At 39.8% G+C, this 143,765-nt stretch overlaps 9 protein-coding genes across 14 annotated transcripts; 4 read left to right on the top strand and 5 right to left on the bottom strand.

Moving 5' to 3' along the window:
- The first annotated feature begins 795 nt into the window (after positions 1-795).
- On the top strand, positions 796-15,826 carry LOC115781482 (anoctamin-9). Its single transcript, XM_030731141.1, has 24 exons — positions 796-988; positions 1,676-1,750; positions 1,859-1,981; positions 2,078-2,214; positions 2,565-2,614; positions 2,716-2,774; positions 3,642-3,721; positions 7,805-7,939; positions 8,018-8,111; positions 8,193-8,253; positions 9,565-9,647; positions 9,788-9,892; positions 10,043-10,207; positions 10,287-10,323; positions 11,510-11,621; positions 13,319-13,376; positions 13,475-13,572; positions 13,662-13,858; positions 13,963-14,115; positions 14,216-14,366; positions 14,452-14,565; positions 14,660-14,753; positions 14,835-14,947; positions 15,287-15,826. Exons 1-24 carry the CDS (start codon positions 968-970, stop codon positions 15,309-15,311), a joined length of 2,340 nt encoding a protein of 779 aa, XP_030587001.1. The 5' UTR covers positions 796-967; the 3' UTR covers positions 15,312-15,826.
- A 1,775-nt stretch (positions 15,827-17,601) lies between these two features.
- On the top strand, positions 17,602-26,488 carry sigirr (single immunoglobulin and toll-interleukin 1 receptor (TIR) domain). Of its 3 annotated transcripts, XM_030731156.1 has the most exons (11): positions 18,103-18,252; positions 18,384-18,582; positions 18,892-19,155; positions 19,419-19,626; positions 19,711-19,838; positions 21,918-22,058; positions 22,147-22,290; positions 23,118-23,220; positions 23,432-23,582; positions 24,332-24,509; positions 25,522-26,488. In XM_030731156.1, exons 3-11 carry the CDS (start codon positions 19,104-19,106, stop codon positions 25,689-25,691), a joined length of 1,275 nt encoding a protein of 424 aa, XP_030587016.1. In that variant the 5' UTR covers positions 18,103-18,252; positions 18,384-18,582; positions 18,892-19,103; the 3' UTR covers positions 25,692-26,488. The 3 variants fall into 3 exon arrangements, with proteins under 3 accessions (XP_030587014.1, XP_030587016.1, XP_030587015.1); XM_030731154.1 differs by lacking the exons at positions 18,103-18,252; positions 18,384-18,582 and adding an exon at positions 17,602-17,835 and having other exon boundaries at positions 25,522-26,485; XM_030731155.1 differs by lacking the exon at positions 18,384-18,582.
- Positions 26,489-26,490: 2 nt separating this feature from the next.
- Positions 26,491-48,191, bottom strand: pkp3a (plakophilin 3a). Of its 2 annotated transcripts, XM_030731134.1 has the most exons (14): positions 48,052-48,191; positions 43,338-43,506; positions 38,786-38,877; positions 37,595-38,346; positions 36,507-36,630; positions 35,761-35,965; positions 34,639-34,840; positions 34,120-34,237; positions 33,530-33,694; positions 33,259-33,438; positions 29,403-29,556; positions 28,812-29,007; positions 28,613-28,700; positions 26,491-27,523 (listed from the first exon to the last, which is right to left on the bottom strand). In XM_030731134.1, exons 1-14 carry the CDS (start codon positions 48,052-48,054, stop codon positions 27,482-27,484), a joined length of 2,490 nt encoding a protein of 829 aa, XP_030586994.1. In that variant the 5' UTR covers positions 48,055-48,191; the 3' UTR covers positions 26,491-27,481. The 2 variants fall into 2 exon arrangements, with proteins under 2 accessions (XP_030586994.1, XP_030586993.1); XM_030731133.1 differs by lacking the exon at positions 48,052-48,191 and having other exon boundaries at positions 43,338-43,662.
- A 4,179-nt stretch (positions 48,192-52,370) lies between these two features.
- On the bottom strand, positions 52,371-62,515 carry LOC115781499 (CD81 antigen-like). Its single transcript, XM_030731172.1, has 8 exons — positions 62,327-62,515; positions 60,740-60,854; positions 55,651-55,748; positions 55,467-55,541; positions 55,125-55,238; positions 54,911-55,012; positions 53,199-53,282; positions 52,371-53,063 (listed from the first exon to the last, which is right to left on the bottom strand). The coding sequence occupies exons 1-8, from the start codon at positions 62,390-62,392 to the stop codon at positions 52,998-53,000; spliced, it is 720 nt and encodes a 239-aa protein (XP_030587032.1). The 5' UTR covers positions 62,393-62,515; the 3' UTR covers positions 52,371-52,997.
- A 518-nt stretch (positions 62,516-63,033) lies between these two features.
- Positions 63,034-73,996, top strand: kcnc1b (potassium voltage-gated channel, Shaw-related subfamily, member 1b). Of its 2 annotated transcripts, none has more exons than XM_030731147.1 (4): positions 63,034-64,803; positions 68,040-68,955; positions 69,615-69,791; positions 70,854-72,956. In XM_030731147.1, the coding sequence occupies exons 1-4, from the start codon at positions 64,240-64,242 to the stop codon at positions 70,991-70,993; spliced, it is 1,797 nt and encodes a 598-aa protein (XP_030587007.1). In that variant the 5' UTR covers positions 63,034-64,239; the 3' UTR covers positions 70,994-72,956. The 2 variants fall into 2 exon arrangements, with proteins under 2 accessions (XP_030587007.1, XP_030587008.1); XM_030731148.1 differs by lacking the exon at positions 70,854-72,956 and adding an exon at positions 73,538-73,996 and having other exon boundaries at positions 63,036-64,803.
- Positions 73,997-74,147: 151 nt separating this feature from the next.
- Positions 74,148-84,880, bottom strand: sergef (secretion regulating guanine nucleotide exchange factor). The gene is made up of 11 exons (XM_030731176.1): positions 84,802-84,880; positions 84,386-84,524; positions 83,868-84,020; positions 82,825-82,919; positions 82,594-82,654; positions 82,042-82,155; positions 81,887-81,949; positions 81,475-81,633; positions 81,224-81,390; positions 78,600-78,636; positions 74,148-76,211 (listed from the first exon to the last, which is right to left on the bottom strand). Exons 1-11 carry the CDS (start codon positions 84,841-84,843, stop codon positions 76,024-76,026), a joined length of 1,218 nt encoding a protein of 405 aa, XP_030587036.1. The 5' UTR covers positions 84,844-84,880; the 3' UTR covers positions 74,148-76,023.
- Positions 84,881-86,810: 1,930 nt separating this feature from the next.
- Positions 86,811-91,967, bottom strand: tph1a (tryptophan hydroxylase 1 (tryptophan 5-monooxygenase) a). 2 transcript variants are annotated; one of them, XM_030731157.1, is made up of 11 exons: positions 91,789-91,967; positions 89,936-90,070; positions 89,659-89,842; positions 89,465-89,565; positions 89,316-89,383; positions 89,036-89,232; positions 88,805-88,940; positions 88,586-88,712; positions 88,374-88,469; positions 87,886-88,019; positions 86,811-87,754 (listed from the first exon to the last, which is right to left on the bottom strand). In XM_030731157.1, exons 1-11 carry the CDS (start codon positions 91,876-91,878, stop codon positions 87,580-87,582), a joined length of 1,443 nt encoding a protein of 480 aa, XP_030587017.1. In that variant the 5' UTR covers positions 91,879-91,967; the 3' UTR covers positions 86,811-87,579. The 2 variants fall into 2 exon arrangements, with proteins under 2 accessions (XP_030587017.1, XP_030587018.1); XM_030731158.1 differs by lacking the exon at positions 91,789-91,967 and adding an exon at positions 90,773-90,918.
- Positions 91,968-99,108: 7,141 nt separating this feature from the next.
- Positions 99,109-106,720, bottom strand: saal1 (serum amyloid A-like 1). Its single transcript, XM_030731159.1, is given in 15 exon segments — positions 99,109-99,441; positions 99,839-99,931; positions 100,032-100,189; positions 101,174-101,317; positions 101,320-101,352; positions 101,481-101,563; positions 101,749-101,914; positions 102,100-102,215; positions 102,296-102,355; positions 102,451-102,530; positions 102,630-102,672; positions 102,674-102,711; positions 104,008-104,109; positions 104,250-104,455; positions 106,587-106,720. Coding segments are annotated over 15 exon segments (1,404 nt in total). The 5' UTR covers positions 106,591-106,720; the 3' UTR covers positions 99,109-99,363.
- A 7,424-nt stretch (positions 106,721-114,144) lies between these two features.
- Positions 114,145-130,842, top strand: muc2.1 (mucin 2.1). Its single transcript, XM_030731056.1, is given in 47 exon segments — positions 114,145-114,220; positions 114,359-114,614; positions 114,726-114,757; positions 114,760-114,839; positions 115,171-115,258; positions 115,352-115,485; positions 115,591-115,807; positions 116,045-116,170; positions 116,266-116,380; positions 116,460-116,610; positions 116,731-116,844; positions 116,925-116,994; positions 117,104-117,241; positions 117,890-118,054; positions 118,191-118,285; positions 118,367-118,493; positions 118,612-118,867; positions 118,997-119,025; positions 119,122-119,249; positions 119,439-119,590; positions 119,713-119,851; positions 120,342-120,452; positions 120,565-120,744; positions 120,993-121,232; positions 121,311-121,467; positions 122,619-122,741; positions 122,836-123,504; positions 123,814-124,807; positions 125,141-125,813; positions 125,815-126,723; positions 126,901-127,075; positions 127,169-127,416; positions 127,534-127,717; positions 127,800-128,010; positions 128,105-128,280; positions 128,411-128,480; positions 128,643-128,743; positions 128,836-128,867; positions 128,961-129,138; positions 129,234-129,338; positions 129,441-129,481; positions 129,581-129,703; positions 129,827-129,928; positions 130,058-130,186; positions 130,289-130,328; positions 130,409-130,532; positions 130,635-130,842. Coding segments are annotated over 47 exon segments (8,991 nt in total).
- Positions 130,843-143,765: the final 12,923 nt, after the last annotated feature.

A 143,765-nucleotide genomic window follows, 5' to 3' on the forward strand; every position in this document is an offset into this window, starting at 1 on the left:
ACACACACTGGAACTATGATGGCACTAATCATTTAAGACTTTTGGCCCTTCCTTTAAATGTCACTGTAAATACTCGGAAATAGACCAAATTAGATCCAGTAGGTGACAAAAAAATATATATATATAGAAATGTGCTATTTAACTGCATATAGATACTGAGTTGCTTCTTAACAGGGATAATAACACAGCCTGATGTCTGCTTCTATTTTTGTCTTAATATTTTTAGAATGAAGGTCCTTTCCCACATTGTTTTTGTCATTGTTGTTGTTTTACATTTTCCTGTTACCTTGGTTGTGAATGTTAGTGAACTTCCTCAGGCTTTCCAAATTTGTTAGTAGTTTTTATTTATTTCTTTTATAAATGTCACAGCCAGTGCTCACAAAGGCGTGTAGGATGATTTAGCCACAGCCAAGTCAGGGGCTGAACAGGCGGTTATAGCCAGTGTGTTTGCTTCCATCTAGCGGTGAATAAATGGTACTTTGCTCATAGACGACGAGGAGGCATCACAATAGAAAAAAAAAAAGAAAAAAAGAAAAAACATTCCATTGTACCTGTCAAGTCAAAAGGCGGTAGTCTCGCTGGCCGGGCTGTAGGCTCTTTGTGTCTGTGGTCATACTGTATCACAAACTGTGTGTTTTTTTTTTCGTTCTTTTTTTTTTGGTTTGTTTGTTTGTTTGTTTATCACCGCACTGCCGGACTGAGTGAACCGAGAAGAAGGTGGAGGCTGTAAAGATCGTGTGACATCAGCAACAGGTAGAGTCGGTTTTATACATGCATACCTCTGCTAGTGAAACAGCACCGCAGTTCTTCCTAGATTCATTCCGGAAGTTGCCTACTGATTACTGATGAGACATCATGTCATTTTATAGCTGGAGAAATCGGTGAGCTGAGGCTTTGGTATCAGTGAATGGTGATTTAAGCTTTATTGTAACCGGAAAGTCGCTGCTTCATCCAGCACCGACTCATCATGCCCATCCACAGGAGGCAGGTAGGTGATCCGATTCATGAATAATAATTATGCGGTTTTTTATCGTTACGCAGCGAAGATGCTCTGAGGCAACCTTACACTTTAAGAGATGTTATGTTATCAGTGGCCCTGCTGTTTGTCATGACTGCCGGCGCTGTACATAGGCTTCAGAAAACACTCATTACAATGACCCACAGATTACATCAAAGCCACTACAGATTCACACCAATCAAGTTTGTCAGATTAGGTCAGAACATATTCATGCTTTAATCTCACCTTGATATAAATAGGGAGGAATGCTTTTCTCGTGGTGTAAGGACGCACAGGGTCTGCTGCCTTTGCCATGCCTTCATTGTTTTGGAGGTGAATGTAACAGTGAGAAAATCCCCTGTAAACACTTGACTACATGAGCACGCCATGTTTTTCATTCAGGTTAGATAAGCTCTGTGCTATGCTTTCTCAGCGCAGTGGCATTTACTGACACACCTCCCCATGTTATAGTCAGACAAGATTCTTTTGTAGAGACAAAGCTTCTTACTTATTTTCATAAGCATAGTATCACACATCAGTGGCCTCATGAAATCCAGTCCCTCTCTCATGAAAAAAATTCATTATCACATAGTTTTCATGCCATTTTGAAGACTAGGTGACTTTTTACGTCATGTAATGACAACTTAATATAACACTGTTCATTGTTTTGTGCTTAAGGCCAGTATCGAAATGCTGGAAATACTGGGAGTGGTGAAAGAAAATGGCAATGAACAGCAATCACTTCCTCCTGTGGTAAGACAGTGTGTGCAATTTTAAATCATGCTAACTAGTCCTGGTCATGATAAGTCACACATTATAGCATGTAATGTCTGTTTTTGGCATATTGTTTTTGTCACGCAGCTCACTCCACTGTCATATGACTATGTCCTGGTTGCCAAAATGATCAATGACCAGGAGAGAGAGCGTTTCAGGAAGCAAACTGAATACATCGATGAGCTAAAAAAAAAGAACTTCAAAGTCACAGTGGGTCTTTAATAATACATTTCTACTATGAAACATAATTAAAATATACATTTCATCTATACATTCATCCATCTTGTCTTAATGTCCCCCTGTTAGAAAATTATAGATAATGAGCTCGTCTTCTATGGGATTCAAGCGCCTAAGGAAATATTTGAGAAGTACAGGTATCTGCTCAAGGTGTCCGATGCCTGTAACTGGAGCTCAGATCAGAGCATTGTGCCTCTCAGTACAAGGTAAACTCTGTCACTGCAATTATATTTGGCATTGTAAACATTCCTTTCCACTGCTTGGTGCCATTTAAAGCATCTGAGAGTTTAGTTGCACCATGTCATGCTATCATTACAAATGACTCGTTCTCAAGGAAGTTATTTCTGAATCTGCTATTTTAAAAAAAAAAAAATGCTGTATTTAGATTGCATTTTAGTCTTTGTGTTTGTATGAATGTGATATATTCTAAATGATCTGTAAGCCCAGCTGACTCTGTTGAAAGGTATTTTTTTAAGGAATCAAGAATAAATGTACTAATTTAATAACATTTTTACTTTAAGATCAGCACTGTGAGTGATTCTTATCTTTGTTTCAGGATTAGGATTGTGCACTTCATCTTAGGTCACACCTATATCCATTCAGGAGGTGAGCCACAATTATTTACAAACCCCGATCCTTCACATTTAACCAGACACCAAATATTTTTGTCATTTTTTATTTATTTTTTTACCTTTTAATCTACACAGAGAATCTGCGGGAGCTTATAAACATGAAGGTTTTTGAGACCAAGTTCTGTCTACATGAGGTGAACTGTTTTTGTTTTGTTTTTTTAATTCTGGCTTTTATGTCTTGTCCTTGTACATGAAGTATTATCACAAACATTTAACAGGTGTGTTACTGTCAATATGAACATGGACAGAAACAGGACAGTTGATTGCTTTGCATTAATAAAAAAAAACTGCCTTCTTTAAATTCACGAAGATTCATAAGAATAGATGGGAATAAAAACAGTCACTGTAGGAGTAACAATGGCATTAAGTCAGATAAGAATGATCACATAAATCAGTATCTGCCATTGTTTTCTCTGTGTGGGTCCACACATTCCTACGCTTAAGATAGTGGCACTAAAAACTGTTAAACCACTGCTTTTCACATGAATACTTAAGTGTTGTGGTTTTCTTGAATGCTTAATAAACTGAAACTTGGCAGTGGCTTCACAATATAGTGGTGCCAAAAAAAAAAAAAAGTATTTGTTCACAGGAGCACTGTTCGAGTCATGGTAATGCAGTGAGTCATCCAATACTGAGAGCATATATTCATGTGAGCGTGTATGTGTGCACGCCCATGTTTGCGCGTGCGTGCTCATATTTGCTGATGCATACCACATGTAAACATGAAAGCATGCACACGGTGCACGGTTTGTTCTTCTGTTGTTGCAAGCAAGCATATGTTAAATGAAGTATCTTGCAAATGTAAATAATGTAAAAGGCCGAATTGATTTTGGAAGCTCTTGATTGCATAATTTAACCAGGAAATCTGTTAAAGATGTCAGTAGATTGTTCACACTGTAAGCTTCTGTTATCAGTAAAACTGCGTGTTTTGTTAAGCAGCTTGCACAAAGATTTTCTACATGTTGCAGATTTCCTTTGATTTTGTGCGTTTCTGTTTACAGAAAAAGAAACAGAAAGAGCTGAAGGCGAGTTGGGCACGGTGGACAGCCTGTCTCCAAGGGCAACCCATAACTGCTGTCAGGTTTGGACTGCAATACAACAGCCTATTTATTATTCTGCTCGCTTTACTGTTCCAGTTATTGCAGCATAATTGTTTTGTAAACAAGACAACAGCAATCATGTCACGAATATGAGGTACCTATTGTTTGAATCCATTATTTAAAAAAATAAAAATAATGTACAGTAATTCATGCAAGTTGTTGATGAACAAGAGCAGAGTTCACTTGTCTTTTGAGAACACATTTCAAATGCATATCACGCTTCACAGCAACAGTTTTGTCTGCCTGACATATTTTATAAATTTAATAAGACTTAATAGACACTTTTAGCTTCATTGTCAGTTGGTATTAAATATTCCAGCCTTTTATTGTACTGTAGCACACATATTAATAGTGCAGCAGGTACAGTAACTTGACATGACAGGGAGATAGTTCACGGGTGTAAAAGTACCAACATTAGTGCACATACTTTTTCAGGATTGCTTTTTTTTGGCAATTTGAAAACTCAAGATGGTGGCCTTTTTTCAAGATTGCTGTCCACTGTAATGATTTACACACAGAGGTGTGGGGTGTAGTAGTGTAAGCATTACTGTTTGTTTCAGTCACATGTCATGGATGGACCTCTTGTTGGTGATGGTGGCTCAGGATTTAATGCAGGTTCTCTAATATTCAGAAGGTTGGTTGTTTGAGCCCAAGTTCTTTCATCTGTATGCTATGTGTCCTTGGGAAAGATACTAAAACCTGATGTGCCCCCTTATGCATCCATTTGGGTTTGTGTGTCAGTCTGTGGATGCAGCCTGCAGTGTAAGAAGTGCTTTGAGTACTAGGTGAGTGCAGAAAAAGCACTATATGAATTACAGTTCTTTTGCTATGGACTAAAATAAGAGAGAGCAGAACACAGAGACCTCTAACTAACCTGACAAATTTTATAGTGTAGTTAGATTAGTTACAATAGTAAACCAATTTAACAAACAACTTGGCATTACATTGAATTGCACAGGAATAACTTGGCACCAGATCCATCCATCCATTTGCTTCCGCTCATCCTGTTCAGGGTCGCGGGGGGGCTGGAGCCTATCCCAACTGTCATAGGGCAAGAGGCAGGGTACACCCTGAACAGGTCGCCAGCTTGTTGCAGGGCCAAACACAGAGAGACAAACAACCTTTCACACTCACATTCACACCTATGGGCAATTTAGAGTAGCCAATTAACCTAACCCCAGTAAGTGTCTTTGGAATGTGGGAGGAAACCCACGCAAGCACGGGGAGAACATGCAAACTCCACAGAGAGAGAGAGAGAGATGGTCAAGGTGGAATTGAACCCAGACCTTTCAGATGTTATTCTAACTGTGAGGCAGCAGTGCTAACCACTGCAGTGCTAACCACTGCGCCACCATGCTGCCAACTTGGCACTAGATGAATGTCAAATACGTGAGTCTAGTTGTATGCGTTGCACAGTGCTGTGAAAATATATGTGCCCCTTTCCCAATTTCTTTTTTTGCATATTTGCCACATTTACATGTTTCACATCTTTAAACTAATGTAAATATTAGAGGAATATAACATAAGTAAATACAAAATACAGTTTTTAAATGTTGATTTCATTTCTTAAGGGAAAATCCAAAGCAATCCAAACCTACCTGGTCCTCTGTAAAAAAAAATCATGGACATCTATCAGTCTGGAAAGGCTTACAAAGCCATTTCTAAGGCTATTGTCCTCAAATGGAGAACTACTGGATAAATGTGGCAAACTTTCCCAGGAGTGGCTGACCTACAAAATTTACTCCAGGAGCACTTTGATTACTCACCAGGAGGTCACAAAAGAACCCAAAACAACACCTAAATAAGTGCCTCACTTATTTAGATGTTGATGTAAGTGAGGTCTCGATTGCTTCAGTTAAGCCCAGTGTTCATGATTCAACAATAAGAAAGAGACTGGGCACAAATGGCACCCAAGAGGAGTTCCAAGGAGAAAGCCGCTGCTTACCAAAAACAACACAAAGGCTCATCTGACATTTGCCAAAAACAGCTTGACTTTTGGGAACATATTCTGTGGACTGACAAGACAAAAACTTTACTTTTTTGGAAGGCTTGAGTCCCGTTACATCTGGCATAAGACGAATGCTGTCATAAGTGGGTTGTGTAGCATACCGGAATTGGACCCCAATGCAGGTGAAACAAGATTGAAAAACACAGCTTTATTTGCTGGTTAACCCAGGAAAACATACAAAATTCATACTTGGCAGGAGAGGAGCCAGGAACATAAAAACTAGGAAGCAACTTGGAACCACAAAACAAGGGAACACACAGCATGGGAAAGCCGATGACAGCACAGTAAAGAACTGAAGAAAACAAAGACAGTAAATACACAAGAGCTAATGAGGAGAGAGTGGAAACAGCTGAGGAGAACAGGTGAACTGAATGACACTAACAAGACAAGGGGAAGCAACCTGAACACAATGCACATGGAACAAAGGACTGAAATAAAACAGGAGGCAGGTTGATAAGAAAACACCGGGAAGTAAAACCAAATACAAAACACCAGAGACAAGGGACTAGGAGAGGAACACGAGAACATTGGATGACATGGAGAACACTGAGAAACTGGAACTAAATACAAATAAGAAATAAAGAGACAAACCTAGATCCACCTCAAAACTCAAAACAGTAAAACTACCATAAACTAAGAATTGAACAGGGACAACAGAATTTGCAAAGACCTAAACAGAAAACATTGAGTCATGACAAACATAGCATTTCAAAACAAGAGCATCAGACCAACAGTCAAACATGGTGGGAGTGTGATGGTCTGGGGCTGCTTTGCTGGTTCAGGATCTTGACGACTTGTTGTAATTGATGGAACTGGGAATTCTGCTCTCTACTGGAAAATCCTGAAGGAGAATGTCTGGCCATCAGTTTGAGCTCTGAAGCTCAAGCACACTTGGGTTATGCAGCAGGACAAAGATTCAAAACACACCAGAAAGTCCACCTTTGAATGACTCAAAAAAGCAAAAAACAAATAAATAAAAAATGGAGCGGACTTTAATCCAACTGTGATGCTTTGGCGGACCCTGGAAAACCCTTTAATGTGGCTGAATTAAAATAATTCTGCAAAGAAGAGTGGACCAAAATTCTTCCAGAGTGAAGTGAAACACTCTAGTACTAAAAGTGTAAAAGCAAATAAATCAGAAGTAAAATGTAGAAATTTATCCAGCAGTTGAAATTCTGTGCTGAAACAGTTGTGTTCTGAGATGGAAATGATGGCCCAGTTAGAAAATCTTTTTTAAAAATTCAAATTATTAATAAAATTTTTCAAAGGAACGGCTCCACAGGGACAAACATATATATTTGATAGCCACTTTGGAAAGATTGTTTCAGTTATATGCTGCACTATAAGCTAATCTTCAAACCTCTGTGACAAAACATCACTCCAGTACATGTTTCTCTCAACAGTGTAATTATTTTAAATGCCACCTTGCAAGGACACATGCATATGAAGATAAGAGTCTACGCTTAAAGAGTCTATGGCCACTTCATCGGTAACACTGCAGCGTCCTGAGCTTCAGCAGGTTCAAGGTTCACTAAGGTGTTGGAGTTCAGTGTATTATCAATGTTGCATTTACTAATAAATTCAAGGAACAGTTGTGGCTATTGGAAATGCCATTAATGCAGTGGATATTTGGCCATAAACCAAAGTGCTTGACTCACCTGCTGGCAGCACTAAATGAAAGATAATCAAAATCAGTGGAGTTTATCTTTGGTACAAAAGTGAATTATGTCTTACTTGCAGAAAATATTTCACATTGACCCTTCTGACCACTGCTTGCTATCAGAACTACATACAGTACATCTGATAGATTGTACTGTATGTTATGCATAGCATGACACAGGCGGTATATTGTGTGTGGCATAAAGCTTGTCAATAAAGTACATAAATGCAGTGAGATAAGTTATCATAAATAAAGTTTTTCCTATTTCAATAATGTATAAAATCCTTAACAATTATGTTCATGTGAAGTGTACAGTTTTAGCCAAATGGTTTTTCTTCATATGAAATGACAAATGCATAATCATTTTATCTATCTAAATGTGCTTTCTTGTTTCAGGAACTACTTTGGGGAAAAAGTGGCCTTGTACTTCCTGTGGCTGGGCTGGTACACATTTCTCCTCATCCCACCTGCTATCATAGGGGTCATTGTCTTCCTCTATGGCATTTCCTACTACAAACACTCACCCCTCCTGTAAGTTTCTGTCTGCACCTGCATCACAACAGAGAAGTTCTTCTTTCCTCTTTAATGACTAAACGCACTGCCTTTTAGAAACGAGGTTTGCAACTCCAACGCAACCATGTGTCCACTTTGCGACAAGGGTTGTAAAGTGTGGCAGCTCAATGACACCTGCACATACACCAAGGTAAATCAGTACATTCACTGTTAAATACCTGAACGATTTAATTGTTCCTGCACCGATCAGCCTGTTTTTTCTTACCTACAGGTGACCTTGCTGTTTGACAATAACGGCACAGTGTTCTTTGCAATGTTCATGGCAATATGGGGTGAGTTTGTCATTATTCTAATCCATATTTAAGATGAAATGGTGAAATTTGTCATTGTCATAATTTGCATCCATGCAATAAGAGAAAATCGAAGTGCAATTCTGTTGTTTATTTGCCTAAACATACAGGACATTTTGTACAGACAAGTCTTTAATCAGCCCCAGATCTATTTCATCTGACTGCCAGTCTTTTTATGATCACTCAGACATGCACTGCCAAGGAGATGCCACATCACTGAACCTACTCTTCCTGACTACTCATTTCTTAATCAGCACGGGCCATCTGGCCGTGGGGGTGGTCGAGCATTCATCTATAAGAATATATAAACGCTTTTTAGTGTTGCTGTGCTTTTAGTATCTATATGTTTCTGTAGATGCTTACAATTCTAATGCTTAAAACTAAGGATTAATAAAACTAAGGATTAAAGGAATGATGCTTTAGAAGAGTTAAGCAGCACAGGATTGAGATGAGAATAAACTAGAATGGTTTGCAAGGGAGGGTTGGGATATGGCAAAAAAAAGGTGAAACATAATCACTGCATTATGCTGAATAAAAGTCCCTTTTAATACCAATCAAAAATGAGATTAAAAAAAGAACATGACAGATGGCAGTTTTCCACTGAAAAACTCTTCCACAAGCTGACATAATTTACCATCAAATTAGGGGTTTGACATTTTTAACATTTTTATTGACATTGCAAACTCCTGCCAAAGTTGTTCTATTTCTCAACACAACTGCCATCATTACTGTAAACAGGCTAAACAGTCACACAAAAGCGGTCATTCAGCTTGAGAAGTTAACCCTGAATTCAACAGTCTAGCCATGAGCAGGCTGTCATTGCCGCATCTGACCAATCACAAACATGGATAAGTCTGTAGGCAGGTAGATGGAAGTTAAAAGCATATTAGAAAAGCATGAAGGTGGTTAAACACATAATACAGACTAATGCTGATGCTATTTTCTAGAGAACTGATTGGTGAGTAGGCTGTGAGTTAATAGCTGCTGATCTCTCCAGAAACACAAGAAGAAAGAAACCAATGCACAAATAAACACAAAATCTATGGCGGAGAGAGCTGTTTTTTATTGTCTGGTCAGAGGTCAAATGAGAAATAATAAGTTCAATAATAAGTTCATCCTTAAAAGCATGGCAACATGGCCATACTTTCCAGCGAAAGCTGCATTTAAAACGCAAAAAAGGCTACAATGTTCTAAAAGTGGCTAAAAAAACCTGGTGGTTAAGAACAGTTACTGTTAATTAGTGCAAATATTGCTGCAGAAAATGCTCTATAAACGTCATATTAATATTCACAGCAACACTGTTTTTGGAGTTCTGGAAGAGACATAGGGCTTCCTACGTGTGCGAATGGAAAGTGTCTGATTGGAGTGAGGAAGAGGTAACGTCAATTTATGCATTACATCCAGTTTCAGTAATACAAAGACAGCGTTTAATGCATTTCGTGTGTGTGTGTGTGTGTGTGTGTGCGTGCATGTGTGTGTGTGTGTATTTATTTTTGCTTTTTAAATCAAACTACAGGAGGAACTGATCCTGGAAATTGTGAACGACGTCAAATGCGAACCAAAACAATTTAGGCACTCGTATCTGCGCAGCACTCTGGTTTTGATCTGTGTCACAGTCATGGTGGGATATCTTTTCTTCTCTTTGTCTAAATGCATTTACAGATATTGTACAGCTTAAAATAAGGATCTGGTTGGGTTGGGTTGAGGGTTAGGGGTGTAGTTGAAGTGCTACAAAAATATGCTGTTAGTGAGTGTTTTTATGTTTCTACAGATATTAGTGATCATCGGCCTGACAAGTGCAGTGGTGGTGTTCAGGGTGATTGCAGCAGATTTTTTGGCAAAGGACTCATGGGAGTTCTTGAGCAACCACTCCAACGTGGGAGCGATGATGCTCGGGGGTTTCCTCCATTACTTCATCATCACTGTCATGACACGGGTATACAGATCTCTCAAATTGTATCTCTGAATGTCTGATAATTTTCTCTGTGATCGTGATCATATCTTTGTCTTTCCAGGTAAACTGGATTGTAGCCAGGAGGCTGTGTGACATAGGTATGTTTGCTGTACCTACTGTTTATTTTTGTTTTTAGTTTTAAAGCATGGCTGTCAGGTAATAACTTCAGGATACAGATACACATATATTAGACACATAACTTTCAGACAGAGCTATAAATTTTCCCCAAACTGGGAACTCCACCAGCACAGTGGATTTTAAATCAAACAATCAAGATTTTATTGAAATGCAAACTTTAACAAAAGCATTGCATTAACTGTTTAAGTAGTAAAACCATTTTTATATACAGTCCCCCTTTTTCAGAGGTTCAAAAGTAATTGGACAATTTGCTACCAAGCAGTTTCATGGTCCGGTGAGGCCTGTTCCTTTGTCAGTTCATGACAGATCAAGCAGATAAAAGATCTGAAGTTGATTCTGAGTGTCAACCTGGTATATCTCCAGTGGTGTAGTAGTTAAGACTTTTGTTCAGCAAGTGAAAGATCGCTGGTTCATTTCCTGCCAGAGACACAAATCGTTTTTGGGGTTGAGTTCAGAAGGGCAGTCGGTGCAAAACTCTGCCAAATCAAAAATACTGCGCAACCCTTGTGGCAAGAGAGCACCTGAAAGTAGCTATAATTTGGTGCCAGCTGAATGTTAAATGTCTGAACCCAGTTACATGTGTCATAACACTAAAAGGGTAATGTGTTATTGTAATTATTTTGGATTGACTTGAAACAAAGACGCTCTGAAGAAGTTTTAAGTATTAAATCTAACTTACTTAAAAAAAACAAAAATTAGAAAATTCAAGTGTCTAATGAAATTTTTCGAGCAAATGGCTCCAGAGGGACAAGCACACAAATTTGCCCTATGCCTGTATCCTGTTATCTGATGCACTAGATGGGGATGATCTGATGCTGACAGTCTGCCCACAGACAGAAGAGAAGCACATACCAAGTAATCAAAAACACCTTTGTGGTAGTGCTTCTGTGTCTGTGTCCATGCCCTTATTTTGGCATGATCAAACCCACAAAGGCACACACACACACACACACAAACACACACACAGAGCACACATGCATTCTCACAAGGTTAAAACATTGCCAGCCACAGTACTACAGTAAGTAAATAGAATCAGAAGCAGAAAAAAGTGGCTTTTTTGTAGTGTGTACGATGGTGCCATTTATTGGCCAAACAGTGAAATGCATGCATCCTGATCAACACTGATATGAATTCTGTCTTTACCAGAGGAGATAAGGTCATTTGCTTCCACTGAAAAGAGTTTCACAGTCAAAATGTTCACCTTCCAGTTCTTCACATATTTCACCTCACTGTTTTATGCGGCCTTCATTCTTGGCAGGTAAGAACATGTGGACATGTTGATGTATGGGACTGTGCAAACAATTTGAGCCAACCCTCATTTCTTTATATTTTGCGTCCAAGGAGCCAAACCTTCTTGTAATTTTGTTCTTCCAAACAGCGAGCTATTCTCATTGCCTTGGCGTCTTTTCCACATAAACTTTAACATTGGCTGTAGCTCCAGAACAATGTGACCTAGGATGTTCAAATTCACACCATAGATGCGTACTGTTCAAGGTAGAGCCACCAAACTTCACATGCTTGTTTACTGATATAATAGCACTTTGAGCCTACTTTTATCACCCACTTTCACACCAGTCCTTGTACTTGACCATTTTCAGTGCAGTTTGTTTGTTAAGCCACTTAACACTGAACTATGAATCATTCAAGCACAAAAAAGGCACCTAACTCAGGGCACGAACCAGTGTTGCGTCTACACATAACAGAAAACTTAGCAAAGAACTAATTTAAAAATGTATCTTTTTTTTTCATTTTTGGCCACAGCGGCTTTTTTGTGACAGTGGAGAGAGACAGGAAATGGGGGAAAGATACAGCAGAAGACACACGGGCAAATCGGCGCCGGGCCGGGACGCGAACCCGGGCCACCCGCACCACAACGTGGCGTGTGTATGTGGTCGCCGGCTCAGCATGGTGTGCCTTGTGCCTTTAAAAAATTTGAGGAACCTGGAGAAGTGGAGGAAAAAGAAGGAGCAGGCCTAAAAAAAAATATCTACAGCAGATGAACAGAATGTGAAAGTCATGCCCTTAAGAAAAAGGAAAAATCCAGAAAAGACCTTAAACAAGATCTGAGATTTGAGGATGAGGCTCTTGAGTTGATACATCTATTTTTCACTGAAGCCTCATCAGAAATGGTCTCAGTGGAAGGTTGGCTGTCAGAAATTCTGAAGGAAGGGAATAGAGAGAAAAGACTGAGGCACTGTATGTCAAGTTACAGATGAAGTGGGCTGAAAATCAGTGGCGACAGGTCTGATGGAGTGATGAATCCAAATTTGACATGTTTTGCTTTAAATTGTTGCCAATATGTATGGAAGAGATCAGGAGAGAAGTACAACAGTGAGTGTCTACAGTCATCTGTAAAACACGGTGGAGACTCAGTCGTGCAATACCATCTGGAATGCATCTGATTGGCAACAGCTTCATTTTTCAGCATGACAGTGATCCCAGACACACAGTGCTACTGTATCTGGATAGAAAAACACACAGACCTCCCCAGAGCCTGGACCTTAACAATATTGAAGCAGTATGGAATCATCTTGACAGAGAACAGAACCAAATGCAGCCAACATCCAAAGAAGCGCTTTGAATGTCCTTCAAGAAGCCTAGAGAACTATTCCTGAAGACTACTTAAAGAAATGACAAGAAAGCTGCTTAATAGTTCAGGCTGTGCTGAAGAATAAAGGTGGTCACATCAAATATTGACTTTCAAGCTTGCTAGAATTGTACAAACTGTTTTTGCCTTATATACTGTATTTCCATGGATGCTTGCAGATGTTTCAGTCACTTTCTAGACTTATTTCCCATTTTCCTAGCAATATATAAAGAAATGAGGGGTGGCTCAAGATTTTTGGACAGTACTGTATAAAACTCATTGTCATAACTTATCAAACTTGCTGTCCTCCCTGATTGATTTAGACTTTTTGACTAATAATTGAGTTGTTTTGTTTATTATATCTACAGGATAAATGGCCGTCCTGGGAATTATGTAAAAATTGCAGACCGCTGGAGGCTTGAGGAAGTGAGCACTGACCTGTCCACACTTAAAAAAGCAAATTAATTTTTATGCTTTATATAAAGTATCTGACTTTATTCTAAACATTTCATTGTTTTGTGCAGTGTCATCCTAGTGGATGTCTGACAGACCTGTTCATCCAAATGACCATTATCATGGTACTAAAGCAAACCATTAGCAATGTATTTGAGTTCACCGGACCGTAAGTATAAGTGAGCTTTGTAATCTTGTACAGACTTGTACAATGCTCTGACCTTGGGTCTATGCTGATGAGCTGTTTGTTGTTGTTAGCTGGTTATGCCGGTTTTGGAATAGAAGAAGAACCCAGAAGCTACAAAGGAAATGTGCCCACTGCTATCTTAAAGATGATTCTGAGACCAAAGATGGAGATGAACTTTGTGAAAACTGCAAGCTTCGAGACTGGCTAAGCAACTACCGCCTCAATGATGTTGATTCATTTAGCCTGTTCAGTGAGTTTCTGGAGATGGGTATGTATTCAGTACCATGCTTCAACAGTAATAGTAGACAGTAAGCTAATATTGGGGGTAAAAAAATCTGGCAAATAATATTATTATTTGCTCTCTGTTCTTAGTGATCCAGTTCAGCTTTACCACCATATTTGTGGCAGCGTTTCCTCTCGCTCCTCTGTTGGCCCTCCTCAATAATGTTGTAGAGATACGTTTGGATGCCATTAAGATGGTCACGCTTGAGCGGAGAATGGTTCCCAAGAAAACCAACAATATTGGTGAGAGCTGCTTGTGAAGAATTAGGGTATTGTGGCAGCATCATACGGTCTAGGTCTAGTTAGTATGCTGACCTTTAGTATCACTGCTGCTTCTTCTTAGGTGTGTGGCTGGATATATTGGAGGCTATTGGAGTCTTAGCAGTCATTGTCAACGGCCTGGTCATTGGTATATCCTCGGACTTCATCCCTCGACTTGTGTATCGTTATCGCTACAGCCCATGTGCCAACGGCACAGCAGCACCAGATACTGAGTGAGAAGTGCATTCTCCTTGAACTGTTTCCAGTATGCAGTGAGCTGTGCAATTTTCACCTAGTTTTTGTTTTCTCCTGTTCTAGTTGCATGGTTGGCTACATCAAAAACACTCTGTCCACTGCCACAATGATTTATGTAAATGGTTCAAATAAATATAGTGAAGGCATCCCTCCTGGCTCAGATGTGTCCTACTGCAGGTTTGTTTTCTTTTTGTTTTCTTCTACAGCTGCAGTCAGTTATTTGACTGTAAAACAAACAAACAAATAAATAAACATCTGTTTCATTTGATAGCTACAAGGACTACAGGAGCAAAGAGGACTACAGTCACACTCAACAGTTCTGGATCATTTTAGCTGCACGCTTTGCATTTGTCATTTTGTTTGAGGTAAGCCTTTTATTCATAAACCATTACTTGTTGTTTGGGAAAATGACATTAAATTTGTAACCTTATCCTCTCTGCTTGCAGCATGTTGTCGTCATATGCAAATTCATTGCAGCTGGGTTTATACCGAATGCTCCCATTGAAGTGAAGAATTCTAGGCTCTTGGATAAACTCAAGAGACTAAAAGAGGAACTGCAGTGAGTCTCTAATAATACGTGCTTACATGTGGCTGCTAGATGCCCAAAAAAACTGTTGTGCAACGGTGTAACGTATCATGTACCTGCTGTCATTTTGCTGAAATTCTGTAAAACAAAAACATAAATTAAATTTAGTATTCCCAAAGGTTTCAGAATATGTCTGATAGGGTTGCATTTAAGTTTGATTGCCCTCCGTACTTGTCACAGCCTATAATCACCTCACTGTCTTAGCACTTGCCATGTGGTATCTGTATATAAAAAAAAGTCTTTCACGTAAAACACTTTATTTTGAAATGTTTAACTGAAACCTCTATAAGATCTATTTTTTATTTCTTGCAGATCATTTGATCATTTGATCATTTGAAGCATGACTGTGTTAATGGGACACATTTTACCCCAACAACATGAACCCAGTGTTGACCTGTGCATTAAAGTCTCCAGACTATCGCAGTGTTGAGGCAACTTCAAGGTCTTTAATCATCTCTCTGAGGAGCTCAGATGGAGGGCTGTGGTTGGACTCTCATCCATAAAATGGACTGTGAACATAGACTAATTTATCTTAAACAAAACCAATGTACAGCAACTTTTACTATTACTGACCACAACTTTCATGAGATTATTCTTATTCTGTAATAAGAATGCACCAGTTGCTTGCTGTAGGATCTCCATATATGTGAGCCTATCTAAGTGTTTTGTTGAAAGACTGTTGAAAGACTCCAAGCGGGGTGTTGACTGTGTTATGCCTTACTGTATTTTTTAAAAAAGCGCTATGATGATTGTTGCTTTACTACAGACAGAATCTGATTGTGTATTTTGTAATTCAGATGCGAGAATGTTTTGCTTTATAACATTTTATATCATTAAATAAAAAAGAAAAAACATTTGCCCTTGTGAATGTTTTTAGATTAAATTGGGAGCCATTCTGAATTTACAAAGCTGCAGAATTCACACACGTTTTTTTTTTTTTTTTGCCATCAGAAAACCACACAGGGTTTGTCTTTGAGGCTGATTTTAACATTGATTTCTTAAAAATACACATTTCTGCACTGTAATTTTTTATTGCAAAACGCTTGAAATATCTTCAAGAAAAATTGTCTTCTGAACAAAGGGTTTTAAAGCAGTTTGATTATACAGTTGGACATGTGCCACTGTCTAGTAAAGCACATTTTATATAGGCTTAGGTCTAAGAGCTGTTCATTTAAACAACTCCTCAATGAGTTCCATTGTGTCATGATCAGAATTAGAAATTGTTACTCATGCTTTTATTTAATCTCATCTGGATTGCTCTCATTCATTGTTTACTTGTCTTAAGGAAATTTCCTTGGAACATCTGCAGGTAGTTCAGGCTTCTGACTAAATCTTTTAAGGACTCACATGTCACACCATTGCTACTTCAATTGCACTGACAACTGTGTGGACAAGCACCAATGTACATCAGTAAACTGTTATGTCCATACACTCCCAGCATGTCCCTGAAGTCATGTGCTCCTGCTAACTGTGCATCATACAAAGTCCACAGATCTCCCTCTGAGCCGGAGATCTGTGGACTCTGAGATCATGTTTAAAAATTAGCTAAAACTCATCTTCTTAAACTTGCATTTGGGTAACTTTATGGTTTGATGTTGTTTGAAGCACTTTGTGATATTTATTGTGAAAGGTGCTATATAATTCATGAGAGATTATTCATGAGAGCAAAGAGACACACCATATATACAGTGCTGTGAACCCCCCCGATTTCTTATTTTTTGCATATTGGTCACACTTACATGTTTCAGATCATCAAATAAATTTTTATATTAGATAAAGATCTGTTAAGGTCAGTTTTCATGATTCAGCAATAAGAAACAAACTGAGTAAAAATGGCATCCATGGGAGCGACTAAAAACAACCCAAAAGCTCGTCACACATTTGCAAAAAAACCCATCTTGATGATCCCAGAGGCTTTGGGGAAACTTTTTGAAAGTTTTTATACTGTAAATATCAGTTACTTTTTCACCAAGGGCCAGGTAGGTTTAGAAAATCTTTTTCCTTAATAAATGAAATCATCATTTAAAAACTGCATTTTGTATTTACTCAGGTTATTTTTTGTCTAATATTAAAATTTGCTTGATGATCTGAAATATGTCTGTGAAAAATGTGCAAAAACAGACAAACAAACAATGGAAAAGAAACCAGGAAGGGGGACAAATATTTTTTCAGCAGCACTGTAATTTTTTGTCCTTCCCAGTGATTATTTTGAAGCATTATGTAACAAATTTATTAGGTACTTAGAAAGCATGCAACACATCTTTCAAAAATCCTTTGTTAATAAAGAACTAAAAATATCTAGCTGTTAATTAACTTCCCAGAAAGTGAACCTTGATAGGGCCTTTATTTTAGGGTGGTGTACTTTTGAACAGCAATAATACTAAAACAAACAATCAAGAATAAGTCATTCACGTTTATATTCTCTCTGTCACAGTCCTGCCTTAAGTACTTTAAAGCTGACATATTTAGAGAACATGAAAGAATGAGCAAAGGCTTACTTTACATTCCTATTTTATCCAGTTTTCTTCCTGTCCAGGAAGTTTAACTGCAAGGCAGGTAAAAGCCGGTGTATGCGTCACATGATCACGGGGAACCAATAAGCAAGAGAGCCACAGGTTTTTCCAGGCCCAGTTGATGAATCGCAAGGCTGACGTCTGCATAACACCTAGACTGTGTTTGTAACCATATAATAAGCGAATTAACGCGTGGTCTAGTAATGTAGCGACACAGAAGCATTTTTTACTCGGCTCGTTGCTCACCAGAGGGAGAAAGAAGAGGAAATCACCTGCTCATGGCTGTGATTGTAGTGGTTTTCATTTTGATGTGCTCCGGGGAATGGGACAAAAGTTTCCTCGTAGTCGGTAAGGATGTATTTTCACTGACCTTTATTTTCTTACACTTATTGTTCATGCAGGGTAGGTTTGTCGTTTGCTGAGAACACCTTTTTGGAGTACATGCTGGGAGCTGCGGGATTCACTGTATTTATTTTGGATACTTTTTCATTATAAACCATTTGTCACGGTCGTACTTTTTGGATGCTGGTGAGTAAATACCAGGTCAGTGCACATGTGGTCATTGCGTGCAGGGTCTCTGTCACGCAGTCACTTGTTGTTGCCCGGCAACAAGTCCAGACCCGGACTTTGGACCCGGACGTGCCTGTGTTTGAGGAAGGGTTAAAGAAAAAGAAGGAAAAGAGGAAAAGTCGAAAGGCGGACGGATATTAATTGGTTTTCCTTAACGTCACAATGAGCGCATGCGCCGACGAACTTGAAGAAGTCGTTAGTATTGAATATGTACAGCAGCTGTCATTAGTTTATCCGATGTATTTAATTTGGCTCTTTAAACTGAATATATCCTCAAAACTTAGGTTTTTCTTTTCTTTTCTTTTCTTTTTTTTGTCCAAATCAAGAAAATGTTCATTTGCTCGTCGTCTTCTTGGGTGAAAGTCTTAACAACCTTCATGCATCATTAAGCACGGACTCCAAGCCAAAAAAAAAAAAAAAAGCAGTAGCGCTAAACACAGTCGCTCAACGGAGTGTGCGCAAGCTGTTTGCATGCACAGACTGTATGCAAAACGTTTCCTCAAAAGGAAGTAAAGCCAGTTCCGGGTGATTTGCGCTATAGCCTACAAATATTTGATCATACAGCATATTTCAGGGTGCAGATTCTTATTACGTGTTTTGGGTGCGGGTCACACTAACACTGATTCCGTTCATACAACACATGTTTGGCACCTGATTCAGTTTGTAGTGGCACACCAGTGCCTGGTATCATGTTACCTTACATACTGTAATAAAAATAAAGGCTTACATAGCTTTGAGGTGTACTCTACAGATTTTAACTTAGGGATAGTAATGCCTGGCAGTACCCTGTGTCAACAGATGCCCTGAGCTAACTCTCTGTGTTTCTATTTGCAGGTCAAACTTGTGTGGATGAGAGTAGCTTTATAGAGCAGGAGGAATTTGTTGGGCATCCATATCAAGTACAGTGCCCTCTGAGGATTAATCAGAACTCCCCTCAAACAGAGCTGACATGGCAAAAGGACTGTGTGCAGCTCCCTAAAAATGAGGGCAAGACCTACCTGGACTTTGACAGCCTCAGTTTGAAAGACCAGGGAAATTATACCTGTATGCAACAGGGCAACAACACAGCCACATTTACTGTGCATCTCCTAGTTAAAGGTAAAGTAATGTTTCAGTGTGTAAGTGTAATGAAGTCATTTCAAACCTGATACTATTATTGTGTGGCTCTGGCAGCAAGCTGCTGTAGAATTTGTGCATGGATTTGAAGGGGCTAGTTGAATGGATATACTTGCAAGGAGGCATTTTGTTTCAGCATGCCTTCTAGTAGCAGTCTCAGGTGCTACCTGGCACTGTACATAAAGGCATCTGTTGTCTGGAGCTCTTGGAGTGAATATGGATAACAGCCATGTGTCTTTACACAGAGTCTCAGTGCTCCAAGGCTCCAATATTTAAACATAATGGGGGCTCGACGAGACTCTGGAAAAATGTAGGATCCACTGTGAAACTGCACTGCACTGCTCATCTCCTATGGGACCCAACAGAGAATCAATGTGACACCATGCTGCAGTGGAGTAAAGATGGTCTTCCCCTCACCAACCACACACTCTATTCGCTGAACACATCATCGTGGTGATTTGAAGCTTTTGAATATTAGTTTGTCCACAATTAATCATGTGCCCGTGTTTAGATGAACTTTCTCCCCAACTATATCAGGTCCTCTGGTGATGACCAGCTGACGGTAAATAGTCTCCTAGTGATCACCCTCAGTGAGCTAGAAGATTTTGGGCTGTACAGCTGCTCAGTGAGAAACACTTCTGTTAGCTTCAGCCTGCAGAATTCAGGTTAGAAAACTGTATTTGGAAATAATTTCTTTCTAAGTGTATTTCAACAAATCAACAAATCACTAAACTTTGCAAAATACTTTTTTTGCATAAAAGTATTTTCACAAATTTAGTCCAGGAAGCAGCCAGCCAATTACAGACAATGTACAGATGTGGTTAGAAGTTTACATACTTTCATCATGAGCGTGGATGTCATGGTAATTTGGGTTTTTTAATTATTTTTTTATTATTTCTCTTGACTGTTCTTTTTCTAGGGTGGAATGATTGTAGAACAGACACCTTTAATGACTTAAAAATACGTTTGAGTTTATTTTGGATTTTGTGCCACATGGACCAAAAGTCTCATCTGTGAAATGCACAGAGTGCAATTGGTGGACATAATCAGTTATGGTATTCTATGGCAAATGCTAATTCAGCTCCGGGCAGTGAGCACAGGGTCCACTAGAGGACATTAGGCCCTCAGGCCACATTGTTTCTGATTGTTTGGTCTGGGAGAATCACACCAGTGGCCTGCTAGAGGCCATTCTGTAGGGCTCTGGCAGTGCCAGTAGTGACGCTGACCCTAGCCAAATGCAAACTAGTGTAAAAACAGTCAGAAAAGAGGAGGAGGGAAAAAATGTCAGTGGCCTCCACCTGTAAAACCTTTCCTGTTTTGGAAGTTGTCTCATTGTTGCACCTCTAGTGCACCTGTTGTTAATTTCATTAACACCAAAGCAGCTGAAACTGATTAACAACCCCCTGTGCTACTTAACTGACCAGATCAGTATCCCAGAGGTTTAACTAATGTGTTGCTATACTCTGATTAAAAAGTGTTCTTTTAATTTTTTTAAGCATATTTATAATATTTGGTTAAATATCCCTTAGCAAATTGCAACTTAACTACACACTTTTGGGAGCCATTACCAAGCTTCTGGCATAATTCTGGCTGGATATTTGACCACTCTTCTTGGCAGAATTGATAGTTTATTTAAATAGGTTGGTTTCTTGGCAAAGACCTGGATTTTAAGCATAATCCACAAATTTCCAATAGGGTTGAGGTTGCCACTTTGGGAAGGTCATTCCAGAAGCTTAATGTTAACCTGCTTTATCCATTTCAAAACCAGTTTTGATGTGTGTTTGGGATATTTGTCGTGTTGGACACCCAACTGTGTCCAAGTTTCAACCATCTAGCTGTTGATTTGAGGTGAAGTTGAAGATTTGGAGGTTGTGCTCCTTCATTATCCCATCCACTTTGAACTATGTACAATACCACTAGCAGCAAAACAGCCCAAGAGCATGATGCTTTAGTTTTCAAAGCCTCACCTTTAATCCTCCAAACATATTTTTGTCATTGTGGCCACATAGGTCAGTCTTTGTCTTGTCTGAAAATCAAACTTTTCTCCAGAAGGCATTTGCCTTGTCCATGTGGGAGGCTGCAAATTTTAGCTGAGCTTGAAGGTGTTGATTTTGAAGCATGGGCTTCTCTCACCCTCCCACCCTCTCAGGCCTTGCTTCACTGTGGACAATGACACTGGTATTCCAGAAGTTTCTGGTTCTTGGTAGTTCTTCTCATCTAAGGGTGAAAGTTTGGCCTTGGCAAAGTAATGAGACATCTGAATAAATTGTACTTGGGTTTAATTGTTTGAACTGATGATCTTGGAATCTGCAATTGATTAAAGATGCATGCTCTACAATCATTCCACCCTGGAAAAAGAACAGTTCAAAAAAGCAATTTCATCTCCAAAATCACCACGACATTCATGGCCATGACGCATTTATGTAAACCACTGAACACAACTGTTAACTGTCACCTGAACTGGCTGCTGACTGACTCATTATAAACATTTAAAAAAAAAAAAAAAAAAAGTTGTCCCTTTTTTTTTGTTGCAAGGATCCATTTTTACAGGTTTTAATTTTAATCCAGTTCATTATGTTTTATCACTAGTGCATACAACATGCACACAAATTTATAAAAAACATATATACACATATATACAAACATATATACACAATATATTCAAATTTATAAAAGTTTTAAACTGGAGCATTACTTTTATATTTTCTAACAATTTTTCTATTGTTTCTGGTGTATATGTTCAGACAGCCCCAGCCACACAGCTGCTGTGATTGCAGCCATTGTCCTCCTCCTCTTTCTGGCTGTAGCCGCTGTCATTTACTCCAGGTGTCACCTGAACATCAAACTCTGGTACAGGAACTTGTATGGAGACTATGAACTCAATGGTGAGACTTCTACAGAAGTGACCTCAATTTCCTGCACTGAGACTTTTATGTTAACACCACCTGCATGCTTGTGTCTCTACATTCTCAGATGGGAAATTATATGATGCCTATATCTCATATGTGAATAATGACTACGACAGGAAGTTTGTCAACTTCGTTCTCAAACCTCACTTGGAAAATATAAATGGGTACAAAGTGCACCTCAATGACAACGATATCCTACCTGGTGCAGGTACGATTATATTCCTACTCTGCAGTCCTACTGTTGCTTCTGTTATCCACATGAGAGCAGTGTTTTCCTTGTTTATGACTGTTATTTTTAAACTCTGTAATCTAGGATTTTTATTTTCTGTTTTTGTGCGTTTGTGATTTTGGGTAACCCACTGAAACCTACAATTGTGAAAAAGAGTTTTCTTGAATTTTCTGTGGATCAATAACTTTCTTCTTTACAATGTTGCTTCAATTCATTGGGGTTTGTGGGTATATGTTTATTCACAGCTTTCTTGGGGTCCCATGACATCATTTCAATCAAGCTGAGTTCTGGACTTTGCCTCACCTTGATTCTTTTCTTTTTCAGGCATTCTGTTGCAGATTTGTTGCTTTGATTGGGATCATTGACATATTGCATGACCCAATTTCACCTAAAGCTTTAGCTGTCAGACAGATGGCCTCACATCTGACAATAGAATATTTTGGTATGCAGAGGAGTTCTTGTACAACTCAGTGGCTGCAAGGTGTCCAGGCCCATCCTATGCCTGAAAAACAAGCCCAAACTGCCACCCCTCCACTATCATACTTGTCCGTTTGTATGAGGTGTTTGTGCTGATGTGCTGTGTTTGATGTTCACTAAACATGGTGCTATGCATGATGGCTAAACATCTCCGCTTTGGTCTTGCCTGTGCAAAGGACATTGTTCCTAAAGTCTTGTAGTTTGTTCAGATACACCCTTTCAACCCTAAACTGGGCGGGACTGCAGAGAGAACTGTGAAAACTTTATTTTTCACATGACTGTAAATCTGCCTTCTTTTTTATTGCACCAACAATATTACCTGTTTCCAGATCCTTCTGCAGAGCTCCTAATGAACATGAGTCGCTCTCGGCGCCTCATTGTATTGTTCTCTCATGCTTACCTTGAACAGGACTGGTGCTCCAGTAACTTCAGGTGAGTAGAAATACGCAGAAATATAACAGTTCAAACTGGAGTTATTCAGTACAATGAATAATGAAAATGTATTTATATACGACCCAGTCAAGTTATAATCAGTATAGAAATTAGTTTAATAATTGCATTATTACATTGTGCCACTTGAGGTCAGTATAGCTGCAATCTGCTGTGTCCTATTTTGATACAGTGGAGCTCTATGTGTTTTCAGACAGGGCCTCCTGCACTTGTTGGAGTTGTGTCAGCGGCCCATCTTCATCATGCTGGAGGGTCAATATAAGCGCATGAGGCCTGAGGTCAAACAGCAGCTCAGTGAGCACCAGCACTGTCTCACCATACTTACCTGGAGACACAACTCTGTGGTAATACTTGATGATTTTAAACACCCTTAAATTGAATTTTAATTTTATCCACATTACATGTGAATACATAAATACACAAACCAGCAACTACCTCATTTTTGGCACACGTGAAATATCCAATACAACAGCTCAGTCACACGTTCTTCCATTAAAAGGATGATGATTAGTTTTGAGACATTGCCAGAGGGGCGGTGCATTAAAGTGCAGGTGTGGTTTCATTTGATTTGATTGGCTGTCATAGCATTTTTATTAGATTTTGATTCAAAATGTGGGGAATTTTTCTGATTGGTTTGTATGTATTAGCCATTACTTTTTCAAACTCAGCCCTGCCCAATTAAAACCAAGAAGGAGGAACTCAGACAATAACAGTGCTGACAGGAATCTGTCAGTTACAGGTCAGAAATTTTTTGTCTTCATCCGTATTCTCAAAGGCTGATAGAATAATAATAATACTGATAAAACTAATATGTTTGTTTTCTAGCAGTTTGGAGAAAAATAAAACTGTAAAAGTGGCTGTCACTGTCATGCAGGCTCACATATTTTTTCAGTCTTGTCTTTTAAATTTTTGATGTTTAATAAAAGATAAAAAATTCTACATTTTCACTTTGTTATTATGGATTATTGATGGCCAAAATTGGCAGGTTTATTCATTTAAAATTAAACCTATAGCATCACACTTTAGACAGTTGGCTTGCCTTTGTAATGTTGGGATGTGTCTTATTTGATGTCTTTGTGTTTGGTATCCAAAGACTCCTTCCTCAGTGTTCTGGAAAGAGCTAGCTTTAGCGATGCCTCGCAGAGTTGTCTTCCACAAAGAGTCTGCCGGTGACCCTCAGACGTTGCTACAAGATGACAGAGACCCCATGCTGACCCTTCAGCCAGACTACCTGGACTGCCGTTCAGACACTGATCCTGCTGGAGATCTGGGTACGAACTGCAGTCACTAAATAAGCACACTTGACTCTGTGTGAGCTCTCACTCTTCAAAAAAAAAAAAAAAAAATCCAGAACCTCTTGTATGAAAAATACCAAATACAAATAGATAATGTGCAAAAATGTGTCAAAGCTGGAATATGTTGACCATGACGTGCATGTTTGTGTTAAAATGTTTGAATTTTAATGTCTGGACAAAATACTGAGGCAAGCATGCACATGTTAAATCATCATTAACTATTTGGCATTTCTTGTACTTATTGTCACGAGCGTGCAACATAAAAAATTACAGCCTTTATGCAAGTTTCAACCTGAAAGACTTTTTTTAGACAAACGCTAAAGTCGAACCTTCTTTATATAGTTTGTGAATAATTTGAATGAACAAATACTGATTAAATGTAATATTTAACTTCATGACTAAGGCATCATATTGCAATCGTCTTTCACATATTTACATTCATCTCATATTGTACTCATAGTTAAAAACTGTTCTTGTTTGTTTGTTTTCTTACAGGTAGTTAGATGAAAAGATTAATACAATTTTCAGAGCTGCAGTCAAATGATTGTGGGCTTTGCTTCACTCAGCTTAGCTTAGTGAAGGCATAAACAGCTTGGCTTAGTCTGTCTAAAGGTAAAAAGTAATAAACAGACTTTGCCTGGCTATCTTACATGGATTTGAGTTTTCTGAAAGCCACTGACCCACTTTGACTGCTCATGTAGAGTAGAAAAGCACTACATAACAATGATAATGTTACATCAATCCAACCAGCCAACAGATATGGAGTGAAATTGATCCTCTTATCTAACCTTCTGCAAGAAATTATAACATAAATTTTCTAAAAAAAAAAGAAAAAAATTAAAGCAGTGGCTTCCTTTTATTCTGCAGTATATTAAAAAAAAAAAAAAAGTTTAGAAAAGAAATGCAGAAAAATCATGACACAGTTCAGTCGATACAAAGCAAAGAAGGGAAAAGTGAGTTTTTACATTGCTCACCTTCTCTGTTGCAGGCCTTCGCCTCCCCGTGTACAAAGTTTTGGCTTGCAAAGCTCCGGTGCTCCCCGCTGCACCCAGCTCAGCAGCCGAGCCAACACCCTCTGACATCGACGTCTCTGACCTGGGATCGCGCAACTACGGAGCGCGCTCAGACTTCTACTGCCTGGTCACTGAGGACATCTGATTCACACTCCTCTCGAAAAATCAACACCTATGTAGAGATCGCTACTGGCATTTTTTTACATGTTATTTCTGTATCATGTAGCCAAATACATTTCCTCTCTGTACAGTGTGTTATTGAAATCAGAATGTGCTGTTTCCACAAACCACAGATGCTTTTTAGTGTTTTTAAATTTCATACTGTGCAAAATATTTTGTGAGAAATCGCCTTAAATATTTCAGGGAATTAAGTAATTTAGTGTGTGTACATTGACTTTTAACTGATTGCCACTTCACATGCACGAGCTTTCTTATAGCCTCCAGCAGAGGGCTGAGTGAGGACCGATGTCAGAAGGAATTTAGCTTGTTAAGAACTTTGTCTTCCTTTTATAGTTAGCACTAAAGAGACGGTTGGCAAAGGCATAAAAAAAAAAAGTACACAACAAATCAGATTTCAGTCCAGTCAACGTGTTTTCTTCTCAAATCAAATAAAGAAACGGGGTTCCCATACAATATGGATGTTCAGCTGGAAACTTTGCATGTATTAGAGATCAACAACATGAGGTCACCTTATTAAAAATCACAAGGTTGTCTGTGTGAGGGCTTACTGTATGTTCCCTGTCCTCATGGAGGTCCAGCACTGAGGTAAGAGCCTAAATAAGGGTGCAGCAGGGAAGGTGTGGTATTGTTCCTGTCTGAGCAGGAACAAATATGCAAACGGGGTGTGGCTGACATTTTACAATGTTAGTGTCAGTCTGTTCCAGAAGCAAATGCTGCTGTGTGCCCACACACACGCGCACTAAAGAAACACATACAAAATGGCATTTCATTTCCAAATGTGTCATTTTATTGGATGTTAAATATCTAGATGATACCCCTCTGCCTGTAAGCAACATAAAACAATAAGTGTCTTCAAGCAACCACACAGAAACACAAGGTCACCATTTATGCCACTGAGTAGCAACTGCTACAAATCAGAGATTAATCTGTTTTTAAGAAATTTACTTTGTATACAACAGACTTTACACAATAGATTTACTGCATGCTGGGTCCAGTTTTCAACGATATTAAAATGTACAATTTGCCACACAGCAGAGCACTCAAATGATAAACACTTTTTTTTTTTTTATCTGTCCTGCAACAAGTATCCTGCCACCCATGTATTAAACACACACCATTCATCGCACCAGAAAAAAAAGCAATTACAATAACAGCACTGAATAAGACGAAAGACATGTATAAACAAAAGTTCAGATCCCCAAGGCTAATTTATTTACATCCAAATTTCTATAAATCTATGGTTTGCATTCAAATATAACAGACATTATTTATCTGAAAACTAGAGGACTGCTGTATATAAAACATTTAATGTAATTTCTACGAAGCAATATTTACAACAAAAAAAAAAGAGGCCATGTTTGAACCACACTTGTTACATTTGAACCATAAATGAAAAGAGAGTTTTGCTAAAAGTTAAGGCACAAGTGTCCAGGAACTGCTTTAAAACAGACAGAAACTAAATCCCTGATTATACACATACATATAAAACACATACAGTGATCTAACAAAGAGAGTAAATGGTCATGGTGCACATATGAGTATAAGAGTCCATTAATTCTTGCACTGCATCAATGTCCACTGATATTTCCTTTGGATGGATCCCCTATCACCTGTCTGTTCTTATTCTTATCATAAATTATTGCCGATAAAGACTGAGCAGATGTTACCCTTGAATAGATTTCTTCCAGAGAGTGTTGGTAGACCTCAGGACTGTTCGCTGTTGCAGAATTCAGTTTCTCCTATATTACCTCCACTTTAGAATGTATTGTCTATAAATTGCTGTTTTGAGTATCCATTCTGTAACACAAAGGCACAAACAAGATGTTATGACACTAGATGGACTTAAACACAGAAAAAAAAAACTGGAATGATTTTAGAGTTCACAATAAAATCACAGAAAACGTCACTGCTTACATAGTGTAATCAGTGCCCTTGTACTTATAGTATTATGCAAAATGTACTGTACCACCACGGAGTACGTATCAGGTTAATAAAATTAAAATCAAAGCCAACATTAAATCATAATTTGTGTTATGTGGATATGAAGAAACAAGCTGAAAGCCACACCTTTGGGAGGGACAAGTTGTGATCTGCACAACGTGGTAAAATTACCTGGTCCTTCCCAACGTGTGAACCTGCCTGACTGGATATGTTTGCGTGAGTTTGTGTGTGTATTTAAAGAGTAGAAGTGTGAGATGTCGAACATGTCACCCAACTGACAAGCGCATTGCAGAGACTGAAGAGAGTCATCCCTCATACAATCTCACTTACTTTCACTGTTTTCACGCTTGGACATAACATGCACATACACACACACACACACACACATACACACACACACACACACAACGAGTAAGGGTGGAGCAACAAGAAAATAAATCTGTTCCACTGAGCTTTCACTTTTGGGTGAATCTAACTCATTGTTGCTGGTTATATTAGAGGCCGGGAACTCTTGAAAATTATTTTAATAAATTTAAATGCAACATTGAATGCAGACAGATGTGTCTGTGTTTTTTTTTTTTCCTTATTACATTTGTCTAAATATGAGGAGTAAACGAAAATTAGATTAAAGATGCCAGGAAAAAGGCACTTGAGCTTTGAGTAGAGAGCAATTATAGCAGTGTGTCTGAAAGACTCGATCTCATGCTTTGACATATTTTTCTAACTGTTCTCTGTGCTCTCAATTTTTTAAAGAGTTTCACTTCGTTGTGGTTTAAATCTCCATACTGGGTGACTAACAATTTAGAATTTGAAAAAAAAAAAAAAAACACTTTTAAGGCAAACAATTATCAAAATTGATGCATCTTTGATATGTTACTCAGTTTTTTGCCTCAGGTCTTTGGGTATATCATGATGAGAAATGCGGAGCTCAAAGCCATCTCTTACCGACTGGTACAGTCTCTGCAGTTTCTTGTAATTATACATGTTGGTGATAACTGTGGCCGCTGCTTTGGATGCTTTCAGCTTCTCAGGGCTAGAGAAATGTTTCATCAAAGGTTATTACTTGATACAAATGACTTTGTATGACAAGACAGTGCAAAATTGTGAGCAATAACATATTAGAAGTCTGGAAAAATGTGCAAACCTGTGGTCATGGGAGTCCCTGATGTTCATCAGTTTTTGCAGGCCACCAAAGGTGGTGATGTCTCTAGCTGTATTAATGCTGTTAGTCACCAGGTTATTGAGAACACCGCAGATGTTCACCATCACATCGCTGGAGGGAAGCTTCTGATTTTCAGCCTCGGGCAGCTTTTCCACCAGTGGGCTCACCACCTTTGAAGCTAAATAAACCAACAAGAATTCTATTCAGCTTCCAAATCAGGATGTTACAACTGTCATGTTATTTAATAATACATGTCACTGTCTAAATTTACTCTAATGAGGTCTGGCCATTGTAATCTTTTTTAACTTTTAATCATTAATCATAGTATAAATTTGTGAGGAGGAAAGAAAGAATTATGGGGAAATTTAAATAAAACATTTCAGCTTGACTTAAATTCAGCATCATTGAGTATCTAATAGTTTAAAATTCACAGTAAGGCATTCAGTTGGTGCTACATATTATTACTGCTTACATTGGTATCCACATAAAAGAAAGTGAAGGGAATCAAGCTGGCTACAGTTAACTTAGAAACATCATATCATTTCTACATAAGAGGAAGAAAAATAGACTGACCCATGTGGTCCTTCTTGTCGGTATGGCGGGACAGATTTCGGAGGAAACCTGTGAGAGAACGCAGCTCTAGATCATTTTCAGTACGCAGGTTGTCGATGATGGTTGGCAGGATCTGTTCCTTCTCCAAAGCCATACAGCTCATCACTGAAGCCCACTACAAGTTAAAGAGACAATTCACATATAGCAAAGCTTCCGGCGCCGCGCGAGCAGGCAGCCAGTTTCAGCAGCTCCGCACTCATTTCGTGTTTTTTCTCATTTTGTTTAGTATTAGATGTGTTTTTGTGTTTCTGTATCTTCTGCTCTTTTTCCCCATGATGGAGCAGACTTTTTTCTGGAAAACTTTGTTTTTGATTTTTACCCTTTTTATGGTGTTTATGTTTGGAGACTGCGAGAGTGGCCACACTCCTATTGTTTACTCTCGGGACCAGCTGATCTCCATCGGGAGCTCCGCTGTGCCTACTCCTGCTGAACGACTCGATATTCCCCGCGAACTGAGAAGGAAGAGACGCGGGAGACGTGCGGGCATAGGTCGTCGTTGCCAGAGGAGAAGGTACAGGCCCGTCATCCCGTCCATCATCATGGGAAACGTGAGATCTCTTCCCAACAAAGTGGACGAGCTGGCGGCGCTAACGCGACATCAAAGGAGCTACCGGGAGAGCAGCCTCATGTGCCTGACGGAGACGTGGCTAACCGAGCTAACCCCGGACTCACACATAAACATGGACGGCTTTCATTTGATCCGTGCCGACAGAACCAAGGAGAGTGGTAAGAAGAGGGGCGGGGGTCTGGCTGTGTTTGTGAACGATAGATGGTGCAACTCCAGACATCTAACCATCAAAGAGACGCTCTGCAATAAGGACATTGAACTGCTCGCTGTTAGCTTGAGGCCGTACTATCTTCCTCGGGAGTTTTCACATGTTATTGTAATAACTGTGTATGTGCCGCCCTCTGCTAACGCTGCTGCAGCCTGCGATGTCCTCCATGCTACTACCAGCAGACTCCAAACACAGCACCCACAGGCCCTCTTTCTGATCTCAGGGGACTTTAACCACGTCTCCCTGTCCTCCACTCTCCCCACCTTCACCCAGTATGTCACCTGCCACACCAGGAATACCAACACACTGGATCTACTGTATGCCAACATCAAGGAGGCATACAGCTCATCACCTCTGCCTCCCCTGGGGGGCTCAGATCACAACCTGGTTCATCTCCAGCCTGTGTACAAACCCTTGGTACACAGAGAACCAGTTGTGACACACACAGTGAAGAAATGGTCTGAGGAGACTGAAGAAGCTCTGAGAGACTGCTTTAGCTCCACTGTGTGGGAAGAGCTTTGTGCCCCTCATGGGGAGGACATCGACAGCATCACGGACTGCATCACTGAGTACATAAATTTCTGCGTGGAAAACACTGTGCCCACCAGGAGGGTACGGTGTTTTTCAAACAACAAACCCTGGATCAACTCCGAAATAAAGGCTCTCCTGAAGGAGAAGAAGAGAGCCTTTAGATCAGGAAATAAGGAGGAGCTGAGAGCCGTGCAGAAGGATCTGAGAAGGAAAATCAGGGATGGAAAAAACATCTACAGGAAGAAGATGGAGGACCAGCTACAGCAGAGCAACATCAGTGGGGTTTGGAGGAGTTTGAACTCAATTTCAGGCCACAAACCAAGCCCTAGGATTGTGGGAGACTTAGAGTGGGTTAACAACCTGAACCAGTTCTTTAACAGGTTTGACCAGCCACCCACCCCTCCCCCAGCCCAGTCCCCCCTGCTGTCAGCCCCACCATCTTTAATGACTGCCAACCTTTCTTCTTCTTGGGACCTCACACCTCTCAGCTCTCAGCCATCACCCACCCCCTTCACTTCTGAGGACTCCATCTCACAACCCCCACCCCCCACCTCCATCTTGTCCCTCTCAACTCATCATGTGAGGAAGGAGCTACGTAAGATCAAGGTGCGAAAGGCTGCTGGTCCAGACGGCATCAGCTCCAGGCTCCTGAGGTGCTGCGCAGATCAGCTGTGTGGCATCATGGGATACATGTTCAACCTGAGCTTGAAGCTGGGGAAAGTACCACAACTGTGGAAGACCTCCTGTGTGGTACCGGTACCAAAGACCAAACATCCAAAGGATCTTAGCAGCTACAGGCCGGTAGCCCTGACATCGCATCTAATGAAGACCCTCGAGAGGCTGGTCCTCAACCATCTACGCCTCATGGTGTCGTCTTCGTTGGACCCGCTGCAGTTCGCCTACCGGCCTGGCATCGGGGTGGATGACGCCATCATCTACCTCCTGCACCGAGCTCTGACCCACCTGGAGAAGCCTGGAAGCACTGTGAGGATCATGTTCTTTGATTTCTCCAGTGCTTTTAACACCATCCAGCCAGGACTTCTGAGAGACAAGCTGGAACTGTCAGGAGTGGACCACCACATCTCCGAGTGGATACTGGACTACCTCACTGACCGCCCACAGTATGTGAGGACACAGGGCTGTGTCTCTGACAGGCTGGTCTGCAGTACGGGGGCCCCACAGGGAACTGTGCTGGCACCGTTCCTCTTCACCCTCTACACTGCAGACTTCTCCATCAACTCCCCACGCTGCCATCTGCAGAAGTTCTCTGACGACTCTGCCATAGTTGGCCTCATCACAGGTGAGGATGACTCAGAGTACAGACAGTGGACTCAGGACTTTGTGGACTGGTGCCAGCGGAACCACCTCCTGATCAACGCCGCTAAAACCAAGGAGCTGGTGGTGGATTTCCGCAGGCGCAGACCCACCACACGGACACCGGTGAACATCCAGGGAGTGGACATTGAGATAGTGGACTCTTATAAGTACCTGGGTGTTCACCTAAACAATAAACTGGACTGGACTCATAACACTGATGCGCTCTACAGGAAGGGTCAGAGCAGACTCTACCTGCTGAGAAGGCTGAGGTCTTTTGGAGTGCAGGGGACACTCCTGAAGACCTTCTATGACTCTGTGGTGGCATCAGCCATCTTCTATGCAGCAGTATGTTGGAGCAGCAGCTTATCTACAGCTGAGAGGAAGAAGATAGACAAGCTCATCAGGAAAGCCAGCTCTGTCCTAGGATGTCCTCTCGACTCAGTGCAGGTGGTAGGAGACAGAAGGACTCTGACCAAAATAACATCACTGATGGACAAGGTCTCCCATCCCATGCATGAAACTGTTGCTGAGCTGGAGAGCTCCTTCAGTGACAGACTGCTGCATGCACAAAGGAGCGTTACCGTAGATCCTTCCTCCCAGCAGCTGTAAGACTTTATAATCATCACTGCTCCCAACAAAAACCACAATAACTTACACAATGTAGGATAATATATAATATACTGTAAATAGTCCGGCCTGTTAAGGTTCAACACACAGGCACATCATGTACATTGTATATAGTGTTATTATTAGTAGTATTAAGGTTAATATTGTTTGTTGATTTTATATATATTTATATTCTTTTCTTAGTGTGAATTATTATATTTTTACTTATATTTATAATAACTGCGGCTGCTGTTACACCCAAATTTCCCCTCTGTGGGACAATAAAGGCTGTTTCTTCTTCTTCTTCTTCTTCTTCATAAAGCAAACTAATTATTGCTAATTATTACCAAACGGGCAAATCAGGAACTGAAAAATGAAGCAAAAAATGCAGGCCCTCAGAAAGCAGCAATTTAGAAAAAATATTAAACACAACATTTTATTAATGCAGGTTGCACCCCAGCCACTTTTCTAATTATAGTTTTCTATTTAGAAGAGTAGCTGGGTGATATTATTGTAGCTGTTTCTATCTTTTACATACAGTGCATGGTTACTATATTTAAATGATCCCTGATGAATTTGCCGCTTACCCTGTGTTCCCCAGCCGTGATGTTCTGCAGTGCCCCAGCAGCCGCTTCGCGGGTGGTCCTGTTGATTTCAGCTTTTTGGAACAATTCATGGTACACCTTCAGTATATCAGGGTGCCAGAGCCACTCCTTCTCTTTTGGCGTTCGAGCAACTTCACTAACAGTAGGAAGCAGGTTCTTTTTCTGTCAGTCACAGAAAGATATGAGAAGACAGCGTTAACATGTGGGGACTGACCTATACACACTTGTTGATGGGGTTCTAACATACACTTACATTTTTGGTTTTTCGGCTCTGAGGCGTAAAGCAACCGGTAAAATCTCCCGCCCCTTTGTCCTGATCTCTGGTTGGTCCTGCAAGGCGCTGGAGAATAGATGGAGGAAGTTCGCTGTAGAGCTGGTAGGAGAGGTTCCTCAAGACACACATTGAATTCTCCACCCCCTAAGAAACACAAACACATACACACATTCAAACAAATACGTACACAAACAAAATAAGGCATATGGACACTTTGGTACAGTGGACAAAAATATATGAGCATACTGCAACTCAGCTGGTCTTAGAGGAAACTAGACTCTAGGAATGTGACAGGTTACTTGTCAGACCAACTCAGAGAAGTAGTATTAAGTACATTATGTATTTAATTAATGGTATTTCACAGAGGGTTTTCACCCAGAAGAGCAGTATTTGTCAAAACCGATTTACTTTTAGTCCAGGTGAAGCACATGGCAGTGCCTCTCCTCCTCTGATGGGAGGGACTCAGTAAGATGACAGAGGAGCTGCAGGAGGACTGTACTTTTTCAAATTTTTGTGAGCTTTGTTTTTGTCTTCTATGGATCTGTCCTTATTTTTAGCTGTTCTCTCACCTTTTCATTTGCTCTGTTCTTTTTGAGGGAGGCCTTGATGTAGTTCACCAAGGATTCCACAAGTCCTCGTGTGTCTCTCATCATACTACGGGTCTTTTCGCTCGCAGAGCTCAAATTCCTGAATATACACAGTAAATAAGCAAGTGAGATTTCAAAGCACTACTTCAGGTCAAATTTGGTGTTATAACATGGCGCACATAAAGATAACAGCACAGTATGGCTTGGTGTGTCTTTAGACTTCTGGCACTGTGATGCCATGATACAACATTAAAGCAAATGTAATAATACACATAATACATTAGAAATTTTAATAAAGTCATGCAAAAACAAAGTAGAATCAAAGTAGCCAACTTTTGGAAACATCAACCAAAACTGCTGAATGTGGTAAAACTTCCAGCAGCTGTCAGCTGATACCTCAGTTTGAGTGTGCAGCAGGAATAAGCTCGAAAGGAAGAGCTGGCATATTTTTTAATCAATCACATAGCAACCACAGAGACAAGTTGCATAAGTGAGGTTCACCTGAGGCATCCTGTGGTGTTGCAGAAGATTTCTGTCTCAGAAGGGGACTCATGGACGTTGTCAGATTCTGAATCTACGTCCAATGCCTTTTCCACCACGCTAGCCGACAGAGGGGTGAGGACCTTATCAGAAAGCTCAGAAAGCGTCTGTTTGGCCAGTTTCTCCTTCAGACTTTCTTTGGAAGAAAGGTTCCACAAGATACCTGCACAAATATGCACAAGCAAAACTGACATTTAGGCATACTGTAGCTTTTGTTGGTGGTGTTTTTTTTCTCAACCTCGATTTTAGGGCTTTTAGACAGATTGACTTCAAGATTTTTAGCTACAATAGTCGGAGAAAAACTAATTGTTTCAGGCCTGCAGTGAACTAAATGAATAATGCCCCATTTAACGTGAATTCACAGCAATGAGTTAAACTATTTTAGCTTAACAGAACCTTTGTCTACTTGTTACCTTTGGACAGAGCTAGGCTAGCTCCTCCCCCACCCCACCCCATACAGTCCCCCATGTAACCTAACTATCTTCTAGCTGTATTAGACATGAAAGAGGTTTCTATCTTCTCAGCTAAATCACAAAAATGCCCCCCAAAACATATTTCACTAATATAAAATATCAATTGACAATTACGTTGTCCTCCACGAATTAAAAACTTGACACCTGCTGTCACTGTGATAAATAGGAGCAGGTATAGTTACTCAATTTCCCACGACTTTTTACTGAACACTTTCATCTCCTAGCACAGATGCAATTCACTGATCTTGTCACTTTTTTTCCTTTGAAAAAAGGTCTTGTGTCATAAAAGGGAGGGGCAGATATACTGCTGCTTCACACACCTCATACACACCCTCCCCTATATCTTCGTACACACCCTATAGACATAACAGCAGCTCCCCATGCAACTCTGTATATCCAGACACACCACATGCCTTGCAAATCCCCACCATGCTCTTGATTGATTGCATAATAATTTCAAAGGCTACTGTTTTCTCAAAGAATTTCAAGGACCCCGGCATGGTCACTTGGAATCTAAATACTAACTTAAACCAATTTGTAGCCATTTCTTTTTGTGGCAAAACTCCAAAACACTTGTCTAGGTTTTTCTCTGCTGCTTGCGTCACAATACCTGTGATGTTTTTGCGGAGCTCATCATCCGGCTCCTTAAGAGCATCGACAAGATTTTCGATGCCACCCTGTTCAATCAGGGACATCTTGTTTTCCATGTTCTCATAGATGATGTTGCGTGCAGCACCAGTGGCATAGCGTCGCACCTCTGGGTTTTTGCTCTTGAACAGCTTCACCAGTTCCACAATGCCTTTCAAATTACGCACCTAAGGGGGGGGGGGGGGGGGATTTTTTAGTGCAGTCTATTCCAGTTATTTATACAATCTCTACAATTTGCCCTATACTGGAAGAGGTGCTTTAAAGAAAAAGCACAAACATGAGAATGGCATCAGTCTTTTCCTCTAACACACAGAAAGGGTCATCTAACTCTTAAAAATGTCAGATAATTCCCTTTAAAACCACTTTACAGACAACTTAAATCTGCCCACATGAGACTGTCACACTATTTCAAGAAACAGAACTATTGCAACATCAGTTAAGAGCTTCATTCTCTATTGTTTGTCTACATTTTAACACTCATACAGGGCAGAGTCCAAATAAAGTGATGATAAAAATTGAGCAAGATATGGAAAAACTAGGGCACGCCAGAACAGAAGCCCTAGCTCATTTAAAGTCACTAGAAGTGGAGATATATCATCAATGGATGCTGATGCTTGAAGGAAAACAACTTTCATGACTGAGTTTCTTAAAAGCAGACAGGAAAGAATCAGAGGAATTGTAACCACTGGTTTAATCAGTGCAAAGTACCTCATCTTTAGACTCTTTGTCATTGTAACACTGATGCTGAATGTATGCAGCACCCAGGACCTGTAGGTCAGGCTCAGACTCTCTCAGGTTCTGCACTGCTGCGCGCATGTCCAACATGGTGATCCTGTCAAAGAAGCAAACGAATAAATTCAACCCAGGAATCTAAATTACTTTATTACATAATTTCCCTGTTGTTATGTTTGGTAGCGCACAATGAGACAACTGTTCACAGATGATTTGTTGCTTGTGTGCAAAATTCAGCTTCCTGAACTTCGTCTAAATCACACAGTGCGCTGCTGTGGGAAGTGTGAAATGCGAAGCCCGACACTGAGCTGCCACACCCAAAACCAGTCCTGCCACTATGGAGCCACCTCCCAATCCACAGCTCTTAGGAAACACACTTTTCACATCTCACACTCCCCTCAGTAGACCTAATGACACATGATATCCATGTCACTTTGGGTCATCACCTTCACTAGAACGTCAGTGACAAATACAACAAATGGAGTCATGAGGATGTTAAAGGGCTGGTTCCAAATTGACCAATATGTCTCAGAATTTTTTGATTCCTTTTATTAGTGCTGACATGTTTTGTTTGTTTTTTTCTGAAAGTTGCGCACTGCAAAACAGTGACATCAAATTCATGCCAGTGAAGCATTTTCTTCCCATTAGCCTCTGTTTTCGCAGTGACACAGTAAAAACAATGCATTGACACTAAAGACCTGTAGGCCTACTCTTCCCTCATTTACACAGCGGGAAAAAAATAGACCATTAAGCTACAGAGACTTGTTAGAAGAATCATTCATCATTTTGTTTTTCTAGAATTCACAATAAAGCTTTTTTTTAGTCAGCATCACTACGCCCTCTGGTTGGTTGCTGAGGTTGATAATGATGATGAAACTGACAAAACCTGACCTGTCAAAAGTGAACACAAACATTTTTGTAGATACCGAATTGCATGTCATCATTTTACACCAAGGATCTCAGTTATAACAAATTTCAGTACTGGGAATATATTCTTATGCTTCCAGTGAAAACAGTAATCCTGTGAATGTGAGAAACAGTGAATAACTTTGAGAGTTTCTCACCCGCTCAGGTTGCCCATGCTGGCTCCCAGATCCATCTGCCCTTCGTAGATATCCATGCCCCTGCCCACACTGTGCATGCTTTTCACTGACATGGCACGGGACATGGTGCCTTGACGCTGCATTAGGTTCCCCTGGGAACCTGACAATGTGGATACCATGAACCCTTGGTCCACTACATCTCCACCTCCACCATAGAAGCTCCCCCCCGAGGACACTGGCTGCATGGTTCCAGACACAGAGCCCATGCTCATCCGGTTGCGGTTTGTAATCCTGCTGATGGTGCGGTGGGCTGGGCCTTTGAAGGACGGTTGCTGGACAATCTCTGTCACTCCTCCTGACATCCCTCCACCACGGGAAAGAGTGCCGCTAAGGGACCGGCGCATGGTTGACTGAAAGGCCGAGTTGCCTCCCCCTTGCCTCACCTGGCTCGTGTAGCCATTCACTGCGCTTTGAGCATACTGGTGACCGAAGGTTGCATCACGTTCAGAGACTAAACTTCCAGCGTCGCTACTATCAATATTCCAGGGTTTCATTTGCACTGGAATTGAATGTGAAGAGATGATTCCTGGGTCCACTCTTGGCTGTCTGATGCTCCCTTGGTAGCCACCCATGCGAATCTCTTCTTGATAAAAACCTCCACCACCACCAACTCCATGACCTGCACCTCCACTCCTAATACTCATCCTCTGAAAATCAGCCAGGTCTGGGGCAGCAGAACGGGTGCTGAAGCCCCTTTGAGATGCTTGTGGACCCTGAGGGTAAAGAGAGGAGTTACTGTTACAGACATGCAAGTAGAGTTACTCAACATGTTTTACTTAACTGCATGTGTGGATGAATCACTGCATATCAGAAATTGTTTCTAAATCTATTCAGAGGAATGTCACAACCATTCCAGTAACAGAGACAATGATACTAGTTTGCATCAATCAGAAGTGTAAAATGTATCATAGCCAGTGTCTTTCCATTTAATCACTAAGACTGAGGAATCTAGAGAGTGGGCAAGAAAACCAGAGCTGATCTAATCACATGCTACTGTGAAATACCACACATGCTGTGTCCTACGTGACCCATCAGCAAACCCACCAGCTTTTTTAAGGTGGCAACATCTGGTTAAATGTTACATTAGAGAAGCAGATTAATAGTTTCTGTGTGTGAATATGTACTGAAACGGTGAGAAAATGCTGAACTCACGAGTGTTCTGGAGCCAGTGTACATGAAGGATGATTTAGAGCTGAAACTCGGCTGGTAGGTGTTATATTTCACTGATGATGAACCACCGTAATCTGAAATGAAGCAACAAAACATTATGTAATCAATCATATGTCAGTGAATAATACATATTTATACATATTAAATCATTTTTATATTTATTGAAAGATTTAAGCCTAATTCCTAAATTTCAGGTCAACAAAAATATTTTAAAAAACCTTTATAATAACTTGTTTCTGTTTTATACAGAAACCTGGGATGCTTCTTGGGATACACAGAGGGAAAAGCCCAAGTCTCTATTAAAATGCTGTTCTGATAAGTCATGTAAGGAATCAGTAATTTTGGTGCTTTATGACTTAAAAGCTCATGACTGAGTCTACGTTTATCCTGGAAGCACTATTAGTGTCAAAGTGAATACCTCTGAACAAGCCCAGACGAAAACTGAACAAAGAAAGCTAAAGTACCTTTTTTTTTTCTTAAATGCTTTCTCATTTTTACACAAAAAATGTCTATGTTCATTCTGAAAGCGGACTCAGCTTGACTCAGCTGCTGATTGCGTTCCTGGGCTGCTAAAAGGTCAAGTGTTGCAAAAAAAAAAAAAAAATGTCAAGGCAAAGGTCTCTTCCTTATTTTTGTTACTACTTTTAGGGTAAATTCACTCATAGCTGATTTCCCACAATAAGGTGTGCCTCTTTATAACAATGATTTGCATGAAAGACATTACTGCCTAAATAGCAGGTGTCCTGTTGCGCTGAAAACCAAAGCTTTGATTTCACACACAAGTCTGTTACAGGAGGACCTGACCACTCAGCAGGACTGATGTCTCTGGTTACCTGTCCTACACCCAAAGGTGTTTGCCAGTTTCTGTCAGCATGTGAATGTTTTGCTCTCCTTCCAGACTTGACAGGCAAGTGCTGACACTGATAGCAGCCATGTACCAAAATGTTTAGTGTAAGCAGGCTTGAGCAACAGTTTGTTGACCCACATATCTGAACTGAGAGCTGAATATGTCAGTGACAAAACTATGTTAATTATAAAGTAGCAGCTACGGGTGTAATTACATTTATGTGATTTAGATTCCCTTCCCAAGAAATTAATTTTGTAGCCTGTCATTTACTAAAACACAAAGTAAGCTGTGGCTTATTGGAGAGAGTCATTAGTTTTGCAAGTATTTGGTCATACATGTTGACCTTCTGGTGGCTGTACGAAAAAAAAAAAGGGAGGTACATCAGTGTGTTTAGTCCACCTGATTGAAATGAAAATGTTTATCAAAAATCAAAAAAAGTGTCATTAAAAAAAACAAGAATTTCAACATCAAGGTGCCAGAGGAAGATTTATTAGGATTTATCCTTTGGGGAATCTATCTGCAGCAAATTATGCAGCAGTCTATGAAGTTGTTTACAGGCTAGACTACAAAAAAGTAATCATTTGCCAGGTTTAAAAGATGTGTGACCTGAAATGAGGTTCAAGTTAATGATTTGTATTAAACCCAGGTTACCCTAATCCTGATTCAGAATAGTTTATCTCCTCACCCATAATACCTTTTTTTTTTCTGATTAGCTGCACCTCATAAACAGAGGTGGCAAAAGTACACACATTCATCACTTAAGTAGAAGTACAGACACTTATGTCAAAAAATACTGTGGTGAAAGTTGAAGCACTGATTCAATTTCTTCGCAGACTCTGAAATGTATTCAAAGTATAAAAGCAAAAAACAGCTCTTTGGTGGGCATTTCTACCAGCTAACTTTTTCATGTTAATATTATAATAAGATATCATTAACATCATTATAAAGTAATATTAATACCCGGCAGTACAAATTTTATTTTAAACTTAAATCCTAATTCCAATGAATGTACTCAGCTTGAACATCTGCTCAATACAATACATAACATATAATTTATGGGGGGGGCTCTTTGATCTCTTTGCGATTGTTAATTTTATGCGTTATTGTTCTCTTCATTTAGATTCAGTTTGGTTCGATGTTTGAAGGCATGCAGTGACATGAAATAATAACTCCTCGAGTATTTTAAACAAAGTAATGATCCCGTTTTGAAAATGCAGCAGAAAGTACAGATATTTGTGTTTAGATGTAGGTCATAAAAGTAAAAAGTTGCCAGAAAAATAAATATTCAAGTAAAGTACAGATACCTGAAAAGTCTACTTATGTACAGTAATGACGTATTTGTACTTCATGACTTCCCACCTCATGAGCAAAAGATGTGAACTGCAGGTGGGTGTGGCCGAGGTGCTCACAGTCAGAGATGTATCATCAGAGCAGTGTGTCTGGGATGACCATATATGGTATATCCAGTCTCTATGATGTCATACAGATCCAAGAGAAGAAAAAAACTGTCTAAACCTGGGCCTTTGGCATGTAGACATCATTTATCATTATTATTATTTAATATTTATTATTTTACCCAAACACCTAATTGTGACAGACTGCACCTGAAAGCATGAATGTGTGTTCATGCTGAGCCTGAGCTGCTGAATATTTTACACTCGCTGAATATGTAAAGAAGTGAGCTGAACTGCTTTTGTGCTTCATTACTCCACAGCACAAACATCAAACCAGACTGACACATTCCCAGGCCTTACCCCTGTTCTACCTTGACTACGCCCAACGCCCCTGAAAACTCTTTCAGAGAGGATACTTTTTATTACTTCCTCTGCTGCTATTCAAAAAAATGTAATTTGATCATAAAGCTGGGGCTCGTTGTAAAAATCTCACTGTTTTTTTTAAACACTCACTTTCTGCTGAGACTTGTCCACATACAGTGTGAACGCCATTCAGGCACAGTCATAGCTGCAGCAGTTTGTCAAAACAGGACGGAGGAGGAAAAACATTCCTTGCAGAATCCTGTGGATGTTTTTTCCCATGTGCAAACACTTATGCATTCATAATGAACTTCTCCAAAACCGCAAACCACTAAAACAGCAGCATTCCCTGTTGTGTGGTAAGGAATGCATCTCTTGTACAGTTTTCAGAAGATGATTGATGTAAAGTCAGATAATGAATATACGTTTTTGCTCCAAGCAACACCCAGAGCACAGGATGACAGGCTGAGAAGAATGATAGACCGAACACAGGCATATAGTAGCATGTGCGTTCATGCATATTCCTGCAAACATGTCAAGTTGCCCTGTTGAAGCAGATAAACAAAGCCCCGATGTCAGGCTCCTTTGACGGCCCGCCGCAGTTTGGCTGAGCACAAAAAATGATGGCGTGCAAAGGTATGCACAGGATGATATTCTTTTGGTCACTGTGGGGAGATTTGTCTTGGCCTCAAATGCCGCCTCCATGTGTCTTCAAGCCTCACTCAGGTGCTCAGTCACGAGGTTTAAGGACACAGGACGGGAATGTGAGCACGTGCAGCTCAGCACTGTAATTACTGTCACTACAGCTTATATAACAGTCCCACCTTGACTTTGATTATGTGTCAACACGCCTCAGTCGGGGCAGATATGATAAAAGGGCAGCACGACGGCTGGCTCTCACAACACTGCCACCCCTCCGGTATCTCTTGAACCCACCTCCCTTTAAGCCAAATACTACCTGAAACCCAATCCCATGGGGGGGAGGGGGGTTTCACCTCAGTCTGCTATCAGGGAAGCTCATGAAAGGAGTACTTGTTTGGGCCTGTTACACATTAACCGTTTCTCCTGTGCAGAGACATGACATTGAGTAAGATGGCTGCTGCTGGAGCTCATAACAAAATACAAATTCCCCGAAGAGCTGACGAGAAACAAGTCCACAGGAATTCAACAGAGACAAGTATGCAGAACTTCTCCAGGTCCCCAAGCAAGCTGAGTGCTGAGTGTCACTCTTGCATTTGAAACTATTCACTGATCTGGGTGACAGTGGCAGGTTTGAAAAGAGTAAATAGAGGAAATAGGTTTATGTGGAGTTGTCAGATTATTAGACATTTAAAACAACTGGTCGGGCAAATAGAAAAGTGCTTTCTCTTTCAACCTCTATACTCATTGGATGAATCACCTCAGTAACTTTCAAAGCACTGGATGCAGCCTCTTAAGTGCCAGAATTTTCCAATTTTCTTAAAAATAACAGCTTCAGCCCTTCACGTTGTAAACTGCAAGATATATTTAAGTTCAAAACACAAGCCAAGCTTGGTTTGGTTGGAGTTGAATATTTTTTACATATAAAGATCATACTTTTGTCATCTGGCATGTCTAGAATCTAATTTCAGTTTGACAGTCATACTGCCGTCAAATCAGCGGCCCGAGCTCATAAAATACGTTTTCATTGTATTGTTTCTACTTGGCGTAAGGCCGAAGGAAAAATGGTTACAGGACTGAGCGCTATCTGTAACAGAGAGCTGGCCATCTGCAGCCGAAGCACCTGTGCCCGTAGCACCTGGGTGGAGACTTGGATTGTCACAATTAATTCCCCCACTTGTCCCCAATGAACACAGACCACCTCACACAGCAGCTCTCTATCGGCAGTGAAGAGCAGAGAAAGTGTAGGTGTAGTTCCATGTAAAAGTGAGTTAAGAAACTCGTTGATGTTTACCTGACATGGCGTAGTGTGAGGTGGATCCATTTTGACGCGGAAGTGTAGACTTTTCCGCCAGTCTCATCTGGATCTGCTGCTGGACGCGCCGCGCTTTCGCCGAGCTGTCAGATACGGAGCCCCCATTGATCTCAGACGGGAGCGCGTAAGTTGTAACTGAAGTGTTGGGCTGTAAAGTAGTGAAAAACACGTGCTCTGAACCGGCTGTACTCATGGTGAAAAGTTAAAAGAGACCAAAAATAGGGAACACACTGCCGCGGACAGAGTGTCTGCGCTCTGCGTCGTGGCAGGTCTAACTGTCCGGGGTCAGACGCACTGAAAGAGCAGAGCTCTCCAGCAGGAGGTGGAGCCTCAGAGAGGAGACATGAGTCAGGCTCAGTAGTACCTGATTAACAGGTGAATTACGCCCCCTTTAGATAATAATCTGATTAAATAGATAAAGACCACACGACTCAGGCATATTTCATTTAAAAAGTTTTCAAAATAGTTACTGTATGTGAAATTGCAAAAGTTTTTTCCCCTACTTTACTGGAAAAGACCGGAAACCAACACAAATATAGAGACAACTCTTTTGGATTCATTCAGATTTTTCCAGTCACAAATTTGGTGACAAATTGTAACAGAATAAATGAGGACTGTGACTAAGGAGATTTACTCAAGTACTGTAAATACGTTTGAAAACCGAATATTTTACTCGAGTATTTTTATTTCACACGGTAGGTTGACTTTTAATTTAATACCTACTTTTTAGATCAAGATTTTGCACACAAAATATAACGAGCAATCAGTAATGATATTTTAATGATATTTATAAAGCAGTAATAGAGAAAAAAATTTAAGCCACCCTTCATGAGAAAATGAGAAATAAGTGCAATGATTTATTGAAAGAATTGCAAACATACATGGATTTACAGCATATCATGCAAAAACAGAGTTTTTACAATCCTAACAAACTTGAAAGTCAGTATTTGTTATGACCACCTTTATTCAACACAGGCTGAACTCCCTTAGTCAAGCTTTGTTGTAATTTCTTAGTGGTCTTCAGGAATAGTTCTCCAGGCTTCTTGAAGGACGTGACTGTTAGTGTTCCATTATATGTTTTTCTATCCAGGTATGTTTTTACTGCACTGGCAGTGTGTTTGCCAATCTGATGCTTTCCAGATGGAATTTCATGGTAGATCAAAATCTAATGGTCCTTTTCTGTGTTCATAATTCCATCAATTTTGACAAGATCTCCAACACCACTGCTGAAATGAAGCCCCAAACCACGACAGTCTCTGCTGTGTTTTACAGATGGCTGTAGACACTCACTGTTGTGCCTCTGTCCTGACCTCCTCTGTACATTGATGATGATTTGGAGAAAAAAAAAAAATTGAATTCATCGCTCCATAAGTTCTGTTGCCTCTAATTTTCAGTTCAGTGTTATTTTGGCAAACCTCAGCTTTTCACCCGGCGTCCTTGCTTTAAGAATGGCTCCTTGACAGCCACCCATCCTTCATTTCTGAGGAGACTTCAGTGCATCTCTCAGGTCCTGTGTCAGGTCTTTGCTGGATTTTTTCCTTTTTCAAAGGACATGACTTTCAGATAGTCTTCATGCTGCTTTTTTATCCCTGCCACTTCTTCTTTTGTTCTCCACTTATCTGGTTTCCTCAAAAATTGTAAACATACACTGCGCACCATGCTGAGACATGCCAAGTTTTCAGCAAATAGCTCATTTGGGAATCACTTTGTTAGTTATAAAAGTATTATTTTATGTTTATCAAACTGTGCTATCTTTGGCCTTTGTTCATAGATTCAAATGATATGTTTTTGTGTGACAGGCTGCTGGCAACAAAGTGCCTAAAGATACAATTTAAAATTTATTTTTTGCTAAGTTGTCTGTTATGTGTAGATGCAACACTCGTCTGAAAATTGGTGAAAAAGCAGCCAATGCTATGGCTCTATAACCCAATCCACAGATTACAAATCACTGCTTTTGCTTTTGGCAAACAAAACTTTCACAACATTACAACACAGTCCTTTTAATTGTATTTGAGTATTGCTGCTTTGCAGCATACTGCTTTCTCTTAAGAATCTAAATGCCTCTTATAATAGTCTTACTTTAAGATTATGTGGATTCTGCTAAAGGATTACTTTTTTGTGTCACCTTTTAGGTGCAGGTGTTTTAAAATAACTGCTGCCCAAAACCTAATGTAGAGGGAGATGCAATGATGCAATGCATATTATATGTATGTAAGTGAGGGCAACCAAATTGCAACAAACTAAATGTGTGACGAACATTATGTTTGTGTTGGAAGTGTTAATGCCCCGAGGCATTTAGCATGTGAATTCAATGTTCTCAGCTACTTCACTGAATAAATACTCTGGGCACAAAAAGTTTCTTCTGCTGTGATAGTCTTCTAATTATTACACATTCTTATTTTTATCCCAATAACCTTTAAAACTGTTGTTATTTCAGTCGCTTTTTTGTCCAGCATTTGGGTTTCAGTGCTGGTGTATTTATCAATTTGCACAGCTCTGTTCAAGCTACAGGTTTGTAAAGCTCAAAAAAAAAAAAAAAAATAAAAACTGTGGTTGTGCTCATCATCCACAAAAATCCAAATAACTCGTGGTTTTGAGGTGACTCACAATATTCCACCTTGAGCATATAGCAAAAGCAGCAAAAGACAGTGATATCGTAGCCTGCTCGATGGCAGCCTTTCTTCAGAAACACTGGATAAAAGCCAGACTTTATAAATGTGTCTGTTGACTTTAAACTAGTGCTGCTCTTACTGTAAGACTAGGGCTTATTTGTGGCTTATATGTATTCATTTAAAACTATCTCTCCTAACCTTTGCTATGGATGTTGACCCAAACCTTGGCAAAATGCATTTTAGTTTTAAATTCTTCAGTTACATTTGAAAGCTTTCATACATTAAATATCAGTTTTATTTTGTCAATTAGAAAATGATTGATGGGTCAGCCAGCATCAAGTGTCCTGTGGGTTATAAGCTGAGTATCACTGGTCTACTTCAGTGTAAGGGCCTTTGAGGGATACTGTTATTTAAAAATTTGGGCATTAAAAATAAAATTGTTCTTAAGCATGATGTCGGAAGATAATGTGAAGAGCAGTCTGTATGCCACATGGTAGAACAGAAAAATATTTATGCAGCCTATACGGCTTTTACCTGTTTCTTTTTATTTTGTCAGTGAATTTGTAGATTTTTCAACATATTATATATTCTAAACGATCCTATATTTTCTTATTTTCTGTGCATGCTATAATGATAGTGTTACGGCATTCTAGCTTTTAAAATCGAACCATCCAGCAGTAATGATCACTGGGTAGATCGACATAGAGCTTTGTCCTCTGTGCTTTCAAAAATTGGCACGATATTAAGTTGAGTCTTGTAAATGACGCCATGTATGAATGCAGGACTGTTACAAGGTGTGGTATGTTCGCACTCTGTTATTAAGCTAGGCCACACCCAGGTTTAATCTGGTTTGCTTTATTCTAGCTCTTAGCAACTATGAGTCACTGTATCCAAAACAAAAGTGATACAGAGTGCGATAGTAGTGCATTTTACCCGCATGTCTGCAGTCTACCTGGTTAAATGTGATAAGGAAACAACATAGAATAAACACAGTAAATATTTCTATTTGATTGGATCAAAGTGTAAAAAGACATTATAACGCTAACTGTTTTGCCTCCTTCCTTACTGAGGCTGCGTGCGGGTTTTTGAGAAGTGTTAAGTCAATAAACAATTTAATACTACAAGTAATACATAATTACTTTTTCTTGTGATTACCTAAATAATATTTCAAAAGTGTTAGATGTCATAATTTGGACAATACAAACATGTAAAATGAAGAATATATGAAAATAATATAACGATATATTGTAACATTGATGTGTCTCGTGACATGCTCCACTACCACAGTAAGTGGCTGTGGTTCAGGAGGCAGAGCAGGAAGGTTGGTGGTTCGATCCCTGGCTGCTCCAGGCTGTATGCCAAAGTATCCTCGCTCCCAATGTGTTCATGTGTATGAATGTTTGATAGAAAGTATGTGTATAAATGTATGGGTGAATGAGACATTTTGTATAAAGTACTTTGAATGCTGAAGTGGAATAGATAAGCACTATATGAGAACCAGTCCCTTTACCACTCACCCAGACTTTATCTTCTTATCCCCACATTGTTGTCATCTGCTCTGCTGCGCTATTTTCTAGACTTCTTTCTGGGATTTTTATACTGGCTTACTCAATAACTTGATCGATAATCAGTGTTTGACGATCATTATAGTATGATGCATTTGAACAGAAAAAAAAAGAATTACAATCCATCTAAAAGTTATCTATTCAGTCAATTATTTCCCATGAAAATAGCTAAGGATTTCATTTCCCCAAAGCAGATAAAGGCAGTAGGTTTACACGGAAGCACATGCAACAGGAGATCTATAGAAACATGACCTCCTTCCTCAGATTATTAGCTGAGAATTCACCTTCCACATATTTCCTCACATACTCTCCAAATGTGTTCACTCTGACTTCCCCTTCATTGTTGTAGTACATTTATAAGCAGAAACGATCAACACTTCACACTCAGGACAGAAATGCAGAAATGCCACAAATACTCTAGGTTAATGTAATTGAAATGTATTTTACTTTAGGATCCAGACATTATGAACCATGATACACTGAGTATAGATTATCTATTCATGAGTTCCAACTCACCATTACCACTGAAGCGCGGAGCTGATAGTGGATGTTCTCTCTCTGCAGCCGTTTACCTGTTGTGACCTGATCTGGGGGGAATTAGAAAGTATAAGTTGCAGCTAGTGTCACCGCCCTGAAAATTACAATCCCTTTTCCAGATAAATGCAGGGCTACAGAAAACAAAGAGATGAGTCAAATGGGAGCAAGAAACCATGGGGCGTGTTAAAGGAGAGGGGCAGACCAAGCCTGGATAGATGGTGTATCTGTCACCAGCACTGAGGAATAGTGAAAAAAGAAAATGAAAGGCAGCATTTTTTTAAAATTGAACTCTTGTTTTTGTTCCAGAGACTTCCTAAGAAGGTAGAACAGATTTTGTAATGTGAATTATTTTAAAATGTTTTTTATTTTGGTTTGCTGCTCAATACTGATGCAACTTTTTCTTTTTTTTTTTTTCAGGATGTTGCAATATTTTGCCGATGATTCATTCAGTCAGCGTGTTAAAGCACTGGGGCAGCTGTAATACTAAATTCTCAGCACAGATCAGAGTTACTGAGTGACAGAAATCTACATAAAGGGTACTGACTCAGGGCAGTGTGTCTGTGCGTGTGCGTCAGAGAAAGTGATGGTAAGAGAGAGACACCCTTGCTCTACATGCTGTTTCATGCATCAGCAGAAACCATCTGTTTGTCTGTGGTAATCTCTGAAACTACACTTTATGACTAGAAGCATGATGACATCCAGACATTAGAAAAACATAGAAATAAAAAAAATAGAAACCAGACATTCAGACATGAAGATGATGATTTTGCATTAGAGTAGAAGAGAATATAAAACAGAAAATGGCACATGCCCCGATGGCTGATGACATGGTTGACTGAAAAATACTTTTTCATGCTGAAGAACTCCCCCACCCCCTACTCCCTCTGTGGGTGTGCAGCAAATCAATAATTCTCTCCCCAGTCCTGGATGTCCACACGGGAAGATTTCAGGATCACAACCTGAGAAGATTTACCAGAAGACACAGCTTCAAAGACTGGAACGCCTCTGACAAAATCTTAATTCATCACAAATTATCAAAGCTTTCTGTGCCAAAGCACCTTGAGAGTTTTCTAGATGAAGAGCGGCAATATCATCAGCTGACTGAGTTAATTGCACAATTTCAGTCAGACTGATCTGCAGCTGACCTGCTGAAGACCAGACCAAAGAGAGAGAGAGAGAGAGACACACGACAGCAAACAAAAGCTGAAAGCATCTGCAGTGAAAGCCCAGGATCACTGGAGAATTTAAAAGAGCCATACCTCTTACACACTTTAAAATGGGCGTACCAATTCTCAGCTTGAATATAATCTAAGAATTATTACTTTAATGTGGTATTCATTATTTTACTTCAAAGGTTACAGAGGTGAAAGAACAAAAAAAATGTTTTAGCTATTCAAAAAGTATTCCCACTGTATCAGACACAGGTACATCATGCACACAGTGAGCACTCTGACTTTTTATACGTCTGTATTTTACTAATGTAGGATTATAAATGCATTATTTTTACTTAGTGAAGAGAGGACTCTCAGCAAATCTGATCTGAACAGGAGTTTTGTCATTTAAGAAGGGACACGACTTTCCAATGTTTTGTTAGGACAACACAATTAGAAGCATAATTCTTTAGTCTGTGCAGGGATGCAATGCTATGATGTACAGTTTGGAGATGGTGGCACTGACCAAAAAAAAACAAAAAAGAAAACAGGAGGTGGATAAAAACAGAGAAGGTTTCATGGATGTAGTGAAGGAGGACATGCAGAGGCTTGGTGTGATCCACTGTGGCAACCCCTAAAGGTTGGAGGAGGAAGAAGAAGAGGAGTCCCTCTATTTTGATTTTAGTTTTGTTTTAGGTCAGTCAGATCCCAGCTTTGTAATGTAATGTCTTTACATTTAAAAAAAGTCATGAAGTCTAAATCGGATATATTTGAGCTGTTAAAGTGTCAGTTCATCCACAAAACAGATCTGTACATTTTTCCCTGCCCTGCACTCTTCTTTATCCATCTACATTGCTTTGGTTGGAGCCACCCAGTTTCAGAGATATCATCTGTAGAAATCTTTGGCTTATCTTGAATTTAAGGTAACCAGAGAGAACTTGCCTTGTGGTGCACAAAGTGCCAAATATATATTTGGGGGGGAAAAAAACAACAAAAACAACAAAAAAACAGCATCAGCTTCCCTTTCCCGGATGAGCTGTTTTATTACAGATTTAGCAACACAAGCTAAATGCTGTTTAGTTCCAAGAAAAGGAGAACATCTCTACAGGTGAGATCTCCATAAGTGGTCAGATGACTACAAAATACGATCTTTCAAAAAGTACATGAATTAGGTTTGAGAATGTAACGTCCTTATACACACACACACACACACACACACACACACACACACACACACACACACACACACACGCACACACACACACGCACACACACACACACACAAACTGTCCCTTTAAAGAGAACCTGGGGGCTCCAGACTTCAAACAGCATCGTTGGAGTCTGCTGAAGCATTCATATCTAGATGGATGCAGAATAGAGACGCCTGACTGACGCCAGAAGGAGGCGTGTGGGTAGCAAGTGCCGATGATTTTCTTCAGGTGAAAGTTAATCTAATGTTTCTGCTAAATGTCAGTGCTGAATCAAACATCCAGCCCAAATGTGATTAATGAGTGCTGATTACACCCATGTGTGGTAAGTGAACACCCCAGAACAAACCCATGGGTACTACGGTCACAGCCTCCACTCCTCTGGCTTTCCCTGAAAATTTGAAAGCTTTCTCCTGGCATTTGCTCCCAATCAGCCACAAGATCATTAATGAGATCAGACGCAGATGTTGTTGATAAGATTCACAGTCAACCTTCCAGTCGGCGCTTAGATCACAGTATCGTTGTTCCCATTGAACGGGAAACACGGCTTCCACAAATTGTTGCCAACGCTCCGAGTGTAGCACGCTGCTGTCTCAATACTATTGCATGTTGTGACTTGAAGTTTTTCTCTCAACTAGACCCAAGGGGCAAAGTTCAAACCACAAACATATCAAAGTCAGACCAAGTGTGCCGGCAGACACTGTATATAGTAACGCACAGTGATATGATAAAAGAAAGAATAACAGAGATTTCAGAGGTTGACCTTTCAAACAGCAATTTAAAATTCAACACATGTGACATCGGCACAACCACTGCGTCCTCTGATGAAAAAAGCAGGCAGAGCAAACATGTGCACTGGGTGTGTCTGCCAAAGGGCCAGAAATACAAGTCAGTTCACTTTGTAACTGAATTGACTGTGCTGCAGGGGAAAGATTGTGCTGAGTAAGCAAGAAGCTCATATCACAGTGCCCCTCTGTGGTGACACCCATCAATAACTGCAGCCCTGTGTGCAGCCATCAAGAAGAAGCTCGTAGAATGAGATGGTTTAACAGAGAGGAGAAGAGTTGGATCCAAGAAGGAAATTTTTTTTTAAAACTGAGAGTTTCATATTTCCTTGGATAATTTCATATTTTCTTGGATAATTGTTGCAGTAGAGTAGTCCTCGATATTGGAGCCATAAGGAGAATTTACTGGGTTCCTGGTAGAAAATAAGAACTGATATATTAAAAAGAACTTGATTTTAGTCAGGACAACTTTAGTCAAAAGAAGATGGTTTTTTTGATCTGATGTGATTTATATGTAGAAGTATGGCTCTGCTCTGGGACCCCCTTCATTCTTCATCAAGTATAACTGAAGGCTCAGGCAGGGAGAGCAGCAGCATCATTAACAGCAACAGACACAACAAGGATGCAGACGCAGTAGAAGGGGGAGCTGGGTTGCCAAGTGGCTTGCAGAGGCTAAAGTGACTTGAATACTGCATCCTTTGCGGTTTGCCAAATGGTATGCAGAGAAGGCTATCGGCCGGCCCTGCCATCAGCTCATGTGGGCTATCACTGAGATCAGCTTATTACATGGTTAATATGTAATAATAATCTGCTCTTTTATAGATGTGTTACATTGGTTTAATTTAACTAATGTGAAGTAATGTGAGAAAATCCCTCAGACATGTTATGATAAGAATAAGGTTCAACCTATAGATCACAAGGAATGGTGCAGGATGGCTTTCTTGCACCATTCCTTGTGATCTATAGATTCCCGTGGGAATCTAAAGCCAGTGTACTCCCAGTGCTGACCCAAGCCTGGAAAAATGGGGAGGGTTGTGTCAGGTAGGACATCCAGCCTAAAATCTTTGCTAAATCAAATATGTGAATCAGATGGTTAATCCTCCGTGGCAACACCTAAAGGGAGCAGTCAAAAGAAGTCGAAGAAGAATCAATGGTACAAGAGAGGTGGCATAATTTATTCAATTTTTTTTTTTAACAGGTTATGAGAGAAGGCATCAAAGTTTTGCCCTTTTTTTAAGGAAGGGTGTTCAACAAGTTCAGGTAAGATAGCATGAAAATGCAATAAAAAAGAAACACACAGAGGACTGAAAACATACTCAATGATTATTTTTGTTATTAGATCAAAACAGAATATTTCCTTTGACTACTGAAACCCTGCAACTTAAATTACTATCACACTGAAGCAAGATGCGCCAATCAATCAGGGAATACACTGACTCCTATGTTATTAATATATGAGAAGCATATGTACAATTTATACATCCATAAAAAGAGAATTAATGACTGACAGAGAAATATTTCACAACAAACTGTATGTATAAAAGAGCCATGAGAAGAAGTTTTGTATGATAAATAAGGAAAATCACACTGCTAGAAGCTACAATACTGTCTAAAATTAGTAAAGATTGATCTTAAAAATAGCCTTTATTTTCTAAAAACTAAAATAATTTCAGAAATATCCATCTCTGTATAATCATGAAGAAGCAGAGCCACTGCATAGAAACACAATAAAATAATTCCAGTAGAGGACATTGTGGCTGCTGCTGCTGTCTGTTGGACTGCTAGTATACTCCAGGGCTGTTACGGATCCCACAACAGAGCACCATGGTGAAGATCATCTCAAAGATCTGAATGTGAAAGAGGAAAGAACAGATTCATTCAATAAGTCTGTTTTCCAATACCTGTAATGTTATCACAGTTGATAAAAGCAGCCATTTATATAAATGCTGGCAGTGTGTCTGCATTTCCCTTCTAATACTCACCATGATGACAGCAACGACCAAGGCAGCCAGACCAATGAGGTAGAGCTTCTCAGAGAACAGCTCGATCAGTTTGGAATGACAGCTCTGACAGGGAGAGAGAGGCAACATATGGATGCTGAACATGTCGCTGTGATGAATGAGAACTTTCTGCTCTTGACTGGATCGCTAAAAACTGAGAGCTGAGTCTGCAGTCAAAACCAGGTGAGGACATTTTGTGCACTCCAAGGCACTCCGAAAATGCCTTTATTGTCATGGCATGATCATGTTATCCTAAAAAAAAAGATATTTCACTGTGTTTTTCTATGCTGGTATGCTTTTATTGCATTGGCAGTGTGTTTGGGATCATGGTCATGCTGAAAAATGAAGCTATTGGCAATTTCTTACTTTATAAGTAGTAGTAGTAGTGCCAATTCAACCACCAAAAGGCCACTTGAGGGAATCTGAAGCCATTTCCAACGCGTTGCGGTGAAAAGACCGGGGTCTGCGATGTCTGATACTTTCAACACTTTATTTATCATTTAAAACTTAAAAACAGCTACAAAACTTGACTGCATGATGATGAGATTAAAATGTAAGCTTCAAAAACAGTGCAAAAATGATTAGAAAAGGGCATAACCCTCAGAACCAGCTACACACCTGTGCCCCTAAAGCCTTCCTTATATAGCACAAACATGCAATCTAAAACCCAAGTGACACTACTACTTATCAAAATTGGCGACAAGTTTATTCTTACTTTCTTACATTTCATACTTCCTTATTGTGTCCAGTCACACTTGTCACTGTTTGATTCAGCACTGACATTTAGCAGAAACATTAGATTAACTTTCACTTGAAGAAAATCATCGGCGCTTGCTACCCACACGCCTCCTTCTGGCGTCAGTCAGGCATCTTTATTCTGCATCCATCTAGATATGAATGCTTCAGCAGACTCCAACGATGCTGTTTGAAGTCTGGAGCCCCCAGGTTCTTTTTAAAGGGACAGTTTGTGTGTGTGTGTGTGTGTGTGTGTGTGTGTGTGTGTGTGTGTGTGTGTGTGTGTGTGTGTGTGTGTGTGTGTGCGTGTGTGTGTGTGTGTGTGTGTGTGTGTGTATATATATAGTTTGTATTTGCTTAATATGTTTAAATGCTGCAAGTGATGAAACCAAACCAAAACTGCAACTTCATAATATCTGAAATGTATATTTTTCCAAGTTTCTAAACATGTCACTAAACATTTTCTGTCTAAATTACAGACACTTAAATGCTTTTAGACGGGTAACAAATTACAGGAAATAACTTCAGTTCAGTTGTCCATTGGAGGGACGTCCCTGCTAGTTCATACAAATCCTAATGAAAGTGGTCTTTCCAGGATGCCAGTGGCCCCATCCCCATGAAGAAGGAATCACTGAATGATGTGTATATGCATGTGAATCATCTGCTGTGGCTTTGAGCATGTCAGATTTGGGGCCACAGCTTGTGGCGTATATCAGCCCTGTTCTTTAAAAACACTTTATGATGATTTTGTTTTTCATTAATTTGTCACTCAGCTTTACAATCAGTCAGGCTGTGAGACAAAGCCAACAAAAATATTTATATATCATGGGCTGTTGCCAAAACTGGGCCTAATCTTTTTTTTTGTGGTTGTTTTATTATTTTTATTATTATTATCATTATTATTATTATTAGTCGTAGTGGTAGTGTTGTTGTTGTTGTTATGTAGGATTTGTGTATACCTGAGGTCTCAACCGCAAATCTTCTTCAGACTTTGTAGGGCACAAGGTGCCTGCCACTTGTTTAAAGAGAAGCGTGTCATCTCCTTTACCACAGCAGTCGAGCTAAACAAGAAACCAAATGCAGGAACATGAGGTGAGCAATATTTCTGTATCTTATCATTTCATAACAAGACAGCAGGGCCAAGTAAAGCGAAGATTTTCCATCATTTCTTACCGTTTTGTGGAAAACTTCCAACACCTTAATGGCACTGTCCTTACTGGGAGATCCAGACACATCCACAGCCTTGATGTATGCAGAGTCGTAGAAATTGATCAGCTCTTTGGAGATCTGTGAATAATCAAGACAGGGGAGGGGGGGGGGGGGGGGGGGGTTGTTTAAAAGACACAACAACAAACAGAGAAGATTCACTGCAGGAGCAGAAAGGGAACATCAATGCAAACATCAAACAAGCCGCGTGTGTGTGTGTGTGTGTGTGTGTGTGTGTGTGTGTGTGTGTGTGTGTGTGTGTGTGTGTGTGTGTGTGTGCGTGCGCGCTTGCGTGCATATCATACATACAGTGTCCCTGTTCATGAAACCCCAGATTGCTGCAGCCACTTCACAGGCAAACAGGATCACCAAAAAGAAGAAGAACTACAAAAAAAAATGATATATTTATTTTAACTTCAATGACTCCTAAAGATTCAAAGTGAAAAACTTTATTTGGAAAAGGTGTTACTTCTGGATAAAGTGTTATACTCACTGTGCCCAGCAGGCACTGCGATTCCTGAATGGCACCATAACATCCAAGGAAGCCCACAAGCATCATAACAGCTCCCACAGCTATCAGTATGTACACACCTGTAAACACAGAGTAAGAAACTGTCCATCAACGGCTTAAAGGCATGTGGTTCATCACAGCGACAGTGGGTCCTCAACCCCACTAGGGGGCAGCAAAGTTAAACTTGTAAGTTCCCACTGCTCTCTAGTCCACCACTCATTGTTTGGGAATGGACTTCCTGATGTTGCTGCTGAGTTCTCTGTAGGATGACACTGTTAACATCCTGAAGGTAAACAGCCTCTAGACCCTGACTGAGTGAGTCAGGGCTGACTTTGTGCATCTGTCAGGGGCGGAAATTCCCTTGAGACGCCCTCAACCCCCAACAAACCTTCTCTGCACTGACCTCTGACCTGGAGCATTATCCTTCCCCAGGAAACAGAGGGATAGTTTGAATACACAGACAATGACACCGACACACATATGTACACACACATTTCTGTGCAATTAAAATGACATAAAAAGTCCAAAACTTTTACACAGCCTTCAATTGAGCCTTCAATTAGTGCTTTTTTTCTAAATGTGCACACTTCTGTTTACACTTTTTGTAAATGTTTATTTTTTCTGTAAATAGAAGATTACAACAGACTGTAATGGAGGTACTCCACACTAGCAAAAAGTCAATGGATGGTAATGAAGCTCCAGTTACAGCAGAGGGCTGGGTTGTGTTTTCTGCAGCTTAAAGGAAAATGCACTGTGTGGGTGCAAAAATCTGTTTTGTATTTATCTGTGTAGTCCATCCATTACATGAAAATTTAAATTACTCAGCATGCACCAATGTCTCCTTCAGCATTATTGTATCCTGTAATCTATTCTCGTATAATCATGAACGGCTTTACTTATTTGAGATAATATGAAATTGAATGTTTAAGCTGGCTCACATGGAGTCAAATGTAACTGCTTTATTTACTGTTAGATTCTTTAATCTAAAGGAATTTATTGTGTTTTATAAATTCAGCATTTGCACTGGAATAAAAATGTTCATGTGTGTAACTTATACCTCAGTTGTTAAATGACAACACATTTGTGTTACACCAAAAAAACTAAACAAAAAAACAACCACCTAATAACTGTTATCAATTTTCTTCATGCTGGGTGACTCTGCTCAAACAGAAAATAATGATAATAATGAAAACAAATTATCAGCATGAATAAAATCCTTAAAGCTGCACTTCGTTTAATAATAATCTCATGATATCCATCCAACTAGCTAAAAATGTATAAATCCTTTTAACCAGCAGACACTTTGTGCTATTTTATAGTTTAAATCTGCAACATTTCAAAGATAAACTTCATACTTATTTCTTCTTTCCATTTATCTGACAGCTATAGCTAAGATTTAGATTTCAGAAAAGGTTGTTGGATGTTAAAGTATGTTAGGCAGATAATAAGGAAGATATTGTCAGATATTAAACCATGCATCCATTTTCTTCCACTTATCCTATTCAGGGAGCCCATCCCAGCTGTCATAGAGAACCATTCATGCCTACAGCCAATTTAGATTAGCTGATTAACCTAACAGGCATGTGTTTGGACTATAGGAGGAAGTTGGAGAGCACACACAGACATGACAAGAAAATGCAGAATGTCCCCAGCCTGGATTCAGTCCCACGACCTTTTTGCTGTGAGGCAACGATGCTACAACCGCACCGCCATGCTGCCTGATATTAAACCATAGTTCTCAAAGTTTTTGACTTGTGACACCTTACTGAAAGGTTAGTTGGGGTACCCTGTCATATTTCAGATGTAAGTTGCTGGCAGTTGCTCTCATATGGTTTCATTTATGCACATGTTTGAGACCCCTAGAGGTCAAATGATCTGATATTATAAGGTGACGTGCAAAAGGATGTTACCCTGAACCATGTTAGTGGGGAGTTAAAAGGAGTGGGATACACAACCTTTTCACCAATTATATCTCCAATTATGTAATTCACAGGGAAATCAGAATACAAAAATGTGTCACAGCCCTTTCTATTCTACACTGCTGATCTTCCCAAACGTCAGAAGGCAGCTCCTAAGTTAGAACTGCTGGAATAACCTAACGGTATGCAGTGTGCTGCTACTTTTACAAAGGATGCGAAGAGGTCTTCTGGCTGTACTTTTAGTATAAAGCGGTTTGGGGACAGTCTGTTTCTGGGTTTTCTATTCTTACGGGCATGCGAACAAAGCACGCTGATCCTGTAATGTGGCCTGACAGAGCAGTCTAAAAGGGGACAGACAGTAAGTGACTCTGACTCTGTTGCATCTGCAGGCCTCCAACACCTCACACTGTAGCTCATTTATCGCACACAACTATTTCCCATCCTTAGATCTACGTTCTCTCTGTGTCAACTCACCACCCCTCCTTTTCTGTCTCTTTTGTCATGCTGAGAAACGGCTACCAGGGCCAGTAACCCGGCAATGCGGCAAAGCAGGCATTATTTCCACTGCCTTCCATTACTATGACAACACCTTTTGAAGCTCGAAGGCTATTGAGACTTTAAGGGAGACAAGCGTTTTTATACCCCCAGGGAAGTTCATTTATTTCTTGTCTCTGAGTGTAATCTCCAGAAGAAGGGAGGAGGGAAAAAAGAGGCAAATGTCAGCTAAAAGCCCTACTTGCACTTCTCATCCAGTATTTAAAAAGGGAAAAGTCAGGAGCTGTTGGAGCAAGACAACGGAGATGAACCCAGTCATACTGTATGTCAGTGGATAAACGATGAGAAGATGATTAGCTGTTTAAAAAGATCCATTTATTAAGCTTTTCTCCTGCACTTTCAAGGACGTTGAAACAAACAGGGCAGAAAAGACAGCACTGAATTTTTCACTGTCCCTCTGTAGGGATGAGTCAAACTTACGCAATACTGAAATTGTTCACAATGTGTAAATAATGGTTGCTTCAACACTTTAAAAGAGCATTTCAACATTTTGGGGTGATTTACTTATTTCCTTTTTTCTGAGGATTCCCTTTTATGATTGACTTGTGAATACGAAGCTGGAACTGGGAGACAGATTGTAATTAAATCCACCAGCCAGAGGCTTTAAATCTCAGAGATTATCCTGTGACGTGATCCAATTTGTTTAACTGTTAACTGTAAAAACTGTTTGTGAGCTTTATAGGTGAGGGAAGACAAGGAAAGACTCATCTAAAAAAAAAGATTGGCTTTTGAAACGTTGATAGATTTGGTAGCTGTGTAAGCTGTTTCCCCCGATTTTCAGTCCTTTCTGTAATCTTTTGTTTACATACAGACACATGAGAAGGGGATTAATCTTATCTACCTTTAGGAGAGAACATCACTAAACATGGTTTGTAGAAATGTACAGTATGATGAGTTGTAACACTACCCAGACCAGTCTACTGTCAGCTGCCACCAATAAGTTCAAGCTCTGGTGAAGAGGTAGGAACATGTGTATTTTCAGTCCTACATAAATACCACTTTGGTGTGCCAGCACGCTAAAAACATCCATTCCAAACTCTAATTTGAGGGATAATGTGCAGATGTACAAGGTTTTTTTGAATTATGTAAGGGCGTATGTCTAAGGGAAGGGGGGGGGGGGGGAAGAAACAGTCTCTTGATCTTGCTTGGGTGGGCCCTTCTTGCTGCCCTGCCTTTAAAATCACAAGTGTGTCTCGCCTCTATAAAAAGCATGGGCTCGCCTTCGCTCTGTATACTTACTGAGGAGTAAGTATGGGAGAGCAGCAGGAGCCCAAATGTAAATTAATGGGCTCACTAGAGTTCACCACCACAACAAACCAAGATCATGGACCGCTGAAATGTTTAAATCATATCATGTACTGTGTGTTTTATGACCAATCTGAAGCCTTCTGAGGGCAGTGAAGCAGACATGCTTACAACTTATGACCTTAGTTCATGGAGTGGGCATGACATGAGACAGAAGATTCAGTGATACGGTTTAAAAAATGCAAAACATGAGACCGAGCTTCGGTTCATTAGTGCAAAACTCCTGAATTTTCCCGAGGATCAGATACTTTGAAGTGTGAAAGACAGGAGGCACACGATCGCTTCAGTTGTGCTCACAGACCACTTTCTCAAAGCCAACACATGTTTAAACATCTGTCTGAAGCATCTGGCCTCTCGCCTGTAAGAACCTCACAGCTGGGACTTTTTTTCATAAACTGATTCAGAGAAATTCTCCTGCCTGCAGAACGTGCTCATAGGAGACAGAAGGACAGCTGAGTAAAAAACTGAGGTGTAGCTGCTGGCTGTGCTGCTTTTAAATGATTGCCGCGGATTTACGCAGGTCCTGTTTCCTGGTCTTCTGAGAGGTCACGCCACGCCTACTATTTCCTGTGTTTGTGGATGTCACTCACAGCTGAGCATGAAGCACATGAGTTAAATTGTCTCACTCTGTTCATTCTATCGTGTTAAGAATGAAAACTGAGGACAGAAACACCAAGAAGAAGAGAGCAAGATCTCATCCTTGAGGATTACATTTTCCTTTGGGATGCCACATGATGACTAAACGCCCTACAGGATGTGGCTAAATGAACAACAAATTTAGAGTAAAGTAGTCTTAAAATAGAAAGTTATTTTGTAAAGACGCCGAGACTCTGAGTGAGAGGATGTTGACATTTATGGCGTGAGTTACACTGTAAGAATCTGTGGATGCCAAAATAAGGCCACTTCACTTGGTGAATATTTAGCTTTGAAGCATAAAAATATTAACAGCTTTCCCAAAATTGATATCTAGAGACCATCTCACTGTAGTTTTAAGACCACTGTAAAACTGGTCCAGGAATGATTTACTTGTGGTAAAAAGTTTTTAAAGGCCATCTGAAAACACTGATTTTCATGAGCTCTGTAAGGAGGTGAGAGTGGGTGCATGTCCCACTTCACTAGCTGAAAAAAAGAAAGAAAATCTAGCCCCACCCCCTGCCCAACATTTTCTTTTTTTAATCATACCTTAACACACCTCACAGCTCCATGCCCCACTAATAGGGCCCACACACACTCTGAGAACCAGAGCACTGCAGTGACTTTTTTTTTTTTTTTTATGGATGGTGTATACTCACTGATATAGAAGGTGCCCGGTGCCTGGTGATCTTCAAACTGAAGAATGAGAAGATTGCTGGTTTGACTGTCATGGCGTAGCCACAGAGCCACTCCTAAGATCACACCTCCGGCCAGCTGTTCCAGAGAGAAAAAAGGTTTCATTATTCTCTGTCATATTTTGATCACTTTGATGAATCCTTTAGGACGATCAGATCCACCTATGTGTCTGAAATGCAAGAAATAAAAGGGTTAGCATGAATATTAAAATGATCCTGTAGTTATTAATTTTAATGTGGTTTTCTCTGTGTGACTCCAGCAGTGACCTGACCCTTGTCATTTAAGAGAAGAAAGGCCATCCTGACACCTCAGAAATGCCCTGGCTGCACGGGTAAAGTCACCTCAAGTATTTTGTTATTCAAGTTTAGCTCCCCGATCTCTCGTCTAAATTCTTTAATGTGATGAAGCAAAAAATATCTTGACAGGTGTAACATATAACAGCTAAAAATGCATGCAGCACCTCTTATTGTTCACATGCCCATGTTTATGTCTGCACTTTTTTTTTTCCTTTGCCACGGTTTCAATCCATTGTTCTCTAAAAAACAGGAAACTGAATCCTTGGCATGAAAAATAGCAAAATGAGGAAGAAGGGGCTTAGAGTTTTGACAATGACAGGCGCAGCAGCAAAGCCAACAAAGGAAACACTCAAGTGTAGCATGTTCAGGATGTGGGGATTCTGGTCGTCTTTAAAAAAAAAAAAAAAACTTCTCTGAACAGGCAAATTTAAAGCCACTTCTGTAGGACTGCTGTACCTACATAAGGTTGTTTAACTGCTTTGGCTTTTTCCTTATTATTGAGGGAACTTTTCAGGGAAAAAAGAAGAGCTGAGAAGAGCTAAATTTACAGGGTGATCGTACAATAAAATGATGTGACCGAATTCTGGACATTTTTAAGCCTCAAATTTAACATTCTGCAGTCTGGCCCTTTAGGAGCAAAGAAACAATCTGAGGAAAAGAGCTCTTTCCGCCACCTAAACTTGGTTCAGTCTGTCTTTTCAAAAGGAAATCGTTCATCGTTAGTGATGGATATTTTGTTCAGTTTTCACACCAAAAAACAGCTGCAGAAATCAAAGCTTTTCTGTCTGGAGTTCACAGCTAAGTCGAGCACTGGTTAATGCAAAGATAAACCTGAAGTAGAGTTAATGCGAGACAGGCAGAGACTGGGGGGGAGTACAATCCCAGTGAGAAGACTGAGGAAGTCCAGCCAGGCTGAAGGGCTTCTACCTCCCGGCTCTTTCAGTCACTTTGTACCGGTGCTCGGTCAGGCTGAAAATAACTGTTGATGAAGGGAGAGAACATTTTTAGCTCCTGCCAAACCAAGATTTTGTGCACTGTGTCTGTATGGATAGATGCTGCCCTTCCTCAGGATTTATCTTTTCTTTTTCTTTTTTTATTATTATTAATTTCAGCTCTGAGCTTCACAGATCTGTAAAAATGCAGTTGTTAAATCAATTAAACAGAAGGATAAACATTTTTTTTAAAGCAGAGGCAGTCTGCGTTAATTAATTAAGTTCAGAATTAACTTTAGAAAAATAAATATGGTCGACTCACCCAGAAAATAAAATTAAAGAAGAATAACATATATTTAATGCATTTCGTACAGCCCGTAACAGCCATCTTTCCAGGTCTTGTCAGCTCGTCTTTACGCCCAAATCAATTTGTGAGAGGAGTCTACTTCCCGGGATCACACAGTCACGGCCAGGGGACTCAGTTTATTCGGGCCAGTTGGGGTGGAAGGCGTATACAGCAAACTCCTCCTTTATAATCAAGAGTGAAAACCGAGACGGGAGAACTGCCCACCAAGTGAAGCGGACAGGAGGAGGCTGAGGGAATAACAAGCTCCCCATCTGCCTGAGCGAGCAAGTTTAAAAAATGTATTTTTGATTTGATAAAATGTGGGGAGACTGGCATTCAAGCTTTGTGTGTGGAAAGAAAGAAAGAAAGAAAGAAAGAAAGAAAGAAAACTTTCAAAGCAGTGTTAAAAAATTAAAAACTACACAGTCACATCCTAAGTATCAAATTTCATTATTTAAGAAAAGAAACAGCTCAAAGCCATAAAAAATCGCAGCCTTTGATTAAATTGAATTACGGAGCAATTCCCGTAATTTTAATAGTTTCATGTGCGACCACAAAACTTATTTTTCCTGTGAGCAATTGCGCCCTCTGCTGGCACATCAAACACAGGTCCTCATTGGCTAATTATTCCACGGCTCGAGCGCGCTGTGCAGCACGCAGAGTTGCGCAAATCTTGAATTCTCTCCGCTCTTTGTGCTCATGTCTCTGTTCTCAGTGGAGTGTCGCACTCGTATCTCTGAATCACAGTCTGAACTCTCTTACAAATCAGGAACCTTTACTGTGCTCGATTCGTGTTTGTGATGCAGATCTGCGCGTTCATGGCTTCAGGGTCACACCTTCTCCAGCCAGCTGTGCGCGAAGACGATGAGCTTCTTCCCCAGCATCCCGACTGTTAGAGCCGCTCAACCAGCATTTATCCTCCGAGCGACAGCGTTAAGCGAGGAGGACAAGAAAAACTGAGCAACGATGATCATTTCAGCACCCTTAAATGGGGGACTTGACAGCGTGTTTTAATAAACGCAGGGCTCTCCACTGGGCATGCTCCATCTGAGCTGAGAGAAGCGCTGGGATCGGTGAGAATAACAGGCAGATTGGGCGTTTTTTTTTCTTTTTTTGGAGGAGGAGGTTTGTCGCTCTCTCATCTTTGATTTTCTTTATTAGCAGCACAGAGAACAGGATCTCCCTTCCTTCAGACAGATAGGGCTGAGTTCTTCTCAACAATGCATGAATGACAGTGGAATCTGTGAGCAGGGCAGCATCTCACTACTAAGACAAAGACCTGCTGCTTAGTGGCGGCGCGTAGTTAAATTCAGGAAGGGAGCGGGAGTGTGAAGGAGGTGAGTCTGTAGGCAGCAACAGAGGGACTGAGCAGCGCCGAGTCTCCATCAGGAGCTGCCTGACGGGCGCTTTCCACTCAGCACCACCACCGCAGTCTCCTTGCTGTGAAAGTCATAAACCTTCTCAGGACTGATCTGATCAATTGTCGCAACCTGGTGAGTCTAAAGAGCTGGGTTGGGAAATTTGTCTCGACATCTTGGATATACCGACGATGTGACGTCCATTCCTAATGTGATGCCATTGGCTGCATTGGTTTTGGATTTCGATTCTGTACCTTCCAGCGAGTCTGGCAGCTGTAAGCGTTTCTCATCCTCTAGTTGAATGACGGTACTTGCAGAAAATTCAGGGTTTAGAGGGGATGTAGCCCCGATGCGTGTCAGACAGCTCTGATTTCTTTCACAGCTGGTGAGAAAGGACTGGTTGCTTTTTGCGCGGCTTTCCTTATGTAATTGTTTCCGTCACTCTGATTACTTCTGTGCATGGTTGCACTGTGCGCCTAGACTTACCTTTGCGATGAAGGGAACTTATTGGAGAAATGCCTAAGGGACGCAATGGGCCTGAGCGACGACAAGGATCGCATTGTGATAAACGTGGGAGGGATCAGACATCAGACATACCGCAGCACCCTGCGCACTCTACCTGGCACTCGCTTGTCCTGGCTGGCTGAGCCTGATGCACCCAACCACTTTGACTATGATGCCAAGATCGAGGAATTTTTCTTTGACCGCCACCCTGGCGTTTTTGCACATATCCTTAACTACTACAGGACAGGTAAACTACACTGCCCGGCTGATGTCTGCGGGCCGCTCTATGAGGAGGAACTGGCTTTCTGGGGGATTGATGAAACAGACGTGGAGCCATGCTGCTGGATGACCTATCGCCAGCACCGGGAGGCAGAGGAGGCCCTTGATAGTTTCAGCGGGGGGGGCCTGTTAGACCTGGGGAGCGATGATCCGGAGCCAGAGCCGGAGCATGCTGAGGATGAGGTGGACGAAATGACAAGAAGGCTGGCTCAGGGAGACTCTCCTGATGCCAGGAATGGAAGCCTGTGGAGTCGGTGGCGGAAACGGGTCTGGGCTCTGTTTGAGGACCCTTACTCCTCTAAATATGCAAGGGTGAGTCGCTTAAAGAATGTTATTGTGTCATTGTTGTTTCTATGGTGAACTGAAGTAGATATAAAACCAGAAAAAAAAATCTAAAATGTTTGGGGTTGTAACAGATAATGATGCATTAATAGGAATAAATTTGTGAATTGGTCTTCCTCTGCTCCTTGATGGTGAAACAAAAGTGAGTGGGTCTGAGGGGGTGTTGTAGAAAGGCTTTTGATGACCTTGAAATTGGTCTCCTGAGGGTCTCCACAGCAGGTCGATGACCGTGCACAAGGAAGAAAGAGCAGGGGTGTGGGGGAAATGAACCAACTTAATTTGAAAAAGAAAAGAAAATTGCATAAAAACCATTACTTCCACCCTTCTCTATCATGCTGGAAAAAATAAGGAAACTAATTTTGAATCTCACAGGTCTTTGGACTGATATTTCCAAAATACAGGCATCCCTGGGCAGGCTGGCTTTTTGGTTAAATAGGTCAGCTACAAATTAGGAAACTGGATCTTTGGCACCACCACATTTTTTTTTTTTTTTTTTTGTGGCAGACCTCCAGACAAAATTAGGTTGCTGTTAGAGGTGACATTTTTAGTCTTTATCATGGGCACTTTTCCATCAGCATGTAATGCCTACCATTGGTGACAATGAAATGACTTTGTGCCTTTTTATTTTTTGTTTTTTGACCATGAGTCCCTACAAATACTGCTGTGCTGCATGCTGCTTTAACAGCTGTTGTTGTGGCTGTAGTAATTAGTTATCAGGCCCCAATCCAGGCAGAGCAAACTGTATTGACTTGTTTTCACTCTTTCAGAAAGAATTATGGAAAGCAGTGTAACCCCCCCCCCCCCCCCCCCCCCCCCCCCCCCCCACCACCACACACACACACACACACACACACCAAATTTTAGTTTCTTTATAGAGGAAAGATTCCCCCAGCAGAAGCTCAACTGTGTCCTACATTTAACAACAAGCATGACAAAAGCAGAGCGAGGATCGGCAGAGCTCCACAAAGACAGGCAAGAAGATTAATTAGAAGTGAGCCTCAGAGTTAATTACAGACTATTCACAGTAGATACATCAGTGGAAAACCCTTGCCACTGTGTATCACAGTAGGCCTGTGGTTTGCCAGCAACACTGAGAATTAGCCAATAAGGAGCAAACAATCGTCACTTGTCACCCTCCCTCCAGGCCACACTGTTCCTAACTGTCACACAGACACATAATTTAGGTGGCAGTCTGATGAGATGCAGTGTTTGTTTAACAGTTGGGATTTTCAGAGGGCTGAGCAAGCCTGTTTGTTAGGAGGCATCAGCAGCCAACCTTGAAGTAGCTAAAAAGAATGAGACTTTATCTCACTGGAGTTTGTATGGTAGTGGCAGCAGTGTTGATTTTTGTTCTTAATCTCCCGTGCTTTTTCTCGAGCCTCAGTAAGGGCTGTTTTCATTATTTCTATTATTTCTGGGACAAAATGGTGAAAAATGATTAGTGCAACTTCCAAGAATTCAAATCACAATAATATTCAGATTACAGTGACGGGAAACTAAGAAAGCCAGTAGGTGATGATTATGACTCCAATGTGTGCAGTTGGTTGAGGTCATTGTTTGCAGTGCAGTGGAGCTGGACTGCATTACTGTCTGAGGAGTACTTGTTTTTTTGCACAGCGCATTGTGTAGAGGGGGTGGACAAAACAACAATATTATGCAATTTGATAAAACACCACCACTTATTAATGCCTTGAAACTTGCCAAAAAAACCTCTTACATCATATCAACAAACGCTGAACGATAATATCTCAACAACTGTGTGTTTATTAAAGTCATTTCACATTTTGATTGCCTGCAAATGTCAAGTGCTCTGCGTTTCTTTTGAATGTGTAAATGACAAACATTTTACACTGAATTTGAACACAGAGACAGTCATGTTATATAACAGTGTGTAGATCCACATTGTAAACTGGGATGTTGCCTCTCTGAACAAAGAGGACAGCCCTGCTGACAGAAGTTGGTGTATCTGCAGTCAGCACAGCTTCCCCCTGGACCATCATACAAACATGGAAGGAAAGCAGGCATTCATAAATAGCAGTGATTTCCTCAGCACGAGGCAATGAAATGCCACTGATGAGATATTATGATGAGGGTCTGTTTTCCATCTTCTTATTATATTGTGCTGCATGCCTGTCGAAGTGGCACACTTTGAATGAAATTGACTGACAAGGACACAGCATTTCCCTCTCTCAGAGGACTTCATGCCCAGACCTGCCCTTTTCCAACTTAGTCATTCATTATTCCTCCCCGCTACTTAACAAGGCACTGCATTAGTTTGAAAGGTACTGCAGAGCCTCATTTAAGGAAAGCTTCATGCATGAGCCAATTGCTATTGATCCAACATTTGCAATTCATAGGATCATTAAGCAGATGTTCACTCTTCCTGTGCACTTCTCTGTCCACCTTTTGTCCTTCTATTGTACTCAGATTCCCACGGATGGTAATGGGTTTTTTTTCCCCCCTCTGAAACTACAGTGAAGAGCATGAGCACTAACACATACTGTAAACCAGTACTGTCAGCAGAAGACAGCATGAGGACAGGATTGGGATCAATACTCAGGGGACAGTACTGTATCTGTTACACCCATGTAGTATGAAGGAATAACAAAACCTAAATGTGAAGAAATTGATCATCTAATCAATACTAGAGGCTGAAGTACTTTTTTTTTCCCATTAAGGGAAATTAAGGCTTCACATAAAAATCTGTCCTCAGCTCAGTGAGCCTCTCAGCTCACTGTAATTCCCAAGAGCTGATGATCTGGACAATATGACCTTGTGTAGGGAAGACCTGCTGTGGTGAAGCAGGAAGGGAAGAGCCCCAGCTAAATTTAGTCAAGGGAGTTGACACCAGTGTCCTGTCTGCTGCTGCTGCTGTTGCTGCTGCATGCTCTTAATACTTATGTATGTAGCATACCCTTGAAAATGCATTGACCTTGAGATACAGCAGATGGATGAGAAGGAAGAATAGCAAGCTTGCATTAATTGTCCCTTTTACAGTTGCTCTTCATGATCAAGACACAGAGCGAAGAGGAGTGCAGCTGGGGTGTCATTGCCACTGTAACTGTCAAACTAGATACCACTGTCTGAGATAATAGATTGAATTGCATTGTGTCATACTAAGAACAGCATGTATTAGTGTGCTCATTCTCCTTTCTGTCCTTCTCTCTCTTCTTTCTTCTTCTGCACCCTAAATATTTCCCGCTCAGTGGGTGGCTCTGGCCTCGCTGTTCTTTATTCTGGTGTCCATCACCACCTTCTGTCTGGAGACCCACGAAGCCTTCAACCCCATCATCAACCGCACTGAATGGGAGGTGGTGGGCAATGTCACAGTGCTGAACACCTACCAGGAGACTGAGACTGCGGCCTATCTCACCTACATCGAAGGGGTTTGCGTGGTGTGGTTCACTTTTGAATTTTTAATGCGAATAACTTTCTGCCCAAATAAATTTGACTTCATTCGGAATGCCCTGAACATCATCGACTTTGTGGCCATCCTTCCCTTCTACCTGGAGGTGGGCCTCAGTGGCCTCTCCTCCAAAGCAGCTAAGGATGTGCTAGGTTTCCTGAGAGTGGTCCGCTTTGTGCGGATCCTGCGGATCTTCAAGCTAACCCGTCACTTTGTTGGGCTGAGGGTGCTGGGCCACACGCTGAGAGCCAGCACCAATGAGTTCCTGCTCCTCATCATCTTCCTTGCTCTTGGTGTCCTCATCTTTGCCACCATGATCTACTATGCCGAACGGATTGGAGCTAACCCCAACGACCCAAGAGCCAGCGATCACACATACTTCAAGAACATCCCAATTGGATTCTGGTGGGCTGTGGTGACCATGACAACCCTTGGCTATGGAGACATGTACCCTCAGACGACCTCCGGTATGCTGGTTGGAGCCCTGTGTGCCCTGGCTGGTGTGCTGACCATCGCCATGCCCGTCCCTGTGATTGTCAACAATTTTGGAATGTATTACTCACTGGCGATGGCAAAACAGAAACTACCAAAGAAAAAAAATAGGCATATCCCTCGGGCACCACAACCAGGTTCTCCTAACTTCTGTAAGACAAGCATCAGCTCCCAGCATCAGAGCCCCGTTGCGCATGACGATGTTTTCGAGATAAAGTTTCAAGGTAAGAAACAAGCACGGCACACTTTCTGATAAATTAGGTGTCTCATTCCTTCTCTGTCCTGGAGCTGTCATAGCACTATTGTGCTGTTTCACTGTTTGTCTGTTCCCACACTTCAATCGACTGATGATTCAGGCACGAGATTAAACAAATGAGTTTCCCGCTCGAAACAATCAATAAAATATGTAATGAAAAGCATATTTGACTGGATAGGGGAATAGAAAGATTCAGGCAGACTGTGAGTAATCTTGCTATTGATTTTGCACTTCTTAATGCAGTGATTCACTCCTCTCTTAAGACTAACTGGGGTATGTATTTGTAAGATTAAGAACAAAGTAAGTAGATGCTGGAGTCATTTGATGCCCCCTTGGTGTCGTTACTGCAAAGATATGTTGACCTTTGATTCAGTTTGTGCTCATAAACCTCTAAGCTTCAATAACAAAGCTTCAAACAGAGTTTCCACAAAGGAGTGGAAGGTAAACAGCAGCTATACAGGCAGTATTATTGAACGAGATATCCCAATGCGAATTAAGGTAGCAGAACATAAAAAACAAATATATATTCAAATATGTAGTACTCGAATTAAATAAACAGCATGCACATAAAATCCAATTTTTTTGTTGTTGTTGTTTTTTTTGTTTGTTTTTTTTTGTTCTTTTAAGATTCTAAACTGAACGGTGAAGCAGCTAACGCAGCTCTGGCCAATGAAGATTGCCCTCATATAGACCAGGCCATATCCCCGGAGGAAATCTTCAGCCCCAGCGAGAGAGAGCGGCCCTGCTTCCTGGTCACCACTACTACTGAACGCCCCAACCACACAGGGGGCAGAGTAAGGAGGGGTACGTACAGTAACAGCCAATCACAGGCCCCCCTGAGACACTGACACCCTGTAGACCATAGACAGGACAGCTCCTTTTTTTGCCTCTTTGCTGAGAGTTACACCTCAGTTTTTTCACAGGCTCACACATGCGCGCGCGCACACACACACACACACACACAGACAAGCACACATATACAAACCTTTTATTACAGCTTTCATACACTTTCACAGCAGCTGCTTCTCCTCAATCATCCTGCTGGGATCTGTATATATTCCAATTCACTAAAACATATTAAGCACAATCACCACAGAGTAATTGTCCAACATCTACATAATATATTTTTTGATACATGCATAATGTAATACCCCTATTTATTTACAAGTAAGAAAACTATTTTCAAGATTTATATGATCTAGAATGTGTTGTCTTATCTGCCTAAGAAAGTATTTATGTGTCACGCGTGTACCATGTATGTATATGTGTTTTAATGATAAATACCATGCAGAATCCTGACTTATGAGAACATTGCTCTTGACCATAACGGTGCATGAAGTGTCTTGCTGATGGGTGCTATCAGTATGGTGAAGGAGCACAACACAAATGGATGATGGTTAATGTCAGATATTATTATTAAGAGTACACTCCAAATTTAAATTTACAGATTTTTACACTTTAATAATGGAAGTAACTCATTTTATTATTTTATATTAAAGATATATCAAAACATTCCTCTAATAAAGTCCTGTAAGTCGCCAGCTGTGTGCGGTAAACGGCATACAGCATATGATATTCTACCTGTAGCTGAGAATACATTCCCTGCCTAAGGTGCCTACCTTTCTGAATTTTTTACAGTGTTATACTCCAAACCATTCCAGTACCACCCGGTGCATGCTGTTGTACTCCTAATGCACTCAATGCATGGAGAATAATAACTTGTCTCATGTCTGTGTTGACCTGTTTCTTTGGAGACAAAAACAAGAAAGCAACAGGTGTAGTATAACCAGTGAGGAACACCAAAACACTTTGTCATGGATTCAGTGCTGCAGTGTACTCAGAACGTTCTCTGTTTTTCAACTGAAGGTTATGAAAAGCCTTGGAGCCTTAACAGCATGTCTGGCATGAGCGGGGATGCCTCTGGAGTGTCCTCAGTGTCCGCCCTGCCCTGCAGCCCACCCTGTCTAATGCAGCACTCACATTCTCCCATCCCATCCATTATGTAGCATGGTTGAGTAGCAGATACAATGCCATTGGAAGGCCAGTCCACACTTCTTATATTTCCTGTCAGATTTTGCTTTCACACTTGCCTTCACACCTGCTTTGTTTCATTTTTGTTTTTATTTTTCTGGAAAATTGTATCTTAACTGTGCTTATACTCAAGCTTCCCAAGTGTTCTCCTTGGGTGTGTCATCATATCCTAGACTAGAAACATTGGCACATGCCACTCTGCATGGGTCACCTCAGTTCCAGACAAAGCACTGTTCTACTTCTTACCACAGGCTAACCACACTCTTTTCCTTGTGTTTACATCATTGCCTGTTGCTCTGTTGCTTTTGATCTCTCATTCTCTTCTGCCAATAACTTATCTCATTTGCTTTTTACTATTTTGTGAAAGAATTTTTCATAAGATGTAACCCCTGCCAATAATATGCTGGACAGTAATAATACAAGGCTTTTAAAACATATCCAAAAGCTGTTAAGGGAACTTCTCTTAAGTGCTTTGTACGTTGCAAAGTAGAGACGTTACTCTGAAAGTGCAGTCCAGACAATGTTACCCGAGTGGCCATTAGGGAAAGGGAAAAAAAAATTGAACATGATGTTCATGATGTCCAATGCAATATGGAGATGATGACAATTCCTATGATACAGTGATGAATACATCTAATGTCAACAGAACTAAAACTGTCTGTTCATTTGCATGAACTGCATGAGAAATTATGTTCAACAAGAAGCTAACTGTATCGCGATTACATGTAAGAAAAAAAAGAAGACATTTTTCTTTCAGAAGCTTCTTAAGCTTTGTCATTTTTATGCATTTTGAAACAGCTTTACAAGAGACTCAGTCATAGCAGAGATTTTTATGTAGCCACCATTCTTTGCCTTTCCCCAAATTCATATATTTATTTTCTTGTATTTATTTGACTGGGGCCTCCAACAACGAAAAAAAAAAAAAAAAGTAGTGCGATTTAACTTGAACAGTCTGTCATAAAGCCAACCAATGCTGTTATGAGCATAAATAGTTTTTATACAAATATGATTGCTGGTAGTTATGAGTTTTTAAACAGTATCAAGAGACTGCAGCAACTTCTATTACTGCTGTGCTGCTAAAATTAAGGCAGGACTCATGAATTATGAAACAACGGTGCCTTCATATGTGGTGAGGCAAAGTAAAAGCGAGTAATAAATTGACATGATATTACATAAGTGCTGCCAGTGTAGCATCCTTACACTTTATTCCATGCTCATAACAGTGTAACAAAAGCTTTATTTATAAGGTGAACCTTGTACCTTTTGCACCACCCTCATTCCCTTAATCACAATTTAAAAAAAAAAAAAAGCCCTCTTGGTTATTGTTCTTACACCACTGAACACATACTAGGATTGCACCCTTAAGGGGACATATAGCACCAAGCATAAAATGAAAGAAAACACGTAATAGTCCCCATGTCTTTTGTATAATAAAGCACAAAATATTATTAAAGGGGAGCAGGCAATTCTACAGAGCCAAAATATATCAAGTTCTGATCAGTCAGAGATGTCACAGTGACTCCTGCAGTATGTATGTCTATTGAAACATCAATACTGTTACTGTTACATGTATTGATACTCTCCCAATAATTATGCACAAGTTTTTCAGGCACTTTAACAAATTATTTTTTTTTTTTGACCAATCAGAAATGTTGATTTCTAGAAGAAGATATAGTAATTATAGCAACTAATCTAAGTTTTGTTTTTATTCTGAATGAGCAGAGTTTTACATTTCCAGTCATGTCTCTTGTGGTAATTAATGGATGTTATATATTTAAAAAAAAAAATTGTTAAGATTTGATGTGAAGAGATGCAGGTGAATTATATGCTCATGCAATTCAAGTGGGGGTGGGTGGGAACAAAAAAAAAAAGTACAGTACGACATAGTATGGGCTGTGGGTTTACTTGGAGAAAGGTAAATGCATGTATTTTACATTTATGCAAAAGAAAAGTATTCAAATAAAAATATGTAAATATAAGTCCTTGCATGAAATAAATTTTATACACAATGAGCGTTTAGACTCCGTTTTTATTCAACAGCACATGCATACATACATCTTTCCTTTCCCGCTAGCGTGCGGCTAGTGTTTTTCCAGCTGCCGTTTGACCCTCTGTGTACCTCTGGCTGGGTCAAAGAAAGCATTTAAAAAAAAAAAAATGAGGTGACTGTGAGAGCATGATGCAAAGTATACAAACGCATGACAATGACTGAAATACCGTATATCAATCTGTAAAACGCAGCATGATTGGGCATGTTTATTAACCGACTCAGAGTCCAACCTCTGCACACAGACAGTCCATTGGTGTCTGACGCCTTTCGCTAAGCATGGGAAAAACATGGTAAACCCATGTTTACCATGAGGAACTAACGGAGCACATTTTCTTTACTCTCCAAGCCAGTGTCATTTCACCTCTCCCTGCACCTGCAGAGGGAGTCATCATCGCCATCATTTCCACCATTATACATAATTTGTGTAATAATTTATTTTTGTTATTGTTTTTGTTTTATATGTTTGTAGAGAACCAACGACAGCACCGGAGCAGACAACCAACAGAGTCAGTTTGTGTTATGAACCATGGTGTACCAACCACTATGTGTATGACCCATAATGGCCCATCACCCACCTGATAGTGCTGTAGCATTGTTGTGTGTATTAGTATTTTTAAATGGGTGTGACAGTGACAACCTGTACATCACAAACTCAGCATAGATGTAGCACAGAGGAAGTTTTGTTGTCAAGCCTTATGTAGCACAGTATCTGTGACTGGTTAATGTGTTGTAATTTGTGTGCCTATTTTTGGTGTGTGCCAGTGCTGTAAATAACGCTTTTTGTGTGCTGAAGTTGTGTGTACCGATGTTTTTGAGTGATCATCAAATATTTGTGTGCTTCTTCTGTCCAAAAAAAAAAAAAATGTTGCTCCGATTTTAATCGCCAACCCCTTCAGCAAAAAAAACAAAAAACAGACAAAAAAAAAAACCTGTCACTTGTCATGTCAGCCAGACTGAACAGTTGAAAACAAGTCATTAACTTTGCACTGTCATGGTCACATCTTTGTAGACTTTTGCACTGTTTTGCACCAGTGAACTTTTAACATTCCTTTGATATGTTTTCAGGCATCAAAGAGATAACATCCACAAAACAAAGAGAAAAAAAGCCTCATGCTTTCAAAAGACCACTCTTACCTTGTATTAAAGAGGCATTAAAATGGCAAGTTTTGCTGTTAGAAAACTGCGAATAATTCAGTTGTGATGCAAATCATATTTTTGCAAGGTAATTGGGAACAAAGTAAGATTTACATTTACTATATGAGGGCATGTAGTTGTACTTTGACTAATGAAGACAGCTCCTATATAAAATGCATTCTCATATCAAAATATAGGCATTTAGGTAGTAGTTTAATTGATAATCATTTAATTGGATTATACCTCTCTTTTTTTTTGGACGCATGCAAATTGGTATATTGGTATGTAATACTAACAAATGCCAAACCATTATCCTCATCATACTGGACAAGTGCCTCTGTTACTTAAATTCTTCTTATTATTCAGGAGGAAATAATATACATCTTCTTTAAAATTAACCATCAGTCACCAGCACATTGAAAACAACCATCAGCTCAGTACTCAAAAACACAGACACAACAAGCACCCCTGTACTGATCAGCTTCTAAAGGCAAGCAGTGAGCATAACCTAATTAAAGATGCAGAGTTCAGATCCACTGTTTGTGTGGAAAAAATTAGTGAGAAGGGACCAACTTTTTACCAAACACCTGCAAACACACTGCCAACAACTTGCTGAGATCTGTGTGCAGATCTGAATCTGCCAATAGAGCTGAGCACAAAGGGGGAGAGGACAGTGTGCTGGTTTAAGTTTAAAAAAATTAAAAAGAAAGAAAGTGATTATCATGACACAGAATCAATTGCGCAACCAAGATGCAACTAATTTGTGCCATTAGGTGAGATTTCAGAGTGTGTGTTTTGAACACCGTGCATTTTGTGGTTAGTTATCTGAATAAGGTGTTCAGTGGTCGTTCTGACTGGTTTGTTGTTTAGGATTTTTTGTGTCTTTTTTGACCAATACATTTCAGACTTGTACAATAGTGATAAATAAAAAAGAAACACAGAAATTATCACCTTTCAGTGAGTGTTGATTTTTTTTTTTTCCATAATCCCGGTAAAAGCACTTTAACATCTATTAATGTTTCCGCATTTAATTTGCTTAAACATTTAAAGCAAAATCTTTCATATAAAAAAGTAATTGCAGACATCAGCTTTTCTGAGTACTTCCACTGCCTTTGACAAAGGCACTGCCTTAACAACTGCAGTTGGTATCCAGGTGCTGCACTGCGGAAGTCCTCTCCTTATAAATATGTAGGTTGGGTCATGTCCAGTGGATGAGTTTCTTCCAAGATTAATGAAGTATGAAAGTGGTGCAAATTAGACAAACTCAAAAAAATCAAATATAACACAGAGAGGCAAGGACATTAATAAGTGATAGATCAGTGGAAAAATGGGGGAAAAATGCTGTTGTGTATTTGCAAGTGGTACATCACAAGTTGACAGAAATAAGCATGAAGTACTGTGATTGCATCCTGACACTCTAGCGCATCCCTCATATGATCCGTAACAGCTTCACTCAGGAAGACAAACATGTCAGGTGCAACAGCAGCTGCAGGCATGACCATATCTTGCAAAGCAATTGGCCCCATCATGTCCATCAAAGTGATGACACAGCAGAGAAATTATGGCCACATGAAACACAGCTCACCCAACCATACAAGAGTATTTATGACAACTGCAGTTTAAAGTGTGACCCCCCTTCAAGCACCTCAGGTAGCCTTTTAAAATGTGAAAATTACTGTTGAGTCAAGGGCACTTAAAAATGATCGCACGTGGGCTTTACAGAGCACCGATAAAACACTAAAACAGAAATGTGTTAACTCCCCGAAGCATTCTCTTTTTATAGCCTGATTGTCGTGCAGAATAAATGTCCCTGCTCCACTGCTACTCAAGCGGTGCAGAATTTTGTCTTGAGCCAGTCGTCACAGCACACACCGCCATTGAGTGTCCGGCTCCACAGCCAATGAGAAGAGGTCTTAGACCAGGAACAAGTTGTGGATGAAAGACGTTGGCCTGCGAACCATCTCCGCACATTCCATGTTCATTCCAGCCCCATGAGAAGAGACATCCCCCTGAAAAGGAAAAGGTTCATGGGTCAGTGTAGCTGACAGGAGAGAGAGTTGTGGGTGCAGCACAGTGTGTACAATGTAGGCTAAAATCAGCAACCTGGACTAAAAAAACAAAAAAACTACTGGGTATAAAAGAAAACACACACACAGTTTCTCTGTTCCCCAGGCTGACACTTGGTCAATAATAAAGCGCCCCTGCTCTTCACAGCTGGAGAGCTTGTTAGTGGGTGTGGTCAGGTCTGCATCACCGAGGAGACACATGCCATGGCAACACAGTTACCTAATAGGCTCCATTACCATGGCAACAGAAGCGAGCTTGCTTTCTCAAGGGTAACACATCTTCAAGCTCTCCCATACTGCAGTCGTGTGCCTTTCGTGTCATCTTTTCATTTATTTCATCGAGAGGTTGTCTTTGTCACTGTCTGCGTTTTTCACCCGTTTCTGAGAATCAGCAGCGATGGCCAGAAAGACACATATGTTTTCACCAGTTAACAGACCAAGATACCATGCCAGCAGCTTATGTCAATGTGGCAATTTGCCAGAAACGGCTTATGCATTACAAACATACATGTAGCCCTGTCCTCAAGACAGTGCTTGTACTTACAAATGGACTGACACCGTCTTTGATTAAGAGTGTTCAGAAAGCATCCTATTAGTGGACTAAATGTGTTGAAACATTTGGTTCATTGGGGGGGGGGGGGGTAAATCCTTATTTTGGTGCCGTGCTTAATTCATGGACTCACTGACTGGAGTATAGCACATCAGTGTTTCCATGGCAACAATGATGTGTCTGCACAATATTCTGCACAACAAAAGGATAAAAATCAAGAAACTCAAACTAAAGGCCATTTTCACATAAACAAACCCTGTTATTTGTTTTTAAACTTGTCGATTTAAAATTTCACACCAAAATACCAACACCACAGTGACACAGTCTGTGGAAGTTGCCTTTGTGTAGCATGTCTTACATCATTCTACAGATGCAGATCTAATTTAAGGTGTTTATGCTTCTACAATCCCATTAAGTGGAAAATGTTCACATACACCAAAATCTTTCCTCAGATTGGATGAGCTGTGGCCACAGTGTCTTTGAGCCAACTCCCACCTCTGACCACCGCTGATGATTTTCATACACCAGGAGAACTTCCTCAGGTGCTAATGGGCAAAGGATAAGCAGGCAACAGATATCATAAGCAGCATGCAATGTTCTCCGTTCCTTTCCGCCTGACCTACTTCAGCACCAGAAATAGCAGCACTCAGGTCTGTGCTTCCAATCCTGTTTTGCTATTTCATTGCTCCTGCCACCACACTTGAGACAGGAGGAGGGAAAGAGGTGAGCGTGGCAGAAGAGTGAGATGCTGGAGGTTCAGATGAGCTCTCCCTTTGCTGGTTCTGCCTTCACAGCCCATAACTGAACTTTTGCAAGCACAGAGCAGTGCTTCTTGAGACCACTTGTTACAGTGACAGACAATTTCCAAATTAGAATCACATATCCATTATCGCTATCCTGACAATTAGTGATAACTACACAAGTGAATGGCTTGGTGCTGGCAGAAACACCGGCAATGTTCAATGTTTCCTCTCTAATGGAACCCTGCTCCTGCATTTCAGTGTTCATCTGTGATATTTATATTCGTGCTGATGTAAAAAGAAAAAAAAAAACTGGGTCAGTGTTCAAAAATTTATGTGAAAGATTTTACTTCCAAAAATGGTTTACATGTCTAACTGGTGACTATAGAAAAGCGGGAGACTTTTGGCAAGCCTGGAAAGAATAAAAGCACATTTTATCTGATGAGGGATCACAGTTGAATATACCTATCTCTGTTTAGTTCTCTTTGAGGGATGCATGTGAGCGTGCAGTGTCTGTTCAGTGGTTATGTGGACAAAGAAAGATCATTCTACAAACATACGACTGGAAAAACTTGCCTGTAAATGGGCATGCGATTAATGCGGCTCCTTTATAGGCCTGTTCGGATAATTGCTTCTGTCAATGATATCCATCTATCCATGCTGTAATTACATCCTGATGCAAAAGCCACTGAGCAAAGAGCTGACCTCAGAAATGCTCTGCAGCATTACAAGGATTAATTGTTAACACTGTAATGTATTAGACAGCTCCCTTACTAACTCTTTAGTAGGGGTGAGGACAGCTTGAAATAGTTTAGCCTCACATTTGTGCATTCTACATTACTTTACGTAGACAGAGCTAGAGTCATGTCAGGCCAGAGGATGTCTCTTATTTCAGCCACAAGTACGTAGAAACCAGTTAGTTCAAATTTTGCTTTTAATTTCTCATAAAAAGCTTTTTTTTTCTGTGTGAATGTTGAGTGTAGTTGTGTATTATGTGTATATTAAATTAGGATAAAAGTGGAGAAAATGTAAGACACTTACCTACAATAGCAAGGTTATGTTCTGATCCACAAGAAATCTGTAGAGAAAATATTTTAAAATACACAGTGAAAAGCAGACATGCAGTTTTAAGACTTTAATATTCAAGAATTGGAACAGCATTATGATACTGGTATTTTATTTAATCTAAACCTCCTCTAAAAATGAAATAAAGTTACAAGATAAAGTCGCCCACATTTAATTTTAAAGTACAAATGTTGATAAGAGCATTAGTGATAGAATACCTTACCACATAATGTAAATTGAAACTATAGCAGAGAACTGATTCATAACCCTTAAAAGCCACTGCCGGAGTTGCTGGAGGAGGTAATGTAGCCATTTCAGGATGCCTATACAGTCCTGCCCTTTGTTGACCAAAACCTTTTAGAATTTAATGGCCTTTTCTCCTACTTCCCCTTTCACAACTATGACAGGAATTGAGTGGACACATTTAAATGCTAATTGAATACCGGACAAGAGAACCAGTCTTGTCAATGCCTCTTAAGATTTCTATAGGCTTCTTGCACAGGCAGTCTGTCCTTAAAATTGCCTTTACAGTACTGCGCAGAAGTCTTGAGTCTCTCTTGGATTCTTTGTATTTTGCTTCCTAGAAGCCAGACGTTCTGATAATTTTAAAAAAGTAATCCTGAGCAATAATTCTCCAGGCTTTTTGAAGGTTTTTCTTCAGATGTTGGCTGCTTTTTTTTTTTAAACTAATGTTAATGAGGAATGTTATTTTTTTTTAACCAGTGTTGTGTCTACACTTAGCAAAGAACCAATTTTAAACTGTATCTTTAGCCTCTTTGTTAGAAGGAGCGTGTTGCAAAAAAATTGCTCCAATTTCTTTAGTTGATAAGACAGTTTGCCAGGCATAAAATAATATTTTTGCACCAACAAGGTGATTTCCAAAGAGCTATTAGCTGAAAAATTATCTCAGCATGGTGTGCAGTGTCCTTAAGAATTTGAGGAAACTGGATAAGAAGCCATTTTTAAGGCAGAAAAGGCTGGAGTATGACAAATTACACAAAACTGGACTGAAAATCAGTGGCAACAGGTCTGATGGAGTGATGAATACAAATTTAAAAAATTTTGTCAAATCATCATCAATACATATATAGAGGGGTTCAGGAGAGAGGAACAGCAGTGAGTGTCTATAGTCATCTGTAAAACACGGTGGAAGTTCTGTCATTGTTTGGCACTGCATCTCAGCCAGTGGTGTTGGAGATCTTGTCAAAATTAATGGAATTATGCAAGCAACAAACATACAATCAGATTTTGATCCACCCTGCAATACCATCTGGAAAGCATCTGATTGATATGGCTTTATTTTTCAGCATGAGAAATGATCCCAAGCACACTGCCAATGCAGCAAAAGCGTGCCTGGATAGAAAAACAAACAATGGAGCACTATCAGTCATGGATTGGCCTCTCAAAAGCCTGGATGTTAACATTATTGAAGCAGTGTGGGATCATCGTGACAGAGAACAGAACAAAAGGCAGAAACCATCCAAAGAAGAGCTTTGAAGACTAACTTAAAGAAATTACAAGAAAGCTGCCAAAGAGAGTTCAGGCTGTGTTGAAGAATAAAGGTAGTCACACCAAATACTGACTTTCAGGCTCATTAGAATTATAAAAACTCTGTTTTTGCCTTATTTACTTTATTTCCATGTATGTTTGCACATTTCAATAAACTGCTGTGTCTATTTCCCATTTTTCTAGCCAAATATAAAGAAATGAAGGATGACTCAAGACTTTTGCACTGTACTGTATATAGCAGTGTATTTGACAAACCATACAAGCCATTAACAGTAACAGACCCACTGAGTTTGTCCCTCAGTAATGGTCACGTGGCTCCATCTGGCACCAACACCATGCCACATTCAAAGTCACTTAAATCACCTTTTTGTCCTATTCTGATGCTCGAGTTGAACTTCAACAGGTCGACCATGTCTACATGCCTAAATACACTGAGTTGGTGCCATGTGATTGGCTGTTGGCAGGTGTACCTAATGGAGTAGCTTCTGAGTGGATCTGTACAGTGCTTTAACACAGTAGGGCAGGCTGAGTGATTCATATCCCACTCAGCCAATTCATCTTACTTTATGCTTTACACACACATGGTGATAAAGCTTTTACATACAGTGTTGTTACAGTGATCCGTGCAGTGGCAGGATGCAAGGAGCATTTGTTCTTGTTTGGCCCTGACATCCACTTCATTGGCAATGACCATACTGCCACCATTTAGAATATAGGTTAACTGCTGTTACTGTGTTTATGTGAGAAGTCAAAACTGCCTACACTAATAACCGCTATTTCTTTTCCCCCTGCTGGACTATAATGCCAGCGTGAGTATGCTTTGTACGCAACATATAATGATGCAAATTATTAAGCACCTACTGTTCAGGGGAAACGTGTTTCACTCATACTAAACAATCAACAGCGACTTTGTTTATCTGTGGCTGTCTGCTGCCTCCTGCTGGACCGCCACAGACCTTTTCAAACTAACATCCACAGAAGTATCCCCAAGACTAACAATACTAAGTCTAAGAAACATTTAATTCTTATTGACTACAGCATACCTGCAGGTTATGCCATCTGGAGAAGTGCTAAACACTCAGATGTCCTACCTGTGTTGCCCCATGGAGGTCTTTAACCTCTGCAGGGAGTCCAACCTCCTGGCTCCTACCTTCTGCTCCAGGGCCAGCTGACTGCTGCTCTGTGTCCTGATTGAATAATACTTGGCGGCCCAGCTGCCCATAAATTCCTCTGCCCCATGTGAACACTCTCCCACTCTCTGAAACAGACAATTACATTTTTTTCAGTTTGGGCATCTGTCCTCTAAATCCTGTAAAAACTATTGAAAATTACAGACAAGTACCTGTCTGAGCAACAATGTGAGTCCAGCCACTCCACACATTTATAACTTTTTCTCCATCTAACAGAGATCTCTTCAGAAGAGTGGGAGAAGACAGGAAGGGCTCTGTTGTGGTCAGCTGACTGTGCTTGTTGCTTCCCCACAGAAACAAATCGCCATCTTCTGCACACATGACAGGGACAGCATTACTCTTCATCACAGCACAGGCAGCAGCAGAAAAGCAGAACAGTAATTGAGAGGCTCTGGTGAACTAATTACAGGACAACAGGGAGGGCAGACTTGATGTATGAACAAGAGGTTCAAAACAGTGGTAGTACCTAGAAGTGTAAATGTTCCCTATAAACGAGCAGTGCAAAATTCACAACACATCTGCTTTCAGATTATAGCATACTGAAGCAACTCCCTACTGCTATACCTGTAAGGCACACACAGTGTGCTGCTCCTGCAGTTACCCGGTGTAATCTTCTTTGATCCAGACCTGCAACAAGGTCATAAATATAAGTCCTATGTATAAATCACCAATAGTATAATTAATGAGCAATTATTTCTGCTCAGTACAGTTTATGTTACCTGGTACCAGAGACGGCACCTTAGAGGTAAGGTGTGATGGAACCGCACGTGGACTGAGTGCTCTCTTAGCATAACTGAAAAGTCCAGTTCCCCACTGATAAACACAGCCCGAGCCTGAAAGCCAAACAGAATTACAGGATTTATGGCTTTACTACCAAAAGAAAAACAGGAGCAGTCAGAGCCTGCACATCTCCACTGAGGCTGAAGCTCACCTCTGCACCAAGCATGCACTGAGTCCCTGGATGCAGAAGGATATCTGCATCCAGACTGGTTTATGAGAACATCAAGACAATGATTCAATTTGATTTGTATTTGTGAAGATATCCCATTTTCCCAGATCCAGATTTGGATTGACTCCAAAAATGTAATCACTTCTAAGTCCCAACTCTGTTAAAGTTTTCATGCAAAGCCAGCCTTTACTTTTTGAAATATCTGGCAAACAAATATACAGACAGGCAAAACAAACCAATCACACAACCTTCTTGGTAGATGTTACAACAAATTGAGGACATACATGTTGAGCACACTTCACAGTTCATGGTGCTATCTTACCAGTAACAGCGAGTGAGTGCCGGAGTCCTGCTGCTACACTTACTATTGGCTCCTTCAGACTCTAACAACAAACAGCACAATAACATCTGCCTTAATGAAAGTGATTTAAATGACAGGTAAGTTAAGATGATTTGCACAAAACTAGATCACTCAAGATGTATTGGATGCACATAAAAGCTTTCAAGACTGTGACATTACTACAGAAAAATTGCACTCCCAAGATGTTCTCACCTCAACAACCAGAAGCTCTGCAGAGTGTGTTACGGCCTGTCCAACACCTAGTTGCCCAAATGCATTGGAACCACATGCCAATAACTGTCCACAATCTGAAAGTGTGATATAAGAAGAAAAGAAGTATGTCTTTAAATAAGACGTACTGAAAACTTCAACTTTTGGTGGGTGGAAAATAATTCACGTGTCTTGTGTTTTTCCCCATTCCTGGTATTTTTCAGCTATGGTCTGAGTCCCTCATGCCTCATAAGTCCCTCATGCAGTTTTAAGTGGGTTGGATGTGTTAAAATGTGTTTGGGTTTTTTTTGGAAGCTATAGCTCCAAATTCATATCTGTGGATTTTATAACTGAATGCTATTACATGAGTCACTTTATCCCAGCTACAGGTGTGTATAAAAACTGATATTTCCATAAAAGGCATTTATACATGAAAGAAGTAATTGCAGCTACTCCTATTTGACATAAATGCACATTTATTGCACTGTACAGTAGTTAGATTTTTGTTTTGTTTTATTTTTTTATTTTTTAACCATTACAGCCATTTTGCTTTAGTTGAAAGTCTTATGTCCATTATATTTTTCATACAATTTGTTTGTTCTTGCTGTCAAATTATTGTCCATGACATTCTGAAATTACTCTTTAAAGGATAAATAATACACCATCCTGCTCTATCATCCCTACTCAAGGGAAAGCGCTGAGGAATATATTTCAACTGCCAATATCCTCTTAACTCTTTACCCCATAAAGACAAGATGTGACGACCTCCCCCGTACCCTTAATGAGGAGTTTTGTCACCACAGTAATCATCAACCAAAGACATGGTTTGATGACCACAATAGTTTTTCCAAGGGTAGCTTTGGTAAGCTGCAGAGATTACCCTCACTTTTGTTCTGGAAGCAGGCCTGAAGTATGACAGAAACTGCTTACTTCAGGAAGGAGAAACAAAGATTACCCCTAGTAAGCATCCAGGGGGAAAAGAGTTAAGCCAAGCACAAATAGAAATGAGCATCCCTTCCTGGTGTGAAATGGTGCTGGGTGCTCACCAGTGAGAAGAAGAGTAAAATCCCAACCACAGGCAACATTTGTGACTCTCCGATTCAGGACTGGGCAGTGCTGAAGAGTTGAGATTTCTGTATTGCGTCCAAGTCCCAGCTGTCCTCTGTTATTCTGCCCACACACAAACACCTCGCCACTCTCTGTCCAGCACAACAACATAGAAAAAGGAAAAAAAAAAAAATCAAAGATTTAATCCAGATGTTTGATTTTTCTTTTGGAAAAGTAGCAGCTGCACACTGACACTAAATATTTACTTAGAGAAAACTGGACCTCCAACAAGAGTGAGCTATGAATGAGCTATAGTAATTTTTTTAATGGATATGAACTAGTATAGGCAGTTCTTTCTTCTTCTGTTTGCTGTTGGATTATAATTGTAATTTTTGCATTAAACAGCCTTGAGGAGGCGCCACGTGATCTCTGAAAGTCTTGCTCACTTTACTACACAAGAGCGAAAACATCATGATTACCAGGTGGGCTGTTTAAAACAGGGCGAACAGTTACCTACCGGTAATAACTACGGAGTGTCCTCCGCCGCCGCTGATGGCCCGGACTGCCCTGTTCTGTAGGGCAGCAATATTAGAGAGCCGGGGCGAAGCCTGGTCCTCCACATGTCCCTGTCCCAGCTGCCCGTAACTATTGGCTCCCTGACAGAAACAGCGCAGCCCAATAACTGTATATGACAGACCAACAACTATCAGTGTTCAGGTAACTGTGAACCAGATGTTAACATCTGCTTTTTTGTCGCAGCACTTGTACTCACAGCTAGTTTTTTGGACGCAGTTAAGCTAACTTTAGCAAAAGCGCTACGTTTACTTTCCCAGATAAACTGTCACTTTGCTGGTTGTGAGTATTTAAATAAACGAATTACACAGGCAGAAATACGTGACGTTTACAATTTAATGTTGACTATAAGAAACTTACCCAAGAGTGTAAACAAAACTCCAGCCGCGAGTGTGTTTCCATGGAGTAACTGAGCCAAACGCTACCGTATGCTTTGCGACACTGTCGTGAAGATACTAGAACCGGATATGACTGACAAAAGTTTCTACCTGACTAGTTATAACTTTGTAGAAATATAATATCTATATAGATGTAAAATTACTTGTAAACTAACGGGTGGAAAATATTAAAAAGCTTCACGTTTTAAAGTTGTGTAATTTATTGAAGCTATATGAGTGATATGAAATTGTTTTAATGTGTTTATTTAGATCAGCTTCTTAAGCAGAACAGCAAATCTAAAATAATAATAATAACAAATCTGTTTGTGGGCTAGTTTCAGAACCATCAGCCATGTATTAAAAAATAAAAGTCTTCTCCCTTTAGTGGTCACCACATCTGCCTCCACTTCCCCCTATCCCTAGCATCCTCCTCTGTCACACCAAGCCTCTGCATATTCTTCCTTCACTGCATCTATGCATCTTCTCTGAGATCTTCCTCTTTTCCTCCTGCCTGGCAGCTCCATATTCAACATCCTTTGTCCAGTACATCCACTATCCCACTTCTGCAGCTATCCAAACCCTCTTAGCCTTGCCTCTCTGACTTTGTCTCCAAACTGCTCAACCTGAGCTGTCCCTCTGAGGTACTCATTTCTAATCCTGTCCATCCTGGTCACACCCTTTGAAAATCTTAACATCTTCAGCTCTGTCACCTCGGGCTCTGCCTCCTGTCTTTTTTTGTCAGTGCCACCATCTCCAAACGATACATCATAGCAGGTCTCACTACCATCTTGTAAACCTTCCCTTCTCTCTTGCTGCTATAATTTCATCACAGATCACCCCTGACAATCAAATCACCCACTCCACCCTGCCTACACTCTCTTCTTCATCTTTTTTGTGCAATGTACATTGATTTGGATGGTTGCTTCTACTGACGTTCATTCCTCTTCTCTCCAGCCCATACCACCACCTCTCCAGGCTCTCTTTCACCTGCTCCCTAACTCTCACTAAAGATCACAATGTCGCCTGCAAATATCATAGTCTACGGAGACTCCTGCCTAACTTCATCTATCAGCCTGTCCATCACCATTGCAAACAATAAGGGGCTCAGAGCGGATCCCTGATGTAGTCCCACCCCCAACTTGAACCCATCTGTCACTTCAACTACACACCTCTTCTTAACCTAGTCTTCAAGAGACTTAATGAAGTCCAGCCACCTTTTTTTTCAAGCTCCAGAGACTATGATGACCTAGATGACTGAGAGCCTACACAGACATATCTTTCCCATAGTGTCATGGTATGGCTCATCAGCTTTATTCCTCTGCACATCACCCTTGTTCTTGAAAATCGATACCAGTGTATTTCTTCTCCATTCCTCAGGGATCCTCTCACTCATCAAGATGTTAAATAATCTGGTTAAAAAGTCCACTGCTCTTTCTCCTAGACATCTTCATACATCCACAGGTATGTCCTCTGGACCAACTGCCTTTCCACTCTTCATCCTCTTCATAGCTGTCCTCACTTCCTCCTTACTAATCCTCTGCACTTCCTGATTCACTAACCACCCTCCATCTATCTTCCTCTCACTCTCATTTTCTGCATTCTTCAGCCCCTCAAAGTACTCTTTCCACATTTTCAACACACTCTCTTCATTCGTTAAATAAATAAATTATGTGAGCCTATAAGGCACTAATTCGGTGTCCATGAACTGCCTTCAAGAGCGATTCTTGGAGAGTATTAGTTCTGTTTCATGCTGTACTTTTTCTTTATTCAGTAAGGTGTCTTGGTTCTCAGATCAAAGGTATAATTATTCCTATAACATTTTATTGAGATTTTGCAAACTCCAGCCTCAGAATAACTTATAATTACTTTCAGAGTATTTGCTGCCATCATTCTGCATCTCTGTCATCACCAGCAACATCATCCTCAGGGTTCAATAACCAGATAACATCCACAAGGACTACTAAAAGTAGTAAGTCAAAAAATAAACAACTGTTTGATGTGCTGTGAAGACACAAAGGACATTTTTATTATATATATTTAATACATAGCCTAGTCCTAAAGTCTACATTTCTTTACAGTAGAAAAATAATGTTTTGATTTCCAGAGTTCTACAATTGTATTCACTTCAACAGGAGGTATTCAAAATCATCACTATAAAGTAATCGCTGACATCGGGCCAAATCGGTCATAATCAATCACAAGAGCATTCTTATGACAATAGTTATTTAAAGCTGTAACTTTCATAATTTCCCTCAACAACACACAAAAATTACACACACACACAAAAGAATACAAACAAGGTACAATTTACATTTCACTGAAGAGAGGAACATTAATCGTGAAGAAGAATAATGAAAATGATTACAAAAAAAAAGAAAAAAATCACACAATCATATACAAAAGCAGAGTTAACAGTTGGAGGTGTCTGTAACAGCTGGAAGTGTTTCAAACATGAACTGAAGTACCATCAAAGCACATAGACTGTTTGCAATACAGAAGCCAAATAGTACCTCAGATTAAGCAGCTCTTTGGGTTTGTGAAATTTACTAAAGTTAGTGGCTAAACACACCTAATGGAACTGTAAATAGTGTAAGCTATGTAAACCATGCAGTGGAGACAACAGAGCATTTTGCAAAAACTGATGCACATTTATTGTACTTGGAAAGGACAACACACGAGCAACATCTCTGTAGCAGTGCTGGGGGATGACACAGCAGATGCTGACAGACTGTCGGTGTAGCTACTACTGAACTGTGTGCAGTCAGACACCCAGCTGTTTGTTCAGCCGGCTGAGTGCGTCACCGACGATGTCAAGCTCGTGTCGCAGCTCCTCCACCACACTGTTAATGCTGGGAGTGTCTTTTAGCACATCCACACTCTGGGTGTAGGGGTTGTATCGAACTGTGAAGGGACGCTTGATGGTCTTGGCAAACTCCCTGAAATGAACACAGTATCTTCACTAAATAATATGCTATTAACAGTGTAGTTTATAGATCTTTTTTCACACTCTTGCTGGGTCTACATTATATTATAGTGTATAAGTTAAATATGGAGCATTCAAGCACACCTCATTTTGACTTTGGCCTCCTCAAAGCTGTCTGACACAAAGTAGACATCCTGAAATGTTGTGATTATGCATTCCTGCTTGGATGTAACTTTTGGATCAAAAGGCATTATCCTTGCATTACCAGAAAGCGCATGCTGCCAGAGAGAAACACAGAGCAGATGTTCAAAACACAACTTGATCATTTCATTCAATAAATATGCATCTATATTGTCTCATCAAATAGAAGTTCATTATCTTGGGGTGGAATTTTATCAAGATTATAACCAAAAAAACCAAACTATTCTTCATTAAAATATTAGTGAGTGTTTTTAGGTAATATAATCCTTAGTGCATGATTAAAAGCTGCCAAAATTAAGACTCTGTGTCAAGTTGCTGACACAGAGTCTTAATTTTGGCAGCTTTTAATCATGCACTAAGGATTAAAAGCTGCCAAAATTAAGACGCTGTGTCAAGTTGCTGACTGTATTGTCCTGTTTGAATGTCTTTACCTTGAGCTCACTGATAGATGACAGCAGCCCAGCTCCATAAGCTCGCAGCTGCCCCTCCTGTTTGCATAGGCCAAACTCCACTGTGAAGAAATAGCACTGTAACCCAGAAACAGATAGAACACAAGCAAATCAGATGAATTAGTTGGATTTTGAAAATTAAATATCTGTATAAATATAATTTGATTAAATTTGATTGCAGCAGCGAAACTTACAGTGGCCAGTTTTTGAACAGAATCATCTGATGCTCCAAGTGAAGCGAGACCAATCTCCTGAGAAAACTGGGCAAAGCTGGGCTCTGCGAGCAGCGGGACATGGCCCAGCAGCTCATGGCATGTGTCCCTTGATAATAAAAGAGAACAGAATATTAAGACAAGTAGATATGTATTAACATTTACATCACATATTAAGATATAATGTTGGATAGTACTCACGGTTCAGGAGTGTATAAGGGGTCGGAGCTGTGCCGCACATACTGAGTACAGTGGAAAACTCGGAAGGCCAAACCAGCAAGGAAGTCACGGGGGGACAGGTAACCTGCTACAGGCCTGATGGTAAATCCAGTACGTTCTGAAAAGGTGGTTAAAATATGAATGATTACATCATTAAAAGTGAAAAAAAAGATTTAAAGCAAAGGAATGTTTTAATAAGAACTGAAAATTTACCTCTGAGGAAGCGTGAAACATCTTCCAGCTGAGGGATGTTGTCCTCCCGACATTCACAGTATTTGGACAGCAGTGGCAAGTTCTTCAAGTATTCCCGGCAGGCGTGGGTAGGGTACAGCTTGTTGAGCTCCCTGTACACAACACCCCAAGTCTTCACTTCCTCCTCTGTGAATTCAATACGAGGAATGGGATCTCCACTGGAACAAAACAGAAAGAAATCTATAAGCATCATGATTTTTTTCTTCTTCTAAAATAGCTGTTTAAATATTCTGAAACCTACTGTCGGTAGGCCATGGCAAGATCTGCAAAATACTTTCGCCTTTTTCGATAGACATTGTCCTTGAAACCCTGATGAAGAAAAACATAAAAATATGAGAACACGTCATTTAAATGAATTTTTTTTTCTTGAACAGTAGGTTAATATTGTACCGGATGGTCAGCATCCAATTCAGAGCCATACATCAGGACGCGGTTAGCACACTTATCCAAGTCTGAAATCTTCTTTGGGAACCAGGGTACTTCATACATGTCTGAGAAGAGAAGAAAATAGGTATTCACAGTTAATCACATTTAATATACTTTTAACACAGCATTTGAAGCTTATTCACTAACTGCTTTCCCACCTTCCTCGTGTAGACAGGAGTTATCTGGAGGCTCCATGTCTACCACATTCACATGCTTCCGAAGAAGCTGGATGATTTCATTCAGTTGCTCGTGATTGCTGTCGCAATCCACAAAAATTTCAAACTCAGAGTTGCGTCTTTTGGATTTTCTGGACTCTATGTGCACAAGGTTCACGTGGTTTTCCTGCAAGAATTAAAATAATAAAAAAAGAGTCCTTTTGTTCTATAAGCTAACAGTGTGTTGCAAATGTATCATTCAGTAAATATGAGGCTGTACCTGGAAGAGTTTAAGTGCTTTTACAAGTCCCCCCACTTCATTCTTCAGGGAAAAGATGATTGTTGCTCTCCCTTTCTCTGATGAATTCTTCTTTTCGTTGTTTTCTTCAATTTTTGTGAAGGTTGACTTATTTATCTGAAATTTGTAATTAAAGATAGTAAGGTTCCATTATGTTTAACAGGATTTTTTTTTTAAAGTGGAGATATTGAACTTTTGGCAGAAAATCTAAATTGTCTTTACTTAAATCAAGCCTACATAATGCACTTGTCCACTGATTGGATGCAGAATTTCTAATCACCTAAGAGCATCAAACTATCCAAAAAAAAAAAATTGTATGAATATGAATATTAATCAGCAAAGATAAGAACTACAGACACCCAGTCAATCTTGCCAGGTATAACTGTTACCTTGAATGGAACCATCGGCTTTTTCTTTACATTACTAGTGTTAAAAATAAGTATACATGCACAGACAGGGCTGAGATTAGGGCTAACCCATTCGCTTGTCCAGTTCAGCACCTCGGACAGCGCTCTCACGTTCACGCGTGCCTGTGCGCGCTGCACACGCCAGGGGAAAATTAATTTAATCCTGCTTCAGTGGGGCTGTAAAATGCCAACAGCACAGAATAACTAATCTGTTTTGATTGACTCCAAGGTCTTCTCCTTTAACTTAGCTGCAGAATAAAGTATGCAGCTTGAGACATTATGCGCAAAAACTTTAGAATTTGTTATCAAATCATAAGAAATTAATGCCGCAGTCTAATGTTCAGATGAGTTAAAAAAAAAAAAAAGAAAAGACCTCGTCGCTCATATGAAAGTCGGTTAAATTATTTCCTACCATATTTCGCCTTTCGAGCATAGTGTAGACCGCGCGGCAGACCAGTTTTTGGTGAACCCTGGTCGGTAGAATCCCTGGAAGCATTAGTGCATGGAGTCTGGATCAGGACGCTGCTTGAGGTCAACTTTTTGCGTCTCGGTTTAACGAAGATGAACTTGTCTCTGTCTCAAAGAATCGCCTTACAGCAATCTCATTTGGAGAGCGGGGAAGCCTATTATTAGATCCCTGCAGATTGAAATCGCGCCACGCTTTAGGAAAGCGTTTAATCGCTGCAACACGCACGTTTTAGGTCGTTAAGTGGGAGAACATTGTTTCCCCTCATCAGATACCTTGCTTTTTATAGTTGTGAAATATATAAATATGACATGAAGAGCTATTATCTTTTTTTTATTGAGTGCAATAAAACTTATAAAACACATGTTTCTGCAGTTGCACACTGCACGCATGGGGGTTATGATTTAGTGAAGACAAATTGCCTTAAAAATATTTGACTTGATTTTTCTTTTCCAGGTTAAGGATATGTGATTTTCCCCTCGAATCTTCTTATCTGCATATTTAAATCAGCTACTATATTTTCGTTGTCAGCGTTTTTTTAAAAGCATGTGCGTTATGGCGACATCACAGATACTGCAGGTTGATCGGTTTATCTTTTATCTCCTCTGTCGGTGAAGGGTGCACAGGGTGGCCACTAAAGAGTCTTTTATCATACGAAATTCAGATGTCTCTTTCTTTAACCCTCTTAACCCTTTGACGTAAATTACAGTATAACAAAACGGCTTAAATTAATCTGCGCTGACGACAAAGTGAAAGCTTATTCGACAAGATGACCCGGACCGATCTCCCCATCACTGTCAAAAAAGTGCTCTTTAAATATCACTTTAAAAAAAACTTCTTCACCCTATTGGTTTGTAGCCCCGTAGAAGTGTTTATCAGAGATAAGAGTTCCTTTCAAACCTCATCCAGAGTAATAAAAAAACTACAAAACATATTCTTTCATTCTGTTTTTAAGTTCTTACCTCATTGTTCAGCAGTTTTTCTTCAAAGCCAAGGTTCATAGAGTCAAAAGATCTTCCTCTACGTGGTCCTTCGATTTTGTTTGAGTACATGTTAAAGTGCTGCTATATATATATATATATTTTAATTTATTTAGGCTTTTTATTTAGTTGGCTTTCCTCTTTGCAAAGTGGGGTGTCTAACTCGTGAAGCAGCGCGCTTTGGTATTTAACCACACAGAGAAATAGGAGGGGCAATAACCTCACCCAAAGCAGCAAATGGAAAAAGAGCAGCACCGCCCACATAATTAGGGGAAAGGGGTGTCTATTTTAATTCACCCAAAGACCAGTCACGAAATCAGATTTTACTGAGAGAATAATAATCACGTTTCACGCCTATTAAGAGATTTACTGTAATTTTTTTTTGTTAGAATTATTTAACTTTTACTAAATATGTAAAAGGTAAAATAATGTTAGACTGGCACACAACAAATTCTTATTGTTTGGTGACACCTTGAGACCAAGAAAAGGTCGAGATTTAAGATGATTTAAGTAGCCCACCAGCGTGCCTTCCAGCGACCCCCCCCCCCCCCCCCCCCCCCCCCCACACACACACACACACACACTCCGCCCCTCCCTTCAAAATCCATTCCCCTGCTTAAGCTCCTCTAAGTTGTTGTACATAACAGACATAATCTGGATATTTTCCATTCTTTAACACAATGCACCTTTTAACAAGCTCAAGACAGTAAGCAAAGAGAGCTTCAGAGGCCTCTGCACGCAATCACTGCAACGTGAGAGACCTCATTACTTAAACAGATAACACCACTGTTTACTCTTAAGCTTTAGTCACCTTACAGACAGGACAGGTGAGAAGTCTCTTGTCTCTTAGAAAGCTCTTTCAGCTCCTCACTGATCTAATGTAATGATACATGTGGCTAATGCACATGCTGTTTGTCTCAGGTGGTCTTGGCCTGTGTCACTCGTGACATGGGCAAGATGCTTTACACAACCCAAGGAGGCAGTGAAGGGAACTTCCCCCCTCAAGTCCAGATTTTCTTCACAGATCTTGTGTATGACAGAGCTGGAGCTAGAACTGTCCACATGCATAGTGAATTGACAGTTTAAAGGAAGGAGTCAACATTATGTGGGCATTAATTCTGCTCTGGTGTGCGGTTTAGTCAATCAAAAAGCAGCTGGTCATTTCCATATATTGGTCACGTACTGACAGCCTCTTCAGATTCGTACCAGCATCATGTGGTCATAGAGTTTTCAGCAAAAGAACGGGTAAACATGTTTACTGTTAGCTTAAGCTCCTTATTACTTCCATGTAGAAGATAAGCATTTCTGCTTCACTGTGCAAACACAATATGCACGGCCGGAACAACAAAACACGAGCTGAAAAAAATGGACATTTTATCATGTTACAGATAGCCCTGAAACAATAACTCACTCAGCTTTTTAAAAGTGAGGATTTGCCAGTATTTATTTTGCTGTTAAATGTCTCTGGGTTTGGGACTGTTGGTCAGAAAAATACAATGACTTTAAGATGTTGTCACTTCGAGAAATATTTGCTTTAAATCATCAAGTTTTTTTGGCTTGTTGATTAGACAAAGACAGAGTGACAAAAATAATTCTGATTTACATTGTATTAATAATAATTAGAAGAACAAAATGTGATTTAAACAGCATATTATAAAAGAGGAAACTATAGACAGCTCAGTAAAGAACAGAAATGTAAAATTCTTCAATGCCAATTTCAAAAACATGACAACAATATTATTATATAGTATTATAATAGGAAATAAAAACAAAGCTTCAAATAGTGTAATATATAATAACACTGTCCACAGCAGCAAGAAGGTTCTGGATGTGAACCTGCTCCTCAGCTGCTCTGTGTGGTTTTTGCATGTTCCCCCTGTGCGCGTGCTCTTACCCTAACCCTCCCACAGAAAAATATGAATTAGCTGTAGGTGAAGGACAGGCTCTAGCCACCCCCGGCATCAGCTGTAGCTTAAACCTTTGTGTGTTTGTTGTTTGTTCTTTTTTTTTAACATTTGTCTGTTTGGTGGGCAACGAGTAAAGAAAAATCTGCACTGATTCAACATGCCATAAAATATGAAAAAATCAGTGTAGATCATTTATTCAGAGCAAATCTGGCTGCATAAAATGCATTGTAGACCTCTGATAAATTCTTTGTAATCCAGAGGCGCTTACACCGGAGCATGTTGCTGGTAGTTAACGAGGCTGCTGCTGTGTAAAGCAATACAGGTATTGCAGACCCTAGAAAAATGTTAATAGATGGAACCTTTAGTTTGCCTTTATAAAGTATTGTGTCATGCCTCTTCAGCTTGAGGACAGAAAACCAACCTAATGAACAGCCTGTCAGTACTGCTCAGGGCTCACTAATGAACTGTACCTTTCAAAAATCAAGAAAGAGGGCCTGTGCACAGCACACTGAAGCCCATCCAAATTCACTCATAATATAATTTTCACACATCTCACTTTTATGCTGTAGAGGCTCTGGCCATGTCTTTGATCTCCTTATGTCTTGGCAGCTCCTGGACCACATCTCCTTCATTTAAAGGGAATCAGAGGCTCATTAGAGTTCTTGTCAGATCCAGTTTAGAAAGCATCCACTTTCCTGCCTACTCCTGCCTTCTGCTAGAAATATATTTACTTTTCATTGTTTAAACAATAATAAAACCTCTTATTAATAATGAGAAGTGGCTCATGCTGTTTCTGCTTCACTGATCAGAGGGGAATTGACTCAAGGTGCTTTGAGATGCTTTAAGCCAGCAACAGGGGTCAGAGAGTGCAGCATGAACAAGATGGCTCATTGTAGTTCATTCTTCTGATGACTCAGCTCTCTTGTGTGAACAGCAGTCTCTTGATAATTAGGCTGCAACAATATAGCTGGTAATAAACATTATTCTGAAACCCTGTAGTCGAGCTGAAGTCTAATAGTTATATCATCTGATATTATATCGTGCAAACTGTGCAAAATGTATTTTGTGAATACACTAATCACACAAACCTTCCTCAGTTTGAAGGTAAACATGTATTTTTGGTATATTTATCTGCATGGACGTAACTTCAAACTCAGTTTTTCTTGAACTCATATACTCTTAGACTCAATACCAATTTCTTCCAGCTTTTGATGAGGTTCTTCATGCTCTTCTACAGTAAGATAATGAGACTACTCAACACATTAACACATCCGATTACAGAAAACATAACCTCCTTTAGAGGAAACCAGCCATGAGATTCTCTAAAAAGCCTGCCAGGCTCATCAGGAAAATAAACTGCCTTTGAATACTTAACTGACGTTTTAAAGGAAAATGTGACAGGTACAAATCGTTGTACAAGCTCTTATTTCTGTGGTTTGTGACAGACGTGACTGAGTGTGTTAAAGCTACACGGTAGCCAGTCTGTCCCAGTTCTGTTCCCTTTAATCAGAGGGATTTACTCACAGTGTCTGAGCATCAAGCTGCAAGAGATCTCTCTGGCTAATCTCGCTCATGGCTATGCCTAACATGAGCATTAGATGTATTAGAACTTACTACAACTCAGTGAGCATTTGGAAAAAGAATAACACTGATTTACTGCAATAACAACACACATTCATGTTGCATTCTTCAAAGAGAGGTCAGGGGTTCTGCTCAGTGAGAGTTCAGCCGGGCAGATGCCACCTTTGGAGCACAGACTTCACCTGGAGTTTAGAAATAGATGGTTGTAGTAAAGAATTACATTTACACTTTGTACTGTAGTAAGTACTTTTCAGATATGTTCAGTATACACCAACAACAATGTAGCCTTAAAACAAAACAAAACAAAAATAAGTAAAATTTGTCTTTTCCGTTTGGGATACAATAAACACTTATTTAAGGTGCCTGGGTGGCTCAGCGGTGGAGCAGGCAACCACATATGTTGCCAATCAAAAAAGAAAATACAAAAAAAAAAAAAAAAAAAAAAAAAAGGTTAATCTCAATTAACCAGTACCTAATATGATAAAATAAGGAGCTTAAATACAGAATGAATGCAAGTATTTTGGTGTGGTATTATGTGCCAGCCTGTATATGCTAGTATAAAGATTATGTACAACCGCCTACTATGCTGTGTAATTATAAACACATATGCAATCATCTCAGATGTTGCTGGGGGATTTTAGTTGTATCAATGTTGAAGGTAGGAAAGCTTTACCATTAACATTAATGCTTCAGTTGATTTGCTTGTAATTTAAATGGTATTGGTTTAAATAAGATAGTGATTGCTGTTTCTAAATAATACAAATAATTAATAAAAAGTTATTGGAATTGGTTTAACATGTCTTATTGAACAGGCTCAGTGATATTAAATTTCTTTCAAGGCATATATCAACAGTGAGCATTTGCATTTCATAGGAAGGCTCATATTTATGTATATTTGTGTGTGTATAAATGAAATCATTTGAGTGAATTTAGTTTTTATTCTGCAGTAAGATGAATAGTGTTAATGCGATGGGATATCTGTGCTTCTTTTCCACTGCTGATTATAACACCAGTGTTTGAATTTCCAGATATTCAAGGTCTTCTAATAGCACTTCATCAATAGAATTCCAGTCTTTCACCTGATCCTGAGCTCTGTTTAAACAACTAACTAATCAGAACAGTGAATGGTCAGCTTTCGTACACTTCCTGTGACAGGGCTGCGTCTCTTTAATTAGTGCAATTTCTCTCAATGCAGAGCAAACAACAGCATCTGCCACTTGGTGACAGGCAACAGTGTACACAAGAACAGGCCAGAACTGCACCCGTAAACACCTGCCGTATTCAGAAGAGACGGGTGATACGTGACGCGGAAAATTATAGAGCATCACTGAGCATGTTGCACATTTAATGGGGAACCTTCCTGAGCACGTTCTGTTCATTCATTGCCATTTCAGATCATGTAAAAATAAAATTATTTAATATGATGCAGTGGCTGTATTTTTCTGTGTTGCATCCCTAAATGCTACATGTTCTCCAATACAAGCAAGCATTTTTAAAACATAATAAATATATGTTAATTAATTTGTTTATGTACTACTATTTTTTTAAATTGTATGCCCTTCACCACAGGGCTTTGTCTCATACTAAATCACCGGCTTTATATATGACAAAAACATAAATTTCATAGGCTGATGTCTAACAAATATGAAGCACTGATAAATTCAGATACAATGAGACAATCTGTTTAATAATCTATCACTTAAAAATAGAATGAATGTAATATTATATTTAGCTATCCAACCTCCATCACAATCTTTAGACAAAAAAAAGGAGAGAGCAATTTTTTTTATCAATATTTTTTTATTGATTATAGGATGTGTATTCTCTTTTGGATATTTGGCTGATCACTCCTCTTAAGATTCCTGGTGATTCACAGCTTTTCTGCCTCTGCATAAATGAGATTCTGTGAGCCTGCACAGCGTCCTTGCTGTGTATTCTATCATTACAATATCCTTTATTGATAAGCTTGTTAAAGAAGCACAACAGGCGGTTAAGACAAATGCAAATATCACCGCAGCCACATCACTTTTTGTGAGCAGGAAAGGTCAGAGGCTTTGATATTCAGGGATAACATGAGGGGAACGTTTCATTGTGGATCTGTTGACAAGAGATAGAAAGCCAGGGAACTCAGGAAATGAACTGAAGGGGGCTTTGATTGCACCCACTAGCATCGTGCGTCTTTATTAACACGCCTTGACCAGGTGGTTCTGAATAGGCCGGGCCTTGGAATCAAAGGAGAGGGGACGTGACACTGCACACACATTCTTCGTCCCTTCATTATCACTCATGCTGCCCCCGCAACAACTGCTACAACATTCTGCACACTTGTGACGGCTCAATTGTGATAACCCAGGCTTTAGAAAACACATTTAAAATACATTTATTTTTATCATGTAGAGGATCAGGGCACAAGAAGACAAACGGGCAAAATTATCTGTCTTCAAGAACAATTTCCGCTACTTTTGAATTCCTTTTATTCTTGAGCAGTTCAGCCTCCTAATTTCTGTGATGTCTTTTAATCCCACAGTTTAATGTCTGTTTCTTGGTGTAGAAGAGACATTTATTAACCTCCAGATCTCTTAAAGAGAATCATGTCAGATGCGGTCTTATATATTTAAGGTATTATAAAAGTACTTTTACAGGATGTGAACTTAAGATCAAGCCAAAAATAAACCACAGTTCAGTGCAAGGTGAAATGTCAGGTCATTTAAAAGAACAACACATTTATGGGTAGAGTTGTGCAGAAAAAGAAAAAACTGACACATCAGACTCAGATGGATCTGACATGTCTCAGCGCCAGTGATGTGTATAATACACCATCTACAGGGAACAGCATGCTGTGTCGTGTTCACGGAGTCGGATCAAATCAAGTTGCCGTGAAGACTGGCAGACTGACAATGAAGTTTGGCAGGGCAGCAGGAAACATCTGGGCTTCACCCTGATCTCTGTGACATGACACACCTGCGAGCGAGGCTTCTAGACAGACCAGCAAGCAAAGCGCAAGTGCACTGGCCACAAGCAAGCTTCACAGGCCGAGCATGATCACACTCTAGAAATTTACAACACAGGTCATGACGTCCAGATTGGCGCACTGGTTACCTCAACCTACGTGCATCACGGGTACAACTGAAGCTCAAATCAAGAGATAGCATGTTTTTTTTCCCCACAGGGTGATCTCTGCCTCACGCACACTCTGACAAACTCGGGATTTCCATTAGAAAGAGCGTTCTACATATCAATCCAAGCTTTAATTAAAAAGCTGCTATATTCACAGAGCCTTCATGAGCTTACTGCAAATGCGCAGGTTCTCCTGCTCTTCTCCATGAGTGGGCGAAATGGTGCATTTGGAAACCAAATGAGTTCATTGTTGCCAGGCTCGAGCCTTTCATCTAATTTATTGTCCTTAAAAGAGTGACTGTCACCCTCTGGTAAACACTTGATGTTGTCATCAGCATTAGCATCATTACTCATATGCTTAAAAAAGGAGAGTGAGTGTACTCCGTTCAGTTTTATCTTATGTAAATATTTATATTTTCATGATATAAAAAATATGCATAATATTAAGGTATTTATGAATGTATATTAAGTATTTCAGAATTAAGCAAACAGCTTTGTTAATGTTTGGTTAGAAATTGCTTTTGTGTGCCTGTCAGACACAATGAAAGAAAAAATATAGCCAAAACCATTTCAATAATCAAAAGGAGTGAATAATTACACTTACGACACTACTAAAAAAAAAAAAAAACCCTCTTTACCATACCTCTTTTCTTGAGATTTCTACATGATGAAGACTCAAAAAAAAGCTTATAAAACAATTCATTTTTAATAAAACACTGTCAATCACAAATACAAAAATAGCATTTTCAATAACAAAAAACTTAAAACAACTTTAATTTTCCAGACTTTGTGACATGCGAATAAATGACAGTGTGCCATTCGTGATGCTGTCCCAGTGGAAATGCAAATAGCCTGTTTTTTGAAGCAGGATCTTTGGAGAGGAAATACTGGCTGCTATAAAAAGCAGAGGTGAGAGTCTGAATGAGTGCTGAACACTGATCTGCAGGGTGCTTCAGACGGGACACTGTGTCCTTATCACATCTGCCAACTGGGGATCAACCTCTGACAACACGGTCTGCAGGTGCTGAAACTGCACAAGAGGAAGAAGGGTAGGGCGGAAACATGATGTTTATTTTCCACAGGAGCTGTAGGTGTATGGCAGCAGTCCATCACACATCCTGATTGGACACAAGCTCTAAAATAAGGCTTTTGCTGTATTAATAGCATCACAGGCCAACAGTTTCCACCTACAGTATGCATGTGTCACAACATCTGGATCAACAATTTAGAGACAATTTAAGGAGTAATATGTCATGGAGGCTACTAAACCTAAAAAAAAAAAAAAAACAGCTTCTGTGACCTTTCAAAATAATAAAGCAGTATTCCAGCTTGAAAAGCCCAAAGGTATTAAAGTATTTGAAATTCATTTACTTTATAATCAAATGCAATGTCTCATTGTAAATTTACCATTTAGAAGCAGCACTTACTGAATTCTTAAACTTTGGAAGTAAACTGGCGGCAACTGAGAGGCACGTCTTCTCCGTGAGGTAACCTTTCTTCACCAAATCTGCAACTGTGTCCTAAAATGAAAAAATATATATATCAGTTTTAACTGGCTGCATTCTCAAATGCTCTGACCTAAGCAGTGAAAAATGAGCAGAGCAATTCTTAAAATATTACCTTGTGAATGTTAATGAAGAGGTCAGCCAAAAAGTCTGCTGTGATCTCTGCGAGAGTCTGGAGCTGTTCGTCTTTTTCATCTTCTTTGTTTGCACTGCTGTCTTTGCACTCACTTTGGTACTGACACACCCGCAAGATGCTCCCAACAAGGGGCAAACCTAAGTGCATTCACCCGAAAACACAGCAAATTTTTCAAAAATGGTAATATTCCTTCTTCACGCAAAAAAACCAAACCGCACAGTCAACAAATATCCAACATGAAAGTGACTGAAGCATTTTCCATCTCTGCACTGAGAAAATCCCACAGGCTACACATATTTCTATCTGACTCCATCTCATCACACTGATTCTGATTCATACACAGTATTAATATTTAGGACTGAGTGGTATTTATATTTCATACCTTCCTGACATTTCACTGACATATAGCCACTTGCCCAAAGCATCACCCAAGCACATTTAACACAGACCTGTGATAGTTTGAAATACGGCTGCTGCTAGTATTCCTACCATTAACCACACTCTATTCTTTCCTTTATGATCCATACAATTTTATATTTGAGTGTAACTGATTAGAAGATAAGTAACTACAGAAGCCCTTACACTCTTTTATGGATTACTGCTGAAGGAGCCGATAACACTTGCTGTAGCAGACAAATGACATATCAGTGGGCTGAATGTTAACCTCTTTGTTCACAACTTTCTCAAAAAAGATGCACACAGATTTGTCTGTAACAGCTGGCTCATTCTTATCAAAGGGACTAAACCCCAAACAAGCTTAAACAGTTTAGTCAGTCCTGTTTTGCAGCTCACTGAGCTCAGCTGAATGTTCGATGTAGAGACTGCCCTCTGGTGGCATTTTTGTGGAATGCACTGCAATAACTCAATGACAACGGCTTAATAGAAAGAGAGGTCTGTTTTTAGGATGGCACTGACAATCACACCTTAACACCTTGATAGAAAAGAAGTTTAAACTAATTATTCAATCAACAGCAGGATGACCACCAGCTCTGCTTTCATCACTTCCTGTGTGGTTATCACGAGGGTTAATCAGCATCATTAAGTGTCTGCAGAGTGTCTGTATGGTTAAAAAAAAAAAAAAAAATGCAACTAAAGAGCAGTGGAGCTGTTTGAAAACTTACTGTTGCCGCACCACTGATCATGACATCTGTAAAGAGCCTGCAGCACAGCAAGTGCCTGGACCAGAATGCTTTTCTGCTCATGCAGTACAACTGGAAGATCATTTGGCTGGCAGAGGTCCTCGCACACAATGTCACAAACAAACTCCATATACCGATTTCCCCGGGGCCATCAGAAGCAGCTAGAAGAAATAAACAACACTTCTTCTTCTCATCTTGTCATGGTTTAAGTACAGCATATTGGTAAACATCTTTCACTACTGCAGTGATCAGCCAAAAGCCAAAACTGAAAGTAAAATGAGCACCTTACCAAAAACCTGAATTCCCTCATCTATAGTGGTGAGGAGCTGGAGGATGTGAAGGTAAACCTCTAAGCCATTTGGACTCTCTGATCTGTGAAAACAATTAAATACTTCTGAGTCTTGACAATCAACGTCTTCCTCAACATCATAAGTACAGTGTAGTTAGTTTAACTCTGCTGTGAGAGCCTTTTAATAGGAAGCATGGCTGTTATCAGCAATATCAATCATGCAAATGCTATATATAACAATCTCTCTCCTTCAGTTTCAGGTTCCCACCTGAGCTGCTTGGCTGCCTCAATAAGACATGAGGTCAGCTCCAGATGGCTTTCACCATCCCGCCCCTGCTCCTCACTGGGCTGAGCTGTGATCCAACTCTTCATCAGCTCTTCATCAAGGTCAAACAATTTGTCAACTAGTTCTCCCACCTTCTCAAGCAGATCCGCTGTAAAACACACTGAATGTCTGCTTATAATAACAATTTTACATCACAGACATGTTACCAATAATTACAGTTAGCCTCAGGACTTGTTATGTCAAACATTATTTTTTCATACAAGTAATCCGCTTATTAGTTGAAAGAAATGTAATAAAAATGTAATAAATTTGAATAAAAATAAAGTAAAGTACTGTTCATAGAACTGCACATGATGAAACAGAGGTTGGAGCGCGCAGACGTCTGCTGTCGTATCCGCTGAAGCCACAGTGAACAGACATCTTTTTGAGAAAAACAGGTCAGCAGCAATCTGCAAACATCACGAGGAAAGATTAATATTTCTCTCTCGGTTTCTCTGTTCCACACATCCACATAAAGTGTAAATTTCACCTGCTTGTTTCCAGGAGTGTAGGAGGATCTGTATCTCCGAGAAGCAGCAGCAGCACAGACCTGTGGACACACAGGGAGTTGCATTTATTGGATTGAAGCTCATTCATGTACAACATCTATTAAAGAACACTTTGCAAATGGTGATTTTTGCCCACCCCAAGTCCTCGTTTTGGCTCAGAGTCACACAAGTTTCAGGAAAACAAGCAATGTTCCCAAGGATTCCTACACTAATTTCCTAAAGAAAGACAAAAAGCATCAGAAATGTATCAGAAATTAAAAGCATTGTACAGGATTGTATTGTAATGCAGAAGGCTTGTAATAAAAAGGATTTCACCGTTAGCCGCGGACAACGAGATTTGGCAATTACTCCTAGAAGAATCTGCAGCTTTAAATTCCTGCAGAAAACCAGCCACATCCTAAAAACAGGTGATAAATAAATCATCCGTTACTAAATATGTAAATATTTATTGATTCGCTTTTGACTGTAAACCATGTTAATGGCAGGCAGGTGGATACCAACACTACTTTCTCTGCTTTGTGATTAAATATTTTAAATCCACACAAGATAGTACAAGTTTATAATAGTTAACTAATCCCAAAACAAGGTGTGATAAAACAATTTAGTTAATAAAAATAAAGACTAGATTTCTTAATCTTAACTTAATCGAGTTTGTTAACAAAACTACAGTAGAGAATACAGATGAAATGTCCTTAAGTTTTAGTCTTTGTTGATATATCAATGCAATCTGCATGTTTACAGTACTATGCAAAAGTCTTGAGTCTCCCCTCATTTTGTTAGATTTTGCTTCCAAAGAGCCAGACTTCCTTATAAAATATATTGACATAACTATAGACTAGAATGCCTTTATTGTCATTATACAGGATGTACAATGAGATTGGCATCGCAGAGTCAACTGCCTTCGCTGTGTTTGGTTTTTACTGTAATATGTACTCATATCTTGCCTTTACACATACCCTCCATATAATAATTAAAAAGACTAAAACTAACAGAGATGCTAATAAAAACTAAAAGTAAACATTTTTAAATGATAACCAGAATGCCACTGACGCAGTAGCTTATCCGCCTCACAGTCCATCACAGTTCACGAGTTACTGTAACGTGTGACGTACAGGAAGAAAGTCATACATTTTGTTGTTACTGGTTGGCTGTACTGCACAAACTACTGAGAATTAAAATCCACTGAGAAGTCAAGGAAGCTCACAAAAGTCTTAACCAGGACAAATTACTCTAGTTCACCACTAAATTAAAGTGTTTTGCATTTTAGGAGTATTATGGCTACATGGTGAGTAGTAACCACTGCCATAAAAAGATATGAAAGTATGAGGACGTGTCAGCATATCACAGCATTGACAATATCACTGATCAAAACATAATGGTGATAGAAGGGCTACAACCACAGCAAAATAATGTGTGAGCCGCTCCCTTCATGATCATGACACGTGGTATGCATCATGTGTGACAAAGCGATAATTCAAGCTATCAATCATTTGGTATTTCAAAAATAAAATGTGTATTTTGCTGTTGTTTTTCCAACTTCTTTTTTGCTGATTGATGGATTTCCCCATTTTGTTGGGTACTATACTTACCTGGATGTCACCTATTCAAACAAAACTATTCTCGTTTGACAAGGAAACACAACAGGGCTAAACAAGCATCATGGTGTCTTAGGAACACAGAAGAAAAACACTACCTTATCCATTGCCATATCCCACACTCTACACAAATCTTCCTCGTCGTCATCAGATAGCTGCAATGCATCTTCAGCGCTCTCTTCTGAATGCTCTGTAACCATCTGCAAGATGATTACAGACATTGGAATTGTTGCTATAATTGTGTGCATCTTCCACTGAACCAACAAACTGATGCATGACTTAAGTGCTGAATGAAATGTGCGACATTTATCACTTCGTTTCCCATCAGCAGCCTGCCTACATTAATGAGACGAGTGAGGGTGCTAAAAAGCCAGTGCTTGCTGTAAACGGTGTCTCCAATAGCATCTACATCTTCGTCCTCCACTCCATCTGCTGCGTCTGGGGGTGGTGATGGGTTACGGTCCATAACAGGAGAGCATATTCCAGCTGGAGGCGATGAGCTCTCTTTCACCACTTCCTCAGCACTTGCCCCGTTAGTAGCATTATCTGGGGAAATAAACCAAGGCACACATTACAATTAGGGATGATGATGGCAATTATCGTCAAATAAAGATCAGGTGATTCTATTTTTGTGAGCGTAGCCAATATTTCTGTTGGTAAAAACTTCTTTATCGTAGTGCAGTAGTTCTCAAATCCAGGCCTCGTGGCCCAGTGTCCTGCAGGTTTTAGATATGTCCCTGATCCAATACACCTGAATCAAATGGCTGAATTACCTCCTCAGTTCCCCAGAATCCTCCTAATGACTTCTATAGCTGACTCAGGTGTGTTGAAGCAGAGACACATCTAATACCTGCAGGACACTGGGCCACGAGGCCTGGATTTGAGAACCACTGTCGTAGTGCTTGATGTAAAGGCTCAGTGGTTATTCTGTTTGGATAATTAAAAAAAAAAAAAAAAAAAACATCTTTGACTAAATGAAAGCAAAACTGAACATTTTACCCCTACTTCTGTTAATACCCTAACAAAACCACTTGATCCTCTGTCCACATATGTAAGACCATAGTTAAAAAATAATGGTGGTTTTAAGACTACTTCCTTGCCTTTACAACAAAGAACTAATTAGACTTATAAGCAGTTATCCATGCTTTTATTTTGGTTAGACTACTCTTAACTCCCTATTTACAGGTTAGTATGATACCACTCATAAACTGCAAATGGTTTAAAAAGCATTTATGGAAATAGACTATATAAGGCAAAAACAGAGTTTGTATAATTCTAACAAATATGTTCACTTTGTGTCTTTCTTTAAATTTCTTTAATGAGTCTCCAATAATAATTTTACAGTCTTCTTGAAGGACTTTCAAAACTTTTCTGTGGATGTTTGCTGCCTTTTGTTCTGTTCTGTCACAATGATCCCACACTACTTCAATAATGTTAAAGTTCAGGCTCTGGGGAGGCAGTACATGACTGCTAGTTTCCATTATGTGTTTTTTCTATCCAGTATGCTTTTACCGACATTAACAGTGTGTTTGGGATCATTGTCATGCCTGAATAATTAAGCTGTTGCCAATCAATGCTTTCCAGATGTATTGCAAGGTGGATTAAAGTCTGATGGTAGTTTTTGTGTTCATAATTCATTCAATTTTGACAAGATCTCCAAAACCACTGACTGAAATGCAGCCCCAAACCATGACAGAGCCTCCACTGACTTTTACAGATGGCTGTAGACACTCACTGTCTCACTCACCATACATAATGAACCAAAACTTTGAAATTTGGATTAACCATGCCATAAGATACGTTGCCACTGGCTTTGGTGAACAGTAAAATAATCAAATGAAAGTGGCTCAAGACTTTTGCACAGTATTGTAAATGATTAATGAATTTTATTACTTTTTTAAGCCCAGTCTAAGGTGCCTTTGTGGTTTCTTTAAGTCCACTGACAAGGTTTTTTATTTACTCTTTAAAATAGCTTCCTGTTTCTATATGCAGGCTTGGTGTTAATTGATTAATACTTTTATTTTATTTTCTTATTGTACCTTTCTTTTTCATTTTAATTATGCTTTTGTTTATGTTTGTATTATGTTTTGCATTTGGCTGTGCTATTAATCAAATTTTAACTCGAATTATAATATAGGCTTCCAACAATTAGTAAAATTTAGTAACTGAGATAACAAAAATGATTCCTGTACTGCTTTCTATTTTGCAGCAATCCTCTCCTTATACATTTGTCCGCACATCCCTTTACTTTACCTTTGCCAATCAATAAAAGTCTTGTCTTGCACACCCTGCATCTAAATACGTTTATCTCGACTATAAAGCTTTTTGTTTTCACTGTTTTTTGTTTTTGAATGTGCATATACATAACAATGACTGGACATGACAACCTCTGAACATTAGAATCACGCCTCACGGCATATCTTAATTTCACAGGCATTTATCTTAAACAGAGTCTTGTTGCATCTGTTGTCTGTTATACTAAGTGTCGATATGGGTAAGAAAAATATCAGAAACAACAACACAGTTGCAGGCATACCCAGTAAAAGGCAAAGGCGGTGCTTACAAATGGTAAATTTGGTCCATTTGACAAGCATCAGTTAAGCTAACAGATATAATTCGCTATTAATGGTGGATTTCTATCTAACTTTAGCTGCCAGACATAAATGTGTTAACTCACCCATAGTGACCGCTCTTGCCTACCGTAATTAGCAGGTAATTAAAGGCAGTATTATCGGATGTTTTTAACTTTTTGACCACAACGAGCTGCACGCATATTTCAAACAGCCTCCATTTAGCACTAGCGTGTTGCTGCGCATGCGTGAGGCGAGGACCCGAGCTTCCTGCCACCTAAAGGGCACGTGAATAACGCCATCTGCTGTGCACAGGTGGAATTACAGATGCAACTGTGAGAGAAACGAGGCACACACTGGATTAAATCTGCATGAGCGTGTCACATTTTAGTGATCGTGAGTTTATTTTAAGCTGCTCCTAGAAATTACAGTGAGTGTCCACAGTGCACCAAAGCCGCACAGAGAGGCTTGCATGAAGCAAGTCCTCCTTCTATCAAGTACGTAATGCCCACCAGGTTCGGACTTTACATAAATCGCGTCCAGTAACTGGAGGTCCATAGAAAGTGGAGGAGAGAGGAAGAGAATAAACTGAATGCTGAAAAAAGTGACAATTAGGGATTAGGTCAGTCAGTAACACGCACACACTTAGTCTGTTTGTAGCTAAGAGTAGTATCTTATTTCTGTGGGTCAAGTTTTTTGGTTTTTTTTTTTTTTTTATGCTTTTGCTTGAAGCTTAAATATATATTCATTTGGAAGTTTAGCTCACCCTGAACCGAATTGCTGCCGATGCGTTCATCGTAGCAGGAATGTTACATAAGAAGTACTTAGATATAGCAAAAAAAAAAAAAAGTGCTTGTATGAATGGAGACGTGCTGTACAAAGCGTGCTGAGTGCTTGAGTAGAAAAGCTTTATATAAGAACCAGCCCGTTTCCCTTCCTCTGTACACTGTACTGCCCTGTTATTAGTGTTCTCCAAGTGAGATTTGGAGGGTGCACACACACAGCGATGGAATCTATTCCCAGCTTGAATCATTGTTTCAGTCTGCACCTGAGCAGCTACATAACTGTTAAGGGCGTGTTAGTTCACATGAGGCAGTTTGTATGTTTTAGCGGCTCATGCAGTGTTGCTTTTGCATACTTTCTACAAACAGAAAGGCTTGACCTAATATTTAACTTGGATCCAAAGGTTAGTTTAATATCAGTGTTCTTGTTGAAATTATAAAACATATTTCTATCATATTCACATAGGCTGCTTATTAACTTAATGCTCATTTAATGTAAAATCTCAAAATCATATTAGATCATCTAAATCAAGGGCTTTCAATTCAAATTTTAAGGAGGTCCAGTTAGAGAAAAGTTCCTCAAACAACTCTCAGGAGTGTCACGAAGTTCCACATGCATTATAATTCAGTGCAGTATATTTTGAAGTCTAAGAGTTGTGTCAATGCCTGTATATAGTCAAGAACTGGCTGTCAGTGTATTTCAGCAGTTTATTATCAATTTTCACAATAACCTAGAGGGTACTTTAATAATAAAACAATTAAATGTTCTTTTGTCATTTCAAGTAAAATAAGGTTTGCATTCAAAACAACAACAACAAAAAATAGCATTGACTACCAAAAAGACAAAGGAAAAGGCTGCACAGATTAAAATACCCCCTCCATAAATATGAGAAAAGTTGTGTTCTGCCTGTTGGTGACCTAGGATCCAAACCTAATTTTAATTGTTGGAAACTTTTAAAACTGTACAACTGAAATGCTGTTACACTTATCAAAGTCCTCATTTTAAATCCAATTCTTGAATGTAATTTAGTTCACAGTAAATACAGTAAAAGCAATGAAAAGCCTGCATAAATATTTATAAAACATATTCAGAAGCTTGAATTAATATCCTGAGAGCTTGAGTTTTGTATTTGTTTAAGCAGTGTTGAAATAAGTGCTGAATGATAAATAGTATTATGTCAACAGGGACTTCAAAATTGTTAAAAGACCCACCTCTAATCAAAATTGTCCTGGGATAATACGATGAGTGTACTGTCCTCCCTGAATCAACACAGTGTACAGTGTCAGACAGGAATAACTTTTCTCATGGCACAGCTGTTGTCCTGTGGGAGTGGTTCAAAGCCCTGTTTGCACTAAAAGGAACTTTGCGTGCAAAATAACTTTATATTTGTCTGGAAAATGCATATAACTGCAGATAGCAGGGTTGCATCCTAATCCATCTGCGGAATAATTGCACCATCTTCAGTAATCCATAACTGGAAGTTATGTAACTGCTGACAAAAAAATCCTTAATGTATTGTATGATATAACTGCTTATACAGTGCCAGTTGTACACAACTGATGGCGTTATCTGAAAAAAGTTTTAAAAAGAAAAAAAAACACTATGATGAACTTAGGCATTTAGGAAAATGTACATTTCTTAAAATGTGTTCTGAAGAAGTATAATTCATAACAGAACAACAGTGATGGTTGGAACTGAGAAATTTTAAAGTGAATCTCTAAGTCATCCTGATCACTCTTTGGGTGTATTTTAGGTTTAGTTTTTCTTGTTGATGATTTATCCCAAACAATTATTTAGAAGAAAAGTAAGCTAGGACTAAAATACACATTTTTGGTGGAATAATTTCCTGGTTAAATATGGTGAAGAAAGCAATATACTGCAGGTCACTGAAGAACTTAGTTGATGTTGTTTTGTTGCTGATTATTTACTGTTAATATAAAATGTGCAAAATAATGAAAAACTTTGAACTTTTTGTTTAGTTTTTGGTATTGCATGTTTTGCTACATTTTTTCCATTTTTTATGCTGCATATGAATCAAGTAAACATGATGTGTATGAAAATTATAGTGGAAGACACCTTAATCTTATATGGAAAAAACTATTTAATTTGTATTTTTAAATATTAAAAAAACAGTTCCAGAATGTGTGATAGTTGAAAAATTTGCAGCTTAACACCAGACCTCATGTATATAAACATGACACAGCAGGAAGAGGATGACAGTAACCAAGGATGTAGACCAGTCAGTTTATTTGCACATCCTGTGCAATTCATGAGGCAAATGCAATTTAGATAGTACAGTAAACACTCTTACTGCATTACCAAATATTAACTTTAAGTAATGTAATTTTATGATATGTTGTAAAGTATGCTTTGGTATCAAATGAGAATTTTGTGTTTTTATTGTAGTATTTGATGTTTTTCTAATATTTTAATTGGACTGTAGAATCACCCAAACAAAAACACATCACACACAAGCTGTGGGATTAATCAAATTATAATTTCAAATATAATTCTTGATCTCAAGATACAGTCACTGCCATGCAGTTTCTTTTGCAAAGATGCACTTCTGTTTTTGTTTCAGTTGAAGTTCACCTCTTGCCAAGCTGTGGCATGTTCACCTCATTTAAGCTTTTTCTACTTTCTTTTTTCAATTAAATAATAAAGTATAAATAAAGAAAACTTTTAATACATTTAAAAGTTGTATGACGCTTACATTTAATCATGGTACATAATTGTTCTCTCAATATTGATCAATATTGTGATAACAATTATGTAATCATGATCGTGACTTGACTTGCTGCCATAATTAAGCAGCCACTATAACAACAAAGAAACAAACCAAAACAAAAACAGGCCTTTCTGGTGACCTTAGGTTAATGCATTGACCAAGAAGAACAACAAATCTGGTTGGGGCCTCCATTGTATACTGGCCTCAGGCCTGTATGGTGTACTGCCTTGTACAGCTCAGTTTAGTTAACTCCAATATAATTTATTAAGTTAATCTCAGTTTCATTTTTATCAGCATTAGAATTATTAGAAGAACGCCTTATAAACAAGGAAAGTTAAAGATTAAGTTCTTACAGATGACATTCTGTGTATTATTGTAGGGTCTTTACCTTACACTATAAAGCGCCTTGAGGCAACTGTTTGTTGTGATTTGGGGCTATACAAATAAAATTGAACTAAATTAAATTGAATTGATTTCTTAAGGCCTAATGATCATCCCTACTTCTATTTTCTGAACCATGTGTTGAATTCAGGGTTGTGGAGGTCTGGAACCCATCCCAGCTTATATTTGACAAAGGGGCCAAGGCTCATTTAAAATCACCATTTATTCACATATTTTTGGTCTGCGGGAAGAAGTTGGAACACCTGGAAGAAATCCATTCCTGAAACAGGGATAACATGCAAACGCCACACAGAAAAACCCCAGCCAACAAGGAAGTTGGAACATTTTTTGCACCTCTGTGTATTTTCAGAGCAATTATTAAATATTGCTAAATATTTGTAAGGCTGCCATCTGTTAAAACACATATCTTCATTGGACTACTGGTGGACAACAAAAATCTCCCAGCTATGTCAGAGTAGCTTTATTAGGAAAAAATGTTTAGACACATAGTAACATTTGGAGAAATCTGACTAATCAGGTAAAAATTAGTTGAAGATGTGTGTTGTTGGCAAGTAGACACTGAGCCAATAATACACAAAAACTAATAAATGTATTAGATTACTGTTCCATTAACAAGTTAGAAACCACAGTTGTCTCTTTAGATGCAGAGAAAGCATTTGTAAACTGGAAATTTCTACTAGCAGTTTTACACAAATTTGGATTTGGTTCATTCTTCATAAACTAAATAAAAACACTACAGTATACAGCTCTCCAGTGCATGTTTTAGGACAAATCATCTTACTTCCCAAAGCTTCAGTCTGGGTGGGGCTGCCCACTCTCTCCCTCGCTTTTTGTCATCTTCATTGAACCTCTAGCAGCAGCAATCTGACAAAATGTAGATATTAAAGGAATTCAAACTGAAAATAAAGACCATAAAATTAGCTTATATGCTGATGATGTATTACTTTTCCAGGGAACTCACAAACCTCTCTTCTGAAGACAATCACACTTATAGATAAGTTCTCATCTATATCTGGTTACTCCATCAACTGGAGTAATTCAACAGTTTTGCCTCTAAATTGTAATTTTCAGAACACCTCCACCACCCCACTACAGTCAGGCAACATTAGATCTTTAGGTATAAATTTTTCTGCCAGGCTGTCAGACTTGGTACAGTTGAATCATATTTCTCTACTAAAAACAACAGAGGATGATCTTACACATTGGAATACTCCACCTATATCACTCATGGGGAGGGTTGACACAGCTTAAATAATGATACTGCCTAAAATCAATCTGTTCTCATTGATACCTAACAAACCCTCTGTTGCTTGGTTTAAGTCACTAGACTCAAACACTTCAAGTTTTTTATGAAAAAACAAAAGAGCAAGAATAAGTTTTATAACTCTACAAAAACCAAAACACAGTGGTGGTCTAGAACTTATAAACTTTTATCACTATTTCTTAGCCAATAGATTGCAGTATGTTTCAAAATGGAACAAATCAAGCGTTTTAGACAGTCCTTGGTTAGGCCTAGAACAAGCACTCTCTGGAAAAGTAAAAATTTCTGATCTGCCTTTCATTAGCTCCAGTATCAAACATCATAACTGCTTTTAAAGCCTTAACATGGTGGAAATTAAAAAACAAAACAAAACAAAAAAACCAAACAAGTTTTCACTTATATGATGTAAATTAACACCCATCTGAAACAATCCAGATATTTGTCAGAAAATGAAAGTACAAATTTTCCAGCATGGCAAGAGACAGGAATAAAGAATCTAGAACATGTTATTCAAGATAGAACTTTCATTTCATTCCAAGAACTTACTTCAAAATATGGAATCAGCAACAGTAAATTTCTTGAATATCAGCAAATGAATCATTCAGGCAAGATTTAATTTAAATCAACTGAATTTAGAAATGCCTACATGGGTAACAGAATTTTTAAATCTCTGTACCCCTAAATTGTTATCAAAATTGTATAAGTTATTTTTAAAAATTAATGCTTCAGTTTCCCTGCAACCACAAAATGGGAGTGAGATCTTTACATCACCCCAGATGAAAACTTCTGGACACCTTCAAAATGACTATAATAATATAACTTACTATACAGAACAAACAATGTTCCAAATACACACTCAAACCAATGTACTCAATATACAGGCAACTGTGCTGAGGACTATATGCATGCTATATGGCCTTGAATGCCTGTTCAGAGATTCTGGCAGAGGGTATGTCAAGACTTATCCACATGGTTTAATAGCAGTATCCCAACCTCACCCAAACTGTACATTTTAGGGGATATAAGTGAATTAGATATAGAAGCAAATACACCACACATAGTTCTTACTGCCTTATGCCTAAGAGAACTATCCTCATCCAAAAATGATTTGTATATTACTCATTATAGGAATTTACTTTTAGATTACATTAGTCTGGAGAGAACGTCTACCTCCTCTAAAAACCAATTGGACTGATCAATCCCAGTTTTTAACTGCATCATAGTCATTATGGATCACACCATGTCACAATACACATAGGGCCTTGGGGGACAGGTGTGTCACCCAGCAGTTAATGGGTGTCGCTGCTGAGGTGGCCACACTCGTCTCCTCACTGCTGCCTGCTCTGCAATTTTATTTAGACCTTAGACATTGAGGGCTTTTGAGGAGGGGAGGGGGGGCACTGTTGATCAGTGCTCATGTCACATATGTCTATTCAATTTTAATAGCACTGCAGCTTTCAAACAGTCACACATATCCTTTCCATCTCATAAACTGGCATACAACAGCACATACACCCAAGACATCACCCCAACACTTTTGCTTGCTTAAGCTGCCAGACAGGACATGTTTAAAAAAAATAATAAAAAAAAAAAAAAAAAACAGGTGTGTTGGTCAGTAATGTATATGATGTTTTTTTTTTCTTTGTGTGGCTTTAGAAAATCATCCACAGATATTTCCAGCTTCAGTCTTTGCTGAACATCCGGTTGATCATGATTAATCTGAATGATAAAGACTGTTCCCCAAAATGCAAAAAACTTTCAAACATACCAGTTCATGTTAATACTTTTTCTGCATTCAATACTTCCTACTTGTGAATTTGCAACATTCCTCACAATGAGCTGCTAGAGATAATGTTAGTAAAGGTATCAAACCCTGATATTAATGACTGGAACGTGATTGCCCTGAGAAGAATAAGCTCCTGAGTTCAAAGACTCATTGCAAGATGTTTGTTAATGATCTTATCAAATGTAAAGCAGATGGTAGACAAGTTGGCATAGGCTTTATTTAAACAGCACACACAGGTTTTAAGGTTATGTTGGGTGATAACCTGAAACCTGGTCATACTCATAAGATGTCCACTTTCTCTGCAGTTTTTTTAAGAAACTGGGATCTCAGTATCTCATTTTTTACTTTTTATATTTCTTATGAATTACAATTATTTGGTTCTTATTAAAGAACAGATTTAGGACAGCAGAGCACTCTGTCAATAAAACTGTTTTTTTTTTTGCTATCTCTATCATCTTGCAATCAAAGTGCAAACATACTTGTTCAATCAAAAAGAAGGGTGTAAGAATTAGTTATATGGGACTTGTGCAGGGCGTAGTACAGCCATCCAGCACATGTTTGCCAGGTGTGGCAATAAATCTTCACATCTTACTCAGAAAGAAGGTGTGAGGGGAAAAAAAAGAAGTTCAACCTCAATATAAAGGGCTGTCAAGGAGCAATCTCTCTATTACCTGCTCTGGGAACAGCAAGCCCACAGTGGCAACAATGAGGTGGAGATCAGTGGGGCTGTGTTTCCTTGCTTTGACTGTAGTCCATGTCATTGAGGTTCAAGCCAAACTGGGTAAGACTCATAGTTTTGGTTTGTTTTCAAAACCTTGATTGATTTTTTATGCTTCATTTATACATACATGATTGAAAAATATATATTTCCACCAGTGTTAGTTGTTAGCAATTCAGCCTTTATTTGACTCTTTTCCAGTCCACAACCATGTGAACAGCATCTGTAGTACATGGGGCAGGGAGCACTTCAAGACGTTAGATGGTCATGTGTACAAGTTTCCTGGAATGTGTGAATACAACCTGCTCTCCGACTGCCACGATTCTTTCCCGGAGTTTTCGGTGCACATGAAGAGGAAGGAAAATGATGGAAGCCCTACAGTCAGTTATGTGGTGGTCACCATCAGTGATCTTGCATTCCATCTTAGCAGAGATGCGGTCACTGTGAATGGCCAGCCGTAAGTTACATTTTTAAAAATTATATGTGTGTGTGTGTGTGTGTGTGTGTAAAATATAAATATACTCAAATACAATATGATTATTGAAAAGATATTATCTTTCTTCCCCAGTGTCAAAATTCCACACTACCAGGCCGGAATACAAGTGAAAGAAGTGCAGTTTACATCAAGCTCCACTCCAAAGTTGGCATCATTGTCATGTGGAACTTAGATGATGCAGTCATGGTAAACACATAAAGCCAGACGATGACTATATGATATTATTTTTCTTTTATCAATGACAGCCCAACCTCTAGAAATACTCAGCTATATTTTAATATTTTTGGTTTAAATGACATTTGAATATATATAGTGGCTTTGAGTTTAATTGCTGTTGGGTTCACTTCAAGGAGAACGATAGTTATTCAGGTCACCATTGTACTCATATACAGTTAATATATGTGGCCACTTTTGTGCATTATTTTTATGTTCTATTTGCATTTTATACATTTTAATGTGTAAAACATGTTTAACACTGGTTTTAAAATTTGTTCTAACCCTTTACTCTGTGTTTTAGGTGGAAATTGATAATGAATACACTAACCGCACTTGTGGACTTTGTGGAGATTTCAATGGTGTTCGATTCAATGAGTTCATTTATAATGGTATATGTGTTTTTTTTCATTTTGCTTTTTTTTTTTTTTTTAATCTGTAATATGCTGGCTATGGCATATAACTATTAATGTAATTGTACACAGGTCGTAGTATCAGCCCAATTGAATTTGGCAACATGCATAAAGTCCATCGTCCAAATGATGTTTGTGAGGACCCTTATGAAGAGGAAGCTGAATCACAGGAAGCTATGAATGTGGCAGAGGCATGCAAGGAGTTTGTGAGTTTTATTTTTCTAGCTAGCTTTAACAAGATGTAATGATATGTATTTGCATAAAATTTCTTGCACTGGGTAATTGTGCCTGTGTTTACCTGTCTCTATTAGCACAACACCTGTGAAAAGATGCTGCGTGCAGAAACCTGGAGCTCCTGCACCAAACTGATTAACCCTGAGTCTTACATTCAGGCCTGTGTACAGGACATGTGTGGCTGTACCAACCATACAAATGACTTTTGCGTCTGCAGCACACTCGCTGAGTTCTCTCGCCAGTGCTCCCATGCGGGAGGGGAACCTCCCAACTGGAGGACTCCTGAGTTCTGTGGTAAAGTTTTGTTTTCTCTTTCTGTTCGATTTTGTCTTTTATGGGGCAGAGAGAGTACTAAAGCACTGAAATCAGCTCAGCCAACTATATGGTAAAATGTGGCAAACATCAGAAAGCAAAATAAGTGCGCAAAAAATCTACCAAGTGAAAAAAACTAAACAAGTTAATGTTTAAACATTTCACATAAATTCCCACCTCCTTCTCCATTTATTTCCATTGCATCTTATATCTTCACAGCCAAACAGTGCCCGTTCAACATGGTTTATGAAGAAAGTGGAACCCCTTGCATGGATACCTGCACACATCTAGACACAAGCTCATTGTGTGAGGACCACAAAATGGATGGATGCTTCTGTCCTCCAGGTTAGTGCTCATCACATCTAAGTTTCTTTCTACACACCAGTTAAAGTTTCAATTTTCATGGACATTTACCATCAAATGCTAACTTTCTATTTCAGGAACTGTGTTTGATGACATTTCCATGAGGGGGTGTATTGCTCAGACTGAATGCCAGTGCAAGCATGGAAAAATCTATGACTCTGGTGAAGTTTACAGACAAGAGCGAGAGGAATGGTAATGTTCATAATGCTATCAATGTAATTTTTATGTGTTCACATGTTTTGTTATCTTAAATTATTTGGTTGTTTTTCAGCACATGCTTTCAGGGTAGATGGTCTTGTGAAAGTCTTTCAACACCCTTTACGTGTGCAGTTGAAGAGGGTTCACACATAACCACCTTTGATGGGAAAGACTTCACCTTCCATGGAGACTGTTACTACACCTTGGCCAAGGTGGAAAGAAAGGTAAATGAGCTTTAGCTTTGTACAATTAAATTGCAGAAGATACTGTATTAGGCAGGTGTGAGGCAAAAATAATGAACTAGGCCTATTTATTTAGTTGTGCTCACATTGTGTGTATTTCAGGATGATGCAAGCCCTAAGTTTACCATCCTGGTCCAACTGGTACCATGTGTACACCAAGAGTATGACACTTGTCTGAAGACACTTAAAATCCTGCTGAACAATGACAGAAACAATGTGAGTTGAATACCGGGCTCATATTTCACATTAACACTGACAGCTGCAACACTCTAATGATCAATTATGTTTTTATTCAGATATTAACTTTCACTTCTGATGGCACAGTAAAGCAGAATATGCAGAGTATCAGTTTGCCATACTACTCAGGTTGGTCAAATAAGACAATAAGTGACTTTAGGTCTTGCATGTTAATTTCATTTATGCTGAGACATAAGAAGATGGTCAAACTGATTTTCATGCTTCTCTTTATTCACAGCGGATATCAATATATTCCATGCTTCATCCTTTCACATCATACTCCAGACAACATTTGGTTTGCAAATTCAGATCCAGCATGTGCATCTGATGCAAGTCTATATCAGCCTAGAGCAGAGCTACAGAGAAAAGACACGTGGTAAGTTTCATGTTAACCTTTAAGCATTATTAAACAAGGCATATTGTGCATTTATTAAATAACTATTTACTGCAAGACCTAAACAATGCAGTCTGTTGATTTATCACTCTATTTGGAAACAGATTTTGGCATACACAACAAATCAACAGATTTCGTAAATTTCAATTGATAATTTGATTTTCTTTAAAAATGAAACTCTTTTTGGTCAGCAGTTTGGGTTTGTGTCAGCCCACCCAGGTCCCACAAGACAGCACCATGTTATTTTTGGAGGCTCGGTGACCTTGGACATGGGTTAAAGTCAGTTCTGGCTACAAGTGGGTTGAAATAAATGGCCTCACCCTTAGAAACAGGGTGAGGAACTGAGACTCAGAATAGATCAGTAGCTTCTTCATATCAAAAGGAACCAGCTAAGATGGCATGCTTACAAGTTTATCTGGCAGGTTCAACAGGTAACAGACCCTAAGGTAGATCCAGAACATGCTTGAGAAATTTTATGTTTCATGTGACCTGGGAACATCTCAGGATCCTCCCACCCTGAACACCACCCATAAACAAACCCTTAAAAATCACTTGGTTTCAGACATTTCTTTATTTGACATGCTTATTTGCATTTCATAATTTCATTGCCAAATATTTGTATTTTTTTAGGTTTATGTGGGAACTACAACATGGTCCTGTCTGATGACATGATGACTCGGCAAGGGATTGTGGAGGGAAGTGCAGCAATTTTTAGTAACTCCTGGAAGGCTAACCGTATTTGCCAAGACAAAGAAGAAAGACTCAGTGACCCTTGTTCTCTCAGCATGGAAAATGGTAAACTGGAAACTTTTTTCTCCATCAAGTGTATTTTTCTAATCGCTATCATCTGCTTTCCCAGGCTGTAAATGCAACATAGTTGAACACACAAGAAATGCACATAATATAAAAATTATTATTCGTCTTCTTTCAGAATTGTATGCCAAACACTGGTGCGCATTGCTACAAAATCCAAATAATACTTTTTCACAGTGCCATTCTGTGGTGGATCCTGAGCTGTACTATAAGGTACAACCAAACCTCTCTGTTTATCTTTAACTGAATTTAGTGGGACTTTAATACCCTAAAGGTTTTTGCTGTCTTCTGCAGCGATGTACTTATGCTAGCTGTAACTGTGAGAAGACCGAGGACTGCCTGTGTGCTGTCCTCTCCTCCTACGCAAGAGCTTGTGCATCGAGGGGAGTGTTCTTGACAGACTGGAGAGAGAATGTGTGCGGTAAGGGTATCTTTCACTATGTTTTGAAATAGCCGAGTAATGAATTATGATTAGCATCTCTTTTTATGAGTTAGTCCAAAACTATCAGGTAATCACTGTCACATTTTCTGTAAAACAGACAAATACACAAAGAGCTGCCCAGCATCTCAGACCTTCTCTTACAAACATCAGAGATGCCAGTTGACTTGCAGATCACTGAGCTCAAAGCAGCAAAGCTGCACGTCTGACTTCTTGCCTGTGGACGGCTGTTCCTGCGCTGAAGGTCACTACCTAGACGACAATGGCATCTGTGTCCCCATGGCAAAGTGTCCCTGTTACCATAATGAGGTCTACGTTATGCCAGGGAAGTCCATCAGCATCAATGACGAGCACTGGTGAGTCACTTTAAATTTCTTAAACTATGGCTTAAGCATGACTACAATGCTTGCAGTATGTTGGATTTACACAAATTATATTTTAAAGCCATTTTGTGTTATATTTTATATTTTTTGCATCTTTTTTAGCGTGTGCACCAACGGAGTTCTTCATTGCCGTTCCTGGAGAACCCGCATCATGTCATGTCAGTTTTTTTTGTCTTGTTCTTCTACAATCCAAGCATTTTGTTGAGACAGTATACAGTATCTAAAAGCAGTTTCTACTTCAGTTGCAGCAGCATGCCCGTCTCCAAAAGAATACTTCAACTGCTCAACTACAAGCGCAAGAAATGCTGGACTGCAGTGTGCTCGAACTTGTTTAAATCTGGATGACGATGATTGTGTGAGCTGTTTTTGATGCTGCACTTTAGCTGACCTCTCAGTCTCAAAAAGCTGAGACTAATATATTCTTTAGTGTTACACACAATACATGCACAGTCAGCAGTTTTGAGACATTTTAATGATCATTTTAACAGTGTTTGTAGTATTTTCTTTTTTTTTTAATATCACTGTGGTCTTTCTATCCTCCCAGGACTCCACAGAGTGTGAATCTGGCTGTCAGTGTCCCAGTGGCCTCCTCGATGATGGTGAAGGTTCATGTGTGAAAGAAAGTGAATGTCCATGCAAACACAATGGCCATCTCTTTCCCTCTGGAACACAAATCCCTAACCAGTGCAACACCTGGTAGGACCTTAATTTAATCAGACAAATTATTATAAAGTAATAAACAATATTTGACATATTTGCATGCTTTACTCACAGTATTGAAACTGTTGTGTTATATATTCCTTTTTTGATACATTTAGTACCTGCAAAAGTGGAAAATGGCAATGCACAGACAGAAAATGTCCAGGAACCTGCGTTATTTATGGAAGTGGTCACTACAGTACATTTGATCAGAAAACATATGCGTTTCAAGGACATTGTGCCTATATTGCTGTAAAGGTAAATAATGCATGCCAAAATCATCCAAAGGACAACTGGCGCCTGAATTCACCTCCTTGTTCCCTCATCTACTGTTCTTGCTCCTGACAGTTAGGAGTAAACTGAGTCACATGACTGTCATTTTCTTAGTAAAAAATAGGGTGCATGTCATTCACACTACATTTTTTGTTCCCTGAATACATTTTCTTATTTAAAATTCAGAGGTGAATTTGCAAGCAGCAAATGTTCTCTATTTTTAATAATATTAGTATCAGGAATTAGAATATCCTTTTTCTAAATGTAAAGAATTCAGACACAGTCAAGCCTTATGACTTACCTACTTACCTGTGACTTCAAAATTCATTATCTCAAGATCAAAAAGCAGTTAGTTGATATATAATGCATGAGTGCATGATCTTGCTCTTGTGTGCATCAACTCATCATTCATTATGTTCTACCTTAACCACAACAAACACAATGTGTAATAAATCCCCCTTTTTTTTTTTTACAGAACAAATGTGGCAATAAAACAGTGCAGGACAACTTTGGAGTTATCACTGAAAATGTACCTTGTGGATCTACAGGCACCACCTGCACCAAAAAAGTCAGAATTCAACTGGGGGTAAGATCAGATACAAACACATGCAAAATTTTCTATGCCAACAATAGTAAATCTAAAAAAATATTTTTTTAGCATTGCAATTTAAGCACTACAATTTTCCTTTCCATTGCAGCGAACGGAAATCAAACTATCAAAGGGAAAATATGAAGTGGAGAATCTGGGACATGGTCCTGAGATTAGGTTCGCAGTAAGGAAGGTTGGCATGTATCTGGTTGTAGAATCCGTCATTGGTGTGGCTGTGATGTGGGATAAAAAAACAGCTGTTCGAATCCTACTGGAACCACAGCACAGCGTAAGTCACAGTAATTGTTGCTGTGATGATGACTTAAAACTCTCACATTAAAAGTTTTAGATGTTTTCGCGCAGTGCACCCTTTATGTCTCATTTTCATATACTGCATATTGGGACAATACACAGGATATATGGGGGGAAAAATCCTTGGAGGAGAATTTTTAATATGTTTAAAAAATGTATAACAGACACAGTAGATTTTTTTTTTCAACTTGAAACCTTGTTTGACTGACTCTTTTGTATGCACAGGGAGAAGTGTGTGGCCTGTGTGGAAATTTTGATGGTGATGCACAGAATGACTTCACCACCCAGGGTCAGCTGGTGGTGAGCAGTCCACTTGATTTTGCAAACAGCTGGAAAGTGTCCAGCACTTGCGCAGATGCGGAAGAGAACATTGACCCTTGTACAGTAACACCCCATCGACATCACTGGGCAAAAGTGATGTGTTCCATCATAATCGGAGATACATTTAAAGACTGCCGTGACAAGGTAATTATAGGTATTTGTTTGTTGTCCAACTTTAATATAAATATTAAACACTATCATCAAATTTGAATCACTGAACAGGTACCCCCCAAGCCATTTTATGATAACTGCGTGAAAGACTCATGTGCCTGCGACACTGGAGGAGACTGTGAATGTTTCTGTACAGCGGTTGCAGCTTATGCTCAGACTTGTAATGAGGCTGGTGTTTGCGTTGCATGGAGATCTCCAGAGCTCTGTCGTAAGTAATGTATTTTATTGTGGGATTAAAATCAAGTTTTCCAACCTTTTCTGACGCATGACTTTGTTTTTGGAGCATAAACCATAAATACCTAACTGCAGGCATGTTTTTGCAAGTTTATTAAACATCTGAAACATAATTTCATTTACAAATGTGTTCAACCAATAACTAAATGCTGTATGGGATTTAGAGGCATCTATCGTTGTGGTTGCAGATTGCAACCAGCTGAATACCCTAACCCTAACCCTTAACCTCTCCTTCCAAGAATAAAAGACAGTGTAGAGCGGCTGCTAAAATCAGAGTTCTCCAGAGTCAATGTTTGGATTGTTAGCTCCAGGCCACTTTAGAAAAACTGTAACATAACATGTTGAACTCTGTGGAAGAAGATTTGCTCCATCTGTCAAAAAGGGCTCATTCCTAGATAATGAAAATATTTCTCTACGTAAAAAAAATTAAAGTAAGAATATATCATATTCAGTCTAATAGTCTTACAGGGCTTATATATCCCATGCTATCAATGTCACATTGGAGTAGATTTTCTCTTTTGTGTTTTGCAACATAAAAATAACCCATAATTAGTACCCATAACAAACCAAACCATGGGGCCACTCTCATGTCCAAATCATAGTATGAGAAATATAAAATTTCTAAGATGAATATTAGACAAAATTACCCCTTGTCCAGTTACTCAGTTTGTCTGGATGGCCACTCAAAGTCACTGTGTCCATCCTGGTGGTCTTCCATTTTCCATTTGCGCCTGTCTAGATGTAACATTAAATATTAAAGAGGGAACTCCCACAACCAAATGATCCCCAGTGAACAGGCACTTGGCAATGTGCGGAGGAAGAATTCCCTTTTAACAAGAAGAAACCTCCAGCAGAATGAAGCTCTTGGGAGGAGCAAGCATCGACCACAACTTGTTGGGGGAATAAAGGGAAAGAAAGACTGCAAGAAATGGACTTCAATCACACACCTTAAGGATTATTAAAACAACAGGATTCACCTGACTTTTTTTTTTTTTTATGTACAATCACTTCATAAAATTTTAATGCGAGACTGTATTAAGTTGGGTTTGAATTGACATTCACCTTGAAATAGAAAATGCATTTTCATTATCTAAATATAACACACTTTGTATCCTTTCTTCCTAGCTGTCTTTTGTGATTACTACAATCACCATAATGAATGCATGTGGCATTACCACCCATGCCACAAAGTACCTACCTGTTTGTATCCAAATGGAATACATTTCAACGAAATACCCAACCTGGAAGGTAGGAGGTTAAAGCGGGTCAGTCTCTATGACCTTATGTCAGAATGTGATATTCACATTATTGAATACGGTTTTATTATTCAATTTCTTTACAGGCTGTTACCCTGAATGCCCAGAGGATCTGATATATGATGAGATAACCGGGACGTGTGTGAAGATATGTGACAACACAACGACCACAACTACAACTACACCTACAACTACAACCACAACTCCTACTACAACAACTACAGCCACACCTACAACTACAACCACAACTCCTACTACAACAACTACAACCACACCTACAATTACTACCACAACTCCTACTATAACAACTACACCTACAACCACAACTCCTACTACAACCACACCTACAACTACTACCACAACTCCTACTACAACTCCTACAACCACACCCACAACTACAACCACAACTCCTACTACAACTACAACCACACCTACAACTACTACCACAATTCCTACTACAACAACCACACCTACAACTACTACCACAACTCCTACTACAACAACTACAACCACACCTACAACTACTACCACAACTCCTACTACAACCACACCTACAACTACAACCACAACTCCTACTACAACTACAACCACACCTACAACTACTACCACAACTCCTACTACAACACCCACACCTACAACTACTACCACAACTCCTACTACAACAACTACAACCACACCTACAACTACTACCACAACTCCTACTACAACCACACCTACAACTACTACCACAACTTCATCTACGACTACATGCATTCCTACCCCCGAATGTGAGTGGTCAGACTGGTATAATGTGCACGATCCAAGAACAGACAAAAGTGACTGGGAAACATACGAAAACATCACAAATAGTGGTGTAGAAATATGTACAAATATAGAAGATATTGAGTGTAAAGCAGTAGATTACCCAGACAAAGATTTTAATGACTTTGTGACTCAAACTGGCCAAGTTGTTACTTGTGATCAGGACTATGGTTTAATATGTAAAGCACAAGACCAAACCAAACCTCCACGAAAGTGTTTCAACTACAAGATCAGAGTATATTGTTGTACAATTAAGCCATGTTCAACTACAACCGCACCTACAACTACTACAACTACTACCACGACTCCTCCTACAACAACCACAACTACACCTACAACTACTACCACAACTCCTACTACAACCACACCTACAACTACTACCACAACTCCTACTACAACAACCACAACCACACCTACAACAACCACAACTCCTACTACAACCACACCTACAACTACTACTACAACTCCTACTACAACAACTACAACCCCACCTACAACTACTACCACAACTCCTACTACAACCACACCTACAACTACAACCATAACTCCGACTACAACAACTAGAACCACACCTACATCTTCTACCACAACTCCTACTACAACCAAACCGACAACTACTACCACAACTCCTACTACAACAACTACAACTACTACCACAACTCCTACTACAACTACAACCACACCTACAACTACTACCACAACTCCTACTACAACAACTACAACCACACCTACTACAACTACCACAACTCCTCCTACAACAACCACAACCACACCTACAACTACTACCACAACTCCTACTACAACCAAACCGACAACTACTACCACAACTCCTACTACAACAACTACAACTACTACCACAACTCCTACTACAACTACAACCACACCTACAACTACTACCACAACTCCTACTACAACAACTACAACCACACCTACTACAACTACCACAACTCCTCCTACAACAACCACAACGACACCTACAACTACTACCACAACTCCTACTACAACCACACCTACAACTACTACCACAACTCCTACTACAACAACCACACCTACAACTACTACCACAACTCCTACTACAACAACTACAACCACACCTACAACTACAACCACAACCACACCTACAACTACTACCACAACTCCTACTACAACCACACCTACAACTACTACCACAACTCCTCCTACAACAACTACAACCACACCTACAACTACTACCACAACTCCTACTACAACCACACCTACAACTACTACCACAACTTCATCTACGACTACATGCATTCCTACCCCCGAATGTGAGTGGTCAGACTGGTATAATGTGCATGATCCAAGAACAGACAAAAGTGACTGGGAAACATACGAAAACATCACAAATAGTGGTGTAGAAATATGCACAAATATAGAAGATATTGAGTGTAAAGCAGTAGATTACCCAGACAAAGATTTTAATGACTTTGTGACTCAAACTGGCCAAGTTGTTACTTGTAATAAGGACTATGGTTTAATATGTAAAGCACAAGACCAAACCAAACCTCCACGAAAGTGTTTCAACTACAAGATCAGAGTATATTGTTGTACAATTAAGCCATGTACAACTACAACCGCACCTACAACTACTACAACTACTACCACAACTACAACCACACCTACAACTACTACCACAACTCCTACTACAACAACCACACCTACAACTACTACCACGACTCCTCCTACAACAACCACAACTTCACCCACAACTACTACCACAACTCCTACTACAACCACACCTAAAACTACTACCACAACTCCTACTACAACAACCACAACCACACCTACAACAACCACAACTCCTACTACAACCACACCTACAACTACTACCACAACTCCTACTACAACAACTACAACCACACCTACAACTACTACCACAACTCCTACTACAACCAAACCGACAACTACTACCACAACTCCTACTACAACTACAACCACACCTACAACTACTACCACAACTCCTACTACAACAACTACAACCACACCTACTACTACTACCACAACTCCTACTACAACAACCACAACCACACCTACAACTACTACCACAACTCCTACTACAACCACACCTACAACTACTACCACAACTCCTACTACAACAACCACACCTACAACTACAACCACAACTCCGACTACAACAACTAGAACCACACCTACAACTACTACCACAACTCCTACTACAACTACAACACCTACAACTACTACCACAACTCCTACTACAACCACACCTACAACTACTACCACACACTCCTACTACAACAACCACACCTACAACTACAACCACAACTCCTACTACAACAACTACAACCACACCTACTACTACTACCACAACTCCTACTACAACTACAACACCTACAACTACTACCACAACTCCTACTACAACCACACCTACAACTACTACCACAACTCCTACTACAACAACCACAACCACACCTACAACAACCACAAGTCCTACTACAACCACACCTACAACTACTACCACAACTCCTACTACAACAACTACAACCACACCTACAACAACCACAAGTCCTACTACAACCACACCTACAACTACTACCACAACTCCTACTACAACAACCACAACCACACCTACAACAACCACAAGTCCTACTACAACTACACCTACAACTACTACCACAACTCCTACTACAACAACTACAACCACACCTACAACTACTACCACAACTCCTACTACAACCACACCTACAACTACAACCACAACTCCGACTACAACAACTAGAACCACACCTACAATTACTACCACAACTTCTCCTACAACTACAACCACACCTACAACTACTACCACAACTCCTACTACAACAACTACAACAACACCGACAACTACTACCACAACTCCTACTACAACCACACCTACAACTACTACCACAACTCCTACTACAACCACACCTACAACTACTACCACAACTCCTACTACAACAACCACACCTACAACTACAACCACAACTCCTACTACAACAACTACAACCACACCTACAACTACTACCACAACTCCTCCTACAACAACTACAATCACACCCACAGCTACTACCACAATTCCTACTACAACTACAACCACACCTCCTACTACAACAACAACCACCCCTACTACTACTACAACCCCAACCCCACCGGATTGCCCTGACTGGGGTGTTTCAGTAATACCCTTTTTTTTCTAACACATTCAAATCAATTCATTAATTTATTTTTTATGCTCCAGCAACATTGTTTTTAATAATACACCATTTTGACATGTGAAGAAGCTAAGTTTCTTGAATTTCCTTACAATATCCTAAAATACTTATGCTGTTTTTGTCTTTGCTATCATCTTTAAGCAAAATGAGACCTTCTTTTTGTGCAACTGCACCATGGCCAGATGCATTGAGAACAACACAATAGAAATTGTTGAGTATGAATGTCCACCTCTTCAAAACATAACTTGTACCAATGGACAACAGCCAGTTCTTGTGTATGACGAGTACTACTGCTGTCAATATTATGCTTGTGATTGTAAGTTATCCTGTGAAATAGATTTATGCCATTCACCTTTTTTTCCTCCCTTAAATATATTTTACATTTTGAATACCTTTTCTTTCTGATTAGGTATATGTGAAGGGTGGGGAGATCCACATTACATCACCTTTGATGGACTCTACTACAGTTATCAAGGAAACTGTACTTATGTTTTGATGGAAGAGATTTCACCAAGATATAATTTCAAGATTTATATTGAGAATGTCTTTTGTGATCCAGTTGAAGATGTTTCTTGTCCACGATCAATAATAGTATCATACAGATCACATGTCATCACATTAATTAATCATAATCTCAATGGAGCTGCACAGTTGGAGGTAAAGTTATACATATGTGATCTTTTAAGTTTTATTGTCTTTTATGCAACAATGGGAAAGATAGATCACTTTTATATTATATTTTTTCTTTCTTATGGTGCTTTTATTCTTTTATAGGCACTGCTAAATGGAAAAAGCCTGAAACTACCTAAATCAGAACATGGTTTTAAGATCATGAATTCAGGTCTTCAATTGGTTTTGGAGATTCCTCAACTACAAGTGGTTATTACATTTGGAATAACTGGCTTCACTGTTAAACTTCCATATCAGTACTTTGGGGAAAACACACAGGGTCATTGTGGTAAGAATGCTCTCTCTAGTGGCCACATTGCTCAACCCTTGAGATTAGACTGCATCATTAACTGTTTTATTACTACTGTCAGGAACATGCAACAATAACCAGACTGATGACTGCCGTTTGCCTGATGGTCAGCTGGTGAATAGTTGTGCAGTGATGGCTGACTATTGGCCTGTTGAAGACCTTAACAAACCTAACTGCCCAACACCACCTGTAGCACCTACCAGTACACCTGAACCACCACTTATCGTAGATCCATGCAAGCCAGAGTCCATGTGTGACCTGCTTACAAGCAGGTAGACATTATCTGATCTATTCCAGAAGTTTATCTCTGTATTGTTAACAGTTTTAGTTTTAGCTTTATTTTTGTCTTTTTTTTTTTTTTTACAGTCTCTTTGCAGAATGCCATCCTTTTGTCTCTCCGGACAATTTCTACAAAGGGTGTGCTTTTGATAGCTGTCATGTTTCCAACCCAGCAGTGGAGTGCACAAGTTTACAGACTTATGCTGCAGCCTGTGCTCAGGCTGGAGTTTGCATTTACTGGAGGAACCACACCACGCTGTGTGGTAAACAACCCCTCATCATTTTGTTGCAAATGTTTTGAATCAGAAGAGGCAATTTGTCAACACGCATTTAACACACATACACACACACACACAAAATAATTAAATAATTAAGTTCTTTCTTCACCAACAGCCAGTGACTGCCCATCAGACAAAGTTTACAAGCCTTGTGGTCCTGCAGAACAGCCAACCTGTGAAGACAAGTAAGTTTCCATGAAACTGTGCAAACGCATTTCCAGGGATTATGGTCATAACAAGATGTGGCAATAAATATGTGTTTATTGTAGCAAGGAGTAAAAGTGATATAGTGTATCAACTTAATTGAACATAATTTAACTGTTGTTTCACTATAACTTACTTTACAGTCCCAGTGAACCAACTATGAACTACACTACTGAGGGCTGCTTTTGTCCTGATGGAATGAAACTCTTCAACCAGGAGTCTGGAATATGTGTTGAAAAATGCGGTAAGTAATTATTAAAATGATTCATTATTATTGTTGACCTAGCTATATATTATCAATCATGAAGTTCTACTAACTTTTTTATTTTCCAACAGGATGTCTTGATCCTGAGGGCATTCCTCGAGAGGTGAGCCAAGTTTTCTGTTTTCACTTGAAATTCTAATCTATATCATTTACTTGCAGGAGACAAATAATTCACTATTGTGATATATTCTTTCAGTTCAATGAAAGATTTGAGTACAAATGCCAGGACTGCATCTGTGAAGAATTCACCAAGACTGTGATTTGCAAGCCTAAGGTGTGCCCACCACCAGTCATAACAAACTGCACTGGTCCTGGATTTGTCCTTGTCAATCAAACCAGTCCGGCAGACCCCTGCTGTTCTACCTTTATTTGCCGTAAGACATGTAGTATCAAGGCATATTTGTGTTTTAATATTTTTCAAATTGCTATGTGATTGTGGTAGTTTCTGATTGTGCCACCATCTCTGCAGAATGTCAAGCTAACACTTGCCCGTTCAGCTCTATGAACTGTCCGGTTGGATATACGCCAGTTGTCAGTGTTCCTGATGGAAAATGCTGTCCAGAACATACATGTGGTAAGCTTATGAATTCAGTTTGAATGTGTATATAATCTAATGATGACAGTAACACTTTCATGTATTTCACCTTGTCTTTGTAAATGTCTTACTCTTTCTTAGAACCAAAAAGAGTGTGTGTTCACAGAGACACTGAATATCAGGTAAATAAGAAGATGATTTGTCATTTTGTCATCTTTTTACCTTTAAGGATTTTTTTTGATGCACATAATTATGGCTTTTTTTTTGTCTTTGTTTGCTAGCTTGGGTCTTCAGTTCCTGTGATTGCATGTCAGGACTGTACCTGTGCCAATGAGATTGATCCAAAAACTGGTCTATTAAAAATAATTTGTGAGTTACAACAATGTAAAGAAAGTTGTGACATGGTAAGAGAGAATATAGTAGTTATCTTCACTTGCACCATACAACCCAACTTATTTTACTTTGTTGGCTTTAGTGTGTCTTGCTAGATTGGACAGCTTAAACATCCCCCTCTCTCTGTCTCTCAGGGACATGAATATGTGGAACCTCTTGATGCAGATGAGTGCTGCGGGAAGTGCGTACAGACACACTGTGTTGTCAACATTAATGGAAGCCAGCAACTCTTGACTGTAAGCTGGCTGTGACTCCATGTGTTTATTACCCTAAGACCAAGCAAGCAGGATGTGTTTCTAAATATATTTAAGTAAATATTACTAAAATTGTGTGGATGTGTGTGTATCTATCTCACTACTCTCTAGCAAGGAGAAACCTGGTCACCACCCGAGAATAAGTGTGAATATTACACCTGTGTTAAGAGTGGTGAGACTTTGACAGCGATCAGTTCACACATTGTCTGCTCATCATTCGAAGAGAGCAACTGCGAACCTGTAAGTATCCTTTTTTTTTCTTCCTTTTTTAAATCTCGATTGACAGTCTGTGTGAACACACCTTAAACAAATTTTGTTAATGTTGTATATTTTCCTCCTTAGGGCACAATTCAAACTGCAGCAAATGGCTGTTGTAAAATTTGTGAGTATGACATTTTCATACATTCTAGGTTCAAGATACTTAGGTTGAAATAAGCTAACTGAGCATCTTTTTTGAAAAAGGTGTGGAGAAGGACAAGGCATGCAAGTTAATGTCCATGAAAACCCATATTAGAGTCAAGGGTTGTCAGTCTGTCCAGGAGGTAGATATGCCGTATTGTGAAGGCTCCTGCAACACTCACACCATGTAAGGATAATCTTACTATTATTTCCTATTCCTCTGGAAGGTTATAAACATGTTAGGTTACTGTTAGAGTGTATTAATAAACCCATCCTCTGCTTTCTGCAGATACTCTGAAGCAGCAGCAGCAATGCAACATTCTTGCTCCTGCTGTAAGGAGATAAACTTCAGCAATCGCACTGTTGACTTGTTTTGTCTGAATGGAGACAGTGTCCCCTACACATACATGCATGTGGAGCAGTGTGGTTGTACCCACACAGACTGCACCACAGCTGCTGGACATGCTCGCAAGAAGCGAAGCTTCACACTGCTGTGATGAAACAGTCTGTCTCCATTTTCACAGATGTGACATACAAATGTTTCTTCCTATATTTTCTTAACAATCATTACATATCTTACAAAGTAATTGCTATTGTAGCTTGAGTATTTATCAACTGATCAAAATAAAAAGATGCAACTCATTTAATCTTTTCTCTTCTTTTGTCTCATTTCTGCCAAAACAAAATATAAAAACTTGTTCATTTTTACTTCACACAAACCAGACCCTTACCAATGATATTAAGGTATAGACTGCTTTTATTTATTTATTTATTTCATCAAAATACACCGCCCGACACACCGAAATTTATTTATTTGTTGTGAAAGTTTTTTTTTTTTATTCAGTTTCCACTGCTGTTAGTCCTGGATGTCTTTAGTTCTACTTACTGCTAACAATTTTATAATTCCATTAGAACCTTGAATGCTTCCTTCTCTGTTAAGTTAATTCATGTGTTTCCTGGTTTCAGTCATTGTTATTCATTTCCTGCTCTACTTTGGTAATCATGTGTCTGGTGACTTGCGTTTTATTTTTACCTCCAGGATTTTGAATTTTAAGATAAGAGAACCCTTATTCAATCTCTAGTGCACTTTATTTTAAAGACACACTGACAGTGATGCTTTTTAATCAATAAATTTAAAAAAAATGAAGAAATTAATTTCTGCAAAAACATAATGCATTGACTTGAAAAAAAAAGTTCTGCTTTTCTGAATTAAGGACATAATTATCTCAGAAACTCTGCAAAAAAATAAATAATTGAAAGCAGTTTGTTTTGTCTGAATTAACAAAACAAACAAAATCCCCAAAGAGACTATGAGCAATAATGACCCAGAATCCTGGATAGACCAAAAGTCTAACACAAGGCTGACACAGAGAGACAGAATATTACACATGCTCACATTCACACCTACAGTCAGTTTAGAATCACCGGTTAATCTAACAAGTATTCGGCTAAACTTGAATTGTGTTTGCTAAACTCTGTTTACTCAGTATTTTATCAGAAAGGAAACACAAAGTTAATTTGATTGCTGTCAAATAGATACTCAGGTGTGAGCTCCTCCAAGGCAAATATGAACTGGCAGAAAATACAAGGAAGGGCGATCAAGTTCTCAGTAGCAGTGCATACTGTGTTTGTTCAGGGAGGACAGATACTTATACTGGGGTAGTTTTGATCACTAGGACAGTTGAACTGTTAATCTACAGTATATTAATATAATACGATTTAAATTCCAGCACCTTTTACCATCCTCTAAACCCTGCGCCCTGTCACTAAGACAGTTTAAACAGTAGTCAGATTGCAGCACAGGCTTTAACTTAGAGGCACAGCAGAAATATGACAAATATTTATGCAAGATCTTGTAAAATAAATCCCTAAATATTCCCTGAGCAGAATTTTATACTTCGTGGGTTAAAAAAAAAAAAAAAATCACCTAAATCATTATTAAATAATAATAATTTAATAATATTAAATAAGCACTTAATGTTTCACTTTATGTTTTAGACTACAGTGCTGTAAAGAAAACCAAAGCTAAAGCAAAGGCAACCTGACTAAACACAAAATGCAACTTTTAAATGATAAATGTGTGTACAAAATTCAGTTCTTAAATCTCAAAAGTAAAAAGTAACGCCCCCTCCTTTTTATCACTCTGTTGACTTTTGGGCCCATATCATTTTTTTGAAGTACTTCAGGCGCTTATTTGGCCAATTACTTTGAAACATTATGTATGTTCACTTCAATTTAAACTGTCACTAATGCATAAAAACTGCAGGAATAGAATCACCAGTCAAATCTAATTAAAACCGTTAAAACAAAGTTTGCTCACTTTGTGACTAACTGAAGTTTTAAAAGGTGTTTTTGTCAGGATTTCGGGCTGTGGCCAACGTGGCAGAGGACCCCAATGCAGGACTTGACGCGTGGAGGTTAACATTAACTTAGAGCTTTAATCAAAAGACTCGAACATAGCGTTAACATGAACATGAACATGAACATGAACGTAGCATTACATGAACGTGGCATAGAGCACACAGCCGGGAAAAACCAAGGATAAACTGACGACACAACAATGACTTAAACAACAGAGACCTTAAATACACTGAGACATAATGAGGGAAAAGGGAAACAGGTGACAACACAGGTGAATGAAATACATTAACGAGACAAGGAGAAGTAAACCTAAACACAAGGCACAAGGACACAACATTGTCAAAATAAAACAGGAAGTGGCCTAAACATGACGCGTATGAAAACTTAACACGGAGGGAACCTAAATACCATTTACAAGAAAACAATGGGAAGATAACTAAACAGAGAAGGGCCAAGACAGACAGCACAGGGAAGACCAGGGCTAACATGAAAAACTAAACAAAGGCAAACTACAATCCTAATACTAAACTATAACCAAAACTAGAAATAGAACAAGAACAAAACAGAACTTCACCAATAGAACTCAAAACACTGGGCCACCGGCCCAGGATCATGACAGTTTTCTTTTTTTTCCCTTCCACCATCTTTGCTGTTACATAAATCTCCCAAAGATTTAAAGTCAGATTTCTAACAGTGTCATGTCTCTGTGTTATGATGTCGCTGGTCTAGTTCAATAAATGAGTAGAGATGCAGCCTGGCAGACAGCAATTGGCTACAGCTGGTTGTGTAAGCCTGTCAATCAAAGTAGCCTTGCCCCTAACTTTAAGCCTGAACAGTAGCTGAATGGATGATGGTTCAAAAGCTGTAAATATGCTTTTTAATTGTTACACTGGGCTTTTTAACATGAGAGTGTCTGGCATTTACTTTGTCAGTTCCGGAGCCAGCCTCAAATGGCTTTTCCAGGAACCGTACTCTTTGGCACTTCTGCGTTGGCTTCATACCGTGCAGGTTTTACTGAGTTAAAACAAGCTTGTTTGCTCTGAGTCAGTCCATGAGTTTCCGTTTTCATTAAAGCATGCAAAGACAACAAGGCATGTGCTGTTGTAACACACGTAAACCAAACACTGTCTGCTTTGGCGTGTTTTTGGGAAAGGTTTTGTTGACACAGCTAACATTTGCTCTGCTATAACTAGCAGCTCACTGTACTTGGCCTTGAAAAATACTAGATACATTGGTAAAAAATGTTGAAAAATTATTGTTATTGTTTAATCTAAAAGGTGTCAAGTGATGAAGTAGGACTTATTGAGAAGAATGCACCTGTCTTCATGTAGACAATCAGGAGGCTGGAGAGGACGCTGGCGTGAAATTGTTCGCCGCTTCTCCGTTTCTGTCTCTCTAAACTTTTTATCTATAATGCCTATAGGACACTAACAGTGCTGCTCTCAGCTGTTTCCTTGCACAAATTCAGCGGGGCTTACCTGTTGCTGTTTCCAAAGTGGAGGCGCGTCCTTGATTAACCCGCCGTTGTGTTGTCAACTCGGCTTGCTTTCTCGCTGGATTGACCTGTTTCGGCTCCTGCTGTGGATTTGATCAGCCCACGTTCCTTGGATTAGACGCTGGACGGTCCTTTGCACTACAAAGATCTCCTGCTCTGCCTCGGGTTAGCCTTCTAGCTAACACGTAGCAGACTTATCATACAAGCTCTACTATGTTGAGCTATTCAGCTAAACAGCTTCTGAACCTTAATAACTGGAATATACCATCATGTTTCTCAACCATCAAACAACTCGGACTTCTTCGCCGGCCGAGATATGTCCATAGGAGCGCACGTAGAAAGTTTGTTTATCCAACACAGCCTGCCCGGGTCATCCCGGCCCTTTGGTCAGCTGTGCGGTCTTCTGCAGCTCGCACACGTCATCAGAGCGCTGCCTTCTGCTGGTCTGATAGCTTGGGTGCTTCCATGGCAATGCACTCCAGCGAGCAACCTGGAAACCGCGGAGTGGATCAAAATGCGCTGCGACCAGTAATGCGCCACACAGCTTCATCTGATATCAAAGTTGAACTGTTTAATGCCCAGTCACTTACAAACAAGTCTTGCCTCATACATGATCACATTCTCGAGAAGGACTCTGACTTGTTCTGCGTTACAGAGACTTGGCATAAACCTGACACCTTTATTGCTCTAAATGAGTGCTGTCCTACAGAATACAGTTACTTCCAGAAATCCCGTAGTAAGGGGTGTGGTGGTGGACTTGCAGTAATTTACCTTAATAACCTGGATCTTTCTTCAGTAAACCTACCTGAATGGTCATCTTTTGAATGCTTGGCATTTAAATCAAACTTACCTACCTCAGTGTTAGTTCTCCTCATCTACCGACCACCAAAATCAAACACATCCTTTATCTCCGAGATGTCTCATCTTTTATCCACCATTTTCGTGTCTTCAGCAAATATTATCATACTGGGAGACTTCAACATTCATGTCGACGCCCCTACTGATCATCTTGCTGCCGAATTTCTCCAACTACTAGATTGCTTTAACTTAAGGCAGCATGTCCATACCCCTACTCATAAAGGGGGTCACACCCTGGACCTTGTTATCACAAGCGCCACGCTTCCTATTCATCTGCAGGCCTATGACCTGGGTGTATCTGATCACAAGGCAATATCTTTGAAACTACGCTCCACTGCACTCACTACCAAGCCTAAACGCCAGATATGTTTTAGAAATATTAAAAACATTGACACATCTGGCTTTGTAGCTGAGCTTCAGTGCCTCTGTAGAGACTTTACATCAGCTGATGAGGCACTCAGTTACTATGACACTCATCTTAGTAACCTCTTGGACTCCCATGCGCCAATTAAAACAAGAACTGTTACATTCTCTCGGTCAGCTCCTTGGTATTCAAACGAACTTCGGAAAAGGAAGACTGCAGGACGGGCCCTGGAGCGCGATATATATCTACGGGGCTCACTGTGCATAAACAAATGTACAGAGCACATCAAAGGGCCTATGCTCATTCCTTGAAATTTGCCCGTTCGCAGTTCTTCTCTGACATCATTGGTAGAAACCCTGGTTGTTCCAAACAGCTCTTCAAAACAGTAAAACTGTCTTCTTACTATGAAATCTTCTTCTACCATTACCTCTGATGCCGCAGTGGAGCAATGCAACAGGTTTATGGCCTTCTTTACATCCAAGATCTCCTCAATACGTACAGCTCTATCAGGTTCAAAAACTGTCATTTCAGATTATAGCCTGAGTGCTACTTCTCACCCCTTCACCTACTTCCCAACTGTTACATCAGAAGAGATCCAGGACACCATCAGGAAGATGAGGACCACTACATGTCCCCTAGATCCTCTTCCTACCACTTTGGTGAAAACATACCTACCTCTTCTTACCCCCATCATCTGTTCTATTGTCAACCTCTCCATGTGAAGTGGCCATGTTCCTTCTTCTTTGAAAAAAGCCATCATCAGACCCATACTAAAAAACCTACTCTTGATCCAGATAACCTAGTAAACTACAGGCCAATCTCAAACCTCTCATTTATTTCTAAGGTTCTGGAAAAAGTTGTTGCAACGCATCTCCAAAATCATCTTAGCTGCAATAATCTCTACGAAAAATTTCAATCTGGATTTCGCACTGCCCACAGCACAGAAACAGCACTCGTGAGAATCAAGAATGACCTGTTGATGGCAGCCAATAATGGTTCCCCCACCGTTCTCATCCTCCTGGACCTATCAGCGGCATTCGACACGGTTGACCATGACATCCTATTACACAGGCTTCTATACACCGCTGGGTTTTCCGGCCCAGCTCTTGATTGGTTCAGTTCCTACCTCACAAATCGATCTGAATGTGTTGCATTGGGTGATGCCAAATCAGAACCCCACATTGTCACCTGTGGGGTGCCCCAGGGATCTGTGCTTGGACCAGCTTTGTTTAACCTTTATCTGCTTCCTCTGGGTCAGATCATAAACAAACATGGTGTTTCATTTCACTGCTATGCTGACGACATGCAGTTATATGTTAAAGCCACTGCTGACGAGCCTCTTCCACCTGCACCTTTGTCATCTCCGTTTCCATCTTTGCCAAGGCTTGTTAAATGTCTGGAGGAGGTCAAGGGATGGATGGAAGATAATTTTCTCCAGCTTAACAGCTCTAAAACAGAAGCAATCATGATTGGTACTCCCCACCAGATCAAATCATCACCCATCGTTAGTTTATCTTTTCTTGGACACAGTATTCCTCTCTCCTCATCAGTTACCAATCTTGGTGTTAGGATGGATCCCCAACTCAACATGGAACTCCATATAAACCACCTTAGTAAAATCTCATTTTACCACCTTCGCAATATTGCAAAACTCCGCCCTGTCTTAACTCTCCAAGATGCAGAGAAACTGGTCCATGCATTTGTCTCTTCCAGACTGGATTACTGTAATGCACTCTTTGTCGGCATCCCCAACAAGAGTCTTCAGAAACTCCAGTACATTCAAAACGCTGCGGCCCAGATACTGAAGGGAGTTCGCAAATATGATCATATTACACCAACTCTTCAGTCCCTCCACTGGCTTCCTGTTTCTTACAGGATTGACTATAAGGTCGCTATTCTTACCTATCAATGCATTTATGGCAATGCCCCTTCCTACCTTAAAGAACTTCTTTCTTTAAAATGTACGACACGCTCTTCCAGATCGGCTCACACAAACTCCCTTATCGTACCAAGGACAAATTTACGGACTATGGGTGACCGGGCTTTCTGTGTGGTTGCCCCTCGTCTATGGAACTCGCTTCCATGTGAACTGAGAGTGCCTCAAACTTTGGACAGTTTTAGAAAGGGCTTAAAGACTTTTCTTTTTATAAGAGCTTTTAATCTTCGTCCATAATTTTTAGCTATTTTATCTACACCCTGGTGTATTTTAATTTACAATATGGTTTGTTATTTAGTGTGTTTTATACTTTTACTGTTTGTTATGTTTTTTGTTTTGTACCACTTTAAGGTTTTTTTAAAATGTAAAGTGCGTTATAAATTAAAGGTATTATTATTATTATTATTATTATTATTTTGAAAATAATAAGTTCAGCCGTGTGAGCCTACGATCTGGCTGTAAGATAGTCATTGTTTAAACTGATGTGCCACGTTCAGACAAATTTAGAGTCAGTTCAAAAGAAATAATGCTTTGTTTTACTGCAACTCCAAAAATTTAGGCCTCCTAAATTTGTATAAAATACTAAAAAGGTGTCATGGTCTGCCACCAGCAACTTTTCTCGCTCTCGCTCTCTCTCGCTCTCTCTCGCTCTCTCTCGCTCTCTCTCGCTCTCTCTCGCTCTCTCTCTCTCTCTGTTGACATACTGAGACACAGACAGACAGATACATACACTTTTAAATGTACATTACATTCCTTTAGTATATAAAGCAGTATTATTTTATATATATTTATTTTTATTTTCACTACTTTATGTGATGTCTTTGGTGGAGGAGGTGGTGGTGGCCAGTCACCATCTCCCCGACCTTTTTCATCCACCTTTGCAGTGTTTTTTTCCAGCTGCTGTTTTTTTTTTTTTTAAGAGACCGTTTTCTGGGATCTCATGTTATCATTAACTTAGAGTCACCAGTTATTCTGAATGGAGGCGTCCCTCCATTTGGCTTGCTATGATTGGTACCCATTTTCACACACATTCACACACTCACACCCAAGGGCGTAGGAATGAGGGGGACACATCGGAAATCTGACAGATCCGTAAATACTCTGAGCAAAGTATAAAAAAAAATCCTATTTGATCTTTTACTTTATTCTTTTTCAAATGTTTCTTGGAAAAATAGTGTTGGGTACATCTACATTATTGCATGTATAATTTACATATGTATATGTTTTATAATCGTAAGACGTGGGCAAACCACCAAACAAAATGGCTTAAGTCTTTTATCAAACTTAATGACCATGTCATTCCAGGGCTGTAGGCTTACTTGATAAGGTGGCCGCACTGGTACTAGCAAGCTAAATATTGGACGAGTGACCATCCCAAAACATAAAAATGACAACCACAAAACAAGGGCGAGTCAACCGTGTTTAAGGGCAACATTTCCTCTACTACATACTGTCTGACCAACTTCTTCAGCTCTCCCCCACTTACTGGTTTGTACCGAAGTCCAGCTTTTGTTGTTTGGGTGGTGGGGGGCCTCCTGCATTAGCCGCAGCTCTGCTTCACCACCTGGTGGGACTCACTCTGTAAGTGTGACTGTGCTGTGCTGCAACTCCAAATGGTTCTTCAAATCTGACAGTGTTTTTGAAGCTAGATAGCACTTTGTTGCCAGCACAGAGTGTACAGCTAACCTTGATATTGTCATCTTTAGCTGACACAAACTCACAATAGTGCCTGTATTTTCAGCTAGAAAACGCACATCTCTCTCCTCCCTTTATGGTTTACGTTTGTGTCGCTGTGTGCTATTATTGTCCCCATGCTGAAAATGTTGCATCGGCCAGACGTCACTCCCCAAGAAGAAAGCAGAAATATATCTTTTTAATAAGAAAATTACAAAAATAGTAACGCACAGTGACTTGGATAAGTAACATTAATCTGATTACTGGACTGCAAATAGTAACGCGTTAGATTACTCGTTACCGAGAAAAAGTAGTCAGATTAGAGCAACATCACTGCAAGAGACAGCGTCTCTCCTGGGCTAAAGACAAAAAGGACTGGACTGCTGCTGAGTGGTCCAAAGTTATGTTCTCTGATGAGTAGTAAGTAAATTTGCATTTCCTTTGGAAATCAAGGTCCCAGAGTCTGGAGGAAGAGAGGAGAGGCACAGAATCTACATTGCTAGAGGTCCAGTGTAAAGTTTCCACAGTCAGTGATGGTTTGGGGTGCCATGTCATCTGCTGGTGTTGGTCCACTGTGTTTTCTGAGGTCCAAGGTCAATGCAGCCATCTACCAGAAAGTTTTAGAGCACTTCATGCTTCCTGCTGCTGACCAACTTTATGCAGATTTCATTTTCCAACAGGACTTGGCACCTGCACACAGTGCCAAAGCTACCAGTACCTGTTTAAGGACCATGGTATCCCTGTTCTTAACTGGCCAGCAAACTCACCTGACCTTAACCCCACAGAAAATCTATGGGGTATTGTGAAGAGGAAAACACGATACGCCAGACCCAACAATTCAGAGCTGAAGGCCACTATCAGAGCAACCTGGGCTCTCATAACACCTGAGCAGTGCCATAGACTGATTGACTCCATGCCACGCCGTATTGCTGCAGTAATCCAGGCAAAAGGAGCCCCAATTAAGTACTGAGTGCTGTACATGCTCAAACTTTTCATTTTCATACTTTTCAGTTGGCCAACATTTCTAAAAATGCTTTTTTTTTTTATTGGTCTTAAGTAATATTCTAATTTTCTGAGATACTGAATTTGGGGTTTTCATTAGTTGTCAGTTATAATCATCAAAATTAAAAGAAACAAACATTTTAAATATATCAGTCTGTGTGTAATGAATGAATATAATATACAAGTTTCACTTTTTGAATGGACTTACTGAAATAAATCAACTTTTTCATGATATTCTAATTTTATGACCAGCACCTGTAGAGCCCGAATACTTTACAGAACATGTGGCTGCCACAATCTTCATGACACCACCAGGAATCCTCCAGGCTTTCTTACCCCTGACCTTTGTTTTCCCTGGACTGTCCTGTGGGGACTGAGCACTAGCATGATGGTACCGCTGCGGTGCTTGCACCACAGGATTTGGGGTCTCAGAAAACCAGAGCTGAGAAAACAATGCCAAGCCATGCTGCCCAAGAAGCTCACACCCCCAGGGGCATCCTTTACAACCAACACTCCACAATGAGGCAACCACCTGCCACAAAGCTGTACCTCCAGCTCCAAATACCCTATATAAGTAAAATCTTCAACCCGTTAGCAGCCCTAAGTTGTAACCACTGACATGATTGGAGATGCTCCTGACCCCAAGGCTCAAAATGCTGGTGGAAAAAGCTCTCAGACACAGTCAACACCATAGAGTCGTTACCTACTAAACAAGGGACCGCCACTCCACCTGTGTCCACATCTAAATGGGACAAGACAAAATTAGCTTAGAAACCTCTAGGCCAGGGATCCTCAAATCCAGGCCTCGAGGTCCGGTGTCCTGCAGGTTTTAGATGTGTCCCTGATCCAACACACCTGAATCAAATGGCTGAATTACCGCCTCAGTATGCAGTCAAGTTCTCCAGCGTCCTGCTAATGACTTCTATATTTGACTCAGGTGTGTTGAAATAGAGACACATCTAAAAGGTGCAGGACACCGGACCTCGAGGCCTGGATTTGAGGATCCCTGCTCTAGGCTATCTAAAACAACTTGAAGCCAGTAGTAGCCCCATCCAAACCACGGCTCTGCAGTTCGGTGGGCACTAGTTTTCAGACACTGCAGCTGAATGGGATCACCGACCAGGATTGGATGAGAGCTGTGAATGGATGGGAACACGCATGCCATCACACTCTCCTGCAAAATACCAGGCTGATTACAGCACCTGCATATGATGGGGCTGGTACGTGAGGGACAATGATGCTGATGAGAGCTCTGCAGCCAAGCAAGACTTTCATTGAGCTTATTAAGCTGCCCTTGCTGCCATTTTAACCTCTCCTCTCTCTCATCTCATCCATCTTAGACACTGAAGGAGAAGGACCAGCGTTCAGAGAGCTGCTTTGAACACCATACTGGACACCAAACACTGACAGAACTGAGTAACTGCGGCCCCTCGTGCTACCAGGTAACCATTCACATTCCCGCTGAATGGCCTCTGCTCATCAAGTAAGGTGTATTTAGGTTGCCTACGCACCAATGGCTTCAACTCATGGCGCAGAGAACTATCTGACACGTTCCACAAACTGAACCTCAAAATTCTGCATGCCAGCAGGTGCATGCTGCTTCACCTTCTCCATAAGACCCATCAGAGCCAGGGAGAACTCCTGAAGTCTCTCCCTCCTGCTGCCACCTGTAGAAGAAAGCCTCCTGCAAAGCAACATATGAATCCGAACACCCATACAAGTCCTCCAAAATGGCAATTATTCTATCTGGGTCTTCTCTCTCTGTGCTAGAGCGATATTTAATCTCATCCCTGGCTTCACCCTCTAAATGGTCAAACAGGAAGAAGGCCTGGTCGGACTGAGCTAACCGCCAGCCCTCATACATCCCTGTACCTACTCTAACCACTCACTCAACCCTATGCACAAAGACAAACCTTCCCTCTACGGGGACACTAAGAGTGGAAGGGGCAGTACATTGTGCAGAAGAGGCAGATGGTAGAACACTCAGGGCCAGCTTGTTCCTGTCTCAATCGCTCATTGTCAGCTTTTAGCTGTGCAACTAACTCTTTGAGTTCCTGCATCTCTTCCTCCATGACTACAGGGGGAAAAAAAACAAACTCTGTGCACACTACAAACAGTTAATATGGGGCAATACCACCACAAAAGCCAAACCTGTAGGGAGCACCTTGCCAAATTTACATGAAGTAGGCAGCAAAGGGGGGACCACTGCTGTCCTGTCTCACAGTTTGCCAGAGTCCAAAAAAAAAAAAATCAATATTAATACACAACAACAAAAACATAGAACACATGTCTCTGTCTTTTAAAAAGTGGATCTGCCGACAATGCCAAGTGTGGCGGGTGACAGCAAGGAGATGTGGTGAGTGAAAAGGAGTAATCATCAGTTACAGTACAAATCAGGGGATAATTGACAAAATCCTACCAAATTGCCAGACAACGCCAACTGGGGAATTTCACCTAGGGAATTAAGTTCCTTTATGAAAAGGCAGACACAGTTTCGCCAATGGATGAGGCCAGAGACGAGGTTCGATGCAAAAACAATAAAATATTTATTTTAAGAAAAAGAGCATTAATACACGAAAAGCACACAAAGGCTAAGGAACAGAAAATCTTAATCAGTGGCTGGGGCCCTATGGGTGACAGGGATCAGTACAAGGGAGGACAGAATCCCCCCAAACACAAAGAAAACTTAATCACCCAGACATGTGATGACCACACCCTTGAGTGAAGATCCACAATCCTAGGGATACATAGCAAACACAAAGAAAAGGGGCCAGGTGGACACCACCACTCAGGCCACCAGTACTGCCAACACTATGGCCTCCAGCAACTGAAAAGAAATGAAAAGAACAAGTGAAAAAGCATGAAATAAGCAGCCTAATCAGGAACACAGTGATTTGCAAATAAAAGAAATAAACAAAATCCACCAACCAAAATAGGGGCCATAAAAGTCCCACACACATTCATTAAAACACCTGGCTTGAAACCATATTAAAACCCAACACCGGCAGAATGTGACTAAGATGCAGTGCACAAGACCAAGTGCTGCAGCCGTTACTGCAAAGCAGCAAGGAGACAGAACAGCAGCAGCTCCAATAAGCTGGGAGTAGCGCAAGGTTTTGTGGCTCCAGATAAATCAGCCAGGGAGCACTGCAACCAACTACGATCAGGTTCAAAATGTCACAATTCTAAAACGCACCTACCTACTTCAAAATAGTCTCAAGCACACACGGAGAGAAGGAAAGAGACCCAGGCAGCTAAATGGCGTTCACCTGCGACCGCACTAGCGTCAGCCTCAGAAATGTGTTTCATCGTGTAGAAAGAGAGAAAGGACGCTTACCACAACAGGACACCTGCTTTACGCAGCTGGTGTAATTGCCAGAGGCATGCAACTCTGCATGCAACAATTATTTTAAGCATCTCAAATGTGACCAGAGAATAACTGAGGCCTTAAGCCCAGAAATGACATGTCAGGTAGGAGTGCAAAGGAGGAAATGGTATAGAGCCGCAGCTTATATACCCACCCTCACCTCTGTGAGTGGCCACCATTGGCAGACACATTAAGCAATATCTGTACTGCCACATATTTTTTGAACAAACTTTTCCTTTATACACATTTGTTTGTTTTTTCCTAGCTGTTTTGTGATTGCTACAATAAACCAGGTGAATGCACATGGCACTACAAAATTTGCCAAACCTACACTGGTGCCAACAACTCCATACACTACTTCAG

The sequence above is a fragment of the Archocentrus centrarchus genome, chromosome 6 (genome assembly GCF_007364275.1).
Source record: "Archocentrus centrarchus isolate MPI-CPG fArcCen1 chromosome 6, fArcCen1, whole genome shotgun sequence".
Lineage (NCBI taxonomy): Eukaryota > Metazoa > Chordata > Actinopteri > Cichliformes > Cichlidae > Archocentrus > Archocentrus centrarchus.

Bases quoted from the DNA above. Each gene is read 5' to 3' on its own strand.
- LOC115781499 (XM_030731172.1), bottom strand. From the start codon at position 62,392: ATGGCTGTTACGGGCTGTACGAAATGCATTAAATATATGTTATTCTTC. The intron at 55,013-55,124 runs GTAAGAAATGAT...TTTCTTGTTTAG, and splicing joins TGGAAGTTTTCCACAAAACG to CTCGACTGCTGTGGTAAAGG. The intron at 53,283-54,910 runs GTATACACAAAT...TCTCCCTGTCAG, and splicing joins ATTTGCGGTTGAGACCTCAG to AGCTGTCATTCCAAACTGAT.
- LOC115781482 (XM_030731141.1), top strand. From the start codon at position 968: ATGCCCATCCACAGGAGGCAG. The intron at 9,648-9,787 runs GTAACGTCAATT...ATCAAACTACAG, and splicing joins CTGATTGGAGTGAGGAAGAG to GAGGAACTGATCCTGGAAAT. The intron at 14,566-14,659 runs GTTTGTTTTCTT...TTCATTTGATAG, and splicing joins TCAGATGTGTCCTACTGCAG to CTACAAGGACTACAGGAGCA.
- pkp3a (XM_030731133.1), bottom strand. From the start codon at position 43,551: ATGAGTACAGCCGGTTCAGAGCACGTGTTTTTCACTACTTTACAGCCC. The intron at 38,347-38,785 runs GTGAGTTCAGCA...CTTTACCCTCAG, and splicing joins ACACTGGCTCCAGAACACTC to GGTCCACAAGCATCTCAAAG. The intron at 36,631-37,594 runs GTGAGAAACTCT...CTTCTTTGACAG, and splicing joins AGCATGGGCAACCTGAGCGG to GATCACCATGTTGGACATGC.
- tph1a (XM_030731157.1), bottom strand. From the start codon at position 91,878: ATGTACTCAAACAAAATCGAAGGACCACGTAGAGGAAGATCTTTTGAC. The intron at 89,843-89,935 runs GTACAGCCTCAT...TAATTCTTGCAG, and splicing joins AAGCACTTAAACTCTTCCAG to GAAAACCACGTGAACCTTGT. The intron at 89,233-89,315 runs GTAGGTTTCAGA...GTTTTGTTCCAG, and splicing joins CTTGCCATGGCCTACCGACA to TGGAGATCCCATTCCTCGTA.
- sergef (XM_030731176.1), bottom strand. From the start codon at position 84,843: ATGGAAACACACTCGCGGCTGGAGTTTTGTTTACACTCTTGG. The intron at 84,525-84,801 runs GTAAGTTTCTTA...TGTTTCTGTCAG, and splicing joins AGTTTTGTTTACACTCTTGG to GGAGCCAATAGTTACGGGCA. The intron at 81,391-81,474 runs GTACTTGTCTGT...TGTCTGTTTCAG, and splicing joins TCACATTGTTGCTCAGACAG to AGAGTGGGAGAGTGTTCACA.
- sigirr (XM_030731154.1), top strand. From the start codon at position 17,766: ATGGCTGTGATTGTAGTGGTTTTCATTTTGATGTGCTCCGGGGAATGG. The intron at 19,156-19,418 runs GTAAAGTAATGT...GTCTTTACACAG, and splicing joins TGTGCATCTCCTAGTTAAAG to AGTCTCAGTGCTCCAAGGCT. The intron at 24,510-25,521 runs GTACGAACTGCA...TCTCTGTTGCAG, and splicing joins TGATCCTGCTGGAGATCTGG to GCCTTCGCCTCCCCGTGTAC.
- kcnc1b (XM_030731147.1), top strand. From the start codon at position 64,240: ATGGGCCTGAGCGACGACAAGGATCGCATTGTGATAAACGTGGGAGGG. The intron at 68,956-69,614 runs GTAAGAAACAAG...TGTTCTTTTAAG, and splicing joins TTTCGAGATAAAGTTTCAAG to ATTCTAAACTGAACGGTGAA. The intron at 69,792-70,853 runs GTACGTACAGTA...TTTCAACTGAAG, and splicing joins AGGGGGCAGAGTAAGGAGGG to GTTATGAAAAGCCTTGGAGC.